This window comes from Magnolia sinica, chromosome 9, assembly GCF_029962835.1.
Source record: "Magnolia sinica isolate HGM2019 chromosome 9, MsV1, whole genome shotgun sequence".
Lineage (NCBI taxonomy): Eukaryota > Viridiplantae > Streptophyta > Magnoliopsida > Magnoliales > Magnoliaceae > Magnolia > Magnolia sinica.
Genome location: NC_080581.1, coordinates 34,594,756 through 34,738,934, shown reverse-complemented (window position 1 = coordinate 34,738,934; position 144,179 = coordinate 34,594,756). Strand labels below are relative to the sequence as shown.

General features: G+C 39.3%; 1 long non-coding RNA gene across 1 annotated transcript; it reads left to right on the top strand.

Moving 5' to 3' along the window:
* The first annotated feature begins 6,490 nt into the window (after window positions 1-6,490).
* Window positions 6,491-7,833, top strand: LOC131254844 (uncharacterized). Its single transcript, XR_009175964.1, has 6 exons — window positions 6,491-6,508; window positions 6,609-6,647; window positions 6,745-6,795; window positions 7,173-7,286; window positions 7,485-7,587; window positions 7,668-7,833. It is a non-coding gene; the product is annotated as an uncharacterized LOC131254844 (long non-coding RNA).
* Window positions 7,834-144,179: the final 136,346 nt, after the last annotated feature.

Below are 144,179 nucleotides of genomic sequence, written 5' to 3'. Positions count from 1 at the left end.
TTAGAGAAGACATCATGTCCCTTGGGCATTCTCCTGATTGTTTTTGAGTCTCGACCTGATGCACTTGTTCAAGTATGAAGATATGACTTGTTTTTAGTAATTGAGCACTATAAGAATCCCACTCTCACCCAAAAATTCTTCCATATGCTCCCAGTTGAGCTTTTCATTATTTGTCTTTCCTGCTAAAAACATTTATTATTTATCTTTCGGCATGCTCTGTGCTTATTATAACTTGTAGGTTGAATAAGTGTTCAGAAAAACTGATGGCCATCAACAGGACAGTCAAGACTGTTAGAGTGTGACTTGGCCTTGCTACATCCATAATGGAGTGTTCATGGAAATCCACACCCTATCAGTCATATGCCTCATCAAGGGTGATTCATATCTGAAAATCACACTAATTAGACAAATGTTAACCGTCTAATTTTGCTCACTCAGTTTGACTTCTATCATATTATCTGATGGCCATCGTAGGATGGTTAGGACTGGTCAAAATGTCATTCACATCAAGGGACTTGGCTCCTGATTGCAATTGTTTTACTCTTAAAGTTGGATTTAGACTTGGAAGAAATGTTTTATTTGAGGCTACTTGCTCGGTATGAGTACTCAGAAACAACAGTAGTTTTTGTCATTTCTTCTGATTAAACTCAATGTTCACAATACAGTTCACATGTGCATCCAAACATGCATGAGTTTAGAACCCAAAGAAATCAGTTTAAAACAGAAAGATGAGTGATCATGTTCTTGCTTGCATGTATCCATATTAGTTGCTCTTAAAATTGAGTTTTGCTGTCATGGAGTCTTCATTGTTGTTATCTACTTTATGTGCCTCATGTCACTTTATGCAACCAATGGTGGTTTCCAATAGTTGAAAGCCTTTATTTAGGGTGCCACTTCTGTTTCAAAATTTCATGTTTTTGAGGAAATTCCAGATGTAAAGTTGCGTATCTCTGTATTTTAGTTATCACTATTAGGCACTGTTGGTAAATAATGGGTTTGCTCACATATGGATTGTAGGGTGGCGCTGAAAGGGAGCAAGGTCTGCTTCAAATACTAACTGAGATGGATGGGTTCAAAGTTTCAACATCATAGGTATGCATTAAGAACTGTCCTTTAAGTTCTAGAGTAAATATAATCTAAATTTTTGTTAAAATGGTCATTTTGACAAGATTATAAGGGTTGGCTTACCGTCCAGGGATGGAAGGTTGGCCATATTACAGGTATCTTGTCCTGGGAGTTGGTAATACAATTCACCATGTCATAGGGATGTAATATGAACAAATAATGACATGCTTTAAGGCATCCATCCCAACATCTTAGTCATAATCAACTCAAAATCAACCTAGTATATAAAAGGAATATAGATACACTAGAAATTCCCCTCAATATCTTTATATGGATGTTTCTTGCTTTACGTACCTTTTATGTTGTTTTTAAATTTATTAGCTCGAAATTGATGGAGCAGACCCGGATGTGCATCGGAGCTATCCAGATGTTGAGCGGAGGTCCCTGGAAGGTGGGAACTGCTGTTATGACCATGATGAAGCTATCTATTTCCTAATGACAACATTAGAGTCGCTTGGCCATTTGGACAGGTCGTGTTTATGTATTTGCTCAAAATTGATGGAGCAGACTCGGATGTGTGTCGGAGCTATCCGGATGTTGAGCGGGGTCCCTGGAAGGTGAGAACCATTGTAACGACCATGATGAAGCTTTTCATTTCCTATGGACCGCATTGGAGTGGCCTGACCATTTGGACAGGCCATGTTTATGTATTTGATCGAAATTGATGGAGCAAACCCAGATGTACGTCGGAGCTATTCGGATGTTAAGCGGGGGTCCCTGGAAGGTGAGAACCGTTGTTATGGCCATAATGAAGCTGTTCATTTCCTATGGACAACATTGGAGTGGTCTGGCCATTGGACAGGTCGTGTTTATATCTGTATTTGCAGGGACCGCACCCTTAACCTCAACCTTAACCTATTCTCAGTTTCCTAAAGCTATAACTTATAACTTAAACCTACACCTTAACCTAAACCTTAACCTAAACTTATAACCTAAACCTAAACCTTAACCTAAACCTAAACCTATAACCTTAACCTAAACCAAAACCTATGACCTAAACCTTAACCTATAACCTATAACTTAAACCAAAACCTAAACCTTAACCTTAACCTATAACCTAAACCATAACATATAACGTATAACCTATAACCTAAACTCAATTCCTTAAACCTTAACCTATAACCTAACCTAAACATAAACTTATAACCTACACTTATAACCTAAACCTAAACCTAAAACCTAAACCTAAAACTAAAACCTAAATGTATTCTCAAATCCCTACACCTAAACCTACACCTAATCCTAATCTCAACTCACTAACCTAAACCTAAACTTAAACTCGAAAACCCAAAACTAAACCTGATCCTGAACCCAAACCCCATTTCCTAAACCTAAACCTTAACCTATTCTCAATTCCCTAAATCTATAACCTATAACCTATAACCTAAACCTAAAACGAAACCTATAACCTAAACCTAAAACCTACACCTTAACCTCAAACCTAAATGTATTCTCAAATCCTTAAACCTAAAGCTACACCTAATCCTAATCTTAACTCCTTAACCTAAACCTAAACTTGAAAATCCAAACCTAAACCCGAACCCAAACCCGATTTCCTAAACTTAAACCTTAACCTATTCTCAATTCCCTAAACCTTAACCTATAACCTAGCCTATAACCTAAACCTAAACCGAACCTAAACCTATAACCTAAACCTACACCTAAAACCTAAACCTAAACCTAAAACCTAAATGTATTCTTAAATCCTTAAACCTAAACCCTACACCTAATCCTAATCTCAACTCCTTAACCTAAACCTAAACCTAAACTTGAAAACCCAAACCTAAACCCGATCCCAAACCCGAACCCGATTTCCTAAACCTAAACCTTAATCTATTCTCAATTCTCTAAAGCTATAACCTATAACCTAAACCTAAACCTATAACCTACACTTATAACCTAAACCTAAACCTCTAACCTTAACCTAAACGTAAAACCTAAACCTAAACCTAAAACATAAATGTATTCTCAAATCCTCAAACCTAAACTTAAACCTAAACCTATAACCTAAAACTATAACCTACAACGTTAACATAAACTTATAACCTAGACTTATAACCTATAACATTAACCTAAACCTATACTTATAACCTAAACCTATTCTCAAATCCCAAAAACTATAACCTAAACCTTAACCTAAACCTAAACCTATAACCTAAACCTAAACCTTAACCTATAACCTAAACCTTAACAAATAACGTAAAACCTATAACCTAAACCTATAACCTATAACCTAAACTCTATTCCCTAAACCTTAACCTATAACCTAACCTAAACCTGAACCTATACCCTACACTTATAACCTAAACCTAAACTGAAAACCTAAACCTAAACCTAAAACCTAAATGTATTCTCAAATCCCTAAACCTAAACCTACACCTAATCCTAATCTCAATTCCCTAACCTAAACTTAAACCTAAACTTGAAAACCCAAACCTAAACCCGATCCCGAACACGAATCCGATTTCCTAAACCTAAACCTTAACCTATTCTCAATTCCCTAAAGCTATAACCTAAAACCTATACCTAAACCTATAACCTAAACCTAAACCTTAACCTAAACCTAAACCTATAACCTTAACCTAAACAAAACCTATAACCTAAACCTAACCTATAACCTATAACTTAAACTTATAACCTATAACCTAACCTTAATCTAAACCTATAACCTAAACCTAAACCTATAACCTAAAACTTGAACCTAAACCTAAAACCTAAATGTATTCTCAAATCCCTAAACCTAAACCTAAACCTAAACCTAAACCTATAACCTACAACATTAACATAAACTTATAACCTACAACATTAACCTAAACCAATACTTATAACCTAAACCTATTCTCAAATCCCAAAACCTATAACCTAAATCTAAACCTAAACCTACACTTATAACCTATATCCTAAACCTATATCCTAAACCTAAACCTAAAACCCAAATGCAAACCGGATCTCGATCGCAAACCCGATTTCCTAAACATAAACCTTAACGTATTCTCAAATCCCTAAACCTAAACCTACACCTAATCCTAATTTCAACTCCCTAACCTAAACCTAAACCTAAACTTGAAAACCCAAACCTAAACCCGATCCTGAACTCGAACTCGATTTCCTAAACCTAAACTTATAACCTTAACCTAAACCTATTCTCAAATCCTAACCTATAACCTTAACCTAAACCTAAACTTAACCTAAACCTAAACCTATACTTATAACCTAAACCTATTCTTATAACCTAAACTTATACATATAACCTAAACCTATTCTCAAATACCAAAACCTATAACCTAAACCTAAACCTTAACCTAAACCTAAACCTATAACCTAAACTTATAACCTATAACCTAAACCTAAACCTAAAACCTAAACCTAAATCTACACTTATAACCTATAATCTAAACCTAAAACCCAAACGTAAACCCGATCTCGAACCCGAACCCGATTTCCTAAACATAAACCATAACGTATTCTCAAATCCCTAAACCTAAATCTACACCTAATCCTAATCTCAACTCCCTAACCTATACCTAAACCTAAACTTAAAAACCCAAACCTAAACCTGATCCCGAACCCGAACTTGATTTCCTAAACCTAAACTTATAACCTTAACTAAACCTATTCTCAAATCCCAAAACCTATCACCTAAACCTAAACCTAAACCTTAACCTAAACCTAAACCTTAACCCATAACCTAAACCTTAACCTATAACCTAAACTCAATTCCCTAAACCTTAACCTATAACCTAAACCTAAACCTATAACCTACACTTATAACCTAAACCTATAACCTTAACCTAAACTTAAGACCTAACATAAACCTTAACCTATAACCTATAACATAAACCTAAACCTCTATAACCTAAACCTAAACCTTAACTTATAACCTTAACCTAAACCTATTCTCAAATCCCAAAACCTATACTTATAACCTAAACCTAAACCTATACTTATAACCTTAACCTAAACTTATAACCTTAACCTAAACCTATTCTTAAATCCCAAAACTTATACTTATAACCTAAACCTAAACCTTAACCTATAACCTAAACCTATACTTATAACCCAAACCTAAACCCGAACCCAAACCCAATTTCCTAAACCTAAACCTACATCTATTCTCAATTCCCTAAACCTTAACCTATAACCTAACCTAAACCTAAAACTAAACCTATAACCTACACTTATAACCTAAACCTGTAACCTATAACCTAAACTTATAACCTAACCTAAAACCTAAACCTAAACCTATAAACTAAAACCTAAACCTAAACCTAAAACCTAATTGTATTCTCAAATCCCTAAACTTAAACTTACACCTAATCCTAATCTCAACTCCCTAACCTAAACCTAAACTTGAAAACCCAAACCTAAACCCGATCCCGAACCCGAATCCGAATTCCTAAACCTAAACCTAAACCTTAACCTATTCTCAATTCCCTAAAGTTATAACTTATAACCTAAACCTAAACCTTAACCTATTCTCAATTCCCTAAAGTTATAACTTATAACCTAAACCTAAACCTTAACCTAGACCTTAACCTAAACCTATAACCTAAACCTAAACCTATAACCTAAACATAAACCTTAACCTATAACCTAAATCTTAACCTATAACGTATAATCTATAACCTAAACCTATAACCTAAACTCAATTCCCTAAACCTTAACTTATAACCTAACCTAATCCTAAACCTATAACCTACACTTATAACCTAAACCTAAACCTATAACCTAAACCTAAAACCTAAACCTAAACCTAAAACCTAAATCTATTCTCAAATCCCTAAACCTAAACCTAAACCTAATTCTAATCTCAGCTCTTAAACTTGAAAATCCAAACCTAAACTTGAAAACCTAAACCTAAACTCGATCCTGAACCCAAACCTGATTTCTTAAACCTAAACCTTAACCTATTCTCAATTCCCTAAAGCTATAACTTATAACCTTAACCTAAACCTTAACCTAAACCTATAACCTAAACCTAAACCTTAACCTAAACCTATAACCTAAACCTAAACCTTAACCTAAACCTAAACCTATAACCTTAACCTAAACCAATACCTATGACCTAAACCTTAACCTATAACCTAAACTTATAATCTATAACCTAACCTTAACCTTAACGTAAACCTTCTAAGCAGGAAAAGAAATTATTCTTGCTACTGCAGGTAAATGGTGAAGCATATGTTAATCTTCATTCTTTCATAGCACCCACTAAGAAAGTTTGTTCAAGTCAATTATGATAAAGTAGAATGGACTATTGCACATGGTTCTTTATTCATTGATAAGCATAAACCTGGATTGATACCTAACTTTCCTATCTCGGCAGAACTGGAGAATCTGGCACCTCCATTATTGGAAGGTTTGGATATATTAATAGTTGTACGTATGTGATTTTATTTATTTTTACTAAGTTTTATGCAATATTCTTTGTAAGTTTTGTATAAATATTCTAACTTGCTTATGGATTGATATTTTCCAAAAAGGTAAGCCTTCACCCAAGAAAAGCGATCCTGATCTAGATGGTAAAGAAATTTCTCTCGTTTTAATGATTACAGAAAGACAGTTGTTGAAATTTGTGGGTTTTATGGTTTTTTAATTAGCTTGTTGGTGATGATGTAGTAACTCAGTACCAATCACCATCTTTCCATCACATCAAAGTCTTCAAAAAAGGTGATCTTTGTGGTTCACCGTTATCCTGTTTGCATATTTTCATTTTGTTAGGAAGGAGTTTTTACATAACCCCAAATGGACTCAGCTCTACATTTTTTGGCCTTTTTTTGTTGGCAGGTTTGTATTGGAGTTATCATATACATACAATTTTGGTGCAATTCTGATATTTGGATATCTAAATGTTTCTATTTTTACTGTAATCTTAATAGTGGAGATGGATTAGTATCATATCTATATTTTTTGGCCACTACCTTAACTCTCTTATTGTTTGATGCATGATATGCAACACCCTTTATTCTGCTATAGTTATTGAGTTTATCATAAAGAGAACCTATTTCAAAGGTAATTTTACTTTTAACATTTATTTACATGTTCAGGTACTCCTTGGCTCTGTCACATCAATAATTGATGGCTTGAAGAAGCTATACATTGAAAAGCTGAAGCCCCTGGAAGTTACCTATCGATTTAATGATTTTGTTTCTCCTTTATTGGTGAGCAATAGCAAACATGTGGACCTTGAATCAATTTGATCAGTTTATGTTTTAATGTAGTTAAATCATCTTCTTTCCCTAGAAACTGCACTCAAGATTGTGTGGGAGAAGTTGCAGATGTTGTTCTTACTAGATAGTACATGCAAAAGTTTCTGTCAACTATAATCAATTGCTTTTGGGGCTAGTTCCTTTTTGTAGACAAGCAGTGATTTCGATGCTAGGCAAATGGCTATGCTCTTGGGCCAGTACTCCACTGGGAAAACAACATTCATTAAACATTTGCTAAACTACAGTTATCTAGGTAGACTAAATTGTTTACTTCCATTTCGTATATATGTGCATTTATATGCATGTGCTTACCATTTCCATTGTTTTAAACAGGAGCGCACATCGGACCAGAACCTACGACTGACAGATTTGTTGTTGTTATGGTATGCACCCAAATCCCAAAGCTAATTATAAATTTTTGAATTGCTTTGGCACCTTTAAAAAAAAGTTTGCTCTCGTGTTAGGCTGATTCGGTGATTCCATTATGGACGTCAGCACATTTTTTGGATTTTTGTGGCACTTGTAGATTTCTTTGACAACAAAGAAAATTGTGTTCAAGAATCTAGTGTAGGTTGCACATATATGCAGTCACGATCACTAGATATACGTTTAGGTTAAGGTTAAGGTTAGGTTATAGGTTTGGATGGATGTAGTTTGTGTTTGGATGAATGTAGTTTATGTTTGGATGGATTTACGTATTTTGGGTTTAGATGGATGTGAATGTGAATATGATGAAATATATTATATAACATGTGTATATCATGATGAAATATATTGTAACAGGTCTATATCAAGAATTGTGTGCTGGAAATTTATGAAAAAAAAAGGAGACTTTTACCTACGAAAATATTCGTAGGTAAAAGTTTTGTAACTATTTTTAGCTACGAAAATGTTTGTAGGTATATGTTTTATAAATATTTTTAGCTACGAAAATATCCGTAGGTAAAGGTTTAGCAAATATTTTTCCTCTGAACATATTCGTAGCTAAGCATTTTGTAAATATTTTTACCTACGAAAAATTTGTAGGTAAAAGTTTTGTAAATATTTTTAGCTACGAAAATATTCGTAGTTTAAAGTTTTGTAATAATTTTACCTACGAAAAATTCATAGGTAAAAGTTTTGTGAATATTTTAGCTACGAAAATATTTGTAGGTATAAGTTTTGTAAATATATTTACCTACAAAAATATTCGTAGGTAAAAGTTTTGTAAATATTTTTACCTACGAAAATATTCGTAGGTAAAAGTTTTGTAATAATTTTTACCTATGAAAAAAATTGTAGGTAAAAGTTTTGTAAATATTTTTAGCTATGAAGATATTCGTAGGCATAAGTGTTTTACCTACGAAAATATTCGTAGGTAAAAAGTTTTGTCAATATTTTTACCTACGAAAAAAAATGTTGGAAAAAGTTTTTACCAACGAAAAAATTCGTCGAAAAAAGTTTTACCTTTGCCGACGAAATTTTTTTTTGTTGGTAAAAGTTTTTCCCCTTGGTCTTTTAGCGATGAATTTACCGACGAAAATTTTTGTTGGTAAAGCTTTTTGCCTATGAAAGAAAGGCTTTTAGTGACGAAAATTTTCATCTGTAAAAGTATCTTTTCTTGTAGTAAGGGTAAAAAACCACGGGTGCAAACTTGTACTATGAAGGAAACAAGATTACAAGCAATATACTAACCTTTTCCCTTGGATGGATAGAGAAAACCCTTTGCCCACTCTTTAGAATAACTCCCATTACCCTAGAAAAGCCTTAGGGACCCCTATTTATAGTTTAGGCAACTTCCCTTTCGCACCTCTGAGAAAACCAACTCAAAAATCCGCAGTCCGTGCAAAATCTGAAAATGAATTTGCATAACCTCGACTGGTCTAGCGGACCCTCGACTGGTTGAGCAGGGGGCTCGATTGGTCGAGCACCTCGGACCCCAAAAACCATAGCTCGCTGGACTTTGAGTCGAGCCAGCCCTCGACTGGTCGAGTAGGGCAGTCGACTGGTAGAGCGGCCCTGTCCAGATGTGGTTCCACATCTCAACAGGTCTCACCCACATTGCTTATTCTAGAGTCGCAGCCAAAGTTCGTCAGGGATGAATCCACTCGACTTGGCTGAGTTGGAGGTGACCCTAGGCATGGAACTGGATCAGTTGAACTGAGCCTCAGTCGACTCGGATGGGTCACATGGTTGAACCATTTGGTCCAACTGAGCAAAAATCCCAACCCGGGCATTTGACTTGGTTAGATAGATGGCCTAAACGGTTTTGGGGTTTATAGCTGTGTTAATTCATTATGCGGCTAGTTGTTTGCAAAACTAGTTCACCTGGCCTGGTGAACCCTAGTCATGTTAGTTGTAGTCTCATGCCTGGGCTAACAAGGTTAGGGTCTTGTTGGGTCTGGGTCCTTTTATGTGAGACCTGACCCGAGTTCGCATGTGTGCATGTGAGTGTGTGAGTATGCATTCTGCCATTTTGGTTCCATGATCTTACCGGTCAAATTCTGGCGACCTGCGACCCTTGGGTAGTGTTTGTGGTCATCCTTAAGTTTAGTCACATAGACCCGACTCGGATTGACCCGAGACCTATGCCATTGCGTCCGCCTCGTCGCCGCGATTCCGACGCCGCGTCCTGTGCATTAATCCGATATGTACATCTAAAGTTATGAGCATTGATCGATATGGGCCATTGATTGCATGATTGGTGGACCCCACCATGGGTTACACATTTTCCCATGCAACCATTTCACCCTAGGCTAAGATTTCTAGAAAGGCTATTACCTTAAGCCTTGATAATATCACCATAGGCCACCATCATTTCCTAGGAGAGAGAGAGCTCATCATTACAAGGCTTAAAAGTCTCTCTCTCTCTCTCTCTCTCTCTCTCTCTCTCTCTCTCTCTCTCTCTCTCTCTTTCCATCTCATTTCTCTCTCTCTTCTCTTCTTCCCTAGCAACTTCCCTCCATTTCTCCAGCCCCTTCTCCCTAAAATACCTCCTCATCTACCCCTTCTCACCTGATCTTAGCCATTGATCCATGTTGCTTGGAGCCTCTAGAAGATAGTGATGTAAGTTTCAAGGTTGATCTAGGTGGGTACTTCCTTATGTGGTAAATCTAATTTCTATAGTGGAGATCTTTTTTTAATTCATGAGGGGAGTGTAGGACCCACCAATTAATGGTGGAGATCCCACACGTCCCCATAGGTGTGGCCAAATGACCCACCTCATGCATGCATGTCCCATGCATGGGGCTTTCCTTTATGGACCCCATCATGGTGGATCCTTGGATTTCTTTACATGATGAGGTCATCTACACCTTAGGATCATGGTGGGAATGGCATCCCCACCATCCATTTTAATTTTTAGTCATGCATGTATGAGATTCATAGTGTAGATGTATATTGGTGTATGATGTGTGGTTAAATTTTCTTAGGAAGGCTCAATAGTGGCGGAGCCCTTCCCTATGGCCGAATTTCCCTTCCTTCTCTTCTTTTCCCTTATTCATATCCCTAATCTTGGTGTGTGGCGCCAACAAAAATCTAGCCACCCAAAAAGGAAAGGACGCCCATGGCATCCCATCCTATGACATGTGTCCTCAAAATCCAACTAATTGGGGCACATGCAAAGGTGTTTTGTATAGTAGGATGATCTGGATATTTGTGAGGCCCACTAAGGTGGTCCATCCTCTAATTTTCTGGGATTAAATCCCATTTTAATTATGGATTAAAATTATTTTATTCCAATTTAATGTTGCTGTCCAGAAACTGTCTGGATAGATTTTTAGGCCACCTTGGGGCCTGATTTCTAGAAATTTTATGAGAAGATTGATACAAATTTATATGTGATTCTTGTAGCTGTATGACCCACATACAACCATACAAAATTTCAGCCCCATTGGACCCCATTTGGGCATCCAAAAGGATGGGCCAAAATAGTGGACTACCAGAAATTTCTGCTGTGCAGTCCAGCAGCATAGTCCCATAAAAATAAAATTTTAAAAATATTTTCTTAGAATTTGGACCATCTTTCTGGATCCCACTTTGTTGTAGTCTTGATGAGGGACCTTGGGTCCAAATTTCAGGAATTTTGGAGTCCCGGAACCCACCCATTTGGATGGCCCAAATTCAGGACAGTTACATTTCCAGCAACATTCCACGCTGGACAGGTTGGAATTCCAAAATTTATTAAAATCTGTTTGGGTGTCTAAAAATTCTAAACATTTACATAGAGGTGAAACACCTATGCTAGGACCTACCTACCAAATTTTGGGGCCAATGAACACCTATACACACCATGGTGATGGCTGGACCGGACCACTATAATGTGGTGTCCAGATCAATCTGATTTTAAGGACAGATTGATTTCTTTAAATAAATTAAATTATTTTTACATGTCCAAAAATTCTGAAATTTTGGAGGGGTATGTTACACCTATGGTAGGATCTACCTAAAAATTTTTGAGGCCAATGGACCCCTGTGCACACCTTGGAAAGGGCCGGACTTGCCCACCACGTTGGGACATCCAGGTCAGTCCGATATTTCTAGATAGACTATATTATTTAAATTAATTAAAATATTTATAGGTATCTAAAAGTCTTGAAATTTTTTAAGGATGTGGCCTACCTATGGATGTATCACTTTAAAAAATTTCAAATCTAACAGACATTTGAACTGACCATGGTACTACCTGTAGTGGCCCACTAGGCAGGGACGCCCAGGCTGGGGCGTCCAGCCTTGGCAGGCCATCTAGCCTACTTTATGGGCCCACCTAGACGTGTTGTATTCACTCCGCTCATCTAGTGGGGCCCACTTTAATATGTGTAGGTTACCATGGGTCAGTAACCCATTTAGATTAAATAAATTTCTAGACTTCAGCAGGCCCAGGAAATAGGTGGGTTGAAATTCCAGCAAGGGGCCCAAATTTTGCTGCATGGTTGACCTTTTTGGAGCTGATGTGGCCCACCAGATTTAAGGGAGTATTGCACACACTCTTACCTTCTTTACTTAGACATTTTTAGGCTTAATAGTGCCCCTTAAGGCCTACCTTTGTGGTGATATTGTAGGTTAGCTTTAACCAGATTTTAAGTAATTTTATAGGCCCAATGGACTGTAAACCTCTTCCTTGAGCCCAACATTGTTCAAGGGCTGACCTTATTGAATTGTGAGCCCAATGGGCCATCTATAACCTGATCATGTGTATTGTGGGCCTTGGTGCCCTCATGAAGTACTTAATTATGGGCTGACTTGCAACGCCCACATTGATGCATGTTGTGGAGGGTCTTGTTAAGCCTTCGGGCTGGTATGGCAAGGCTCACACTATCAGTTTAGGCCCTACCCATGTGTATTCTTAGGTTTATGGGCTACCCTCTAAGTCCACCATAAAGCATGAATTGAATTTCTTTCGGGGTATTTCCTCAAGGCCCATTATGTGATATTATATATATGCATGGCCGTCCTTTTGTGTTGGTAATTAGGCCTTATGGACTATGTCCTTTTGGATAGGCCCATTGATCTTGGGCCTATACTCTCCCATCTATTGTGATGGGCTTAGGGGCAAGAATATACAAGAAGTTGGAACTTTGGCCACCCATTAAAATTGACCCTATACTTGGGCTAAAAAGTGAGACCCAACTCACATGTGTTAAATGTGAGAATTGCCCATGTAAATGAACTACTAGGCTGCCCATGAAGCCCACCACAACATATGAGTTTATGATCCTTATGGTTGGGCCCAAACCTCACTTGAGGGCCCACTACATGGCCTTTAATTTGGGCTTGGGGGATGGCTCACTAGTCCACACACTGCTTAGGCCTTAGATCTTTCATTATATGAGTAGTGGCGGGCTACCTCTTGAAAACCAGTTGAGGTTGGATGTCCTCCTGGGTGATCCTAAGGTAGGCCCATGGGTTTCTCTATGGATGGTTGAAGGCCCACCGTAGACCCTAGGCCATGTGTTTAAGGCTCAATGCGTATGTATGTGGAACCTACCTTAACGCATGTTTGGTCCAGGCCATCCAAGCCTTAGATCGCCCGATTGTGGATGCACTCTCTGCCTTCGGTTGCTGCTGGACTCACAATCTAGTAACAGGCCCACTTGATCTTTTCATAATATATACACACTCTCCATCTAGTGGGGTCCCCTAGTGGATATTGTTGGCCTTCATGAGATTATTTCCACGTAGTTAACTAATTTTTGGACCTTAGCAGGTCCAGGAAATCAAATGGGCCAAAAGTTTATCAAAGGACCTTAAATGAACAATTTTATGGTTAAAACTTTATTTGGCTGTGGGACCCACCATATTGAGAACTTGTGTATGTGTTACATGCTTATGTTTCTTATAATCTTGGGCTTAATTAGTGCATTCTTTTGGGTCACTTTTAGTGATCTTATGAGGACCACATCTTAATATTAGAATTTTGGGACATCCAGTGGGCCAGAGTGGTCAGGGACGTCCCAGCTTGGCCCAGCCATATATTGGGCTAACTTCCATCATTTTGATGGACTTGTGGGCTGAGATAAGGATAGTATTGGGCCCTTGGTTGCCCACTTAAATTGCTAGTTATTGAGCTGATGTAGTGGGGCCCATTTCATCCAAACTTAAACTTATTTAGTCGTATATTGTGTACGCGGGCTGCCCATCAAGTCCAACTCAATGCATGGATTCTATGACCATTGGGAATTGAGCCTTTGGCCTTAATTCCCCTCTTAAGGCCCATGTTTTTTTTAAAAAGTGGTATCATATCTTTTTATGGCTTATTATGAGGAATATATGTATATGGTTACCTTTATTTTTATCTTAAATGTAGGCCTTGGGCCTTCTATCGATATAATTCATGGTTGATATGCCTTTGTAGGGAATGCTGGTTAAATGTCCCCATTATGGACCCCTCTAGGCCTGGTTGTATTTAAAAGTGATTGGATACTCATCTTAGACTTTTGCTAGGCTCATTTCCACATTACTTAGACCCGTAACTTGTATACTTAGTCTCGTGGGCTACCCCAGGTAAATGGGCCCCCATTAGAAGTTGGGTTCCTTAAGGATGTTTTCCAAGTACCTAGTCTTGGTTTCTTCTTGGATAGGAGGAATGTAATATATATTGTATATCACCATATAGTATGATTAAATTCATCCTCATAACCATGTACATCATTGTATGCTTGGTTGACACTGTGTGTGTATGGTCATATCATGTCATTGGGCATTGCATGTTACCTTCTCTGAGGGACGTAGTATTCCCTCTTGAGCACATTGGACACTTGGAATTGATGCATGGTTGATTATGTGATTCATGCATCTGACATTGCATAGTATATGGACAATTATCACCCTTACTTCATCGGGGCTATAGCCTCCATAGTTACATCGTGGTGGCCAGGATTGGACACCGGAAATGTTACTTGAGCATATCGGGTGCATAGAATGCCCATGGATGAAATTTTCAAAACTTTCATGGTACCAAGAATTTGCTCCAACACCATGACCGAGTGGAAACTATAAGTGCACAAGGGCCTTATACCGTTAGGCCGCGACTCCACTGCCGTGTAGTCGGTTGTATAGGGGTGTGGCCTTACTCGCCTGATGTAAGGAGGCATTGCTAGACTAAGTCTGACCAGCTCGTGAATGGGTCCGCTACCTTTCGGCCTTGCTAGTGATTGGCTGTCCGTAGGCAGGGTAGTGAGGTCTCTTATGCTCGTTTAACTATGCGGGGTCTGTAGAGCGGTAGTCATCTAGCAGTGTAATGGATCCGGTGATTTCCTTATGATGGAATGTACTTGATATGTGGATTGGATGTGAGCACTGGCTTTACTTCACATTGCATTGCATTGATTGTATAAGCCTCATATTGTATCGCCTTGGCATGACACCTAGTACCCTTTTCATTACAGTACTCATTGTATCATATAGCCTTGGTATGACTTTTCACATTATTGTACTATCTTGGTGTAGCTTCTTGCGTTCATGACAGCCTTGGTAAGGCTGGTGGTGTTGGCCTTAATCATGTTTCCTTCCTGTATCTCCTATTATTTTTCTGTGCACTATTCTCACACACTTATACCACCCTCTAAGCTTTTATAAGCTTATGCACGATTGATGCGTGCAGGAGATCCTAAGCAGGCGTCATAGCGTCAGAGCTTGGAGTAGAGTTGAGCTTCAGGACTCCAGTGTTGCAGACATTCCTTTCCTTTTTCTATTATCTTATGTATGACCATTTGGACCTTTTGAAAGCTTGTAAAAGTTTAAATTCTTAGTGGATTTTGTGATGTGTGCATTGTTATTCTCAAATATACTTTCTGTGATCTTGGGTATGCTCGTATTGTAAATGATTATATTGTTATGAAAATCCTCCTTGTAGGATCCCAGGATTGGAACCTGCCTCAGGAGCCGAGAATGGGGTACTACGGAGGCTGTTGCGGCCAGAACCGGCCGTCGGGTTCCTTGTGAGTCCGGTTACCGAGTCTAGGGCGTGAAATATTTCTTTCATGTCTCATTCTTGAAAACCCAAATCAGATTCCAATCACATTGGGTAAGTACTGAATCTAATTTATATCTGGGTTTCTAGTTGGTTTGGGTCAAAATAAGAGCATTTGCATGGTCGAGCCCACTTGATGGACGACTTTAGATTACACACAGGTCGTTTTGACACACGCGTGGTGTAAATGTACTCCGTTACATGCCTATGGCTTGGGCATTGCTAAAAATATTGATTTAATTTGCATGGCGAGCCCTAGCCATCGTCAACCCTCTTCATCCCATAGACTTAAAAATTATTTATGGACTATGATTGGAAATATAAGGGAAAGCAAAAAAGTATCTGCACTGGTAAGCAAACCGTCTGTACCTTTTTGTTTTACTTTAAAAAATCCTAAAAAATACTTTTATTTTGCATTGCAACTGTTTAGATTACAATCATACAAAGAAAAACCTTTTATACACTCATATATTGTCATGAGAAACTGTTTTACATTTTAAAAAGAAAAAAAAGGTTATACTATCTTATTAAGGGAAAAGAAAATACAAACACTTTGATGCAGGCATTTGCTTGTCCATGCAAACTGATTGCATTTCCAGTTTGCATTCTATCCAAATGATCATGAAAAGACTGACTAAAGCAATTTCACTAAAATCTAGTTTTGGAACCAATTGAGAGGATCCTCTTCACTCCCAGTGTCTAACCGATAAGATGGCTGCCAACGGTCATGGCCTCTTATCCAATTGTGGATATTTGGGTCCATCTAAATATTTTCTTTCCTTTATTCTCCTTTCTCATATCTTATTTTAACTTGTTGTGAAGGGGGAGCAACTTGGCTGGCTATCTCATGGAACAAGGAATGGTGTATTGCCCATGTTGTTGGGTCCACCAACAGTTAAGTCCTTTAGACCCAATGCCCGTATAAACCAATTTAAGTGCATGTTCTCACTTGTATCACACACATGCAAGTGAGATTGCAAGTTTCATCTTTAAAACTAACATACCTCTCTCAATGCTTAGATTAGTTGGATTTTTGAATATTGAGAGATCCTTTTAGACGGGCTGGAGGCTATGGAGACTAAGACAATGGGTTGCATGCATAACCCGATTAAACTTATTCTGCAATGATCTTGCAAAGGAACGGTCCTGACATAATTAGCACAAGGTTGGTGCAAATATTCCAACCACTGTATGATTAAAATTTTGTGGTAATGGAGTACTATGTAATATCATATATTGTAGAATTGATGGATCATTTATGCATCAATAATGGAGATCTAACACAATAATCTTAAAGGTGTATCTGATTGGGAAGACATTCCCGTTGTTGTGATTTGCCGAGAAGGGATCTTGGTTTTCTACACCTTACACCCTTATGAGAACCTCTTAATGTGACAAGGGTTTTCTCTATTATGTTGGTAAGGGGACTAAGACAAGTATTTATAAGAAAGAGGGCTATAAAAGCTTACCCATCATACTTCTCTCCTCTAAGGTCTCCACACCATAGGTTTCCATATCCAACTTAATAACCGTGTATAGGGAACACGATTCAAGTGTCCCGCCCCAAACCTATTTGCAATGATCACAACTGTAGTAGGGCTCACTGAATGACTCAATCTGAATAATCTAACGATCATATCTAAATCGGTGATCATGTACCTAATGGAGTCTTACATTCTCCCACTTGGGCTTCATTGTTCTCTAAATGAAAAAAAAAACAATTTACTTTATTTGTGAAAACAAGTTTGTGAAACACATTTGCTTTTGAAAGTTCCTAATGGGCGTCCTACTGAGTTTTAAAACAACACCGTTGGATAATTATGAGCAACACTTGTCAGATCTGATCTATCAAGACCATTGATATTGAATCATGGTAGTCAACACATCATTTATATTTTTTTGAAGTGTGACAAATCATGGTCATGAATAACAATAGCATTAAAGATATGGATTGAAGATATATGGTGTGGTATGAAGATTACATGTCTAATGTGATCATACGTGCCTATCTTCAAGTAGTCCTACTGAACGTGTCACCAAGACCCAAACCAAAGTCTTGCTCACTCAAAACTGAATGTACACATTGAAGAAGAAACAAGATATAAACTGAATAATAGAATTATCAATGTATATAAATAGATCTCTAAAATGTCTATAAATAATCGGATAAAAAATAAAAACCTCCACTATTTAAATACATCATTGGGATTTACAACTCTCATAGACGTCACATGCTCCTTAAAGAGCATGATACTAAGGCCTTCAGTGAGAGAATCCACTATCATCTACCTTGCGCTGATGAGTTCTATAGACACTTGACAATTCTAAACTCTCTCATTCGCAACAAGATATTTAATGCCAATATATTTTGACCTTAATGAATGCTTGTTGTTGTTGGAGAATTTAACTGCAATTGAACTATCATAATAGATTCTCAATGGTTTCGAGATCATCTACACAACCTGTAAACTAGATAAAAAACTCTGAAGCTAGATCGCCTGACTTGTGGCTTCATGAAACGACATATACTTTGCTTCCATGGTTGAAGAAGCTATAATCGATTGTTTGATGCTCTTCCATGATACGAATCCTATCATGTCCCAAATCTAGAACCCAGGCCCTACTATTTCCTAAGTCCCGAACTCGGGTCACGACAGCTTCTTTGCCACTCATCGGACTTGGTGAACGGTTAGCAAACTTCCCGAACGCCAAACTCAGCTCATGGTGAGGGAGTTCTATTTTATTTTATTTTTTTGTTCTATGGAATGGTTAATCTGATTAGGTGGTTATACCTTTTATACATGGTATCAATGCATATCCAAGAAACGAACCTGGTCGACATGCCACACATATGATGGTGCATCAACTCAATAATGGGGGAGAAGAGATAACAAATCCCTTATAACTCCTGGTGACACCATGCTACTAAACATGTCCTGCAAAAGTATAAATAATCTGTATGAGCAAACCACAGCTCATGAGTCTATTGCGTTCTAGGAGTAAAACACGGCTTATCATTGCACTCTCGTAAAGACATCCAAAACAACCATAGACATATTATCAACCAAGCATGTTATCATAGGTGAGCATGTTATCAACTAAGCATATTATTAAAGTTTGTCAGGTTATCATAAATCATATGATCAATTTTAGGCATACTATTCAGACGAACAATCATAAATCATGAGAATATTCAATTATCATGTGCAACATAATTAAATTACACATTCCACTATAGAGCATATGATGGAAAATGAATAACAAAGTTGGTGCATGCAGTCGGGATGATAGTACATGGTATCGTAAGCTGTGGGGTTCATCATAAAGGACTTCTATCCAAACCAATCTCTTACCTAATTTGGATAGCTAGACTCAGTGTGGTAAACCCCTAAGTGGATAATGATTTAATTGTGCACCACCAGCCCGAGTGGATAATGGATGAATGAATGTATTGTCAAATGCTGTACATGCAAGTCCTACTCAATAAGTTCACATCTCAGTACAGTTATCATCAATGGAATCATCACCGAGGTCTAGTACACTTTCGACAGTAGTTGCCGCCCATCGTGTGTAAGACCAAGTGAGTGCAAAATACCTCACTATCTGCCTCACCAATGGTACACAAAAACCACGCGGTCCATCGATAGTGAATCCATTTCACGAGCTGGTTAAACTCAACCTAGCATATAACCCTCTGTACCCGCACGGGTAAGGTCAAACCCCCTTTCAACCGACCCCGACATAGTGGGAGATGCGGCCTACCAATATCTAGCCATCGTGTGCTCATGAATCCACTCAGTCTAGACATTGGAGCATCCTACTAGTACCATAAGGTCTAGAGACTTTCACCCAGGGATACCTGTGACGCCCTATAACCTCAGTAATTTTTGGTGTCCATCATCCGCCGGCCACAACAAGGCTACGGGACCACCTCCCTAGTGTCTTTAGGGAGTATATGTACATATCACACATAGTGCAAAATGCATGACTTATACTATCCAAGGCATGAATCATACCTACGCGTATCGCACGAATCATGTGGGACGACCCTGTCTCATATAGAGTCCCCTAATTATCTCAATCGAACGACATATATTATAAACAATCATCATCCACAACAGGCATACAAATGATGTGTATGAGATATGGTAAGGTACAATCATAAGCATTATGCCTGAGTTGTGTAATACCGCATTAAACATAAAGTATGGTTAAATCAATACAAAGAAAGTGCCATGTCAACATAAAGAAAATGGTATTAGCAAACATTCAGTGTGACTCTCACACCAATCACTAATGTAACGCCACAAAATTTATTAGGCGTCATACCAACATTTTACGCCGAATTATCCAAATCATGCAAGCTTGTGCATGAAGTACATAACATACAAAGATTTACATGCATTATCAATATCATGGCCATCATCCAACACTAACATCTTACATGCCCTGGGCATTAGGCTTCTATCATGCATGATGTTATCCTTGCATTTACAAGAATAATTTATTTATTATCATTCAGGCATAAAGTAAAACATAGTTATCTTATGCATGAGATCATCGTGACCATCAACGTGTGTATTATTCTCACTTAGATATCAATATCATCAACAATGTAACCAATGTCAAGCAAAGCATAGTGATTATACACGTATCATCGTCGTGAGCATCAACACGTGCATGATTATCAACTAAACTATCAACATTATCATTCAATGTAACGATCATTAAGTAAAACATGGTGATCAACTAGCATATTAGAAAATGCCGAGCTAAGAGTCCTAGAGGGGGGGGGGGGGTGAATAGGACTATGCCAAATTAAAAATTTAAATGCGGAATAAAAAAGAAATAAACAATGATAACACTTATCAATAAATAGCAGAAATAAATAGCAACCTCAAATGTACAAGTATTGAGAAGTTGATACAGATGTTATTCTAAGGACAACCTTACATTAAAAACCAATGGCTTAGGTAGGACAACATGATTCCTAGAACAGTCTATGTATCAAAATCTTAAACCGATATAGAGGAATAATGAACAAAATAGAAATAAAATTCTACTGCTATTGCAACATTCACCACATGTACTGAAAGTAAATTACAATCATTCACCACAAATGCTGAAAAAATAAATTACAACATTCACACACTTAGCCACATTCAACCATTCACAACTCCAATAATTATAGTGGTTCACTTGTGTGTACACCAACTGTTAAAAAATAGCCACACAACTACTCCACTCCCAATATCCTCACACAGTGGATATTAGCATTCACTATGAAATAGGTTTTTCAAGGTTCACCTAAAACCTTCACGATTGTGTCTTTTAAGTGGGCTCACACAATTTAAATACCCCACATTCTGAGATTTTTTGGATCACCTCAGACAAACCAAAAAGGAAAGAGAGATTTTTCTAGCACAACCTCAAAAACCAAAAAGAGATTTACAAAAATGTAAATATACTTATCTGGATAATCTCCTTTAATAAAGCCCAGTAGAACCAATTCAATGTAGATGTTCAATGTAGATGCTCAATGTCCACACTCACTTATGAAAAGGTTCTAAGTTCTAAATGATTTTTAGATTAAATCACCTTGGGCTAACTTGATTTGATTTTGATCTTAAGAAAGGAGAAAACTTAAATCCCTTCTTCAATTAAGATTGGAATAGAGAATTCAAAATGAAATGCAAAAAGCTAAATTAAAGAGAATATTAAATAACACAATATAGCTTAAGAATATCACAAACTTATCTCTCAGAGTGGTGTCTTGATTTTGCTTGAATGACTTACCAAACTTTGGAATTTGTGCTATATTTATAGGTTAAAAAAACTGTTCACTCGACTGGCTCAGAGGTCAATTTGACTAGTTGAAGAACCAACAAGAATTCAAAATTTTGGGCGTGATAAGATAAGACCATTCCACGACTAGTCAAGTGGCCTGCTTAACTGGTCAAGCCCTGCACTCGACTGGTCGAGTGGGACAAAAAATGGTTACTAGACTTTGAGTTGAGCCTGCTCGACTGGTCGAGCAGTCTCCAGCACTGGTCGATGGTCCAACAAAAAAACTAAAAAATTAGTAACAAACCTTGGACTGGTTGAGGGAATTCTTGGACTGGTCGAGCCAGTACTAGGACTAGTCGAACTGTAATGACCTTGGAAATTTTGTGCTTATCTTTCCTTAAGTAGTTGTTTTTGGGGTAATTAGCGCTATACTCGATTGCTTGTGAAATTCGCACCAATCACTTTAAATTCGATCTGCATGACTTAAAACCTGTAGATTAGTTAGCGCTATGTTACTCTGAAATCTAGGATCTATCGCTAAATCTAGTTGTTTTGGGAAATTTTTGGAAGTTCTGGATCGGACCTGGACCGCGCGTCGAAAGTTTGATTGCGATGATCTTAGGCTATTGCGATCACCATGTTAGGCTTGACCATCACCTTGAAAATCAAGTCCATGTGATGTTCTGGGTCGATTTGATTGAGTTTGGAGTGAAGAGTGTGGGAACGGTTGGAAATTTATTAAGCTTTTATGAAATCTGAGTCGTGTCACTTGCACGATGATTTTAAGCAATCTGACCGTTGGATTCTGACCCAATTTCACCCTCTGATCAGGGAAGGTGGCCCAGACATATCCTTGTGCTTGTGGACCTGATCGAGATTCCGTAACCATTGAATTGAGTGTGGTCCGCCACGGCTGATCGGAAGATCCTATCGGTACGAAAACTCAGCTTGACCTAGATCCATGGTCAGTGAGCTTAAGTCTGACCTTTCATGGTTATAGGCTCACCAGAAGTGCTTCGTTGGATCGCGAGAGTCAGGTTTTGGTTATACCCTAAGTATACCTTAGCCCTGGGGTTATTTTCATCAAAGTTAGGCCTATTTATAGTCCTTAAACCCTAGCTCTCCTTTCCATACGAATTTTCTCTAACCCTAGCTTGGAGAGAGAGTGGAAAAGAGAGAGAAAGTGAGAGAGAAGTTGGTGAATCATCTTGGATTCTTTCCGGTTCTTCTTCATCCTTGAACCTTCACTTTGAATCGTTATTCTGACGATTCTGAGTTCATCTGTGGGTAAGTTAACCTAACCCTAATTGTGTTAGAGCTTAGATTAGTCTTGGTGTTGTTGTATCTCATTTCTATTCTTACTTTAGGGTATTCTATCGCCGTTGACGAAGACAACTCGTCTGAAATCAATTCGGTGTTCATTTCTGGCTTAAGGTGCGGACTTTAAGTGTATAGGTTATGGTTTTCAAGGCTTTCAATGCCAGTTAATGATTTATTCTTGTTATGGATGAGATTTCACATGCCAAATGTTGTGTTTATGTTGCGTTCCTGATATGCATGTATTATATTGAGATTTATGTATTCTATGTGTATGTATAAAGTACCGTATACGTATAAAATATGCACTTATGTTTGCTATGATTATTTGTCATGTATGTATGCTAGATGTATGTGCGACAACTCCTTGGTAAAAGGAATTGTCCAAATACTTGTATTTCAACATATGTCATATATGTTGTTTTGTGTATTCTAAGTGTTTGTAGAAATGCCTGAATGATCTAAGGTGTGATATTTGAACCTAGTTTGGGCATTGGGAAGCGATTTTCAACTCTCCCACTAGTGTGCATGATTTCCTTCTTGCTAGTTACATTCCTTGTTATTTAATTTCAAGCATTACTTATGCTTACATTTATGTTAAGTTGATATTCTTCAAATGCTTGAGTACCACATGATTTGAGTTGTTGCTCCATTACTGTTCTACATTTAATATGATTATCTATTGTAGTGTACTGTGTTTGGGACTATGAATAGTCCAGGAAATCGGTAATTTGCCTTAAGGTTGTGGCTGAGATTACTTTCGCCACAACGGATGTAATTAGACGAACCCGAGCCGTATTAGAGTTGGCGGCAGTGGTTTGGCCACGCGAAGTGTTTGCGCACTCTATGTCGTTCAACCCAACGTGCGCTCGTGCTAGTCGAGTTCGTCAAGTAACCCGATTGTCCGATGTATGTTCACCATGTATGGACGCTACTGCTTGAATCTAGGGTACCGAACTTACTAGTGAAATCCTATTAACCATGGTACCTTGATCCGTTAAGACTCATGAGCTAGACATGGTGGTATGGGACACCGTGGTCGAGCTGTCAGCCTACGCTGGGGTGACGAGCCTCCACGTAGTGACCAGTGAGCAACCAAACTCGTGAGCCAATTATAATGGTATGGGACACTATATTCGTGCTGTCGGCCTACACTGATTGTTGACGAGCCCTTTGTAGTGACCTCGAGCATGCCTGGATACCGCATTGAGGTGACGAGCCTTAGTATAATAACGAAGGTATGAAAGGCATGCATTGATTGGTGACGAGCCCTTTACAACAACCTGAAAACATATGATCGTATGAGATGTCTAGGACTGACGACCCTAGAATGGATCACTATTTGGATGGTGATATGAGGAAGGTATCTTAGCTTCCCAATCCTGTTGTATGAAAAAGGACTAATAACAACTTGGTAAATGTGCTTTGTAGATGTTGCGCACTTGAGGTGGTGTCATGCGTAACGTAAGATGAAGACGTTAAGGGTGTACGCATGAGGGCACGCATCATTCTGCATACATCCTTGCATTAAAAAGAGTACTTAGGATTTATTTAATTGTTCTGCTTTATCATTACTGCTTGATTGAACTGATAACATGTAACCAGTGCCTTATTGTTCCACTGAGTTGATCACTCACTCCCACGTTCTGGGGCGGTGTTAAACACCCACCAGACTCTGTCTTAGGTTCTGATGTTGCAGATGTGGATGCGACTTCTGAGGCAGAGCGGGAGATGGATGATGATGAGGCTGCTTTCTCTTATATGCAGTTTTCAGACAGGTTTTAGCGAGCTTGTTCTGATGCGTGGGCTTCTGGGATTATTTTTGAGATTTAAATGATGTAACTTGATACTTGTAATTTTGTTAAGTAACACTTTCAATACGACCTGGTTGGTGAATGTGCTTCAGGGATTTACACTTGTACACATATATTTTTATAAGTCTTCCGCTTGCTTTCTTCACTTATCCCTAAATTATATCTGTGTCTTGGCTTAATCTATTCCATGTTTTATGCACTAATATAGTCAACATACATCCATCATTAAATATGTTGCATAAGTGATGTTTTGGAACTCGGGAGCTGAGTTATGCTCGACCCCCGAATTTCAGGGCGTTACAAGTTGGTATCAGAGCATGATCTGGATTAAACCGGACCTGGGTTGTGGTCACACACCACACGTTATCGCCACTTTAGTGTATTTGGGTGCGGGTCTATCGTAGATTTTGTGTTTGTGCTCCGTAGCTTCTATCGGCGGAAGTTTCTTGAAAACCTTCGCCGAGATCGAGTCTGTGCTCTCTCCTGATCACACACAGTGACCCGAAAGCTTTTCTAGATCATCTATTAATGAGTTTAGATGGTTTATCATCTTGTTTTAACCCTTAAACCTTCAAGAAATCTTTATTTTAATCAGATTTCTGCCAGAATGGCCCGATAGGCGTCAAATCATGCAATGGGCCGATCGGGGCATTTCCTGTGGGGCTCAGGGGGAGAACCACACATTTCTGACCATGGGGGACTAGGAGGACCTCGCCCAAATGGTGAGGCATTGCCGGTCAGTTCAGAGACCGGTGATGCCATCGCCGGTTCGGTGAGGGCTCACCGATCAGTTGGCCAGGCAGACCGGGTCGGCGCGGGCCGATCCATTTTAGGCCTAAGGTGGCCCACCCCTCCATGGTTTTCTATTTAAAGCCTTCCCTTTACCCTACTTCATAATCTTCCCTCCCAAGCTCTCCTTTTCTTGAAAACCCTCTCCAATCTCTTCCAAATCTCTTCTAAATCTCTTCTAAATCTTCTTCTTCCTTCATTTTCGTGCAAACCCCATCACCCTATTTCAAAGCCCTCACTCCCATTACTGATTTCCCTTTCTTTCCTTCTCATTTGAGCTCTTACATTCCTTTTTGGGCTCTCAAGTGTGTGGAAGCTTCACCATCTTCCTATTTCTCTCTTTCTCTCATTTCTCATGGCCCTCTTTGAGTTCATCATGACCATCTTTTCCATTTCTACTCTTCTTTCTTTGATGGGGAAGAAGAGAGCGCCCGTGGACGAAGCCAGGCCTAGTCGTCCAACCCATGCACGGAGGCCGAGAGGTGCCGCCGCGAGCACGTCCGCCACACGTGAATTCCAGACCAAGCGGGACCTCGATCCTTGAGCTCATATTGGTAGAACCTTATTGGCGGAGTTATCGCATGGAGTCTATGAAGGCCATAGAGTCCTTTTTGAAGCTCATGTTGATCCGTGGCTGTATGGTGAGTTTATTTGTTGGAGCGCCTAGAAGGGGCTAGTTGGTGTCCCTTGTTTGAAGGCGAGTATCGCGCGAATGCTAGTACTGTTCGAGCCTTTTATGCCAATATTCTTGATCCTTCGCTGGAGCCTCTGCAGTTCAAGATTCCTTGTGGTAGCGGTCGAGTGGGTATTGTCAATGTTGCTTTGATATCCCGACTCCTGAATGTGCCACTTAGCGAAGTGCATGCCAGCGAGAAGAATGTGAACAGTGTGCGCGAGAGGGATCGTCGTACCCGATCCTTGTGTGGTCGTCTAGTCGAATGGCAGCCTAATAGGAGTCTTCTGGCTACCTACATGACGGACGACTTTCGTTTGCTTCATCACATGTGTACGTTCAATGTATACCCAAGGTGGAGCAATCGCAGCTAGTGTACACACCTGATGGTGGATTTTTTATATCAGATGGGGCAGGAAGCGAAGTTGTGTGCCGACGTACATCCTGCGCCAGATTATTCTCATCGTTCGTTCGAGTAGGAGGACCGAGTCGCTTCCATTTGGCCACCTCATTTGCAAGCTTACACATGAGTTTGGCTATAGGCTTGGAGCTAAGAAGCCGATTCCTGTTCGTCACATCAATCTAAGGACTCTTAAGCAGATGGAGATCGGTTCTGGTCGACATGCCTCGGAGAGTGAGGCTGAGTCTGAGACCGATGCTGAAGAGAGTTATGCTGAAGGTGGTGCTAAGATTGAGGAAGAAACAGAGCAGGACGAGGAAGAGGATGAGGCACAGGATTTGAGTGATAGCTCTCCTCCTGTGGCACCAGAGTAGAGCGCATAGCAGACTGCCAGAGATGCCCGTCTTACACGGCTTGAAGAAGGGCAGGCTATTTTATGCCAAGATATTGTTGATCTTCAAGGCCTTATTAAACATAAGTTTAAGAAGGTTACTCGAACTCTGAAGTCTATCCTGTGTTGCTTGCAGGATAAGGGTGCCCCGCCTCCATCTCCTGATTTCGATGAGTAGCAGTCGTCGTGGCCGTCTTTTACTTTGTTTGTTGTTTTCTTTCTGTGTGTAGCCGTTGTTGGCTTTGTAGTTGGAGTTGTTGTAGTTGTTTGTGGTTGTTTGTAGTTGTTGTGGTTGTTTGAAGTGTTAGATGTTGTTGTTTACATGCTTTCCTAGTCGTGATTTATGTATTGCTGCACTATTTGTATTGCGACGATTTTATTTAATGGAATGCATGTTGTTTGTCTTTGGAGTTGTGCTGTGTTGGTGTATGGATGGATTATGTGACGTAGAATCTGACAGGTTGCATCCTCTGTTGAATGTAGGGATGCCTCCTAAGGGTTCGAAGTCTTCGGCCCGTCTCTCCTTGATTGAGTTGCTTGCTGGGGTTCCTCCCTTGAGCGATAGCCAGTCAGATCCACAGGCGGGTCCGTCTCATGCCGGTGTTGGGCCGACACCTATGGCTCCTCCAGTCACGCCCTTGGTTCTTGAGCCGAGCCGTGCGCCTTCGTCTGCTCCACCTACTAATAGGTTTGAGCAGATGATGCTGTTGATTCAACAGTAGCAGCACTAGCAGTAGCAGTAGCAGCAACGGCAGGAGTTCCTCTCTTCCATGGCTAGCATCTTTGCTCAGTCAGTGGGGGCGACTCCACCTGTTTCACCTATGCCTCCATCTGGGAGCGCCAGTGCCAGTGGCACTTTCGAGTGATTCCAGCGCTTGCGACCTCATACTTTTGTGGGTTCTCATAGACCCGAGGAGGTCGAGTATTGGATCGAACGCATCTCTAAGATGCTGAGACCGCTGCACTGCTCTGAGGTCGAGCAAGTTGAGCTTGCCTCCTTCATGTTTGAGAAGGAGGCTAGTCTGTGGTGGGACAGTGTTCTTCGCACTGTCGAGGAAGGTTTTGTGTAGTCGTGGCAGGCGTTTGAGGCGCGCTTCCACGAGAAGTATTTTTCGGTTACGTACCGACATGAGAAGGAGAGTGAGTTCCTTCGCCTCCGCCAGGGAGGGTTGTCGGTGACGGAGTATAAGAACCGGTTTGCTGAGCTGGGTCGGTATGTTCCTTTGATCTTAGGTGATCAGCCTATGAGGATGCGGCATTTTTCTAAGGGATTGAGACCTGAGATCCGATCGAAGATTTGCTGCACTAGCATTTCTTCTTATGCGGAGCTGGTGAGCATGTTCTTGCGAGCAGAGCAGGACGGGGATAGGTCGTCCCGCATGCGAGCACCGATGGTTCCTAGGCCGCGACCGGATTTCCAAGGTGCCCCTTTCCTCGGCAAGAGGTGGCGAGCAGATTCTCCTCCGAGGCGTTCAGCGCCGCCCGCTCAGCTGATGAGAGCTGATCTTTGATGTTCATATTGTGGGAAGACAGGGCATTTAGACCGTTTTTGCTTCTCCCATATGCGAGCCAGTGGTTTTACTCCACCGCAGAGGATTAGCCGTCCGATGCCTCAGGTTATTTCTCCTCCACCTCTTCGATCAGCGCCAGCTCATCCATCCTTTAGACTTGCAGTTCCTAGCTTCAGGCCACCTCAGCAGCCCATGGTTCCTCCGCCGAATCGTCAGCAGCAGGCTCGTGTTCATGCACTTTCAGCTGAAGCACCTATGTCTGACTTGGTGTCGAGATCCTTCGAGGTGACAGCGCACATTGAAGGTATTCCCGTTTCTATGTTAGTGGATACAGGGTCCACTACTTCTCTTATATCTTATGCGGCAGTTAGGCGTTTGGGGTTGAGATCTGTTCCTGTGCAAGGAGTGATGCTTACTACCGCTACGGGGATTTCCTCTGCTTTGGGCAAGCGTTGTATGGATTGTTTGGTCGATCTTGGAAGTGGATCGATTCGGGTTGATTTCTTAGTCGCACCGCTTTATCATTACGATGTTATTATGGGTATGGATTGGCTCACGAGGATGCGAGCTGAGATTGATTGTGAAGCTAAATCAGTGACGATCCATGGACCTGAGGGCGAGACTATTACTTTCCCAGTTCAGGTCAGTTACCCTCTTCGTATTGATTATTATTCTCCTCTGTTGGAGAGTATGGCTGAATCGGCGTTAGTTAGTACGCCGGTAGTTTGGGAATTTGAAGATGTGTTTGAGTCGATTCCTGGATTACCTCCTTAGCATGAGATTGATTTTGCTATCGATCTTATGCCTGGTGTGGTGCCCATTTCTTTACCCACCTATCGTATGCCTCCAAGTGAAATGGAGTAGTTGAGGAAGCAGATAGATGGTTTGCTGGATTTGGGTTTTATTCGGCCTAGTGTGTCTCCTTGGGTAGCACCTGTTCTGTTTGTGAAGAAGAAAGATGGTTCCTTGCGATTGTGTATTGATTATCACAGGCTAAATCTTGTAACTGTGAAGAATAAGTACCCTTGCCCAAGATTGATGATCTGTTTGATCAGTTAAAGGGGGTACGGTACTTTTTGAAGGTTGATCTGCAGTCAGGGTATCATCAGTTGTGCGTCAAGGATGGAGACGTGCAGAAGACCGCTTTCAGGACTAGCTTCAGTCATTATGAGTTCCTTGTGATGTCATTCGGTCTTACGAACGCACCGGCCGTGTTCATGGATCTGATGAACAGGGTGTTTCGGCCATTCTTGTTCCGATTCGTCATTGTCTTTATCGATAACATTTTGATTTATTCTGCGAGCCGAGAAGAACACGAGGTGCACTTAAGAGCGGTTTTGGATACTCTGAGGAAGAATCAACTTTTTGCGCAGTTCAAGAAGTGTGATTTCTGGAAAGAGAAAGTCAAGTTCCTGGGACATGTGGTGTCCAAGGAAGGGATAGCCGTCGACCTTGCCAAGGTAGCTGCAGCGCAGGACTGGAAGCAACCTGGTTCAGTTACTGAGGTAAGGAGTTTTCTAGGTCTTGCAGGCTATTATCGACGCTTCATTCAAGACTTCTCGAGGATTGCCAGACCGTTGTCGCAGTTGACACGAAAGGATTTGAAGTTTGCTTGGAATGAGCAGGCGGAGTTAGCTTTTCAGGAGCTGAAGGACAAGTTGACGTCCGCCCCTATGCTAGTATTGTCAGAGCAAGGGGTTAAGTATATTATATATACTGACGCCTCTCGCATTGGTTTGGGTTGTGTCCTTATGCAGAAGGACAGGGTGATTGCTTATGCTTCACGTCAGTTGAGGAAACACGAAGAGAATTACCCTACGCATGACTTAGAGTTAGCAGCTGTCATATTCGCATTAAAGCTTTAGAGACATTACCTCTATGGTGAGGAGTTCGAGCTCTTTTACAACCACAAGAGCTTTAAGTATCTTTTCACGCAGCGTGATTTGAATATGAGGCAGCGCCGATGGATGGAAACATTGAAGGACTTCAAGTTCGATGTTTCTTACCATCCGGACAAGGCGAACCTTGTGGCAGATGCGTTGAGTCGCAAGAAGGCTATTAAGTTTACGGCTCCGCTGATGATAGCAGAGTGGGATATGTTGGAGTTCGTGCGTGATTTTGAGCAGAAGCTTACGGTGGTTGAGCCGTATGAGGTTATCGCACACATTCGTGTACAGCCCCTTATCGATGAGAGGACCGTTGCATCTCAGGCAGATGATGAGCTGTTAGTGAAGATGAGGAAGCAGGTTGGTACAGATGAGAACTCCGATTGGAGTGTTAGTTCTGATGGGGGCCTACGTTTTCGTGGCCGGTTATGTGTTCTTGACATCCCTAACTTGAGACGGGAGGTTTTCGAGTTAGCCCATAGTTCTAAGCTTGCGATGCATCCGGGTAGCACAAAGATGTATCAGGATATGAGGAGATCTTATTGGTGGGACAATATGAAGGTCCAGATTGTTGAATTCGTTTCTCGTTGTCTCACGTGCCAGCAGGTCAAGGCAGAGCATCGCCGACCTCCTGGGTTGTTGCAGCCCATGCTCATAGCTGAATGGAAGTGGGACTTCATCTCTATGGATTTTATTTCTGGGTTGCCGAGAATGAGGAAGGGATATGACTCTATTTGGGTGATCGTCGACCGATTAACGAAGTCGGCGCATTTCTTACCGATCAGAGTCACTAACTCTGCAGATGAGTTGGCTAGGTTGTATATCAAGGAGATAGTGCATCTGCATGGAGTTCCCCTGGAGATTGTGTCTGATAGAGACACGCGTTTTACATCTATCTTCTGGACTTGTATCCAGGAAGCGATGGGTGTGAAACTGAAGTTCAGCACTGCATTTCATCCGCAAACAGATGGGCAGACGGAGCGCGTGAATCAGGTCCTGGAAGATATGTTGCGAGCTTGTGTTTTGGATTTCAAGGACAGTTGGGATGATTGTCTTCAGTATGCAGAGTTTGCGTATAATAACAGTTTCCAGGCGAGTATTGGCATGGCTCCCTATGAGGCGTTGTATGGTCACCCATGCAGAGCACCACACTGTTGGGCAGAAATTGGTGAGCGAAGTTTGCTTGGCCCAGAGTTGGTGCAAGTGACTTCAGAGAAGGTTGACATCATTCGACGTCGACTTCTGACAGCGCAGAGCAGGCAGAAGAGTTATGCTAATACGAGGCGTTGACCGCTTGAGTTTGAGGTTGGAGACCATGTGTTTCTGAAAGTCTCTTCTATGAAGGGAGTTCTGCGGTTCAGTAAGAAGGGAAAGCTGACGCCGAGATTTATTGGTCCATTTCAAGTTCTGGATCGAGTGGGAGCGGTAGCATACCGCTTTGCTTTGCCCACACCTCTTGCGGGCGTGCATAACGTATTTCATGTTTCTATGCTGAAGAAGTACGTTCCTGATCCTTCGCATATTATCAGTTGGGAGCAAGTGCAGTTGAGTGAGGATGCCACTTATGTACTGCAACTGACACGTATTCTCGACAGGAAGGAGCAGGTATTGCGTAACAAGGTTATCCCTCTTGTGAAGGTGCTATGGACGCATCATGGTGTGGAAGAAGCTACTTGGGAATCTGAAGCTGAGGTCATGAAGACCTACCCTCTGATTCTTGAGGAATTTATGAAGGTATGAATTTCGAGGACGAAATTTTCTTTAAGGGGGTAGATTGTAATGACCTTGGAAATTTTGTGCTTATCTTTCCTTAAGTAGTTGTTTTTGGAGTAATTAGCGCTATACTCGATTGTTTGTGAAATTCGCATCAATCACTTTAAATTCGATTTGCATGACTTAAAACTTGTAGATTAGTTAGCGCTATGTTACTCTGAAATCTGGGATCCATCGCTAAATCCAGTTGTTCTGGAGAATTTTTTAAAGTTCTGGATCAGACCTGGACCATGCGTCGAAAGTCCGATTGCGATGATCTTAGGCTGTTGCGGTCACCATGTTGGGCTTGACCATCACCTCAAAAATCAAGTCCATGTGATGTTCTGGGTCGATTTGATTGAGTTTGGAGTGAAGAGTGTGGGAACGGTTGGAAATTTATTAAGCTTTTATGAAATCTGAGTCGTGTCGCTTGCGCGATGATTTTAAGCAATCTGACCGTTGGATTCTGACCCAATTTCACCCTCTGATTAGGGAAGGTGGCCCAGGCATATCCTTGTGCTTGTGGACCTGATCGAGATTATGTGACCGTTGAATTAAGTGTGGTCTGGCACGGCTGATCTGAAGATCCTGTCGGTACGAAAACTCAGCCTAACCTAGATCCATGGTCAGGGAGCTTAAGTCCGACCTTTCGTGGTTATAGGCCCACCAGAAGTGCTTCGTTGGATCGCGAGAGTCAGGTTTTGGTTATACCCTAAGTATACCTTGGCCCTGGGGTTATTTTCATCAAAGTTAGGCCTATTTATAGTCCTTAAACCCTAGCTCTCCTTTCCATACGAATTTTCTCTAACCCTAGCTTAGAGAGAGAGTGGAAAAGAGACAGAAAGTGAGAGAGAAGTTGGTGAATCATCTTGGATTCTTTTCGGTTCTTCTTCATCCTTGAACCTTCACTTTGAATCGTTATTCTGACGATTCTGAGTTCATCTGTGGGTAAGTTAACCTAACCCTAATCTGTGTTAGAGCCTAGATTAGTCTTGGTGTTGTTGTATCTCATTTTTTTCTTGCTTTAGGGTATTCTATCGCCGTTGATGAAGACAACTCATCTGAAATCAATTCAGTGTTCTTTTCTAGCTTAAGGTGCGGACTTTAAGTGTATAGGTTATGGTTTTCAAGGCTTTCAATGCCAGTTAATGATTTATTCCTGTTATGGATGAGATTTCACATGCCAAATGTTGTGTTTATGTTGCGTTCCTGATATGCATGTATTATATTGAGATTTGTGTATTCTATGTGTATGTATAAAGTACCGTATACGTATAAAATATGCACTTATGTTTGCCATGATTATTTGTCATGTATGTATGCTAGATGTATGTGCGATAACTCCTTGGTAAAAGGAATTGTCCAAATACTTGTATTTCAACATATGTCATATATGTTGTTTTGTGTATTCTAAGTGTTTGTAGAAATGCCTGAATGATCTAAGGTGTGATATTTGAACCTAGTTTGGGCGTTGGGAAGCGATTTTCAACTCTCCCACTAGTGTGCATGATTTCCTTCTTGCTAGTTACATTCCTTGTTATTTAATTTCAAGCATTACTTATGCTTACATTTATGTTAAGTTGATATTCTTCAAATGCTTGAGTACCACATGATTTGAGTTGTTGCTCCATTACTGTTCTACATTTAATATGATTATCTGTTGTAGTGTACTGTGTTTGGGACTATGAATAGTCCAGGAAATCGGTAATCTGCCTTAAGGTTGTGGCTGAGATTGCTTTCGCCACAATGGATGTAATTAGACGAACCCAAGCCGTATTAGAGTTGGCAGCAGTAGTTTGGCCACGCGGAGTGTTTGCGCACTCTATATCGTTCAACCCAACGTGCGCTCGTGCTAGTCGAGTTCGTCAAGTAACCCGATTGTCCGATGTATGTTCACCATGTATGGATGCTACTGCTTGAATCTAGGGTACCGAACTTACCAGTGAAATCCTATTAACCATGGTACCTTGATCCACTAAGACTCATGAGCCGGACATGGTGGTATGGGACACCGTGGTCGAGCTGTTGGCCTACGCTGGGGTGACGAGCCTCCCCGTAGTGACCAGTGAGCAACCAAACTCGTGAGCCGATTATGGTGGTATGGGACACTATATTCGTGCTATCGGCCTACATTGATTGGTGACGAGCCCTTTGTAGTAACCTCGAGCATGCCTCCGCATTGAGGTGACGAGCCTTGGTGTAGTAAGGAAGGTATGAAAGGTGTGCATTGATTAGTAACGAGCCCTTTGCAATGACCTGAAAACATATGATCGTATGAGATGTCCCTAGAATGGATTACTGTTTGGATGGTGATATGAGGAAGGTAACTTAGCTTCCCAATCCTACTGTATGAAAAAGGACTAATAACAACTTGGTAATCATATCCATGCACCGCATTTGCATATGCTTTGTAAATGTGGCGCACTTTGAGGTGGTGTCATGCGTAACGTAAGATGAAGACGCTGAGGGTGTACGCGTGAGGGCACGCATCATTCTGCATACATCTTTGCATTAAAAAGAGTACTTAGGATTTATTTAATTGTTCTGCTTTATCATTACTGCTTGATTGAACTGATAACATGTTAACCAGTGCCTTACTGTTCCATTGAGTTGATCACTCACTCCCACATTTTGGGGCGGTGTTAAACACCCACCAAACTCTATCTTAGGTTCTGATGTTGCAGATGTGGATGCGACTTCTGAGGCAGAGCGGGAGATGGATGATGATGAGGCTGCTTTCTCTTATATGCAGTTTTCAGACGGGTTCTAGCGAGCTTGTTCTGATGAGTGGGCTTCTGGGATTATTTTTGGGATTTAAATGATGTAACTTGATACTTGTAATTTTGTTAAGTAACACTTTCAATACGACCTGGTTGGTGAATGTACTTCAGGGATTTACACTTGTACACATATATTTCTATAAGTCTTCCGCTTGCTTTCTTCACTTATCCCTAAATTATATCTGTGTCTTGGCTTAATCTATTCCATGTTTTATGCACTAATACAGTCAACATACATCCATCATTAAATATGTTACATAAGTGATGTTTTGGAACTCGGGAGCTGAGTTATGCTCGACCCCCGAATTTTAGGGCGTTACACGAACATAGGCTAAGACTAGTCGAGAAAAAGCCTAAAAATTAATATAATGACCCAAATTAAGTATGCAATCAATATGACCTAAGCTATGGTCAATCTAAGGTTATTCATACCTTATAAGTGAAATTCAAACATTGAAACATCGTTCTCTTCTGTTGATGAAGTACTTGAAGCATGTCATCTTGAAATACTTTAAAGCTTGTCATCTTGAAATACTTTGAAGCTTGTCATTGAATATTCGAAGATGATCTTGAACTTGAGACTTCGTGACTTGTGCTTCAACTTGAGTATATAAGCTTAAGCTTGAGAAAATTACTTGAGCTTGAATTGTTAAGTAATGCACACTGTCTTGTTGAAGCTTGAAAACTTGATCTAGTACTTGAACTTGTTGTTCATGAACTTCTAGATCTTGTACTTGAGCTGCTTGAACTTGAATTATAACTACTTAAACTTGTACTTGAATGTAAGCAGGGATGATATAAAGTTGAGCTACACAAGATACAGATTCCAAGAGGTTTTGGCACTACAAAATTTGACAAATCTAGGAGCTAGATAAGATAGCATTTACAATATTCTGTCATCATATACATGTACATACTATCATCATCATTAGCATTTACAATACTCTCTCTCTCTCTCTCTCTCTCTCTCTCTCTCTCTCTCTTTGATGTGTGGCCCACCTTGATGAATTGAATAGATCCAAACCATCCATCAGTGGCAGCCACCTTACTGTCAACCTGTTGGACGATTTTGAGCAGCCCAAATGAAGGGAAAACACAAATGTTAGTTTGATCCAAACTAGGTGGGCCACCCACGTGTGAACTCACTGTGTTGTGTGCATTTTATTCACACCGTCCATCACTTTGTCTGTCCAGCAGTTTGCATACCCATCGGATGGGTTATATCTACCATCCAGCAAGGGGACGTGGACCCCACAGGAAGTAGATTGGCTGGAGTACCGTATCCTAGCTATATAGATGATGTATTGACATCATTAGGTGGGCCCTAATCATGATCATGAGGGTTGGGTTATATCCCAACCGTTCATCTTGGGACCCACGAGCAGCAATATAGTTGCTGTAACAAGTGTTTGCAGATCTGTGGGTCCCACAGGATGTAAATGTTGCATCTATACCGTGTCTCACGACATGGACAAATATGAATTTCAGGTAGGACCCACCTTAATGTACATGTTTTATTTGCACACCGTCCATCTGGACGGTGCATGTGTAAAGCGTGGATCCGCACCGCCCATTGCTTGGACGGTGGGCCACTTCAACACATATATTATATCCAACCGTCCATCTATCTAGACGCTAGGCATTTTCAAAATAATAATAATAATAATAATAACAAAATAAACAAAAATTATAATAATATAATATTATATGGATATATATATACCTGGTGGGCCCTACGTGGGACCCACCTCTTTGGAGCTGATTAGTTGACGTCCCTCACAACAGCTATACAGCTGTTGCATTGACGTCCGCATGATCAGTGGGTCTGATCATGTGGTACGTGTTATATCCACACCGTGCAACAGTGGGCCACACCCTGATGTATTTACTTTATATCTACACCGTCCATATGCCAAGACGGTGGGATCCCTGTGATGTATGTGCTTTATTCACGTTGTCCATCCAGGCCGTCCATCTGGACGGTGGCCTGGCCATACACACCTGTTGTATAGTTGCTGCTTGATGTCAGCAGATTTTGTGGACCCCACATGAGGCATGTGTTATATCCAAACCATCCATCCAATCGGCGAGCTCGTCTTAAGGGCTGAGACTAGAAAAACGAAGCAGACCTGATGATCAGGTGGACCACACCGTAAAAAATAGTGTTGAGTGAACGTCCACCATTGAAACCCTTTTTGGGGTCATGGAAGTTTGGATCAATATGAAATTTATTTTTCCTCTTAATCCATGTCTTTGTAACCCTATGATCAGGTTGGAAGGAAAATAAAATGGTGGGCCCTGTGAATTTAAACGGTGAAAATCATTATTTCCACTATTATTTGTGGTATGGTCCAGATAATCCTCCAATGTGATCTATTTCTTTTCAGTTAATGCACTAAAATGATCTTTAAAAATAGAAGAATAGTGTAGATGATGCGGCCTATATAATGTGGCCCATTTGATGTATGTTGGCCCATTGGCGCGACCCATATAATGTAGCCCATTTGATGTATATTGGCCTATTGGTGCGGCCCATATGATGCGGCCGATGTGATCTATATTGGTCAATTGATGCAACCCACTTGATGTAGCCCATTTGATGTTTGTTGGCCCATTGGTGCTACCCACTTGATGCGGCCCATTTGATGTATGTTGGCCCATTGGTGCAGCCCATTTGATGTGGCCCATTTGATGTATGTTGGCCCATTAGTGCAGCCCATTTAATGCGACCCATTTAATGTATGTTGGCCCATTGGTGTGGCCCATATGATGTGGCCCACTTGATGTATATGAGGCCCATTGAGATGTATTTGAGGCCCATGGGTTGAGGTCCAATGTGATGTATATAAGGACCATGAGTGAGGCCCGATGAGACATATGAGAGGCCTTTGTGTGAGGCCAAATGTGTTATATAGGAGGCCCATTGCGATGTGAGATTCCACCATGATGTATGTAATGATGTTTATGGTAGCCATGCCTTGGGAGTAATGATGGTTTGACATCCACATTGTAAGAGCAAGATAGTTAAATGTCCGCATTGTAACTCTCCCTAAGCCCAATCGTTAGGCCCTTGTTGTTGTGCGTAGGCTGTCTAGGCTCATCTTCGTTGTGAAAAGAGTTCGTCACCGTATAACACACTTAATATAGCTCCATGATTCATGCCCATACGCATCATATGTATGCTTGATATGAGGAGTGACTGATCATAGCATACGCCTTCGAGCAAATTGTTTATGGGGCTCCCTGATAGGCGGGGTTGCCCCATATGAGTGCATGGTATGTGCAGTATTGCTGCATGACTGATAGCGTGATTCATGCACCTCGCATTTGTATGATATGATTATTGTACACCCTAGCGACATTAGGGCTGTGGCCTCCACAGGCATATTGTGGATGGAAGGATCGGACATCAAAAATACTCTTATTAGCATCAGAGCACCATAGATGTTCCTGGTTGAAAATCTCTAAACCCGATGGTATTAGAGAATGACTCCAACGTTGATACTGAGTGGATACATGAGCGCATGACGGCCGTGTCTCCCACTGTGTCATGGTCGATTGGAAAGGGGTGTGACCTTACCCGCCTGAGTGAGAGGACAATATCTAGGTTAGTTTGATCAACTTGAGGAATGGGTCCGCTATCGACGAGTTGGGCCCAATATTGGCAGGTGGATAGTGAGTTCTCTTCCACTTACCCAGTTGTGCACTCGGACAGGGGCAGCAAGCTGGCGTAGAGTGAACTAGACCTCAGTGATTGTCCAACGTGAGAACTGTACTAATATTTGATGCTCTAGTGATGAGTTGCATTGATATATAGATTCGAATGAGGACTAATATGCTTGAGTTGCATCTTGCATCGCATGGCCTTGGTATGGCTGACATCATTCACTCCTTGCATTGTATGGCCATGATGTGGCCAATAACATTCATGCCTTGCATCGTATAGCCTTGGTATGACTGATTGCATGGACTCATCAGTATGATTTCATATTACTCTGATATTGTATTCTGAGCACGCTCATATTGCGCACACACTTACACCACCCTCTAAGCTTCCCATAACCTTATGCACGATTGATGCGTGCAAGTGATGTCAGGACGTAGCCGTAGCTTAGTCGCAGCAGGAGCATGCAGTCAAGATTTTGGAGTTTCTGTTATTATTATTATCTTGTATTTCCCTTCATATGCATTGTACCTTAAAGTTTTTTATCATAGTGGATTTTGTGACGGTGTTCTTGTGGTTATTGTTTATGGGTTATGGTTATGATCATTACAAATCAAATTAATGTTGAAAATCCTCATTGTAGGATCCCAGGATCGGAACCTGGTAAATGGGTATCGGGAATCGAGAATGGGATTCTACGGAGGTTGTCGATGCCAGATTCGACGATCGGAAATTTGTGAGCCCGATTTTCGAGTTATGGGTGTGACACCTGGTGCCGATTATTAACACATCCCACGAATGACAATCCCGCCCATAAATCTGGTGAAGAAAGATATAGAAGAGAAAACCTTGATTGATTCCAAATCTACCAATTCAATGCATAGATGGTCTGATACAAACTATTAACTGTATATCGTGAAATTGATAGATCATCAATGCATCAATAATAGAGATTTGACAAAGTAATCTTGCAGTGATTTGCTGAGAAAGGATTTTGGTCTTCTGCACCTTAAACCCTTATGAGAATCTGTCAATGAAACTATGAGATTCTCTCTTGTGTTGGTGAGGGGACTAAGATATGTATTTATAGGAAATAGGGATAAAGAAGCTTACCCATCAGAATTCTCTCCTCTAGGGTCTCCATATCATAGGTTTCCATATCCAGTTTAATAAAAATATATAGGGAACACAGTTCAAGCGTCCCACCCCAAACCTATTTCTAACACTACAAGAAATAGCATTTTTAGCAACGAAATTCTTACTGACGAAATTTTCGTCGGTAAAAGTACCGTTTTACCGATGAAATTTTCTTTCGTCGGTAAAACAAAACTTTTACCGATGAAATTTTCATTGGTAAAAGTAATTTTCCCGCTATTTAGAAAATATTCCCACTAAGAGTTTTACTGACGAATATTTTCATCGGTAAAAAGCAGATAACCACTTTTACCAACGAAACTTTTCGTTGGTAAAAGTGTTGTGTATTTAAGCTAGGAAATTTTTGCCCTGAATTTTATCAATGAACCAAAACCATCGGGAATAATTTTTTTACCGATGAAAATTTTCATCGGTAAAAGTCTTGTCTATTTAAGTTAGGAAATTTTTGCCCCGACTTTTACCGACGAACCAAAACCATCGGTAAATATATTTTTACCGACAAAACTTTTCGTCGGTAAAAGTTTTGTATAAAATTTTCGCACTGACTTTTACCAACGAACTAAAAACAACAGGGAATAATCTTATTATTGATGAAAATTTTCGTTGGCAAAATTGTTATATATTCAAGTTAAAATTTCATCCCGACTTTTACCAACGAACCAAAATCGTCAGGAAAAATATTTTTACCAACGGAAGTTTTCGCAAAACCCTCGGGAATAATATTTTTACCAATGAAAATTTTTGTTGGTATAAGTATTGTCTATTTAAGTAAGAAAAATTTTGCCCTGACTTTTACCGACAAACCAAAATCGTCGATATATATATTTTTACCAACGAAACTTTTCGTCAGTAAAAGTGTTGTATAAAATTTTTGCACTAACTTTTACCGACAAACCATAACCATTGGAAATAATCTTTTTACCGATGAAATTTTTCGTCGATAAAAGTGTTATATATTTCAAGTTAGAAAATTTTCGTCCTGATTTTTACTGATGAACTAAAACTGCCGGGAAAAATATTTTTACCGACAAAACATTTCATCAGTAAAAGGGTTGTATATTTAACTCAGAAAATGTTCGCTCGACTTTTACCGACGAACCCAAACCGTCAGGAATAATATTTTTACTGACGAAAATTTTCATCTGTAAAAGGTGTTTCGAATTTTTGAAAAATAAAAAAATCCACCTTTACCGACTAAAATGTTCGTCAGTAAAGGGTATTTTGAATTTTTGAAAAAACCAAAAAATCAAAAATTTTACTTTTACCGATGAAATTAATTTTGTCAGTAAAGGGTGTTTTGAATTTTTTAAAAACTTTTACCGATGAAAATTTTCATTGGTAAAAAAGTTTTAAGATAGAAATTTCCGCGCTGTGTTGGAAAATTTGGCGGTTAGACCTTTACCGATGAAAATTTTTGTCAGTTAAAAAGTTTTAATTTTTAAGATAGAAAATTTTCACGCTGTTTTGGAAAATTTGGCGATAAGACTTTTACTAACGAAAATCTTCGTCGGTAAAAGTCTTTTTCATATATCTTTTTCCCGACGGCTGGAAACCATCAGTAAAAATGTTTTTACTAACGAAATGGTTTGTCGGTAAAAATGTTTTAATTTTTAACGTCACAAATTTTCGCGCTGTCTTGGAAATGTTCGCGGTAAGACTTTTATCGATGAAAATGTTCATTGATAAGTCTTTTGCCGAAATCTTTTTCCCGACGGCTGAAAACTGTCCCTAATAATGTAAAAATGTTATACGTAATTAAAAATTTTGTCAGTAAAAATGTGTATATATATATATATATATATATAGTTTTTATATCATATGAGTGGAAATTTATATATGTATATATATATATATATATATATATATATATATATATATATATATATATATATATATATATATATAATTAAAGGGTAATATTTAAATGATTTGTAATATCACATGAAAAAGAATATTGAGAAGTTTAGAAATTTTAACATTGTTTTAGAAAAATTTTGAGAAAAAATTAAAATATGAGAAATTTTTTGAGATTTTAAAAATAAAAATTAAGAATTTGTTTTTAAAATTTTTTTTGAAATATTTTATAATAAAAATGATATTTTGTTAAAAGAGTAAAAAAATATACATTTTGAAAAAAAAAATGTTATTTTTAACTAGAAATTGAAATTTATCTGTGAAAAATAAAATTACTAAATTATTAGGCACATCCACTATTGGACCTTTAATTGTTTTTGGACAATCTAATCAGTTCAGATTGGAGAGTAAATAACTTCAGATGTTTAAATCAAATTTCACTGAAATTGTTGATCAATCTTGTATGCCCATTATCTCTCTCATATGTAGCTTGATTGAGGTGAGTAACTAGTTAAATTGAGAGTATTGATCAGTAAAATAGAGCAAATGGACCAGACATGTAAAATGGGCCAAATATTCTGGTCATAATTGTGACCCAACTTACTGACCTCGTGAGAACCTAAGAATTGATGTTAGTAAGTTTTGTGGGGCCCATCATGATGTGTGTCGAACATCAATACCGTGGATTCGATGTGTCCCCTTTAGGTTATGACATATCTAAAAAATCATATGTATTCGAAACTTAAGTGGGCCATACCATCTAAAACTATGTGAAGACATCCTAAAAAATATAAAAGCACTTGGTGGGGCCCACATGAGTTTTGGATGCGGTTGAAACTTGGTCTGACCCCTCATCCAAGTGGGACACACATAATGAGTGGGTTAGATATGTGAATCACATTTAGGCAGGCCCAATATATGATTATGAATGTTTTAAGGAAACCCTTCTCCACTACATTTAAGTGAGTTACCCGTTACCCTTACCAGAGTAAACTCTGTGGGGTCCATTGTTATTTATTTATTTATTTTATCCACTCCATTCATCCATGTTAACAAATAATTTGAGGTCTAAAGAACAAAAAGGAAGCATATCCAAAGCTCAAGTGGACCACATTATAGGAAATAACGTGATTGAACCTCTACCATTTAAAATTTCTTGGAGCCCATAGAAGTTTTGGATCAAGCTGATGTTTGTGTTTTTTATTCATTCATATATTTTTGATATTATGAACAACCTTTAACCATTTTTGGACAATTTGATCAATCCAGATTGAAGAGTAAATAACTTCAGATGTTTAAATCAAAATTCACTCAAATTGTTGATCAATCTTGTTTGCCTAATATCTTTCTCATATGTAGCATAATCAGGGCAAGTAACTAGTTAAATTGAGGGTAATGATCAATAAAATAGAGTGAATGGACCAGACATGTAAAATGGGTCAAATATTCTGGTCAAAATTGTCACCCAACTTATTGACACCCTGAGAACCTAAGAATTAATGTTAGTAAGTTTTGTGGGGCCCATCATGATGTGTGTCAAACATCAACACTGTGCATTTGATGTGTCCCCTTTATCTTATGAGATATCTCAAAAATCATCTGTATACGAAATTCAGGTGGGCCATACCATCTAAAACTATGTGAAGACATTTAAAAAAATATAAAAGTACTTGGTGGGGCCCACATGAGTTTTGAATGCGGCTGAAACTGGGTCTGACCCCTTATCCAAGTGGGACACACATAATGAGTGGGTTAGATATGTGAATCACATCTAGGCAGGCCCAATATATGATTATGAAAGTTTTAAGGAAACCCCTCTCCACTGTATTATGTGGTGTGGCCTACCCAAGTCAGGGATTGACATTCTTCATACCATTCAACGCTTTTCTCAGATCATTTTAAGATATTAACTAAAAAATGGGGCGAGTCCAAGGCTTAAGTGGACTACAAAGTGGGGATTGAACATCCATCATTAAAAATAACATTCACAAAAGTTTTGGATCAAGCTGGTGTTTGTGTTTTCCTAAACCTGGGCATCGGACCGAGTCAGATCGGATTGGGTCCAACTCGACCCAGTCCGAATTCTGCATAGCCCAACCCGAACTTGGACCAATCTGGGACCAAGTCTAGGTCATTTGACTCGGACCAACCCGAACCCCTACTAGCCTGAACTGATCCGAGTCCGACTCGGTCAGGAAAACCGAGTCGAATCGGATTGGGCGAGGTTCGGATCAATTGTTATAAAGAATAAAAAATAAAATTTAAGAAGATTGAAAAGCAGAGCCTTCTCCCAAACAACCAAAAAAATAAAATTTAACAAGCATTATATATGTATATATATTATATTTTAATTTTAAAATATTTTTTTAATCATAAATTTAATACAAAAGTAGAGTCTTCTCCCAAGCCCACATACCTTTTATCTATTATATAAAAGACTATTTTCCTCACGTACCCATTCCTATATAACTTCAAGAAGCTCCATCTCCCCTTCCATAAACACCCTCCTCTCTCTCTTTTTTCTAATGCCATATTAAACATATTTCCCCTCTCAAACACCATTTTCAAGATATTGTCTTTGAAACGCATTTACCAATGGTAAACTCACAGGAAATGGTTAATAATGATTTCCTTAATTACAGCAGCTGTACCAATGCTTGATATGATGATTGTTTGTTTTGGCACTAAAACCGATGAATGTTGTGCAATATATGTGGGGCCCAAGGTGATATGTGTGTCTTAACCACTCAATCCATCCATTATCCCAGTTGAAATTATGGCATCATCTAAAAGGATGAGGAAGATCCAAATCTCAAGTGGGCCACACCACAGGATTTAGGAAATCAAACACTTACCTTTAAAAACCTTTTAGGGCCACTGTTTCCTTTGGTGTGGGTCACTTGAGTGTTAGATCGGCCTCATTTTTTGGCTCATGCCTCAAAATGTTTTGCTAGAATGGATGGACGGCACAGATACATCACATATATCACGGTGGGACCCACAAATTTAAACAGTCCATTTGGACAGGTTTCCAAGCAGAAATACCAAATACATCTGAATTTTCAAACAGGAAACTTAAAACCACTTTTCCAACCAATTGTTTTGTTCAAAACCACTTTTCCAACCCATTATTTTGTTCAAAATCGCTATAAAATGCCCAGCTCTATGTTTTCCCTTCATTCATATCTTTTTGATATTATGAACATGTTGGATGACAAATAAACATTACTGTGGGTCCAACGAAGGTATCAATGGTGGAAATCATTATTCCACACTGTTTTGTGTGGCATGGTCCACTTGAGTTTTGGATTTATCGAAAATTTGGGATCAACCCACACCATTCATCCATTTTTCGAGATCATTTTATAGAATTATCCAAAATGGTGAATTCTTAAGCCAAACTAATTATCAAGTAGGCCATAAAAGTGGATGAAATACATGCCATTAAGTATAAATGGTCCATATATAACAAAATCAGAATTATCATTATTGTCCAATTTTTAGAATCCAAATACATGAAAATAATTAAATAAAAATTAAAAAAATTAATGCATTAAAAGAATCCAAGAGAGCATTTTAGGATAAGATTTGTGCGGCCCACCTTAATATATTAATAAATAAATAAATAAATGCATAAAAAGAATCCATGGATGGATGGGGTGGATCAAAGACATAAATCACATTTCTATGACCCACAGGAGTTTTAGATCATAGTGAAAATTAGTCCCTGGGGGTTTAATGGGATGTTTCATCACATGAACCGTTCGGATTAGAGTCCCATGACACGTGTGGAAAGGATCGCACCTGCGCACGTGCACAGGTGAGCATGCGTACGAGTAACACCTAATCCACTCCCATTTTTAAAGAAGAAAAGGAAACATTACGATCAAACCCTACCATTTTGGGGAGTAGAGAGGGAGGGCGGTCGTTGCAGATATAGAGAGAGATTGCAGAGAGGGAGGGTGGTCATTGCAGATAGAGAGAGAGAGAGAGATTACAGAGAGGGAGGGCGGTCATTGTAGACAAAGAGAGATTGTAGAGACGGAGGGCGGTCGTTGCAGATGGAGAGAGATTGCAGAGAGGGAGAGTGCGTTTCTCCATTTTCCCCTCTTTTTAAATCTTCAGCAACATTGAGGTATTTCTCTCTCTCTCTCTCTATATCTCTCTCAATCTCAATTCCGATTTAGGGTTTTTTAGATTTTAGGGTGGATTCCATCGGAATGTTTATTTGCCATAAAACCTGTTAATATGCTAAGTGCGGCCCACGATGATGTTAGTCGTAATGGGCCGTGTAGCCCACCTTACCCAACAATCCGACCTGGATTTAGGGATTTTGGGGCTTACAGATTTTGGGATTTCAATTGTTTATGTTGTTTGTAACTTTTAAAAATAAATTTATGGCAATGTTGTTTACATGTGGGGTTAATGTTGAAATAGGTTCAATTATTCCAACACATACAGAAATGTAGGAATATAGATCTAATTTTTGCTGTATTCTTTGTATAGCCGAAGCATTACTTGCTTTCAAGAGTGCCGTGGGTAATCCCCAACAGTTAAGTAGTTAGGTTGGGAAATACCCTTTGCAATGAATCACCATTCCCATTTTCTATGAAAGTGATTAATGCTTATCTATTACATTTATTTTTCAGATTGGATTGGCGATGTCTACATTGAGCAACAACTCCTTATTTCTGGAATATAGTGTTGCTGTACAGGTTTTTTTACTAAATTCTTTTATCCCCATTAAAGTTCATGGAGTTGTTGCCTTAAGGGTACAAGCTGTCTTTTAAATTATTATTTTTCCCATTGAATGTTCATGGAGTTTTAGCTTCTAACAAATCAGGCTTTTTTTTCCAATGAAAGTTTGGGTTATTGAGAAGACTAGAAAGATTTACTGGGTATTGGATTCGAATGATTTTGGAAAATTAGTAGGTTCATGGAGTTTTCGTTTCTAAAAGGCCTACCGTTTTGGTTCACATTGCTGAAATTTTCTGTTAAGTTGATATAGCTTTCATTTTTAAAGTACTTCCCTGTGCATGTTTGGTATTTTAAGGAAGCCCAAATCTTATGAGATTTGAGATTCAACTAGTCTAGAATCAGCACCTGAAAGAGTTTCGGTGTTTAAAAGAGCTGGAATTTTTTTTAAAAAGAGTTTTTTAACTCTTTCATTATAAGTTTGGATTTTTAAGAACACTCAAAAACCTTTTGGGATATGAGATTCCATGATGCAAATACCTTCTACTTTGGAGCTTGCATTTAGAACCAGTCAATTGGCTTGTTTTGATTTGTATGCTTTATTCATCTCTCACCGTATAAACTAAATCTTTTATCATTCCCATTCCTCAGTTTCACCAAAAGTATGGATTTTTAAGGAAAACCCACAAATTATTTTGGATTTTGAGACTAAAATCTTGAGGAACTTGCTTATTTGTCATCTTGAAATTGTTTGTGCAGTACATTTGAACATCTAAAGCCAACTTCTCAGTCGTTAATCAAAAACTCGGAATATTTTTATTTTGTTTGCTTCCCCACTTCGTGACTCTGCTTAATTAACTAATATGTTCGGATGAATTTGGGGGTCATGTAGGAGCTAAGAGGATTGTCAACTTGCGGTTTTGATGCATTCGATTTCATGAAGATTAGAGGGAAATTGGGATTTCTCAGTTTGTCTATCTATTGTTAGAGTAATGCTTACCGACAATGTGCTGGCTGTGGTGGCTACGATTGCCACAGATTATTATAACTTTACTTTTGGCACCAAATGCGTTAAGGACGATGTCCTTTAGCAAAAAACAGAGAATTTATAGTATGTTGTTTCTTCTTCCTTCTCTTTTGTACTCTTGTTATTTTCATTTGTCTTCCAAAGTCGATATCTGCAGTTAGGAGTTCTAAGCATTTAACATCAGAAATGGTTACAACCGATGTTCAAAAACTCAAGACTCACCTGAGAAATTGGTTTGCTTGACAAAGTCAATAAAAACCTAACTAATTTTATAGAGCTTGGGCAAGTCGATGAACGAGGCTTCCAACTTATGTTTGGCACATCAGTGATGCGATGTAAAAAATTGCATAGATCATCCCCATAACTGTGTTGGCCTGCCATTTGATGATCCATAACTTGTTTCAATTTTCTTGGATGGATGACGAATGTATTTGCGATTGTAAATAAAAATAAAGAACTTATAATACACACACACACACACATGTTATCAATGGAGGATACCGTGTTTAGGGGGACATGAAATTCTTGTAGTTGGTATGGTGCCCCAATATTGGTTGTATGTTACTAGTATGTAGTAGATAATACTAGGTTCAATAGTAGATAATACTAGATAATACTACACCTAATCGTAATCTTAACTCCCTAACCTAAACCAAAACCTAAACTTGAAAATCCAAACCTAAACCGGATCCCGTACCCGAACCCAATTTCCTAAACCTAAACTTATAACCTTAACCTAAACCTAAAACCTAAACATAAACCTACACTTATAAGCTATAACCTAAACCTATAGCCTAAACCTAAACCTAAAACCCAAACATAAACCCGATCTCGAACCCGAACCCAATTTCCTAAACCTAAACCTTGATGTATTCTCAAATCCTTAAACCTAAACCTACACCTAATCCTAATCTCAACTCCCTAACCTAAACCTAAACCTAAACTTGAAAACCCAAACCTAAACCCAATCCCGAACCCGATTTCCTAAACCTAAACCTATAACCTTAACCTAAACCTATTCTCAAATCCCAAAACCTATAACCTAAACCTAAACCTTATCCTAAACCTAAACCTTAACCTATAACCTAAACCCATAACCTAAACTCCATTCCCTAAACCTTAACCTATAACCTAACCTAAACCTAAACCTATAACCTACACTTATAACCTAAAACTAAACCTATAACCTTAACCTAAACATAAAACCTAAACCTCAACCTATACTTATAACCTAAACCTATTCTCAAATCTCAAAACCTATAACCTAAACCTAAACCTTGACTTAAACCTAAACCTATTGTAAGACCCGTGTCCTAGTCCGTACCGTTCCATTGGTTTCCACAGTCCTTTCGGTCGAATTTTGGCAACCCTCAACCGATATCCGATGTTTGGTCACATTCCTAAACCAGGTCCCACATACCGAGGTCAGTTCGAACAGAAACTTGTACCCTAGCGACCGTGCCGTCGCCGCGGTTCCAACGCCGCGACTCGCGCACCGAACCAATACCCAGGCTAGAAGTTGTGGGTCCACGTTTATTTTGAAGAAACGCCACGCGTTGTGAACTTTGAGGGAATCTCTACGACATGTCATATCAAATCTAGTCAAGTACACCACCCAACAACAAGTACAAGTGGCCTCTCTCTCTTTTCCCACAAGTCAAACCTCTCCCTCCCCTCACCACTCCTCTTTTACAAGTTTTCAAACAAACTCATCCCTCTTTACAAAATTTCAAACTAAACCCATACCTCCCTTACATCATCCTATCCATATCATCCATCCTCTCTCTTTCTCCCTCTCATTTTCTCAAACCTCCCAAGCACCTCACGCCCAAGCCTTTCCAACCATTTTTAAGAGCAACAAGTGTGGCCCACCCTCTCATCTCTTATCCCCACCATCAAAACCCCATCAACCTCCATCAAAAGTGAAGGTAAGGAGCTAAGGAGTCGAAGGGATCAAGGAGAAGGCCTAGAGGTGGGTGATCTACCGTTGTTTTTAATTTTAAGGCCCTACTTGTTGTGGGACCCACTTGATGTATGCATTATATTTGGGAGGGCCCAATAGTGGCGGGGTCCCTCCCCTTCACGTGTATTTCTCTCTCTCTCTCTCTCTCTCTCTCTCTCTCTCTCTCTCTCTCTCTCCTTATATGATGATGATGATGATGAAGGGTGTGTGGCCCATCTAGTGTATGTGTCCCACCATGGACTACATATTTTTAATCCTTTTACTTTCCTATGGGACCCGTCATTTGGATGTGTGGATCTACACCATCCATCCCATTAGTGGGCCCGGATGGAAGGAAAGGCACAAGTATCAGCTTCATCAAAAATCAGGTGGGCCACGTACCTATGGGATCCACCATGATGCTGTGTATATCAATGTCATCTAGCGTCTCTGGACGCTGGACGTGAGCCAGGGGTGGCTAACATGGAGTGTGTGCACTGACATGAGTAAGTACTAACAAGCTAACAAATATATATATATATAATATTATATTGTAAATTTGTGGTGGACTGCTCCTACAGGCCTCACTTTGATGTATGTAGTTGATCCAAGCAGTCCATCCTTTTTCTCAGATCATTTTAGGCGTTGATCTTGTTTCCTGGCGGGCCATAGTATAGAAAACAGTGCTCCTACCATTGAAATACTCCCTGGTGTTTCTGTACATTAAAAATCATTCAATATTGGACTTGTTAGGTTTGTATTGAGCCACAGGGACCAATGGCTAGGTTGGATTTTTCTAATGCGGGCCCCACTTGTGAAAAATCATGAGAAAATAGTTTTTTTTAAATGAAGGAAAGGAAGCAGCTGCTGCTGCTACTGCTGAAGACGTAGCAACGTCCTGCGCTGGCAGGCGGACGGATGGGCTGGACCCACGGTCCAGCCGTGGGCCCCACCATGATGTGTGTTTTGTACATCCACGCCGTCCATTTGTTGGGCCCCCTCCCTGGCTGTGGGCCACCCAAAAATAAGCCATATCCAATGCTCAGGTGGCCCACGACAGAGGAAGCAGTGGGATTGAATGTATACCATTGAAACCCCTTTTTAGGGTCAAAAGTTTTTGATCAAAATGAAATTTGTTTTTCCTCCTCAATTTAGGTCACGTGTGACCCTATTAACAGGTTTGGATGGCAAACAAACATTGCAGTGGGCCCAGGACACGTGTGACCTCATAAACAGGTTGGATGCAAATAAACATTATGGTGAGCCCTTGGTCCGTGTGACCTCTTAAACAGGTTTGGTGTAAATAAACATTTTCATGGGCCCCAGGTCTATATGACCTTATCAACAGGATTGGGTGGAAAATAAACATTGTACTGGGCCCCATGCGGGACCCACTGATGTGTGTGCTCCACACCTTCCATCAGTGTGGTCCCCACCATGAGGTATGTACCACATCTATGCCGTCCATCCTTTCCATCCCTTTGGGATCCACCATGATGCATGTGTTTCATCCAAACCGTCCAATCATTTTGGAAATTATTTTAAGGCCTGTGATGGAATAATATATATATATATATATATATACATATATATATATATATATTAGATAGATCTAGGATCAGGTGGACCATATTATGGAGAACAGAGGGTTTGAACGTCCACCATTAAACCCTTGGGAATTTTAAATGGTGGAAATCCTTATCACCACTTACATTTGGGTGCGGCCCATTTGATATACATGTGGCCTAAGTGATGTGGCCCACTTACCATAGATATGGCCCATTGTTGTGATCCACCTGGATTTGTATAAGGCCCGTTGTTGTGGGCCCACCTTAATAAACATGAGGCCCATTTGATGTATTAGAGGCCCATGGGTTAAGGCCCATGAGATGTACATAAGGCCCATTATAGCGTGATTCCACCATGGTTTATGTGTTGATCTTATAGCGGGCTTTGCCTTGGGAGCAATGATGGTTTGACGTCCACATTGTAAGGACATTGTTGGTTAAATGTCTGCATTGTCACTCTCCCTAGGGCCCATTGATAGGCCCATACTTGTAGCACGTAGGCCGTCTAGGCCCATCTTCATTATGACAGAGCCCATCACCACATAAGTTGTTTAGTATAGATCCATAATTCATGATCATATGCATCATATGTATGCCTGATATGAGGAGTGACTGATTGTAGCATATTCCTCCGGGCAGATTGTTTATGGGCTCCCTGACAGGCAGAGTTGCCCCACATGAGCGCTTAGTATGCGCAGGATTGTTGCATGTCAGATAGTATGACTCATGCACTTACATTTGTGTGATTATTGTATGCCCTAGCGACATCAGGGCTATAGCCTCCACAGACACATCGTGGGTGGCTAGATTGGATACCGCAAATATTGTTACTAAGCATCGGGGCGCCATAAATGTCCCTGGGTGAAAATTCCTAAACTCGATGGTACTAGAGGATGACTCCAACGTCGAGACCGAGTGGATATATGAGCACACGAGGGCCGAATACTAGGAGGTCGCGTCTCCCACTATGTCATGGTCGGTTGAAAAGGGGTGTGGCCTTACTCGTCCGAGAGTAGGGGGCAATACTAGGCTGAGTTTGACCAGCTCGTGAATGGGTCTGCTATCGACGTGCCGGATAGGTATTGGCAGACTATTGGCCAGGTGGATAGTGAGGTTTCTTACTCTCACTTGGACTGTGTGACTAAAAGAGCAGCAGTGCCATTTGGAGTGTACTGAACCCCGGTGAATATTCAGAATGAGAACTGTATTGATATATGATGAGGATTGGCATGCTTGAGTTGCATCTCACATCGCATGGCCGTGTTATGGCCAATAGCATTCATATCCTACACCGCATAGCCTTGGTACGGCTAATTATATTCATGTACTCATCAGCATGATTCCACATTACTCTGACCTTATATTCTGAGCACGCTCATATTGCGCACACACTTACACCGCCCTCTAAGTTTTCTATAAGCTTATGCACGTTTGATGCATTTAGGTGATGCCAGGACGCAGCAGTAGCCTTATCGTAGTTGGAGTGTGCAGCCGAGCTTTTGGAGTTTCTGTTATTATCATTATTTTGTATTTCCCTTCATTCGCACTGCATTCAAAATTTTTGATCATAGTGGATTTTGTGATGGTGTTCTTATAGTTATTGTTCGTGGGTTATGGTTATGCTCATTATGAATCAAATTGATATTAGAAATCCTCCTTGTAGGATCCCAGGATCGGAACCTGGTAAATGGGTGCCGGAAGCTGAGAATGGGGTTCTACGGAGGCTGTCGGCGCTGGATTCGATGATCGAGAATTTTGTGAGCCTGGTTTCTAAGTTTAGGGTGTGATAGAAGTTGGTATCAGAGCATAATTTTGGAATAACTGAGAATAACATCACATGTTTGCTATGAGTTTAGGTTCCGAGTGCATAACCTTCCGATTGAATTCTCTAACGTGCGATTCTCAAGGTTGATCGGTGTCCTTATTCTTCTTATAAGACATACCGCATAGGAGAATGACCCGATCGACTCCCGCTCCACTACCCGATGATCCTGCTTTACCACCTGCGGCTCCCACTCCACCTCAACAGATCCCTGCTCCTCAGCCTGAGGATGTCATTCCTCCACCTGAGACCGTGCCTGTGAGTGCCTCTCAGTTACAACAGATGTTGCAGGCTGTGACGGCTGCTCTTCAGGGATAGGGCAGGCACCCAGTTGTTTCACCAGCCCAAGTAGAGCAGGAGCGTGCGAGCGCCCTTCTTCATGAGTTCCGATAGCTCGATCCTCCACGTTTCTAGGGTGAGCCAGATCCGACAGTAGTTGAGAGAAGGCGCTCCGATGTGGAGAAGATTTTTGATACTATGTCATGTACCACCTAGCAGCAAGTTTGGTTGGCAGTGTTTCTTCTCCAGGGAGAGGCCGAGCATTGGTGGACCTCTATTACCCGTGTTGTAGGACTTGATCATGTCTGGACATGGGAGGATTTCATTAACCGATTTGAGGAGCAGTACTTCCCTGACCACATTCGACGTCAGAAAGCACTGGAGTTCGAGACCTTAGTGCAAGGAGATATGTTAGTAGCACGGTACGCGGCTTGTTTTGTGGGACTATCGAGGTTCGCGCCATATATGGTTGATGATGAGGGGCGGAAGGCCCGCCGTTTCTAGAACGGCTTACGTTACGGTCTTTAAGGCCATGTGATTAGGCATGAACTCTCGACTTTTCAGGCAGTAGTACGGAGGGCCTAGATTTATGAGACCGAGTGGGCCGGCTCACAGAGCGATTGAGATCAGAGGAGGGGTTAGAATTGGAAGAGGCAGGCCCCCTCTAGTAGCTCCCATCAGCATCAACTGCCACAGAGGTACAGGAGCCACCACCTGCTAGGGCACTAATAGTACCAACAGCACCTTCAGCACCACCCCGGCAGTCATTTTCAAGGACTTATTTTAGATGTGGTGGGACATGGCACCGTTTGTCTGAGTGCCCTCGCCCTCATCTATAGCCACCGAGAGCACCTCAGCAGCCTTCACAGCAGCAGCTGAGAGCACCGCAGTAGCCTCCACAGCAGTATTGACCCTATCAGCAGTGACCACGCTACCTTAGCCGCTGAGACCCCAGCAACAACAAAGACAGTAATACAGGCCGCCGCAGAGGCAGTAGCAGCACCAGGGACCTCAGAGGGGACAGACATCTCTCCAGCCAGCTCAGGCTAGATTCTATGCGGCTCAATAGCACTCACAGACTTCCGGAGGAGTCGTTGAGGGTATACTTCCAGTCCTTCATGCATCGTCTGAGTATTATTTGATTTCGGTTCTTCGCACTCATTCATGTCTGAGGATTTTTGCTGATCAACTGGATTACCGACAGAGTCTGGTAGTGAGGGATTGATCGTATCGATGCCCTTAGGGAAGACTACAGTATTAGGGCATTTTCATTCATCTTGCCCTATTCTGGTCAGTGATATCTTTTTGCCCGTTGACTTATTCGTGTTGCCGATGTTAGATTTTGACGTTATCTTGGGCATGGATTGGCTTGCCAAGTACCACGCTATCTTGGAGTGTTCCGCGAGGACAATCATGTTCTGTATACCAGGCTTGCACAGTTTCAGTTTGTCGCCAAGCCTAGAGGAGAGCCGTTGTCATGTTTGATGTCCTACGCAGTCGAGGAGCCCGTTAGCTTGTGTATTGATCAGTTGTTGGTGGTCTGTGACTTCCCCGACATGTTCCAGGAGATTCTGAGATTACCGCCGCACCATCATATTAAGTTCCAGATTGATCTTGTGCCTGGTACAGCGCCTATCTTGAAGGCCCCGTACCGTATGACACCGATGGAGTTGCGTGAGCTGCAGCGACAGTTGGATGAGTTGCATGAGTTGGGATTTATTCATCCAAGCAGTTCACCTTGGGGAGAGCTGGTACTTTTCGTCAAGAAGAAGGATGACTCGTTGAGGCTCTGCGTAGATTACCGCGAGCTCAACCGGGTCACGATTAAGAACAAATACCCACTCCCGAGGATAGACGATTTATTTGATCAGTAGCAGGGTGCACAGTTCTTTTTCAAGATTGACATGCATTCCGGTTATCATCAGATTCGTGTCCGGGAGGAGGACATCCCGAAGACGGCTTTCAGGATGCGTTACGGTCATTTTAAGTTTCAAGTCATGTCCTTTGGACTGACCAATGCACCCGCAGTCTTCATACAGTGATGAATGAGGTCTTCCGTCCATATCTCGATCAGTTTGTTGTGGTCTTCATCGACGGCATTCTGATATATTTGAAGACTCATGAGGACCATATGCAACATCTGAAGATCGCTTTGTAGACCACTGTGCCCACTAGTTGTATGCGAAGCTGGAGAAGTACGAGTTCTGGCAGGAGGAGGTGAGATTCCTCGGTCACGTGGTGACAAGGGAGGGTGTTGCAGTAGACCCCTCGAAGGTTGAGGTAATGCGTCAGTGGGGTTAGCCTATGACTGCGTCTGAGATTCACAGTTTTCTTGGCTTAGCGAGATACTATCGGCGTTTCATTGAGGGCTTCTCCCGTATTGTAACCCCGTTGACCAGGTTAACTCGGAAGGCGTAGATTTTGTTTGGACTGACTCATATGAGCAGGCATTTGTGGAGCTAAAAGACCATCTGACGTCCACTCCTGTCCTCACTCTTCCCTCTGGGAGTGATGAATTTGTTGTATTTACCGATGCCTCGCGTATTGGGTTAGGTGCTGTCTTGATGCAGCACGGCAGGTCTGCAGCCTTCGCATCTCATCAGCTTAAGGTCCATGAGCTGAACTACCCCACGCATGATTTGGAGCTGGAAGCAGTCGTCTTCGCACTGAAGGTGTGGAGACACTATCTTTATGGGGTTAGGTTTGATCTCTTCTCCGACCACAAGAGCTTGAAGTATCTATTTTCTCAGTCTAAGCTAAACATGAGGTAGAGACGCTGGATGGAGCTTCTGAAGGACTATGATTTTAACCTCTAGTACCACACAGACAAGGTGAATGTGGTGGCCGATGTCCTCAGCCGTCAGCCACGAGGCCTAGTGGCACATATAATGATTTAGGAGTGGAGGATGTTTGAGAATATAACAGAGTACGACTTCGATTTTGGTCTGCAGTCTTCTTGTCGCAAGGGTGATCGAGGCTCAGCAGACAGATGAGTCGTTACAGGATTATCGAGCAGAGGCAGCATTTGAGAGTCAGACAGATTGGCAGATTGGTTCTGATGGTTGACTTCGCTTCAGAGGTTGATTGTGTGTCCCGGATATTCTTGCGTTGCGCAGAGATCTTATAATCGAGGCACATCGATCACGATTTTCTATCCACCCTGGCTCAACGAAGATGTATCATGACATGAGGAGACAGTATTTTTGGGTGGAGATGAAGCGCCAGATCGCTAGTTTTGTGGCCGAGTGTGACACATACCGGCGTGTAAAGGCCGATCATCAGAGACCCCCTAGTTTATTGCAGCCGTTGAGCATCCCGATGTGGAAGTGAGAGCACGTATCTACAGATTTCATTATGGATTTGCCAAGGACTCAGTGCGGTCATGACGCCATCTGGGTCATCATTGATTATCTGACGAAGTCAGCACATTTTCTTGCGATTCGTGTGACTTGGCCTTGGGATCGGCTTGCGAGGTTATTCATCGAGGAGATTGTGAGACTGCACGACGTTCCGGTCTTGATCATTTCTAACCGAGACCCGAGGTTCATATATCAGTTTTGGAGGAGCTTTCAGACAGCACTAGGCACTGATTTGTAGCTCAACACCGTGTACCATCTGCAGACCGACGACCAGACTGAGAGGGTTAACCAGATCCTTGAGGATATACTTCGGGCCTGCGTGATTGACTTCGGGGGTAGCTGGCATGAGCGTCTGCGATTGGCTGAGTTCTCATACAACAACAGATATCAGGCAACCATTGGCATGACTCCTTTTGAGGCATTGTATGGCAGACCATGCAGATCTTCGAGTTGTTGGACTGAGGTCGGAGAGCAGCGTCTCCTAGGTCCCGAACTTGTGCAGCAGACGTTAGAGGTTATCGATATCATTAGGCAGAGGATGCGCACAGCTCAGAACCGGTAGAAGAGTTTTGTTGATCGCCGGTATCGTCCTTTAGAGTTTGATGTAAGGGACCACATCTATCTCAAGGTCTCACCCATGAAGGGTGTAGATCGATTTGGAGAGAAGGGCAAGCTTGCCCCGAGATTCATAGGACCTTTTGAGATCACTGAATGCATTGCGTCGTGACCTATTAGCTTACCTTACCCTCTTAGTTGTCTAGTGTCCACAATGTTTTTCACATCTCTATGTTGAGGAAGTGTGGGTCAGACGTAGTTCCTGTTATTGATTGGCAGCCGTTGGAGGTTCGTGACGACCTTCTTACATTGAGCAGCCAGTTCGTATCCTTAATCGAAAGGAGCAGGTCCTCCGGACCAAGGTCATCCCCTTAGTGAAGATTCAGTGGGGTCACCATTATGTTGATGAGGCATCTTGGGAGCGCGAGGCCGAGATTTGAGAGCGTTATCCCCATCTATTTGATGATTAATTATATGTCGTATCTTGTATGCTGTCTTCAATTTTATATGACGATGCCTTGCTTCCTCTTCTATTATGAGTTATATTTTCTTGCAATAATTATGTAACTTTTAAGGATGAAATTTTTATTTGGAGGGAAGAGTTGTAAGACTGATGTCCTAGTCTGTACCATTCCGCTGGCTTCCGCGGTCCTTTCGGTTAAATTCTAGCAACCCTCAACCCGTATCCGATGTTTACGTGCGATCCTAAACTGGGTCCTACATACCAAGGTCAGTTCAAACAGAAACTTATACCCTAGCGACCGCCCCATTACCGCCGTTCCAACGCTGTGACTCGCGCACCGAACCGATACCCAGGCTAGAAGTTGTGGGTCTACGTTTATTCTAAAGAAACGCCGCGCGTTGCAAACTTTGAGGGAATCTCTACGACATGTCATATCAACTCTTGTCAAGTACACCACCTTACCTCCATGCCACCTCACCCAACAACAAGTACAAGTGGCCTCTCTCTCTTTTCCCACAAGTCAAACCTCTCCCTCCCCTCACCACTCCTCTTTTACAAGTTTTCAAACAAACCCATCCTTCTTTACAAAATTTCAAACTAAACCCATACCTCCCTTACATCATCCTATCCATATCATCCCATCCTCTCTCTTTCTCCCTGTCATATTCTCAAACCTCCCAAGCACCTCACGTCCAAGCCTTTCTAAGCATTTTCAAGAGCAACAAGTGTGGCCCACCCTCTCATCTCTCATCCCCACCATCAAAACCCTATCAACCTCCATCAAAAGTGAAGGTAAGGAGCTAAGGAGTCGAAGGTATTAAGGAGAAGGCCTAGAGGTGGGTGATCTACCGTTGTTTTTAATTTTAAGGGCCCACTTGTTGTAGGACCCACTTGATGTATGCATAAGGCCCATTATAACGTGATTCCACCATGGTTTATGTGTTGATCTTATAGCGGGCTTTGCCTGGGAAGCAATGATGGTTTGACGTCCACATTGTAAGGACAATGTTAGTTAAATGTCCACATTGTCACTCTCCCTAGGGCCCATTGATAGGCCTATACTTGTAACACGTAGGCCATCTAGGCCCATCTTCATTATGACAGAGCCCATCACCACATAACTTGTTTAGTATAGATCCATAATTCATGATCGTAAGCATCATATGTATGCCTGATATGAGGAGTGACTGATTATAGCATATGCCTCCAGGCAGATTGTTTATGGGTTCCCTGATAGGCGAAGTTGCCCCACATGAGCGCTTGGTATGTGCAGGATTGTTGCATGTCTGATAGTATGACTCATGCACTTGCATTTGTGTGATTATTGTATGCCCTAGCGACATTAGGGCTATAGCCTCCATAGACACATCGTGGGTGCCTGGATTGGATACTGAAAATATTGTTATTAAGCATCAGGGCGCCATAAATGTCCCTAGGTGAAAATCTCAAAACTCGATGGTACCAGAGGATGACTCCAATGTCTAGACCGAGTGGATATATGAGTGCACGAGGGCCAAATACCAGGAGGTCACATCTCCCACTGTGTCGTGGTCAGTTGGAAAGGGGTGTGGCCTTACTCGCTCAAGAGTAGGGGGCAATACTAGGCTGAGTTTAACCAGCTCGTGAATGGGTCCGCTATCGACGTGCCGGATAGGTATTGACAGACTATTGGCCAGGCGGATAGTGAGGTTTCTTACGCTCACTTGGACTATGCGGCTAGGAGAGCGGCAGTGCCATTTGGAGTGTACTGAACCTCGGTGAATATTCAGAATGAGAATTGTATTGATATATGATGAGGATTGGCATGCTTGAGTTACATCTCACATCGCATGGTCATGTTATGGCCGATAGCATTCATATCCTGCACCGCATAGCCTTGGTACAGCTGATTGCATTCATGTACTCATCAGCATGATTTCGCATTACTCTGACCTTATATTCTGAGCACGCTCATATTACGCACACACTTACATCACCCTCTAAGCTTTCTATAAGCTTATGCATGATTGATGCGTGCAGGTGACGTCAGGATGTAGCAGTAGCCTTGTCGCAGTTGGAGTGTGCAGCCGAGCTTTTGGAGCTTCTGTTATTATAATTATCTTGTATTTTCCTTCATTCGCACTGTATTCAAAGTTTTTTATCATAGTGGATTTTGTGATGGTATTCTTATGGTTATTGTTCGTGGGTTATGCTTATGGTTATGCTCATTATAAATTAAATTGATATTAGAAATCCTCCTTATAGGATCCCAAGATCGGAACCTAGTAAATGGGTGCCGGGAGCCGAGAATGGGGTTCTACAGCGGTTGTCAGCGCCGGATTCAGTAATCGAAAATTTTGTGAGCCCGGTTTCCGAGTTTGGGGTGTGACACCTATAACCTAAAACCTAAACCTATAACCTACACCTATAACCTATAACTAAAACCTAAACCTAAACCTAAAACCTAAACGTAAACCCGATCTCGAACCCGAACCCGATTTTCTAAACCTAAACCTAAACATATTCTCAAATCCCTAAACCTACACCTAATCCTAATCTCAACTCCCTAACCTAAACCTAAACCTAAACTTGAAAACCCAAAACTAAACCCGATCCCGAACCCGATTTCCTAAACCTAAACTTATAACCTTAACCTAAACCTGTTCTCAAATCCCAAAACCAATAACCTAAACCTAAACCTTACCTAAACCTAAACCTTAACCTATAACCTTAACTCAATTCCCTAAACCTTAACCTATAACCTAACCTAAACCTAAACCTATAACCTAAACTTATAACCTAAACCTAAACCTAGAACCTTAACCTAAACATAAAACCTAAAACTAAACCTATACTTATAACCTAAACCTATTCTTATAACCTAAACCTATCCTCAAATCCCAAAACCTATAACCTAAACCTAACCCTTAACCTAAACCTAAACCTATAATCTAAACCTATAACCTATAACCTAAACCTATAATCTAAACCTATAACCCACACTAATAACCTATAACCTAAACCTAAACCTAAAACCCAAACGTAAACCTGATCTTGAACCCAAACCCGATTTCATAAACCTAAACCTTAACGTATTCTCAAATCCCTAAACCTAAACCTACACCAAATCTTAATCTCAACTCCCTAACCTAAACCTAAACCTAAACTTGAAAACCCAAACGTAAACCCGATCCCGAACCCGAACCCGATTTCCTAAACCTAAACTTATAACCTTAACTTAAACCTATTCTCAAATCCCAAAACCCATAACCTAAACCTAAACCTAAACCTTAATATGAACCTAAACCTTAACCTATAACCTAAACCTTAACCTATAACCTCAAATTATAACCTAAACCTATAACTTGAACTCAATTCCCAGAACCTTAACGTATAACCTAATCTGAACCTAAACCTATAACCTACACTTATAACCTAAACCTAAACCTATAACCTACAACAGTAACATAAACTTATAACCTAAACCTATAACCTACACCATTAACCTAAACCTATACTTATAGCCTAAACCTATTCTCAAATCCCAAAACCTATAACCTAAACCTAAACCTTAACCTTAACCTAAACCTTAACCTATAACCTAAACCTTAACCTATAACATATAACCTATAACCTAAACTCAAATCCCTAAACCTATCTCAACTTCCTAACCTAAACCTAAAACCTAAATGTATTCTCAAATCCCTAAACCTAAACCTACACCTATAACCTAATCTCAACTCCCAAACCTAAACCTAAACCTAAACTTGAAAACCCAAACCTAAACCCGAACTCGATTTCTTAAACCTAAACTTACAACCTTAACCTAAACCTATTCTCAAATCCCAAAACCTAAACCTAAACCTTAACCTATAACCTACAACATTAACTTAAACCTTAACCTATAACCTAAACCTTAACCCATAACCTAAACCTACAACCTAAACCTATAACCTACACTTATAACCAAAACCTAAACCTATAACCTTAACCTAAACATAAACCTAAACCCAAGCCTATACTTATAACCTAAACCTATTCTCAAATCCCAAAAACCTATAACCTAAACTTAAACCTTAACCTAAACCTAAACCTATAACCTAAACCTATAACCTATAACCTAAACCTATAACCTACACTTATAACCTATAACCTAAACCTAAACCTAAAACCCAAACATAAACCCGAACCTGATTTCCTAAACCTAAACCTTAACGTATTCTCAAATCCCTAAACCTAAACCTACACCTAATCCTAATCTCAACTCCCTAACAAAAACCTAAACCTAAACTTGAAAACCCAAACCTAAACCCGATCCCGAACCCGAACTCGATTTCCTAAACCTAAACTTATAAGCTTAACCTAAACCTATTCTCAAATCCCAAAACCAATAACCTAAACCTAAACCGAAACCTTAACCTAAACCTAAACCTTAACCTATAACCTTAACTTATAACCTAAACCTATAACCTAAACTCAATTCCCTAAGCCTTAACCTATAACCTAACCTAAACCTAAACCTATAACCTACACTTATAACCTAAACCTAAACCTATAACATATAACATTAACATAAACTTATAACCTAAACCTATAACCTACAACATTAACCTAAACCTATTCTCAAATCCCAAAACCTATAACCTTAACCTAAACCTATACCTTAACCTATAACCTAAACCTTAACCTATAACCTAAGCCTATAACCTATAACCTATAACCTAAACTCAATTCCCTATACCTTAACCTATAACCTAACCTAAACCTAAACCTAAAACTTAAATGTATTCTCAAATCCCTAAACCTAAACCTACACCTAATCGTAATCTCAACTCCCTAACCTAAACCTAAAACCTAAATATATTCTCAAATCCCTAAACCTAAACCTACACCTAATCCTAATCTCAACTTCCTAACCTAAACCTAAACCTAAACCTAAACTTCAAAAACCCAAACCTAAACCCGATCTCGAACCCGAACCCAATTTCTTAAACCTAAACTTCTAACCTTAACCTAAACCTATTCTCAAATCCCAAAACCTAAACCTAAACCTTAACCTATAACCTACAACATTAACATAAACCTTAACCTATAACATTAACCTATAGCCTAAACCTATAACCTAAACTCAATTCCCTAAATCTTAACCTATAACCTAACCTAAACCTAAACCTATAACCTACACTTATAACCTAAACCTAAACCAATAACCTAAATCTATAACCTTAACCTAAACATAAAACCTATACTTTTAACCTAAACCTATTCTTATAACCTAAACCTATTCTCAAATCCGAAAACCTATAACCTAAACCTAAACCTTACCCTAAACCTAAACCTCTAACCTAAACCTATAACCTATAACCTAAACCTAAAACCTAAACCTAAATCTACACTTATAACCTATAACCTAAACCTATAACCTAAACCAAAACCTAAAACCCAAACATAAACCCGAACTCGAACCCAAACTCAATTTCCTAAACCTAAACCTTAACATATTCTCAAATCCCTAAACCTAATCCTAATCTCAACTCTCTAACCTAAACTTAAACCTAAACTTGAAAACCCAAACCTAAACCTGATCCCGAACCCGAACCCGATTTCCTAAACTAAACTTATAACCTTAACCTAAACCTATTCTCAAATCCCAAAACCTATAACCTAAACCTTAACCTATAACCTAAACCTTAACCTATAACCTTAACTTATAACCTAAACTATAACCTAAACCCAATTCCCTAAACCTTAACCTATAACCTAACCTAAACCTAAACCTATAACCTACACTTATAACCTAAACCTATAACCTACAACATTAACCTAAACCTATACTTATAACCTAAACCTATTCTCAAATCCCAAAACCTATAACCTAAACCTAAACCTAAACCTATAACCTATAACCTAGACCTAAAACCTAAAGCTAAACTTACACTTATAACCTATAACCTAAACCTATAACCTAAAACCCAAACGCAAACCCGATCTCGAACCCGAACCCGATTTCTTAAACCTAAACCTTAACATATTCTCAAATCCATAAACCTAAACCTACACCTAATCCTAATCTCAACTCCCTAACCTAAACCTAAACCTAAACTTGAAAACCCAAATGCAAACCCAAACTCCTCATCATTGCTGCACAAGATTCACATGTTCAAGAGAGAACAATTACCCCAATGAGAAGGTGGTGCTACTATTTTCAAGAGAACCAATTGGGGGAAAGTGATTCTCTTTGCATTACCATGTTATAATGCAATTTCAAGGCAACTTTATACTTGAACATAACATCAGGGGAACCAAGAGTTGATTGATGTGGAAGAGGGGAAGCATCAGTTTCAAAATGTTAGCAAGTGTGAATTCCTTGGGAGAGCAAGATCACATGTTCAAACCAGTTGTGAAAGTGGCAACTTTGGTAGAAGGTTCCTGCAACCAAGGTGCACACAATTCTTATGTTAGGGAGCCTTTTTTTTTAGTCATCCATATGATTAGGGGTTCATTCTATCTGACCAAAATATGCAAATAGAAGACCTTTCTATTCCTTTGCTTTCCCTAAGCCTTGACTGCTAGGACTCACAATCCCTTTGTCTTGATTTTTAGGCCTTGCCTTTTCACCTCCGACTTCATTCACTCCAAGGAACTTGCAACTACTTGAATACAACTTCTGATAATGAGTTTTCTACACGATTTTTCTCATAGATATTTTTTACTCCCTTTCTGCTATTGTTTGGAACCATCATAACATATAGGACAAAATAACCATGAACCACATTCATATATTTGCATTCATATAAATTTATATGATTCAATGGTTTAGAAAAGTATATGCAGTGCATATGACTTCTAAGATTTGCATATGACCAATATACCATTTCAACAATGCAAAAGAACTAAACAAAGAAATTTAGTTTGTTCAAAAAATCTTAACAAAGTATGGTTATTGGATTTCAAGCATCAATAACGACATTAGTCTTCCTGAAATAATTTACTGGGATCTTGAGAAACTATGCGATGAATTCTGTAACCTGGCAGTGGCGTTGGATTCACACACTATATATCCTCAATAACAGTAAATTATCACTATATTTCATTTATTTCCCTTCCTCTATAGAAACATGATATGCATGTGGGGTAGAATAAAGATGTTTCTTACTTGTACGAGGCTTCACCCTAGATAAAACAAAATACAAGTCTAAAATGAAAGATTCTCCACTAATCAACTGATCAAGTCAACTTACTCCATAGAATGAAACAGCTTCATCATCTAGGAAGTTATAACCAAACTTCTTAGCTAGGTTGGCAATGTAGACATGAGTGTCTTCCATAGATGTACGGCTCCCAATATCGGACCACTCCGCCGAGTGAATGATAGGAGAAAAGTTTGAAGGCTGGTTTTGCTTGTTGTCCATGACAGCTGTGTTCTCACAAATGCTTTCTAGCTATGAAACACACAAGAAGTAGAGATTAGAATGAGAGATTGGGAATGCTTAAAAAATAAAAAGAAGTAAATAACAAAATTTCCAACTCAAAACAAGAATTAACCGAACTAAAAACCAATTTAAAACCCAACTGCTAACCTATTTGGATGGATTTCCAACCCGATGCCCCACCACCTCCACCTTCATCTTTGTGATTTTTTGTATTTTATTTATGATGTTAAACTTATTTGTATTTATGCGTAAATGAATGTGATGTAGATAAAATTGTTTGTGTTTGGATGAATGTAGTTTATGTTTGGATGGATTTACGTAGTTTGGGTTTAGATGGATGTGAATGTGAATATGATGAAATATATTATATAACATGTGTATATTAGGAAGAATATGATGAAATATATTATAATAGGTGTATATCAGGAAGGATATGATGAAATATATTGTAACAAGTGTATATCAAGAATTTGTGCAGGAATATTGAAAAAAAAAAAAGAAAAAAAGAGACTTTTACCTACAAAATATTTCATAGGTAAAAGTTTCATCCACGTTTTTTACCTACGAAAATTTTCGTAGGTAAAAGTCTCATCAAAGTTTTTACCTACAACGACTTTCGCAGGTAAAAGTTTTGTAAATTTTTTTACCTATGAAAAGTTTCTTAGGTAAAGCTATCATGAATTATTTTTACCTATGAAAAAAATCGTCAGTAAAAGTTTTTTACTTATTTTTTACCGACGAAAAAATTCTTCGGTAAAAGTTTTGTACATATTTTTACCTACGAAAACATTTGTCGGTAAAAGTTTTACACTTATTTTTTACCAACAAAAATATTCATCCGTAAAAGTTTCGTAAATGTTATTACCTACAAAAAAAATCGTCGGTAAAAGTTTTATACTTATTTTTTACCGACGAAAATCTTTGTCGGTAAAAGTTTTGTAAATATTTTTACCTACGAAAAAAATCGTCGGTAAAAGTTTTACACTTATTTTTTACCAACGAAAAAATTCATCGGTAAAAGTTTTCTACATATTTTTACCTACGAAAAAAATCGTCGGTAAAAGTTTTTTACTTATGTTTTACCGATGAAAAATTTCATCGGTAAAACTCTTGCCTTTGCCGACGAATCAAATTTTCATCGGTAAAAACCTTTTGCGTCGGTCTTTTACCGACGAAAATTTTCATCGGTAAAACCTTTTACCTATGAAAATTCGGCTTTTAGCAATGAAAATTTTCGTCAGTAAAAGTGGGATTTCTTGTAGTGTAATGATCACAATTGTAGTGGGGCCTACTGAATCACTCAATCCGAATAATCCAATGGTCAGATCTAAAATGATGATCATGTGTGACCCACCTGATGGAGTTACATATTAATCAACTATCATTAATCATTGTGCACATGGCACACATGTATGGATTCACAATTTCTTCCAATGATGACTCCATTGGAAATGAATTTTCTCATTTTATGTCGACTGTCCGCTAGACTTGTATTTCCTAATTGCTCCCTGCCTTCATGAATGTGGGAAGAAGTTCAAGTCTATTGAGAAAAGCAATGCGCTATCTACTTTGAGCAAGTCTAGGTACAAAAAACGATGTTGGGTATCCTCCATCATCTTGAAAAGTTAGTTCGGGAGAGAGAAGTGATGCCCCATATCCACCTCATTTAATTTGCTAATTCTGAGAATTCAGAGTTGATATAGGGTAACCCATGCAACACTGAGCATGCTAAAGTGTTGTGCGGGATGTCTTCGATTCTGCCAATTTGAAGGTGTGGAGAAGGCCAATGTCGGTTCAACCAGTATTCCATCAGTCCAACTGATTTAGTGGGTGAATCTCAGTTTGCACACTGTGAAGCTTTGTACATTTTTTATTTGACCGATATGTGTGAGTCGGTTTATTTCGGTTCAACTGATGTGTTATGTAGATTAGCACAAATCGGGGTATTTAAGTCCATTTTTATTGGACTTAATGATGAAAGTATGTTCTCTCTAAGGGTAAGAGTTTTGTGATGTGAGAGGATTCTAGACACTTGTAAGGGAATGGACTTTCTCAAGTGGCTAGGGTTTTCCTAGGTGCACTTCGTAAGGGGAGATCGGGTTTCATCTATAATCAAAGAAGGTGAGTGGTGTAAACTATAAGGCTTTTGATTATAATAGATTTCTATCGCTTTATGCCGTGGTTTTTTCCCACAAAGGTTTTCCACATAAAATCAGTGAGTTTTGTATTTGCTTGCTTGTTTATTTTGGTTATTCTAATTATTGTGATTGCTCTATCTTTGTTGAATGTGCTTCTGCAAAGCACATAGATTAACAGTGGTATTAGATCTAAATTTCTAATACAAAATGTTGATCCGAGTTTGTTATGACTTAGGATTATATCATAGTGGTGTGAGATAAGTGTTAGAACTCTAATAATGTGGTATCAGAACGTCATGTTTAAGGATGTTTGGGAATTCTGCGAAGATGTCAGGGTCAAAATTCGATATATAAAAATTAGATAGAAAGAAAATTTTTAGCTTGTGACAGTGAAAGGTTAAGGCTATTCTTTTATCGCAAAGGTTGAGCAAGGCATTTTTGGATACTAAACCAGAGAAGATGGATGATGGCGATTGGAGTGAACTTGAGGAGAAGGCTATGAGCACCATCCATTTGTCTGTCTGATGAAGTCATGTATAATGTTCTGAATGAGGAATCTCTCCTAGAGATACGTAAGAAACTAGAAGATCTATATATGGCGAAATCCCTCAATAATAAGTTATTTATGAAGAAACAACTTTTTGGGCTATGGATAAAGGAAGGATCCAATCTCCTAGAGTACATGAACTCATTTCTAAAGGTTTGTAGCGAGTTATTAAGGCTCAGAGTGATGATCGAGGATGAAGACAACTTATTGTGACTTCTAGTGTCACTCCCCAGACTCGGTAACCGGACTCACAAGGAACCAGATGGCTGGAACAGCATTCGTAATACCCCATTCTTAGCTCCTGAGACAGGTTCCGATCCTGAGATCCTACAAGGAGGATTTTCATAATAGTATAACCATTCCAATACGAGAATACCCAAGCTTATAATAAGTACATATGAGAATAACAAGGGGCACACATCACAAAATCCACTAAGAATTTAAACTTTTACAAGCTTACATTAGGCTCAAAAGGACATACATAAGGTAATAGGAAAAGAGAGAGAAATCAGCAACACTGGAGTCCTCAAGCCCAACTCTACTTCACGCTCTACTGCTACGATGTCTGCCCAGAGTCTCCTGCACGCTTCAATCGTGCATAAGCTTATAAAAGCTTAGAGGGCGGTGTAAGGGTGTGACAATGGTGCATAGAAGAATAGTAGGAGATGCAAGAATGGAAACATGCTTAATGAGAATATCACTAGCCTTACCATATGATGAGTACCGGACGCCATACCAAGGCAATGTGTGAAGGGGCTTACATAGCCAATGCTAATGTGATGCAAGTAATGCTAGTGCTCATATCCAAACCATATATCAAGTACATTTTCAATCATAAGGAAATCACCAGGGTCCATTACACTACTGAATGAGTGCCACTTTACAGACCCCACACAGTCAAACGAGCATAAGAGGCCTCACTACCCTCCCATGGACAGTCAATCACCAACAAGGCCTGACGGTAGCAGACCCATTTACGAGCTGGTCAAACTCAGCCCAGCAATGCCTCCTCACAGCAGGTAGGTAAGGCCATACCCTTATCCAACCGACTACACGACAGTGGGAGTCGTGGCCTAACGGTATAAGGCCCTCGTACGCTCATATATTCCACCCGGTCATGACGTTGGAGCAGATCCTTAGTACCATGGAAGTTTGAGAATTTCACTCATGGGCATCCTATGCACCTGATATATTCAAGTAATATTTTCGGTGTCTACTCATACTGTCATTCACGAATATCCTTGTGGAGGCAAGGCCCTGATGAAGCAAGGGCGGTATCATCATGAAATGCTATGCCAATGCATGAGTCACACAGACAGATCATGCACTAGCTGCAGGCACACAATGTGCATAAGGGGAGAAACTCCATCCCTCAATGACCACCACATAATGCAATCAATTTATATAGATGATACATATGGGTCACAAGAATGTAAGTGTGCTTTCTATGGAATATGGAATCCTCCGTCTTAAGGAGCATCAAGGTCTAAGCACATAGAAAAATCCTCTAGTGGGGGTCCAGTACTTTGGGATGACCCACAAGCTAAGAGAGAGTCATGATCTTAAAAAGGAACAGTCCTAGGTAGGCCCAAGGTGGACCTTCAACCACCTATAAGGGCTTCTATGGGCCTACCTTAGGGCCACCAAGGAGGACATCCAACCTCAACTGGGTCCCAAAAGGTAGCCCGCTACACATATAATATAAGGCCTAAGGCTTAAGTAATGTATGACGGGCCATACTCCAAGCCCAATCTCATAAACCATATAGTGGGCCCTCAAGTGAGGTTTGGGCCCAAACATAAGGGTCATCAACCCATATGTTGTGGTGGGCTTCATGGGCAGCCCGGTAGTTTGTTTACGTGGGCAATTCTCACATTTAACAAAAGTGAGTTGGGCCTCAATTTTTAGCCCAAGTATAGGGTCAATTTTAATGGGCGGCCATGGGCCCAACTTCTTGCATATTCTTACCCCTAAGCCCATCACAATAGATGGGAGAGTATAGGCCCAAGATCAATGGGCCTATCCAAAAGGACTTAGTCCACAAGGCCTAATTACCAACACAAAAGGGTGGCCATGCATATATATAATATCACATAATGGGCCTTGAGGAAATAGCCCAAAAGTCATTCAATTCATGCTTTATGGTGAACTTAGAGGACAACCCATAAACCCAAGAATACACATGGGCAGGGCCTAAATTGATAATGTGGGCCTTGCCATACTAGCCCAAAGGCTTAACAAGACCCTCCACAACATGCATCAATGTGGGCCTTGCAAGTCAGCCCATAATTAAGTACTTCATGAGGGCACCAAGGCCCACGATACACATGATCAGCTTATAGAATGCCCATTGGGCTCACAATTCAATAAGGTCTGCCCTTGAACAATTTTGGGCTCAAGGAAGAGGTTTACAATCCATTGGGCCTATAAAACTACTTAAAATCTGGTTAATGCTAACCTACAATATCACCACAAAGGTGGGCCTCAAGGGGCACTAATTAAGCCCAAAAATTTCTAAGGAAAGGAGGCTAGAGTGTATGCAATACTCCCTTAAATCTGGTGGGCCACATCAGCCCCAAAAAGGTCAACCATGCAGCAAATTTTGGGCCCCTTGCTGGAATTCCAGCCCACCCATTTCCTAAGCCTGATGGAGTCCAGAAATTTATTTAATCTAAATGGGTTACTAACCCATGGTGACTCACACATATTATAGTGGGCCCGACCAGATGAACGGAGTGAATACAACATGTCTAGGTGGGCCCACAAAGCAGGCTGGATGGCCCGCCATGGCTGGATGCCCCAGCCTGGGCGTCCCTGCCTGGTGGTCCACTTCAAGCAACACCACGGTCAGCTTGAATGTCCGTTGGGTCTTAAATTTTTTATGGTGATACTTACATGTGTGGGTCACATCCCCACAAAATTTAATAATTTTTGGATATTTCTAAGTATTTTAATTAATTTAAATAAAAAAGTCTATCTAGAAAATCGGGACGTCCCAACGTGGTGGGCCAGTTCGGCCCTTGCCACGGTGTACATGGGGGTCCATTGGCCTTAAAATTTGGTAGGTGAGTCCTTCCATGGGTATAACACCTCCCTATAAATTTTCATAATTTTTGGATACCCATATGTATTTTAATTAATCTAACGAATATAATCTGTCCAGGACAAAATGTTGCTGGAAATATAACTGTCCCTATGTTTGAGACCACATGGGGTAGGCTTGGACCCAACCAAACCCTTGGAAATTTGGGAAAAAGGTGGCCCTAAATCTGGAAAATAAGTGGGGTCTACTAGGGTGACCCACTTATTCCAGAAACTCAGCTAAAAATGCTCATTTCCAACTTGCAGTGTTGCTGAACTGTCCAGAAATTTCTGGACAGTTAGCCCACTTTGATCATCCCATAGGTCTCAATCATGGGAGAATGGTGTGGACCCCATTCCACGTCAAAGTGGGGTCCATGAACTATAAAATCCATAATGAAATTTGGGAGAAAAGGTCATGCACATAGATTCAAACATTAGCTCAAAAGTCATGCTCCAATTGGGTCTGAAATCTGGACAACAACATATGCTGTCCATATTTCGGCCCGTATAAATAAATCCAAGGGTTTAATGAAAAGGCCTAGCTATGAGTGCTAGAGAGGGGTTGAATAGGACTATGCCAAATTAAAACTTTAACAGCGGAATTTAAATGAATAAAGGAAAGATAGCACTTTAAATAAATCACAATATGAAAATGTAAAGCAACCTCAAATAGAGAGATTGATACCAATGTTGTTCTAAGGACAACCTTACACCATAAAAACCAAGGGTTTATGGCAAGAAAACCTTACCAGAATAATTTGAATATCAAAAACTCAAAATAGAAGGAAATAAAGGAAATAGCAAGAAATAAATTCTAAACTATTACAACATTCCCCACAATGTTTAAAATGTAAATATTACACCATTCACATCCACACATACATCCCACAAATTTGAACGATAAAAGAAATAGAAAAAATAAACAACCATTCAAATCACAAGACACAAAGAATTATAGTGGTTTGCCTGTGTGTACACCAACTATTAAACAACGGCCACATAGATTGCTACTCCACTCCTAATATCCTCACACAGGGGATATCAGCATTCACTATGAAAAATAGGTTTCTCAGGTTTACCTAAAACCTTCACAATTGTGTCTTTCAAATGGGCTTACACAATTCAAAAAACCCCACTCTGAGTTTTCTGGCTCTCCTCAGATAATCAACACAATGAGATTTTTCTGGCTTAATCTCAAAAGAAACCAAAAACATAGAAGATTTACACAAATGTAAAATACCCGGATTTCTCCTTTTGTAGCAGCCCGGAAGAACCAAATCGGAGTAGAATTCGAATATAGAAGTTCAATGTCCAATACTAACTTTAAAATAGTTCTAGGTCTAAGTTGATTTTAGATTAAATCAAATCGGGCTAGCTCTTTTTGATTTTTATTCCAAGAAGTGGAATATCACAATTCCTCTTTCAAATCAGATTGGAATGCAGAAATAAAATCAAATATGAAAAACTACCAAAAAAGAATATTCAATATGCACAATGTAGCTTAAAAAGAACACAAACTTATCTCTGAGAGTGATGCCTTGATTTTTCTTGAATTGGATATGAAACTCTGAAATTCGTACTCTATTTATAATAGCAGAAATCGCATCTATGACTGGTCCTGTGGACACTACGACTGGTCGTAGGACGAACAACATTTTGAAATTTTGAGCCCGATCAGATTAGACCATTCCACGATTGGTTGAAGACTATTCATGATCGATCGAAGGCAGTTCATGACCGGTCGTGACCTTCTCACGACTGGTCGAAGGCTGTCTGATTTAGTCGCTATATTTTGAGTCGTAGATCCTGGACTGGTCGTAGGACGAGTCGTGCACTATTCACATGAATGGTCGAGCAGAGTCCCAGACTGGTCATCGGTAAACAAAAATTCTAAGATACTTGTGCCTATATTTAAATTGCAAATCATGGGCAACATTCATATTCTCTACCTTTTCCTCAAGTGCACAAAGATGTGCATCAAAATCTGATGGATCATAATCAAGATCATTAGTAGAGTTAGATTCAAGTTCATCAAAAATGCCATCCATATTTATATCATCAGGAGGAAGATCATCACCTTCTTTTACATTCCCTGCTTCAGCTCCACCACCATCCACATCTACTTGGCCAGGTGCCAGTTCCAATTTCATCTTATTTATATTAGAATTGTTAAAAATACGATGATGAATAGGAGTCTCTCCAACAGGCATATCAACTAGCATGTGAGTAGCAAACACAGTCATAAGATAGGCAAATGGAATACCACTGTGTCCTGGATGGAGATGAAATTGAATAATTAAATGACATATTAAAGACGGAAGGAAGTGCATTCCCTTTATGAGTCCATTGCACATTCATATTGCATAATGCTCTAGTGAGCATGCGTTTTTCTGATTCTGAGGGTTTCTCAACTAAAGTATGAATAGGAATACCCTCGTCATTAACAGGCATGTCCATTAGGGCTGAAATCAGATGACGGTCAATATCAAATGGACCTTCTCTAATAGCAATTTTAAACGTTAAATTCTCAGACGAAAAATCAGAAATGCATGCAAACATGGATTGAGCAATAGACCGGTATGCCGGCCCACCCGAAAGTAAGATGTTATCCCATCCTACAACTTGAAGAAGAGGAAGGAGACCAAAAGGAGTAATATGTTCAAAACACATAGGTCTCTCAACAATAACATTGCGCAATCGTATATCCAGAACATAAGAGGGATCATCTTCGGGTGATCGAAGATGGTGCCTTGTTAAAGGAGCTGATCTAGATAAGAAAGCACCACAGGAAGTTTTCTTTTTACCTCTAACATCCATTTACAACTAAGAAATGAAGGAATCAAGAGGTTGTAAAAGATGTAGAGTGGGTTTCTTCAAAATTAGATTTTGGAGAAGAAAACCCCAAAAACTTCAAGAAAACTTGAAATCAAGCACTCCAAGATGGAAAAAGAAGAGATTAGATCTTGAATCTATAAGGAAAACTGAAATGATGCACTCACCTTGAAGAATCAAAGAGATGGGTACGACTAGTCGTGCCACAGCCCGTTGGAGAAGAAAGACGGAATGAAGAAGAAGAAGTTTTCCCCAAATTAAAAAGGGTTTAGCACGCTACACGACTGTTCATGGGACGTCCTCGACCAGTCGTGCCACGATTGGTCGTGTACGACCTCGACCGGTTGTGCAAACACAAAAACATGCATTTTCTATATAATTCTAAATTCTAAAATTATAATTTAATAAATATATAAACTATAATATAGAAATGCATGAATAATTAATTTAAATTGCACATACAAAGATCAAGTTTTAATTTATTAAACCTGCTTTTGTTGAGTGGTTTTGTAAAAATGTTAGCAAGTTGAGTCTCGGTAGGAATGTAATCCAAAGAGATTATTTTTTCTTCCACTAATTCATGAATGTAGTGATACCTAATGTCAATGTGCTTGGTACGTGAATGTTGGATTGATTTTTAGATATATTTACCGCATTAGAATTGTCACAATATAAAACCATTGAATTCTGTGCAATTCCGTAATCACTTAACATTCTATTCATCCATATAAGCTGAGTACATGCATTTCCAGCTGCGATGTATTCAGCTTCAGTAGTTAGGAGCGATACGGAACTTTTCTTCTTGCTAAACCAAGAAACTAAACAATTTCACCACTGGTTGATTTCCTATCATCGATATTTCCATCCCAATCAGCATCAGTGTACCCTACCAACTGAACACTAGTATCATATGGATACTAGAGACCCAAATTAGCTGAACTTGCGACATATCGCATAATCTGCTTAACAACAATTAGATGTGACTCTTTAGGGTCAGATTAATATCTAGTGCAAATACCAACACTAAAAGCAATATCAGGTCTACTTGCAGTTAAGTAAAGTAAACTGCCAATCATACTTCGATATAATTTAGGATCCACATTTTACCTGTAGAGTCTTTTGAGAGTCTTAAGGTTGTACTCATAGGAGTATCAAAAATTTTTCCATTCTCAAATCTGAACTTTTTAATCAAGTTCAAAGCATATTTGGTTTGAGAAATAAAAATACCTTCAGGTTGTTGTTTTACTTGCAACCCTAGGAAATAATTCAATTCCCCAACCATGTTCATTTCGAACTTAGATTTCATTAAATCTGCAAACTCAACAGTCATTTTAGTACAGGTAGATCCATAAATAATATAATCAACATAGATCTGCACTAATAAGATATGATCGTTATGTTTCTTAACAAATAAAGTCTTATCAACACTTCCCATTTGAAAATTATGATTTAGTAAAAACTTAGTCAATTTCTCATATCATGCCCTGGGAGCTTGTTTCAAACTATAGAGAGCCTTTTTAAGGCAATAAACATGATCAGTGTTCTTAGGGTCTTCAAAACCCATTGGTTGTTTAACATACACTTTTTCATGTAGATCACCATTTAAGAACGCATTCTTTACATCCATTTGATAAATTTTAAATTTTCTAAAAGAAGCAATGGATATAAATAGTTTAATTGATTCAAGACGAGCTACTGGGGCAAAGGTTTCATCAAAATCAATGCCTTTAATTTGAGTGTACCCTAGTACAACTAGTCTAGCCTTATTTCGAATTATATTACCAAGTTCATCAAACTTATTTTTGAAAATCCACTTAGTTCCGATAATATGTTTATCTTTAGGTCTAGGAACAAGATATGAAACATCTTTTCTCAAAAATTGGTTAAGCTCTTCTTGCATTGCTACTATCCAGTTTTCATCAGTAAGAGCTTCTTTTACGTTAGCTGGTTCTATCTAGGATGTAAAGCACACATAATTACATATGTCTTCTAGTTGTCTATGAGTGCGCACACCAGTGAGAGGGTTTCCAAGAATTTGAGTGGTTGGATGATCTTTGACAGTCCTCAGTTTAGAGTTAACTTGATTGATGAAGTATTCAGTTTGTCAATTAAAAGAACATCATTATCTGAACTTGAGGCAGGTGTATTCAAGTGATCATCAATGACCACATTAATGGACTCTTGAATAACACTAGTTCTCTTATTCAGTACTCGATATGCTCGACTATTTAAAGAATATCCTAAAAAGATACCTTCATCACTTTTAGTGGCAAACTTTCCTAGATTTTCACAGTCATGTAAAATATAGCACTTGCTGCCAACAACTCGAAAGTATTTGACAGTAGGCTTCTTATCGAACCATATTTCACAAGCCATCTTGCAGTTTGATTTTCTCGTATAGACCTGGTTGATTATATACCATGTACTATATTTTTTCTTTCAACAATTCGATTTTGTGGTGGAGTTTTCGGTGCAGAGAATTGATGTGATATTCCCTGATCGCAACAGAATTTCTCAAAACTACTTTTTTGAATTCTGAACCATGATCACTATGGATCTTACTAACTTGAAAAAAATTTCAGTTTGGATCTGTTTGAAAATCCTTTTTACTTCATCAAGGGTTTTTAATTTATCCCTTAAGAAAGCTACCTAAGTGAATCTAGTATAATCATCTACAATTACCAGTATATATTTTTTGCCACCTCGACTTTCCGTCCTGGTTAGTCCTATAAGATCCATATGAAGAAGCTCGAGCGGTTTTGATGTGGCATTGAACTTCACCTTTTTGTGAGTACTCCTAGTTTGCTTGCTAATCCGGCATTCGCCACATATTTTGTCTGCTTTCTGTAATTTAGGTAGACCTCTTATCAGTTCTCTTTTGTTCAATCTATATAGATTGCAGTAATGTACATGTCCAAGATGTTTATGCCATAACTCAGTCTCATCGATATGGACCATGTAACACAATTGACTAGATAAGCTAGAATCACTAACAATATAGCAGTTTTCAGAAGTTCTATCACCAGCTAATATTACTGAACCTTTTTTGTTTAAAACTTCACAACCTTGATTAGTAAATTTTACACTGTGGTTTTTATCACATATTTGAGATATACTTAACAAATTATATTTTAACCCTTCAACATATAACACATTCTCAAATAAGGGAAGGTTAAAGAGTTGAACCGTACCTTGGCCAATAATCCTGCAGTTGCTACCATCACCAAATATGACTGAACCATCAACCATGTCTTTAAGATTGGTAAATAGACCTTTATCACCAGTCATATGCCTTGAGCATCCATTGTATAAGTACCACTTTGAGTGACTTGTAGCTTTGAAAGCCGTGTGAGCAACCAAGCAAGTAACCTTAGGAACCCATTTCATAACTGTTTTGGGTTTAGTAAAATAGTAGGTCTTCTTATGTTTGTAGTTTTTGTAAGAATGACCCACTGAGTTCGTTTTTAAGATATCTTTAAGTAAATCACCTATTTTCTCAGCTAAAGGGTTTTGGTTCTTATTTTTATAGTTGATATAGTTACTTTTCGGTTTAAAAGATTGAAACGTTTTGGTATTTTTTGAAAAATTTTATTTAGAATTTTTCTCTTTTGAGTTTGAGGACTCTCCTTTTACAAACTTAGGAGGAGTATTCTCCTGTTTAGGAGGAATGTTTCTATCATAGCCCAAACCGGATCAGTTGCCACATTTTCTTGACCCAGATAAAAGTTTTTCTAATTTTGGATCACCTTGGGCATACCTCCAGGTATCCTTTAAACTCAAAAGTGAAGAGACTTTAAATTTGAGCTTTTCATTTTCAAATTTAAGATTTTCAATCTGGGAGGTTTTGAATTCTAAATCGCATTTGTATTTTTCAAAATAATCTGAAATATGGGATTTTTCTAAAATAAGAGAATCAAAACTTTCTTTAAGTTTTGAAAACTTTTCTTTTTGAACTTTTAGTTTTACGGCAATTTTACAACTTTCCTTGTATAGGGCATTGTAAGCATCTTGAAGATCTTCTTCATTTTCATGATCACTATTCAAATTTTCTTCACTAGTTGAACCATCATGATTTGAGAAAGTGAACTTGGCTAGAGTTATAAGGGCTTTGACATCATTGCCCGACTCGGTTTCAGAATCTTCTGATTTAGAAGAGGCTTCAGTGCTAGAAGATTCATCCCAAGTAGCCAACATTCCTTTCTTTTTAGGCTTGTCCTTTTTAGGACGCTTGTTTGCTAAATGCCTATATTCTTGGCAGTTGTAACATTGACTATCTTTTAAAGATTTTCAAATTTTAGATTTAGATTTAGATATTTTCTTATCATTTGATTTTTAAAAATCAACCCTCTTTTTACTTTTGAAAATCTTGTAAAACTTTTTCGCTAAAAGAGCCATATCGTCTTCAAAATTTTCTAAAACAGAATTTTCTTGAGAAATACATTTAGAAGATTTAAGGGCAATAGATTTACTTTTAGGAGTTTTAAAATTTAACTTATAGGTTTGTAAAGACCCAAATAGTTCTTCTACCCTCATATTGTCCATATCACGAAGTTCTTGGATCATGGTTACCTTAGAATTGAACCGTTCAGGAAGTGAGCGTAGTATCTTTGCACACACTTTACTTTCTAGGATTTTATCACCAAGACCCCACATAGAGTTCACAATATCATTTAATCTTGTATAAAAGTCCATGAACATTTCATTTTCCTCCATATGTATTTCCTCAAATTTGGTTGTGAGGAGTTGAACTTTAGATTTCTTGACATTAATGTACCCTCGTGTGTCATTTCTAAAATATCCCAAGCTTGCTTTGCAGTATCACAGGATATAATTCTTTTGAATTCATCCGGTGATATTGCACAAGTGATTGCATTTAGTGCTTTCGCATTGGCACTACTCTCATTTTTCTGAAGAGTGGTCCAAGAGAAATAAGGTGTTACTCTCATTGATTTTGAACCATCGATACCAGTTACTTCAGTGGTAGGAGGGGTCCATTCAGTCATTATGACTTCCCACACACTCTCATCCATGGATTTAAGGAAAATCCTCATCCTGGCTTTCCAATAGGCATAGTTGGAGCCGTCAAATGGTGGAGGCCTAGTGACTGAAAGGCTATCAAAATTTGACATCTTATATATAGCTTAGATCGATTTGCTCAGGAAATGAATCCAAATATAAAGAATTAAAAGCAAGCTATTAGGCTCTGATACCACTTGAAAAGGCCTAGCTATGAGTCCTAGAGGGGGGGGGGGGGGGGGGAATAGGACTACGCCAAATTAAAACTTTAATAGCGGAATTTAAATGAATAAAGGAAAGATAGCACTTTAAATAAATCACAATACGGAAATGTAAAGCAACCTCAAATAGAGAGATTGATACCAATGTTGTTCTAAGGACAACCTTGCACCATAAAAACTAAGGGTTTATGGAAGGACAACCTTATGAGAACAATTTGAATATCAAAAACTCAAACTGAAAGGAAATAAAGGAAATAGCAAGAAATAAATTCTAAACTATTACAACATTCCCCACAATGCTTAAAATGTAAATATTACAACATTCACATCCACATAGACATTCTACAAATTTGAATGATAAAAGAAATAGAAAAATAAACAACCATTCAAATCACAAGACACAAAGAATTATAGTGGTTCGCCTATGTATACACCAACTGTTAAACAACAGCCACACAAATTGCTACTCCACTCCTAATATCCTCACACAGGGGATATCAGCATTCACTATGAAAAATAGGTTTCTCAGGTTCACCAAAAACCTTAACAATTGTGTCTTTCAAATGGGCTTACACAATTCAAAAACCCCCACTCTGAGTTTTTTGACTCTCCTCAGATAACCAACACAATGAGATTTTTCAGGCTTAATTTCAAAAGAAACCAAAAACATAGAAGATTTACACAAATGTAAAATATCTGGATTTTTCCTTTTGTAATAGCCCGAAAGAACCAAATCGGAGTAGAAGTTCGAATATAGAAGTTCAATGTCCAATACTCACTTTAAAATGGTTCTAAGTCTAAGTTGGTTTTAGATTAAATCAAGTCAGGTGAGCTCTATTTGATTTTTATTCCAAGAAGTGGAATATCACAATTCCTCTTTCAAATCAGATTGGAATGCAGAAACAAAATCAAATATGAAAAGCTAACAAAAGAGAATATTAAATATGCACAATGTAGCTTAAAAAGAACACAAACTTATCTCTCAGAGTGATGCCTTGATTTTACTTGAATTGGATATGAAACTCTGAAATTCGTCCTCTATTTATAATAGTAGAAATCGCATCTACGACTGGTCCTGTGGACACTACGACTAGTTGTAAGACCAACAACATTTTGAAATTTTGAGCGCGATTGGATCAGACCATTCCATGACTGGTCGAAGACTGTTCACGATCGGTCGAAGGTAATCCACGACCGGTCATGACCTTCTCACGACTGGTCGACGGCTGTCTGATTTAATCGATGTAGTTTAAGTCATAGATCCTGGACTGGTCGTAGGACGAGTCGTGTACTGTTCACATGACTGGTCGAACAGAGTCAAGGACTGGTCGTGGGTGAACAAAAAGTTCCAAAAATTTGTAACAAACTTAGGACTGGTCCTGAAATTTCTTGGACTGGTCGAGCCAGTGCTAGGACTGGTTGAATAGGGTTCAAGACTAGTCTTAGAATAGACCAAACACTTATAAAATAATTTTCTTTGAATTATGTATACAAAATGACCTACCCTAAGGTCAATCTAAGGTCATTCATACCTTGAAAGTGAAGTATGGACATTGAGTCTTCATTTCTTCAGATGATGGTTGTCCTTCGAAGATTATGAAGCTTGAGATCTCGACACATGACATAACTTGAACTTGAGATCTTCTAAAGCTTGGATTTGAGTTATACTTCATCTTGAGTCTTGAACAAGAACTTGTCTTTTGATGTAGGCTTTTAAAAATTCTGAACTTTGAAGCATACAGAAGTGGACAATGTTCTCAACTTTGCATTTCTTGAAGTAGATCTTCATTCTTAACTTAAAGCATTATAATGCAATGCCTCGAGCATATATATATCAACGTGCAACACAAGACATAGATTACGGTTTTGGCACAACAAAATTTGACAACTAAAGGAGCAGAAACTAATCATTGCACTTATATTTAATGCCCTGATCAATCAAGTGGGGTCCACCTTGCATTAGAAAAATTCCAGATCCATTAGTGCATTAAAATCTCCATGAAAAATCAAGTTTGGAGGCCACCCAACCCATGCATGCATGGTGGGCCTGGACGTCCAACATGGTGGGCTTGGACGTCCCATCTCCCTGATGGATCTGAGATGTTGCTAACCTTCTTAGTGGGACACACATCATCAAAAATAAATAGAAGAAAAAGGAGAGAAGGGGAGATAGAAGGAGAAAGATCCGGCCATTGGTGGAAGGTCCCGCCACTAATGGACATTCTACACTACAATCCATGCCATACACATGTACATATGTTACATGCAAGCTATTATTCATCAAGAAAAGTTGCTAGAGGGTGGGGACACCTTTCCCCACTATGCATGCAAAGGCCTAAATGGCCTATGAGATGCTAGAATGAAGAGGAAGTACATCATGGTGGGTCCATAGAGAATGGCCCACCATGGAAGGAATGAGTAAGGTCTAGGTCCATGGCCTCCATCCTAGGAGCCATGTAGGACCTCCACCATGGATTGGTGGGTCCTACATGCTTCCATGCATGTAGAAAAAGGAAAGGGAGAAAGGGAAGAAGAAGAAGAACCCACCTCTTAGAATCCATCCCTCAAACTTCTACACTATGTAGGTCTTGGAGCAAGGGAGAGCTTTTAATGGTCGAGATGTATTTTCAAGGGTTGGATTTGAGGGGTTTTGGGGGCTAGAGAATTTGGGAATTTTTAGAGGAAGGTTGCTAGCTATGGAGGGAAGAAATGAGAGGGAGGGAGGGAGGGAGGGAGAGAGAGAGAGAGAGAGAGAGAGAGAGAGAGAGAGAGAGAGAGAGAGAGACCATGATGGGTTTGTAAGAGAATCCATCATTACCATAGGGAGGAGTTTACAAAGTTGTAAGTTAAACTAGATCTCTTGGTGGTGTTAGCTATGGATCTTTATGTAGTGTGTGGGTAGTGTACCTTGGAACTTGTGCCGAGGGTGGTGGTGGTCCACATGCATTCCACCTAAGTGGGCCACATGATCAATGGTCATATAATGAAATGTATACAACTTTTGATCTACATATCGGATGGACGCACAAGACGCGTCATTGGAACCGCAATGACGATGCGAACAAGATGACATAGGTCTCAGGCCAATCTGAATCGGTTCAGCATGACCAGACTCAAGGATGACTACAAACATTACCCAAAGGTCGCGGGTCACCGGGATTCAACCGGTAAGACCGTGAGACCATGAGAAATGAAATGCATACCTAAACACACATACACATGTAAGAACTCAGGTTGGGTCTTACATCTAGCATCACTTTTCACATCATATGAACATCTCATCACTATTTTGTTGTATAGGAAGAATACAATGAACCTGGAAGAAATCATCATGGCTCTCATTTCTAATGAGATGAGGAAGAAGTTAAGCGATGAAGACTCTCAGGCAGAAGGGTTAATTGTGAAAGGGGGTCAGGGACGTGGTAGATCAGTGAAGCGATCTCAGTTTGACAAGAAAAAAAAGTCTAGATCGAAATCAAATTCTAAGGATGGAAGCTTTTATTGTGGCATAAAGGGGCACTTCAAGAGATATTGTCATAAATGAAAGGATGAGTTAGAAAGCAAGGGTAAAAGGAACACATGTGAATTGGATAGCATAGTGGAAGAGAGCTCAAAAGGAGATCTCCTCTTACTCTTTTCAAATATGAGTCATCTCTCAGATATATGTATATTCGATTCAGGATGTTTGTATCATATGTGCATGGATAGAACTTTGTTCGATTCCTACAGTCCCTTGATGGTGGAAGTGATTTGATGGGGAATGACGCAGCATGCAAGGCCATTGGAATATGGACCATCAATGTAATGATATTTAATGGAGTCATACAAACTCTAGGTGATGTTAGGTATGTCCTAGATTTGAAGAAAATTTTAATATCCTTGGGGGTTTTAAATACAAACAGGTGCACATTAACTGCACCTAGTGGTATAATTAAGGTCATCAAAAGTGCAATGATGTTAATGAATGGACATAAAATGGGAAATCTATACAAGTTAGTTAGGAGCATGGTTATAGGTGAGGCCATTACCACCTCACATATAGAATCCAGCATAAGTGACACTAGTCTGTGACATATGTGGCTAGGGCATATGAGCAAGGGGCATGATGGAATTCCATAATTGGAAGATGTCAAAGGGAGTTAAGGCATGCAAGGTGAATTTCTATAAGCATTGCATCTATGGGAAGCAATGCAGGGTAAGATTCAAGACTTACATATTCTAATATGGGGTACTCAATTATATTCATTCTGATGTATGGAGGCTAATGATAGTACCATTTATGGGAGGAGCATGATACTTCGTAAGATTCATAAATGATTACTCGAAGAAGGTTTAGGTCTATTTCTTAAAGAACAAGTTTGAGGTGTTCGCCAAGTTAAATAAATAGAAGGCGGAAGTAAAGAAGAAAAATAGAAAACATGTTAACTATCTTAGGTTAGATAACGGTATGGAGTACAGATAGGCAGATTTTAAGAAATTCTATAAGGAATATGACATCACAAGGCATTTCTCAACTCTAAAGACCCACAACAGAATAGGGTGGTAGAAAGGATAAATAAAACTCTATTGAAAATGGCGAGAAGTATGTGGTTGCATGTGGGGTTTTCTAAAAGCTTCTAGGCAGAAGAGGTTAACAGGGCATGATATATTGTAAATCAGTCACCATATATAACGCCAGACTCCAAGATTGTAGAGAAAGTCTAGACAGTTAAGGATGTCAATTACTCAATGATGAGGATCTTCGGGTGTCTAACATATGTCAGCGTGCAAAGTGGATAAATGAGAAAGTTTGATCCCAAATTTAGGAAGTTCATCTTTATTGGGTATGAGAAAAGCATTAAGGGCTACAAGCTTTGGAATTTAGTTTCACAGAAGGTGGTCATTAGTGTAGATGTTATCTTTGATGATGTATCAATGTTGAAGGCCAACAAGGATGCTGCAAAGAAGTTAGAAAAACGCAGTGAGTCCGATAAATTATCATTACAAATGGAACCAGTTGAGCCAGTTACTGAAGGTGAAATTTTACAAGACTAAGAAATTGACCAAAATAATTAGCATGATACCTAGGAGAGTTACTTAATAACAGAGAGAAAAGAACTACTAGGGCCTCAATTTGATATGAGTTCGATGATATGGTTTCTTTTACCTTATTCATAAGGAGTAGAGATCCTTCCACCTTTTAAGATGCAAAATCTGGAAAGTATAACGATAAATGGATGTTGGCCATGGAGGAGGAGATATAATCTCTACACATGAATCAGGCATGCGATATGGTCGAACTTTCAAAACTCAGAGGGTTATGAGGTGCAAGTGGGTGTTTAGGAAGAAGGTAGCATTAACGGGAAATAAGGGCAAAAATTTCAAGGAACGACTTGTAGTAAAGGAGTACTTGCAGAGGATATGAGTATATTACAATGAAGTTTTCTCTTCGATCGTGAAACATATTAATAGGGTTTTCCTCCTCAGGTCAAAGGAGATGAGGTGCTATTTGGATGCCACAAACAGTGGAATCACCGTGCTGCTCGACCAATCGAGAGCACTGCTCGACTGGTCGAGTGAACAGTGCTCGACCAGTCGAGGGTCATTCGACTCAAAGTCTAGCGAGCTCAGTGAACAGTGCTCGACCAGTCGAGGGTCACTCAACTCAAAATCCAGCGAGCTCAGTGAACAGTGCTCGACTAGAACAGTGCTTGACCAGTCCTTCAGCCTGCTCAACTAGTCCTGGTTACGCAGTTTTAAGTTTAATTTTGTGCAGGATGTGGAATTTTGATGCGGCTTTCGTAAGGGTGTGAAAGAGAGTTTCCTAAACTATAAATAGGAGATCCCTAGGGTTTTTTATGGTATGCAAGAGGTAAGGCAAGAGGGTTTCCTAAAGCTTTACAAGGGTTTGTTAAAGGGTTTAAGGCTATCAAAGGTGTGAGAGAGAGAGAAAGAGAGAGAGAGGAAGCTTGTGGAAGGGAGGTTATGCTCGTAGAGGTGCTCTGCCATATCTCAGCGCTTCCACGTCCTCGTAATCGATGAGATCTCTCTGTTTTATTTGTTTCTCTTATTGTTTATTTACTCCTATGTGAGTGAAGAAGGTTGTAACGTTATACTTCATAGTGGATTGTTGATCTGGACAAGGTCCCGTGGTTTTTACCTCTTTGAGGGTTTTTCACGCAAAAATCTCTTATGTGGTGTGGTTTATACTTTGATTATTTTTCATTATTTTATTATCCTATAATTCTGGTTTGTTTAGGGAGGCTAGATCCCAAGGTTTTGTGCAAGGCCCCCAATAAAGTGGTATCAGAGCTAAGTTCATTGAACAGGTAGGATTGGTTTTGAATTATGGAAGGTGGCTCATCAAGGATGATCAGCCTCAATGGTTCTAACTGGACCATATGGAAGGCTAAGATAAAGTACTTGCTTTATTATAAGGACTTGTATTCTCCAATTTTAGGCATATCAGCAAAATTCAAGGATATGTCTGATGATGATTGGAAGAAGTTGGACTGAAAGGCGGTGGGGTTTATTAGACAATGGTTGGATGATTCTGTGTTCCACCATGTGTCTATGAAGACCTCAGCCGCTAGCTTATGGCTGAAACTGCAAGGGCTGTATAAGAGGAAAATAGCCAGCAATAAGATTTTCCTGATATGATGACTTGTGAATCTCAAGTTCAAAGATGGTGGTTCTGTGGCTGAGCACATGAATGAGGTCAACAATATAGTGAACCAGCTCTTCGCCATGAAGATGGTCCTGGTTGATGAATTGCAGGCTTTATTATTGCTTAGTTCATTACCTGACAGTTGGGAGACATTGGTGGTGTCTCTAAGTAACTTCGCGTCAGACGAAAAAGTATCCATGGAACAGGTAACTTGTTGTCTCTTTAATGAGGAGACAAGGAGGAAGTCTCTGAGGTCTACTTAGCAAGAGGCCCTTGTGACACAGGAACGGGGGAGAGGAAAAAACAGAAAAGGCAGGAAGGCCTAAGATAAATCAAGAGGCAAGTCGAGTAATAGGAAGGATGTTGAATGCTAGAATTGTGGCAAGAAGGGCCACTATAAGCGTGAATGTCGTAAGAATAAGAACGATAAGAAAGGAAAAGGAAAGGAGAAGGAAGATGAATTAAACTCCACTGCAGTTGCTTCAGATGGTGACATTGTAGTTATCCTTTCAGCAGATCATGATATTTATCTCATGGCTACAAGTCAAGACACTTACTGGGTGATTGACTCAAGAACTTCTTTTCATGCAACTCCACGTAAGGACTTCTTCACAAGTTATAAGTCAGGTGACTATGGGACCGTGAAGATGGAAAATTCTAGTGTGTATCGGAGATCGTAGGGGTCATTGATATTTGTGTGAAGACCGAGGTGGGCTACACATTAGTTCTCAGGGATGTGAGGCATATCCCAGACCTTCGCCTCAACTTGATGTAAACGGGAAGGTTGAATGATGATGGCTATGAAAGTTAGAAGAAATAAGTGTTGCACCCTTTACAAGGCAAGTGTCAGTGTGTGCAAGGGTGGGTTGAATGTAGCGAAAGATTCAGCTATTGACATGTGACACAGGCGTCTGGGACACATGAGTGAAAAAGGGCTTCGGCTACTAGCGAGGAAGCAGTTCCTTCCAGACGTGACAGGTATAACTCTCAAAACCTGTCTTGATTGTTTATTAGCAAAACAACATAGAGTTTCATTTATTAAATCTGCTTCTCATATTAATAAAGTGCATGCATTAGATTTGGTTTATTCTGATGTTTGTGGTCTTATGAGGATAAAAACCTTGCATGGGGCATTATATTTTGTCACTTGTATAGATGATGCATCTAGGAGGGTATGGGTTTATGCTTTGAAATCTAAGGATGAGGTCGTTGGTGTGTTTAAATTGTTTTATGCTATGGTCGAGAGAGAGACAGGTAGATCATTGAAGTGCATCCATACTGACATTGGTGGTGAATACATTGGCAAATTTCTTGAGTATTGTAAGTCCCTAGGTATACGACATGAACAAATAGTTCCCAAGACCCCTCAGCATAATGGTGTGGCTGAGTGAATGAATCACACCATTGTAGAGAGAATCAGATGCATGTTATCCCATGCGAAGTTGCCCAAGATGTTCTGGGGAGAAGCAATGCACACGGTAGTGTATCTGATAAACAGTCTCCATTAGCCTCATTGAATTGAGAAGTACCTGAGAAGGTGTGGACTAGACAGGATCCATCGTATAGTCATCTCAGGGTGTTTGGATGCGGGGCATCCGTTCACGTACCAAAAGACGAGAGGTCCAAGCTCGATATGAAGATCAAACAGTGTGTGTTCTTAGGGTACGGTGATAAAAAGTTCAGTTACAGATTGTGGGATCTGACCGAGAAGAAGCTCGTCAGGAGCAAAGATGTAGTTTTCTTTGAAGATCAGTGTATATAAGACATTGGTAAGCTTGAGAAGAACCAGCCTAGTTTAGGTGACCTAGAAGACATGAATCTGATTATTCCTCCCGTGGTGCCTAATAACGGGGGAGTACAGCAACATGTAGAGGACGAGGGAGTGCCTTCAGAAGATGGACCAAGGGAGCAGCCCCTACTTGATCTACCTGTTGAGCCATAGGTGAGGAGGTCATCTAGGGACAGACAGTCGTCCAAGAGGTACTCACCGCATGAGTACATTATGCTGACTGATGGAGGAAAGTCAGAAGATTATTCTAAGGCCCTAGCCAATGAGCATAAGGGGGTGGTTGAAAGCTATGCAATAGGAGATGGAATCCTTACATAAGAACCACACCTATGATATGGTGAAATTGCCTAAGGGCAAGATAGCAGTGAGTAATAAGTGGGTGTTCGGAAAAAAGGTTGAGTAGAAGAATTCACAGACGAGGTTCAACGCTAGACTTGTGGTGAAAGGGTTTGGTCAGATGAAAGGCATAGACTTCGAGGAGATATACTCACCAGTGGTGAATATGACATCCATACGGGTGTTGCTTGGGTTGGTGGCTAGCATGGATCGGGAGATAGAGCAGTTAGATGTTAAAACTGTCTTTCTCCATGGTGACTTGGAATAAGAGATCTACATACACCAACTAAAGGGGTTCGAAGTCAAGGGCAAAGATCATATAGTGTGTAAGCTGAGGAAGAGCTTGTATGGGCTAAAACAAGCTCCATGACAATGGTATAAGAAGTTTGACTCATTTATGTTGAAGCATGGGTATGACAAAATGGAGTCAGACCACTGTGTGTTCACGCGTAAGTTCTTAGATGGTGATTTCTTAGTTCTACTATTATACATTGATGGCATGCTCATCATGGGAAAAGACATCAAGAAGATCGACAGGCTGAAATAGGAGTTGGGTAAGTTGTTTGCGATGAAAGACTTGGGCTCAGTTAAATAGATCCTAAGAATAGAGATAACTCGTGACAGAAGCAGCATGAAGCTTTGGCTGTCACAAGAGCGGTATATTGAGAAAGTCCTAAAGCAGTTCAATAAGAATACAGCGAAACCGGTTGGTACTCCACTGGATGGTCACTTTAGATTGAGCGACAAGCAGTGTCCCAGGATGAAGGCAGAGGTGGATGAGATGTAGAAGATACCCTACGCGTCAATAGTAGGAAGTTTGATGTATGTTATGGTGTGTACATGCCCAGACATAGCATATGCAATTGGTGTTGTTAGCCGGTATCTTTTCAATCCTGGAAAAGAGCATTGGCCAGTGGTGAAATGGATACTGCGGTATCTAAGAGGCTCATCCAGGTTGAGCCTATGCTATGGTGACAGAAAGCCTATGTTAGAGGGCTACATAGATGCAGATATGGCAAGCGACATAGACTCTAGGAAGTCTACAATGGGGTTCATGTTCATGTTTGCAGGGGGAGCGGTTTCTTGGCAGAGCAAGGTACAGAAGGTCGTAGCATTGTCAACGACAGAGGCTGAGTACATTACAATTACAGAGGCATGTAAAGAGATGCTTCAGATGAAGAGGTTACTACAAGAACTTAGCCTGAAGCAGGAGCAACACGTGGTCTATTGCGATAATTAAAGTGTTATACACTTGAGCAAGAATCCAAGTCAGCACTCCAAGTCGAAGCATATAGAGATTCGGTATCACTAGATCAAGGATACTTTGGAACAGAAGGAGTTACAGCTTGAGAAGGTCCACACGGACGATAATGGGTCAGACATGATGACCAAGGCTTTGCTCAAGGGCAAGTTTGAGGTTTGTAGAAACCTGACTGGCTTGAAGAATGTAAATTCCTCCTAAGTCAGAAAGGGTGAGATTTGATGGGGTTTTCCTCCTCAGTTCAGAGGAGATGAGGTGTGGTTCGGATGTCACAAATAGTGAAATTACCCCGCTCCTCGACTAGTCGAGAGCACTACTCGACCGTTCGAGTGAACAGTGCTCAACGAGTCGAGGGTCACTCGACTCAAAGTCCAGCAAGCCCAGTGAACAATGCTCGACCAGTCGAGTGAACAGTGCTTGATCAGTCCTACAACCCGATCGACCAGTCCTGGTTACGCAGTTTTAAGTCCAATTTTGTGCAAGATGCAGAATTTTGAAGCAGCTTTCACAAGGGTGCAAAAGAGAGTTTCCTAAACTATAAATAGGAGGTCCCTAGGGTTTTCTAAGGTATGCAAGAGGTAAGGTAAGAGGGTTTCCTAAAGCTTTGCAAGGGTTTGCTAAAAGGTTAAGGGCTATCAAAGGTGTGAGAGAGAGAGAGAGAAAGAGAGAGAGGAAGCTTGTGGAAGCGAGGCTATGCTCATAGAGGTGATCTACCATATCTCAGCGCTTCCACGTCCACGTAATCGGTGAGATCTCTCCATTTTCTTTATTTCTCTTATTATTTATCCACTCCTACGTGAGTGAAGAAGGTTGTATTGTTCTACTTCATAGTAGATTGTTGATCTGGACGAGGTCCCATGGTTTTTACCTCTTTGAGGGTTTTCCACGTAAAAATCTCTTGTGTGGTGTGGTTTATGCTTTGATTATTTTTCATTACTTTATTATCCCATAATTCTGGTTTGTTTAGGAAGGCTAAATCATAAGGTTTTGTGCAAGGCCCCCAACACATATGTCAATCAGGGTGTTACTGGCAATGGTAGCGAATTTGGAATTGGATTAGCTCGATGTGAAGAAGACATTCCTTCATGGGAAGTGAAACCTAAAGGATTCGAGGAGCTTACTAAGGAAGGTCACGTGTATAGGCAGAAGTAGCCTTTGCGATAGTACTATAAGTGGATCAATTCCTACATGGTGGAGATTGGGTATATCAGATGTGAGTATAATTGCTAAGTATATTACATGGTGCTTAAGGATGGGTCCTACGTTCTGCTAATACAGTACATTGATCGTATGATGATTGTTGTGAATGACAAGAAGGAGATACTCTTTCTTAAGTATCTTTTAAGTAAGGAGTTTGGTACGAATGATTTAAGCACTGTAAAGAGAATCCCAAGCATGAAGATTAATAGAGATAGAGTCTGGGAAGTTGTGGTTGTCTCAAAGGGAATATGTGCAAAATGTGTTAGAGAGGTTACACATGGAAGGTGTTAAGCCAGTTAGCATACCTCTAGTAGGTCACTTTAAGTTATTAGCTAGGTCCTGTTCAAGTAAAGGAGGTTTGAGATATGTCATGGATGTTGTATGCGAGTGCAGTGGGGAGTCTCATGTATGCAATGGTTTGCTCGAGGCTGAATATCTCACAGGTAGTTAGTGTGTTTAATAGATATATGATGAATCCAGGAAAAGAGCATTGTAATACCATTAAATGGATTCGAAGGTATCTCAGGTGCACAATCGGTACTGTGATCATGTCCGGGGGACATGGAGCTTCAAGTGGAGTTGTATGTTACATAGATTTGGATTATGCAGGTGATTTAGACAATAGGAGGTTCACTACATGATATGTTTTCATGTTAGCGGGATAAATAATATATTGGAGATCTATGCTACAATCTACGACAACGTTGTCTACAAGCAATGCAAAATATATGGCTATGATAGAGGTGTCAAAGGAGGCATTTTGCTTCAAAAGTCTAATAGGAGAACTAGGGTTGAAGTATGAGACAATTCAGTTGTATTGAGATAGTAAGAGTGATATCCATCTAGTGATGAATTAGATGTATCACATAAGAACCACGCACATTAACATGATGTTCCACAAGATATAGTAACTCATTACTTTAGGAGAGATTCTATTTTATAAGATTCACATGGATGAGAATACTGAAATATGTTGACGAAGCCGGTGACCATAGAAAATTTCAAGCATTTCTTAGGTTTGATCAATCTCTCCATCCATTAATGAGATCGGGCACCCTTATACAGGGGTGCAGATGGAGTTGCATTCTAGGTGGAGAATGTAGGGAATGGTTTATGCTCAAGGTAGAGATTTCACGGGAGATCTTCGAGGTGACTTGGTAAAATGTAAGTCAAGGTGGAGATTTTTATGTGGGATGCCTTGCATTTTGCCAATCTGAAAGTGTAGAGAAGGTCACTGTAGGTTCAACCGGAATCCCATCGATCCAACTAAATTAATGGGTGAATATTAGTTTGCACTCTATAAAGATTTACATATTTTTTGTTCGATTGATATGTGTGAGTCAATTTGTTTCGGTCCAACCAAAGGTCCCATTAAGTCTAATCGACGGGTTACACAGATTAACGCAAATCGGGGTATTTAAGTCCGTCTTAGATTAGGGCTTGATGGACACATGTTTTCTCTCTAAGTGAAAGTGTTTTGCGAGGTGAGAGGGTTATAGACACTTGTAAGGGATTGAGAAATGATTTTCTCAAGAGGTTAGGATTTTCTTAAGTGTGTATCACAAGGGGAGATCATGTTTCTTCTATAATCGAAGAAGGTGAGTGGTATAAACTCTAAGAGTTTTGATTATTGTGGATTTCCATCGCTTTGTATCATGATTTGTTCCTGTAAGGGTTTTCCACATAAAATAGGTGTGTTATGTGTTTTCTTGCTTGATTGTTTTGGTTATTCTATTTATTGTAATTATTCTAACTTCATTGAATGTGCTTGCATAAAGCGTGATTAACGGTCGCATTAGATCCGAATTTCGAATACTTAGGGTTGATTGGGTTTTGTTGTGGCTTGGGATTGCATCATATTGGTGTGAGATAAGAGCTGAAACTCTAACATAAAGCAATATCTTCACATAACATGTGTAATGAAGATATATCAATTGATTACCATCTAAATAGTTTCCCCTACTTTGGACAGTATGATAGTCGAAATCAAACTTAATCGATTACCATCTAAATAGTTTTCCCTACTTTGGACAGTCACAACCATTTTGATTAGTGTGGGAAACTAAAAATTTTGATGGATGGGACCATCTAATGTCCATGATTTTGATTGTTAAAATTTTTTAAAGCAAATATCTACACCATCTATAGAAAACAGTGTGAGTTGGCTTCAAGCAACCCAGCTTCTAGAATTTTGGCGATGAGGCTACATTTTTGTCCAACATGAGTGGGCCACACTGATTGGAGTAAATCTCAGTCATGGTTTTGTATATCTATTGATTCGATAGATTTTCTAATGTATTAGATCGATATACAACATTAATATTGATTCCTGGTTATATTTGGGATGTTACTCAAAATTTTAGATCGATCTAATCATTGGATTATCCACAGGGATCAACGGATAACAATAATGATATATATATATATATATAATCGATCAAAATATGTCAAAATGTGTCTAGAAACTTAAACTATAAAATTTTGATGTTTTCTTTTTGATCAATTTATGTTTGATTTAAATCAATGGAGCATCAATCAGAATTGATCGATCGAAAATGTTGAAAATGGTCCAATGACCAAACTATTTTAATCTTGATTTTATCAATTCGATTGATTGGAGATTGATTCGATCGAGGGACTTTGATCAATTGATAGGTTCGATCAAAAGATTCCTGGATTGATATGTTAGATATTAGAATGTGATAATTGGATTATTAAGTTATAATATACATATATAACCCTGGATTAATTACCAAATTATGAATGATAGAGGGTCACTTTGATTTGATCAAAAGTGGGCCCCATTGAATGGAACGATTAGATCAAATTCACGATTGGTTTAAATTATGTATTAGGAATCTTGAATTTAAAGATGTACGATGATTCGAGGAATTTATTTATACCAAATATAGGTCAGTGAATCCCAACATGCCACATCTCTGTTTCGATTAAGATGGATTTGTTATGATCGCCATATTTGTTGTAATGTCTTGCTAAGGTTGATTTATTGAAGTATGAAATATTGCAATGAACGACTATTATTATGAATTGAATATATGAAGATGTCTATCATTACATTCTTGAACTTAGAGTTTCCACTTATATAGAGAGATGTATATGACAATTTGGATATAGAGATGCATTGAGCATTGAGAATGCATCACATGCATTGTATATGCTCCCGTGCTGATTCTCAGAGGCCCGCTCTAGATGAATTGCATGCACACCTCATGCCTCGATTCCTGGGGGATCTCCTTGAATGGTTTCCTGGTAGAATTGTTACTGGATGCCCACCATTCCTAGAGAAGCTTGTCAAGTGCAATGCTAGTTGACGGATATCTAACCCAAGTAAGTGTATGATTATCTCACTTGATGCATGCATCTCATGCAATTTTGCATCCATGCCCATTTCTACATTTCTTTAATTTAATTGTTGTTATGTGCTATCTTAATTGTGTCGTGCATGAACCATGATGGGTTCACTCACTAAGCTTGGCTAGTTGATGTTTGTTGAATCATATAGAGGTGATCGAGATTGGAAATATAAATCAAGTATCAGAGAATGAGGCCCAAATGGCGGATGACCCACAAGATCAACGGCCATACTTATCTGAAGATGAAATTACTGCGATAAGATGATTAAATGGATTGTTTAACAAGAACTAATATGATCATAAACTTTAAGATCTCTTTATATTACTCATTTATGATTATAAATTGTTAGGGTATTTGTTAATAGACATTTACTCGAGATGGTTGTTGATATTATGATTGAATAAAGTCCCAAATGGATGGACTTAGTTGAGTTATCAGTTAGTTGATGTGGTTTGAGAATGAGATGGTAATGATTAATGAAAATGTGTGAAACTGTATGATATGTATGGATGTGTGAATGTTAGAATTATGGATGAACTTAGAATGCATTAAGCTACGCCTCCAAGCAACTATAGGAATTATCAATTTAAGTACACTTGGAGTACGAGTCATAGGCCGTAACTCAAGTATGAGAGTGCACACTCTGTATCTAAATTGCTGGCGCAGCATATCCTTTTGCCAACCCTAATCATTGTACAAATTCAACACCAATGTCTACATCTTTCTAACAAAAATATTGAAATATTTTGTTTCATTATTTTTTTTCCGACATACTATTAGGCCATAAATTATACAATTTGATGGCCACATCAATATATTTACAGTGAGACTGATGCAATCACATACTAGACTGAATCAAAAAGTTAAACAAGAAAACCGATGGTCTGTTGAAATCAACCACATGTTCTAGGCGAATGACTCTTCTCCATCCTAGATCTAAGGGCAAAGATGGTGGTCGAGAATCATGACCTGAATCCAATTCTGCATTGCAGGTCCCACCCCAATTAGTTGCCTCATCTTCATCCTATATGGAAAGAAGTCTGAAGTCTATGGAGAAAAAAACAATGCCCTTTCTCCTCTTGACGCATTGAAAAATTAATTCTAAGGACAAAAGCAATGCCCTGTCTCCATCTCTTTGAAAAGTATGCACCTTCTCCACCTTAGTAGGTTTAATCTTTTGGGAATAGTCCGCTTAACTCTAAGAATCTTAAGACAATATGTTATATCCCCTACAACAATTGATGCCATCCAAATGTTTTCCCTGCTTTGGATGACAAGTGGTTCAAATCAAACTTTGATGGGGCCGTTTGATTAGTGTTGGAAATTAAAGTTTGATGGTTATAATTGTCTAATAGATATTACCATTAAAATATGTTGGATCAAATTTTGCACTGTCATATCTACCCCAAAAATCTTAAAATACCCTCCCCATGGTAGGGAAGTTAAGAAGATTTTCCTAATCACCACCAACTGTTATGGGATCTACACCTCTCAAAAGGTCAACTAGAAATTTCAATATTACATCAACGATCACACCAATATAGAGCATGAGCCATGAATGAGCTCAAAACATCCCAAGCATTTCAAGCCATGCAACAAAGCAGGGGTCTAGTTCCATGGCCCAATGGTAGACATGCCTCTATTTCAACAATGAGAGACCAGGGATCGAGTGCACATGTGGTGTGAGTGGGTGCGTGAGTGTGTGGGTGGCCAGGTCTCATCATTCCATGGATTTAACATTAGTTTCAAGATCTTGACAAGAAAAACATTTAACAAATTCATTTCATTAAAAAATTTCAATTTAATTGATAAGCCTTGGATTGTACAATTAGATAGCCTCATTAATATCTTAGGGGCCTGTAAGGACAGAAGGTGAACTAGGGAAATATATATATATATATATATATATATATATATATATATATATATATATATATATAAGCATAAAAGGCATGACATAAGTGGGAGGTAGACACTCATTAGTACTAGGGGATGAAAACTGTTTGCACCTTTGTGTCTAAATAAAAGTCTTTGGAAATACCTTTTCTTCACATTTACAACCGTTTCTATTATAATCTCACGAAGGGAAATTTTTTTCACTTTTTCACTCCATTATTATTTGACACCTTATGTCATAGGCAAACTATTTTCCCTCCATTTAACTTTTTGGGAAAAAAAATCTCTTATTGTCACAAAAGCAAATGCAAAGATGTTTCGTTGAACATCTTAGGACCTTTGGAGTCTTTCTACACATAATCGTAAAGAATCGAGAGTTGTTGAGATTTTATTGATTCTAACAACACTTCAATCATGTGATTTTTGTCAAAGTTTCTATTTTGTATCTACATTGTTATGGTGTGATAAGGAGCCGGTTTACTCCAACAGGAAGTAGCAGATGTTGCGACAAAGTATTTGTATCTAAACTATGATGCAATTCATATAAAAGTTGTTTTTCAACAAGCATTTTCTAATTTTTACTCTATTGTTAAAGTTCTACGAATATCCTAAAAAATTTTACAAGCTATTATAAGGTTATATTTGTGACCCATGACAAATTACAAGGTGTCTAAACTTGCAATTTCTTGAATCTAATCAGAATTTTCCAACCTAATGCCGATATTCTAATAGAAGTATTGTCACTCCCCAAACTCAGAAACCGAGTTTACAAAATTTTTGATCACCGAATCCGGCACCGACAACGTCCGTAGTACCCCATTCTCAGCTCCCAGCACACATATGCCAGATTTCAATCCTAGGATCCTACAAGGAGGATTTTCCAATGTACATTTATCTCATAAGAAGCATATCCACAAGTTTACCCAAATCACAAAGGCAACAACATCATCACATATCCACTAATAAACAGTTGAATATAGTGCTGAAAGGGAAATACATATATCAATAATCAAAGCTCCAGAAGATAGTTGCATGCTCCAAGCTCAACGCTGCTGCGACCTAACGCCACCTGCACGTATCTATCGTGCATAAGCTTATAGAATACTTAGAGGGTGGTGTAAGTGTGTGCACAAGGTAAGTGTCAAGTATACAATGCATGTCCATAAATCATACAATGTCAAAATACTAGCAAGTCTATAAATGTAACACCTCGGTTCCCAGAACCCGAGTACACTGCTCGTTTTCCAAAAACCCGAGTGTTGACCTTTAAAATATCCCAAATTCCATGAACATTTTTTTTCTTTTTATTAGAGTTAATAAACTAGCAGAATATGAGCAATTTAAATATAAGAGTGAGTCCAAATATACAAAATCAAATATTGGAGTGGTTACCCGTAAACTTATACAAATCAATGTCTTAACTTATACAAACATGACAATACAAATTAAATACAAATGAAATTAGGAATAAGGAGTCGTAAGATAATCTGGATCCTCCCATTCCATATGAACGCCATTATGTGCGTCATCTGCATTTCCTGCACACTGAGTATGGTTTGATAGCGTCAATGGCTATCCAGTGAGGTATAACTCCCAAGATTTATCGCAACATCAAGATAATTAAGCATAGTTATCAGAGACAGTATATAACAAATATTACACAATGATTATCAGGGGAATCAGATAAGGTTCATCAGATACACATTCATTAAATAGATCACACAAGATAATCTTGTTTAAATGCATGAATGTATGCACATGCTCACAGACCTAGGGAGGCACATCCAGCTGGTAAAATGTCACCCAAGGAGAACTAGCCACCCGGAAAATACCAAAGATATATAGATCACCTAAGGAGAATTAGTCACCTGAAAAAGTACACATGTGCGCCCAAGGAGAACTAACCACCTGGAAAAGATCATAATAATATATTGATCGCCCAAGGAGAGTTAGTCACCCAGAAAAGTACACAAAGGTACGCCCAAGGAGAACTAACCACTCGAAAAAGACTAGAATAATATATAAATCACCCAAGGAGATTTAGTCACCTGGAAAATTACACAAAGATACGCCCAAGGAGAACTAATCACCCAAAAAAGACCATAATAATATATAGATCGCCCAAGGAGAGTTAGTCACTTGAAAAAGTACACCAAGGTACACCCAAGGAGAACTAACCACCCGAAAAAGATCAAATAATATAGATCACCCAAGGAGAAATAGTCACCTGGAAAAGTATACAAGGTACACCCAAGGAGAACTAACCACCCAGAAAAGACTGTAATATATGCCATGAAAATGCATGATTAGCCCAACCATTATTATTCCAAATTCAAACAATCAATTTAGAAAAGCTCAAAGGTCACTATGGGGGGTTTGTCACCCAACATAGGCTGACAGCTAAGGGATAGTATCCCATTCCACCATCCCTGGCTCATGAGCCTAGCAAATAGGGTGTTTAAAGGTAACCTAAGCAACTAGTGGCCAATTCTAATTCTACAAGTGGAACTTACCATCGCAAGGTTATATGAAGGTGGTTCATTAAAGCCACATTGGATAAATATTATGTCAAGCCACAAAGGGCGAACATACAATTTAAGCTACATAGGGCACTTAGCTAAACGAAGTCACATATGGCAAATGGTCCATTCATTGATGCGATAGAAAAAGGATTGTCCCCAAATGCCACATAGGCACAATTGGTCCATAATATGGTAGGTCCACAACAAAGAAATTTTATTTAATATATTAGTCAAAATGGCCACTAGTTTGACGACCTCCAAGCAATCCATCAAGTAATTCACATATGACAATTTAAATTACGTGTAACATCAATATCGCACATGCAATCTAAAGCATTCATTTTAAATCAGATTAGAGGTATTTAAATTCCATCGCATGTTCAAATAATTGAATTTAAATCCAATCCATCAATCATCTATAAAGGATCAAGATAAGTAAGAGCAATTCGCTATATTAAGTAATCAATCAGATAAATGAACAAAGATGGATAAACAAAGCTAACTATCAAGATGGAGAAAGGCTTTTAGGGTGATCCTCACCTTTAAATTAGATGATCGTAATATGAACGCTCCAATGCACAAATCTGACTCGGATGGGTCATATCTAAGTCCCACACACACTAGTTACCATTAAGATCTTAACCTCCGGCTTTTTGATCTCCAACCTAAGTTTATTTTTAATCAACTTCGCACCAATAGATTTGTACGTAGAAGATTTAGATTCTATAATTTATGAATTTAAGTATTAACCAGCTGAATTTAAAATTTTGTAGTGAAACTGAGTCAAACTTACCTAGCCCAATTGAGCTAACTCAACTAGAACGACGTGCTTCGATTCAATTCCCAAATGGTTCCATCATAGAGGGAGATTGAAGGGCATACACTAAATGTTGGACTAAAATAACCGACCATTAGCTTTCTAAAATTCAATAGATCACATGAAGACTCACCGAGTCGACTCAGTATTAAACAATTGGAAATTTGTTTTAACATACCTCAACCTTGCGCAATACGACTTGAATCCAGTCATAAACCCGAGCTTTTCAATCATCAGTTGGTGAATCGTAGTGGTTTTGCTGCACCCATGTTAGCCCCAGCCCCAGACTCGGCTAATTCAACCGAGTCAACTCGGTAAGGACCGAAGAAGGTCACCATTTTCTTCTTCTTCTTCTTCCTCTCTCCTTCTATCTCCTCTTCCTTCTTCCCTAATTTTCCCTTCATTATTCCTCTCAATCATACATGTCTAGAGGTGGACGTTTGGGCTAAGGGGTCCGCCTGAGTCAGCCTAACTCGGTTGAGTCGACCTGGAATGCATTGCCCAACTTCACTCTCTTTTTATTCCTCTTCCTTCTTTTTAGTTTCTTCCTCCTTTTCTTTCTTTTACCTCTCAACTAGCCATGTCCAAGGATGGACATTGGACCCATCGACTCAACCCGCGCCAGTCCGACTCAGTTGAGTCGACTTGAACTCAGCAGCACCCTACGCTCGCCCTCCCCTCTCTTCTCTCTTCTGCTTTCGATCTTTCTTTCTCTCTTTTTTTCTTCTTTTCCTTCCTTCTCCTTCACTTTCTTCTTCTTCCCTAATTTTCTCCTCTTCCTCTTCTACTTCCAGCAATCACTGGACCCGACACTCACCTCGAGTCAAGCTGGTGCGGCAGCAGGTTTGCAGCAGTAGCTACCCGTTTTCTCTCCAGCATTCTCTCTCTTCTTCCTTCTTAAAGATTCTTCTCAGCCTTCCTTCTTTCTTCTTACTCAATTAGGACGATCGGAACCAACGCTGGACTCGGCCCAAATTTAACAGACTCAGATCGAGTCACAGTACGGCACAACTGCAGCGGGCCGCAGCTCATCCTCGACGTCTCTATCCCGTTCTCTCCTTCTTTTCTTCTTCTCTTACTTCTTCCTTTTCTGTTCTACTTCTCTGTTGTTTTAGAGACCTGACAGAGCCCATGGCTCAACCTGATTTCGCCCCGACTCGAGACAACTCGGTGCAGCTTCATTAAGGAAGATGGGCTATTGCTAACGGCCGATGGACATCGGGTGGGTTTTCTTCAAAACGGAGGCTCTACGTGGTGTGGACAAGTCTCTGGAAGCTTGGAGGACAAAAGAGTGGAGCTTCATTGCTGGTTTCATGGTTGGTTTGAGGGTGGAGGCTTGTATCTGGGTTTTCTTCCGCAGTTGCAAAAATAACAAGGGGGGGCGTTGTTGTCTGATTTATTCCCTCTTGCCCTAACAGATCTTAAGCCGTTGGTTGAAAAGGATGCATGGTCTAGATTTAACCTAGGGTTTCCTACTTGCACGTTCTCTCTCCTCAAATGGATTCGTTTGTTCGGTCGTACAGCTGGCAATCCGCTCTTTTGAAATGGAGGGTTGAGATCTCCCTTACCAACGACTGAGATGAGACAAAACTCTTTCACTCAGATTGCCAACGTGGAACTGAAAGGGATTTCCATTTTTAGAAATAACCGTATACACACCTTGTTCACATCGAGAATCATGTGTATAAACACACGTTTCAGCGCAATAGAACGAGTTAGGTTTTGTACAGAGTCGACCGCTCTACAAGATAAATGGTTCAGATCATTGATTTGATCACAGATGGTGGGCCTGATTTTGAATTCTCCGTTAGGGGGAAAACAGAGGAGAGAAATTCTCCTTTTCTCATTTTTATCGGGTCAACACAGTTTGACCGTGTTGACAGCTTTGGTGCATCGCATGCGCATGTGCACCTTGTGCACACGCACTTACAGTGGGACCCACCTTGATGTTTATGAATGAGATCCAGACCATTGATTAGTTTTGTCCGATCTACTAGGGTACCGGATGAAGTGTGTGAAATAGCCTAGCTATACGTCCTAGAGGGGGGGGGGTGAATAGGACAATGCCAAAATAAAACTATAACAGTTGAATAAAAGAATATGATAGCCAAATAAAATAAATCAATTCACAATGATAAAATAAAAGCAACCTCAATAAATAAGAATTGGGAGGTTGATACAAATTTAGTTCTAAGGACAACCTTACACCATAAAAACCAAAGGTTTATGGCAGGACAACCTTATTTCTAGAACGTCCTTTGTATTAAAAACTCAAACCGGAGAGGTAAAAATAAATAGCAAGGAATTCAAATAAATTGCAGGAATTTAAATCTAAATTATTACAACATTCCCACTACACTTGAAATATAAATTTTACAACATTCACATCCACACATACATTCCACAAATCTGAATGATAAAAGATATAAAACTTAAGCAAGCATTCAAACCACAAGACAAAGAATTATAGTGGTTCGCCTGTGTGTACACCAACTGTTCAACAACAACCACACAAAATGCTACTCCACTCCTAATATCCTCACACAGGGGATATTTACTTTCACTAACAAAATAGGTTTCACAGGTTCACCTAAAACCTTCACAATTGTGTCTTTTTAACTTGGGCTTACACAATCCAAAAACCCACACTATCAGAGTTTTCTGGCTCTCCTCAAATAACCACACAATGAGATTTTTCTGGCGAATCTCAAACAAAAACCAAAAGAATAGAAATTTTACATAAACGTAAAATACCTGGATTTCTCCTTTCGTAGCAACCTGAAAGAACCAATCGGAGTAGAAGTTCGAATCAACGTTCAATGTCTAATACTCACTTAAAATGGTTTTAAGTTCTAATTGATTTTAAATTAAATCAAATGGGCGTAGCTATATTTGATTTTGATTCTATGAAGAAGGAATACAACAATTCCTCTTTTCAAATAGGATTAGAATATAAGAATAAAATCAAATAAACAAGCTAACAAAAAGAGAATATTAATTATGCACAACGTAGCTTAAAATGAACACTAACTTATCTTCAACAACTTAGGACTGGACGTGGAATTTCTTTGACTGGTTGACCAGTTCTCAGGACTAGTCGAAGCTTAACCAAAAGATTCTGAAAATCTTCAACAACTTAGGACTGGACGTGGAATTTCTTAGACTGGTTGAACCAGTGCTAGGACTAGTCGAACAAGGTCTAGGACTAGTCATAGAACAGACCAAAATCATCTATAAAGATTCATCTTGAATTATGTAATCAAAATGACCTACCCTAAGGTTAATCTAAGGTCTATCATTCCTGGATCATTAAGTATGAACATTGAACTTCATTCTTTTCAGATAATGGTTGACCTTTGAACCTTATGAAGCTTGAGATCTCTACTTGATGTAGCTTGATCTTGAGATCTTCTAAAGCTTGAAATTAAACTTCATCTTGAGTTGCACTTGAGTCTTGAAAAGTACTTGAGTCTTGAAGTGTTTATCGATGTAGCTCTGAACATTGATGTTTACAGAAGTTGACAAAGTACATGACTTGGCTTGGCTTGAAGTAGGTCATCGTTATTGATAGAAGCAATGTCTTTATAGAGTCGATGTGATGGCTTGAACAATGTCTTGAACATATGTATATCATTATACAAACACAAGACACAGATAGAGTTTTGGCACAACAAAATTTGACAACCAAAGGAGCATGAGACCATAGCACTTACAATCTCCCCCTTTATCAAATTTGTGACAAAATACACTCCAAAAAAAATAAGATAAGTACAACATGATCAACAAAGAATTATGCACCAGTTTTAACAGACAAACTAGCACACACATACATCTATACTTACTCCCCCTGAGTAGCAGCACTCACAGATATCACAAAGAAAACGCTACTCAAAAGGCTACTCATAGCAATAGCAATCCATTAACAATCCATAAGCAACAGCACAAGCCTTCTCCTCCTTTTTGTCACAAAATGAGAAAGGAAGAACAAATGAATAAGAATAATAAATAAGAGAGTAAAGTATCCAAGATATAAAATAAGGTGCATAAATCCATAGATCATGGCCTAGTCAAGTCCAAAGACAAATAAAAATAATCTTACAAACTTAGCAAGTGCAGAATAGTATTAAAGTTATTACAGACCAGTAGTTAGAAACTTTTAGTCAGATCCAGAAGATGGAGCAGGATTAGATGGATCTATTTTGTATAAACCCTTAGCAAGGCGCCGCATATACTTACGCATATAAGCAAATTGAGTTGCTTGGGTTACACGAATTTGAGCCACCTCTTCCTGTAGAGAACGCAACCTCTCATCAAAGTCAGAAGGCTAATAATCTGGATCATTACCAGAGTCAGATTCTAGTTCATCAAAAATATCATTCATATCAACATCATCAGGAAGATTTCCAACATCTGTTTTTCTGATTCAGAGGATTTTTCATATAATGTATGCATGGGAATACCCTCATCATTAATAGGGATTTCCATGAGACCAGTTATTAAATATCGATCTACTTCAAATAGACATTCTCTAGTATCAATTTTAAACATTAAATTCTCATATGAAAAATTAGAGATGCATGCTAACATGGATTGAGCAATAGACTGGTATGCAGGCCCACCCCAATGTAAGATGTTATCCCAACTTACAGATTGGAGTAGAGGTAGGATACCAAATTGAGCAATGTGGTTAAGATCAACTAGACGTTCAACGATTACATTGCACATATGCAAATCCCGTACATCGGATGGATCATTTTCAGGAGACTGAAGATGGCGTTGAGTGATAAGAGTTGATCTAGAAGAAGGTGGACCATGGGAAGATTTCTTTTTCCCTTTGGGATCCATTTGTAATACCATATATAAGAAAACAACTAGATTCAAAAAATATGGAATGGGTTTTGATAGATCAGATTTTTGAAAAGAAGAACCCCAATCTTGCACTGAAAGACCAAATAAAGTGTACAAGAGTGAAAAATGAGATACAATAAGTAAGATTCTACAAGAAAAATGCAAAAGAACCACTAACCTTGAAGGAAAATGATGGTGGGTTCGACCGGTCAGGCTTAGGCTTGTTGGAGAGTGAAATGGAAATGAAGAAGAAGAAGCTTTTCCCCAATTTAAAGTGATTTCATGAGTTCCACGACTGGTCGTACCAAGACTAGTCGTGTATACTCACGACTGGTCGAGTACCTGCCAAAAAATGGATTTTACAACTAATTTTAAAATCCAACCAAAAAGATAAATAAACATATATATAATATGGTACAATAATGCAAGAATATTCAATTTAAATTGCACATACCAAGGTCAAACTTTAATTTATTAAACCTACTTTTGTCAAGTGGTTTAGTGAAAATATCCACAAGTTGAGTCTCGGTAGGAATATATTCCAAAGATATTATTTTTTCTTCCACTAATTCACGAATGTAATGATACCTAATGTCAATGTGCTTGGTACGTGAATGTTGGATTGGGTTTTTAGAAATATTTATTGCACTGGAATTATCACAATATAAAACCATTGAATCCTGTATAATTCCATAATCGCTTAACATACGTTTCATCCAAACAAGCTGAGTACATGCATTTCCAGCTGCAATGTATTCAGCCTCAGCAGTTGAGAGCGATATAGAACTTTGCTTTTTACTAAACCAAGAAACCAAGAAATTTCCAATATAAAAACAACCACCACTAGTTGATTTTCTATCATCAATATTACCAGCCCAATCAACATCTGAATACCCAGCCAACAGGACACTAGTATCATATGGATACCAAAGACTCAAATGCCCAGAACTTGCAACATATCTAATAATCCTCTTAACAGCAGTTAAATGAGATTCTTTAGGATTAGACTGATATCTAGCACAAATACCAACACTAAAAGCTATATCAGGTCTACTACAGTTAAATAAAGCAAACTGCCAATCATGTTACGATACAATTTAGGATCTACATCTTTACCTGTAGAGTCTTTTGAGAGTCTTAAAGATGTACTCATGGGAGTATCAAAATTCTTACCATTCTCAAATCCGAACCTTTTAATCAAGTTCAAAGCATATTTTGTTTGAGAAATAAAAATTCCATTAGGTTGTTGTTTTACTTGCAACCCTAGAAAATAATGTAATTCCCCAAGCATGCTCATCTCAAACTTAGATTTCATTAAATCTATAAACTCAATAGTCATGTTAGTACAAGTTGATCCATAAATAATATCATCAACATAGATCTGAACCATTAAAACATCATTATTATTTTTCTTAATAAAAAACGTCTTATCGACACTACCCATTTGAAAATTATGACTTAGTAAAAACTTAGTCAATTTTTCGTACCATGTTCTAGGAGCTTGTTTTAAACCATAGAGAGCTTTTGTAAGATGGTATACATGATTAGTAAACTTAGGGTCTTCAAACCCTATAGGTTGTTCAACATATACTTCTTCATGTAAATCGCCATTCAAAAAAGTACTCTTTACATCCATTTGATAAATTTTTAACTTTCTAAAGCATGCAATGGATATAAAAAGTCTAATTGATTCAAGGTGAGCAACTGAGGCAAAGGTTTTATCGTATTCGATGCCTTCAATTTGAGTGCACCCTTGTACAACCAGTCTTGCCTTGTTTCGAATAATGTTACCAAGTTCATCAGACTTATTTTTGAAAATTCATTTTGTTCCGATAATATGTTTATCTTTAGGTCTAGGAACAAGATACTAGACATCATTTCAAACAAATTGATTAAGTTCTTCCTGCATAGCTACTATCCAATTTTCGTCAGAAAGTGCTTCTTTTACATTCACCGGTTCTATCTAGGAAATAACGCACACGTAATTACATATGTCTTCTAATTGTCTACGAGTGCGCACACCAGTGAGAGGGTTTCCAAGAATTTGAGTGGTTGGATGATCTTTGACAGTCCTCAGTTCAGAGTTTTCTTTATTTGATGAGGTATCTGGTTTGTCAATTAAAAGAACTTCATCATTATCTGAACTTGGGGCAGGTGTATTCAAGTGATCATCAATGACCACATTAATGGACTTTTGAATCACACCAGTCCTGTTGTTCAGTACACGAAATGCACGACTATTTAAAGAGTATCCTAAAAAGATCTCTTCATCATTCTTAGTGTCAAACTTTCTCAGATTTTCATGGTCATGCAAAATATAGCACTTGCTACCAAAAACTCGAAAGTATTTGACAGTAGGCTTCTTATCAAACCAAAGTTCATAAAATGTTTTATTATTAGATTTACATGTATAAACCCGGTTAATAATATAGCAGGCAGTATTCACTACTTCAGCCCAAAGATTTCTAGGGAGCTTCAACTATTCAACATTACGTTTCCCATTTCTTAAAGCAATCTATTTTTCCTTTCCACAATTTTATTTTATTGTGGCGTTTTGGGTGTAGAGAATTCAGATCCATGATCACTACGGATCTTACAAACTTGAGAACTTTTTTTCAATCTGGATCCGTTTGATAATCCTTTTCACTTCATCAAGGGTTTCTATTTATCTCTTAAGAAAGCTACCCAAGTGAATCTGGTAAAATAATCTACAATTACCAGGATGTAGTTTTTGACACCTCGACTCTCCGTCCTTGTAGGTCCTATAAGATCCATGTGGAGTAGCTTAAGTGGTCTTAATGTGGCATTGGAGTTCACCTTTTTGTGAGAGCTCCTTGTTTACTTGCCATACTAGCATTCACCACATATTTTGTCTACTTTTGCAATTTAGGTAGACCTCTTATTAGTTCTCCTTTGCTCAATCTGTATAAATTACGGTAGTGTACATGTCCAAGGCGTTTATGCCATAATTCTGTCTCATCGGTATGGACTATGTAGCATGATTGATTAGATGAGCTGCCATCGCATACAATGTAGTGGTTTTTGAAAGTTCTGCGACCAGTTAATATTACAGAACCCTTATTGTTTATGATTTCACAACCTTGATTTGAAAATTTCACACTATGATTGTTATCGCATATTTGAGATATGCTTAACAGGTTGTATTTTAGTCCCTCAACATATAAAACGTTCTTAAATCAGGGGAGGTTATAGAGTTGAACTATACCTTGGTCAATTATCTTACAATTGCTTCCATCACCAAAAGTAACTGACCCATAGTCATATCTTTAAGATCGGTGAATAAAGCCTTGTCGCCTATCATATGCCTGGAGCATCCACTATTTAGGTACTACTTTGAATGACTTGTAACTTTAAAAGCGGTGTGGGCAACCAAGCAAGCAACCTTAGGAACCCATTTCAGAATTGTTTTGGGTTTGGGAATATAGTTGGTCTTCTTCTTTCTGTTGTTATAAGAATGACCTACTGAGTTAGATTTTAAGAGCTCTTAGAGTAAATCAACTATCTTTTCAGCTAGTGGGCTTCTATTTTAATTTTTGAAGTTGACATAGCTGCTTTTAGGTTTTTGAAAAGCTTTTGTATTTTTAGAAAAACCTTGACTAGTATTTTTCCCTTTTGAGTTAGAGGACTCTCCTTTCACAAACTTAAGAGGAGTATACTTTTGTTTAGGAGGAACATTTTTATCGTAGCCCAACCCGGATTTGTCGCCACATTTTCTAGATCCGGATAAAAGTTTTTCTAACTTTGGATCTCCTTGGGCATACCTCCATGTATCCTTTAAACTCATAAGAAAAGATACTTCATTTTTAAGTTTCTCATTTTCAGATTTCAGATTTTCAATCAGGGAGGTTTTGAATTCTAAATCGCATTTTGATTTTTCAAACTAATCTGAAATTTAGGATTTTTCTAAAATAAGAGATTTAAAACATTCTTTAAGTTTAATTTTTTTTTTCTTTTCTAAGTTTAAGTTTGACAACAATTTTAAACTTTCCTTGTATAAGGCATTGTAAGCGTCTTGGAGATCATCTTCATTTTGATAATCACTATTCAGATTTTCTTCGCTGGTTGAATCATCATGATCTGAAAAAGTGAATTTGGCTAGAGTCATAAGAACTTTAACTTCACTGCCTGACTTGGTTTCAGAATCTTCTGATTCAGAAGAAGCTTCAGAATCAGACGATTCATCCCAAGTAGCTAACATGCCCTTCTTTTTGGGTTTGTCTTTTTTAGGACATTTGTTTGCTAAATGCCCATATTCTTGGCAGTTGTAATATTGACTATCTTTCAAAGATTTTTAAGTTTTAGTTTTAGATTTAGATCTTCTCTTATCATTTGATTTTTGAAAGTCCATCCTTTTCTTACTTTTGAAAATCTTGTAAAACTTTTTCGCTAAAAGAGCCATATCATCTTCAGAATTTTCTAAATCAGAGTTTTCCCAAGAAATACATTTAGAAGATTTTAGAACGATAGATTTACCTTTAGGAGCTTTAAAGTTTAACACATAGGTTTGTAAAGAACCAACTAGTTCTTTTACCCTTATATTGTCTGTATCACGAAGTTCCTGGATCGCAGTTACCTTAGAGTTGAACCATTCAGGAAGTGAGCGTAGTATCTTTGCACATATTTTACTTTCTGGGATTTTGTCGCCAAGACCCCACATAGAGTTTACAATGTCATTTAATCTTATATAAAAGTCCATAAACATTTTATTTTCCTCCATATGAATTTCTTCAAATTTGGTTGTGAGGAGTTGGACTTTAGATTTTTTACAATTGATGTACCCTCGTGTGTCATTTCTAATATATCCCAAGCTTGCTTTACAGTCGCAGATATAATTCTTTTGAATTCATCCAGTGATAATGTGCAAGTGATTGCGTTTAGTGCTTTTGCATTGACACTACTCTCACTTTTCTGAACTGTGGTCCAAGAGAAATAAGGTGAAATTTTTATTGATTTTGAACCATCGACACCAGTTACTTCCACGGTAGGAAGGGTCCATTCAGTCACTATGGCTTGCCACACACTCTCATCCATTGATTTGAGGAAAATCCTCATCCTGGCTTTCCAATAAGCATAGTTGGAGTCATCAAATGGTGAAGGCCTAGTGACTGAAAGGCTATCAAAATTTGACATCTTAAATATAGCTTAGATCGTTAGCTCGAGAAATGAATCCAAAAATAAATAATATAAAAAACGAGATATTAGGCTCTGATACCACTTGAAATGGCCTAGCTATACGTCCTATAGGGGGGGGGTGAATAGGACGATGCTAAAATAAAACTATAATAGCGGAATAAAAGAATATGATAGCCAAATAAAATAAATCAATTCACAATGCTGAAATAAAAGCAACCTCAATAAACAAGAATTGAGAGGTTGATACGAATTCAGTTCTAAGGATAACCTTACACCATAAAAACCAAGGGTTTATAGCAGGATAACCTTATTTCTAGAACGTCCTTTGTATAAAAAACTCAAACCGGAGAGGTAAAAATAAATAACAAGGAATTGAAATAAATTGCAGGAATTTAAATCTAAATTATTACAACATTCCCACTATGCTTGAAATGTCAATTTTACAACATTCACATCCACACATACATTCCACAAATCTGAATGATAAAAGATATAAAACTTAAGCAAGCATTCAAACCACAAGACAAAGAATTATAGTGGTTCGCATGTGTGTACACCAACTATTCAACAACAGCCACATAGAATGCTAATCCACTCCTAATATCCTCACACAGGGGATATTAGCTTTCACTAACAAAATAGGTTTCACAGGTTCACCTAAAACCTTCACAATTATGTCTTTTTAACTTAGCCTTACACAATCCAAAAACCCACACTATCTGAGTTTTCTGGCTCTCCTCAGATAACCAGACAATGAGATTTTTTTGGCGAATCTCAAACAAAAACCAAAAGAATAGAAATTTTACATAGACGTAAAATATTTAGATTTCTTCTTTCATAGCAACCCGGAAGAACCAATCGGAGTAGAAGTTCGAATCAACGTTCAATGTCTAATACTCACTTAAAATGGTTCTAAGTTCTAATTGATTTTAAATTAAATCAAATGGGCGTAGCTATATTTGATTTTGATTCCAAGAAGAAGGAATACAGCAATTCTTCTTTTCAAATAGGATTAAAATATAGGAATAAAATCAAATAAACAAGCTAACAAAAAGAGAATATTAATTATGCACAACGTAGCTTAAAATGAACACTAACTTATCTTAGAATGGAGCTTTGATTTTCTTGAAGTGAGTTGTAAAACTCTGAGATTCATGTTCAATTTATAGTTGCAGAAATAACGTCTACGACTAGTCTTGAAAAAGCTTCGATTGGTCGTAGCAACAACGGCATTTTAAAATTTTAAGCGCGATCTTAAAAAACCATTCTATGATTAGTCGTAGGGATTCTACGACTGGTCGTGGACCACCTACGACTGGTCGTAACTGACCCAGGATTGGTCGTAGGAAACATGATTTGCATGCTGTAGTTCGAGTTGTAGATACACGACTGGTCGAAGGTCGAGTCGTGACCCTCTTACGACCGGTCGACCAGTTCTCAGGACTGGTCGAAGCTTAACCAAAAAATTCTGAAAATCTTCAACAACTTAGGACTGGATGTGGAATTTCTTGGACTGGTCAAACCAGTGCTAGGACTAGTCGAACAAGGTCCAGGACTAGTCTTAGAACAGACCAAAATCATCTATAAAGATTCATCTTGAATTATATAACCAAAATGACCTACCCAAAGGTCAATCTAAGGTCTATCATACCTGGATCATTAAGTATGAACATTAAACTTCATTCTTTTGAGATAATGGTTGACCTTTGAACCTTATGAACCTTGAGATCTCTACTTGATGTTGAAAAGGCCAAGCTATATGTCCTAGAGGGGGGGTGAATAGGACAATGCCAAATAAAACTTATAACAGCGGAATTAAAAAGAATATGATAGCCAAAGTAAATCACAATGCAGGAAAGTAAAACAGCCTCAAAATTCAGATCTTGAGAGGTTGATACAAATGTTGTTCTAAGGACAACCTTACACCAAAAACCAGAGTTTATGGTAGGACAACCTTATTTCTAGAAAGATCTTTGTATCAAATCTCAAACCGAAGAGGAAAACAGAAATAAATACAAACTGAATTGAAATAAATTGTAATCACAAATGTATTGTTCTAGGGACAACTATACACCATAAAAATGGCAGGGCAACCTTACTGGAACAACTTTCAAAGGAAATTGAATATCAAGCTGATAAAGGAATAGCAGAAAATAAATTCTAAACTATTAAAAAATTCTCACAATGCTTGAATTAAATGATTACAACATTCACCACCATACATACATCCCACAAAAGAATAATTAAAGATCAGAAGTATAAATCATTCAACCACAACACAAGGGATTATAGTGGTTCGCCTGTGTGTTCACCAACTATTAAACAACAGCCACACAAAATGCTACTCCACTCCTAATATCCTCACACAGGGGATATTAGCGTTCACTAACAAAATAGGTTTTCCCAGGTTCACCCAAAACCTTTACAATTGTGTCTTTGTCTGTGGGCTTACACAATTAAAAAACCCCACTTCTGAGTTTTCCTGGCTTTCCTCAGATAACCAATACAACAAGATTTTTCTGGCAAATCTTGAAAGAAACCAAAACAGAAAGGAATTTATAATTAAATGTAAAATACCTGATTATCTCCTTCGTTGTAGCAGCCCGGTAGAACCAAATCAAAGTAGATGACTGAATGTCCAAGTTCAATGTCCAGTACTCGATTACAATGGTTCTAATTCTAATAGATTTTAAATTAAACCAAATAGGGCTTGCCTTAATTAATTTTGATTCCAAAGAAAGAGAATAACAATTCCTCTTATCAAATTAGATTGGAATAGCAGAAACAAAATCAATTAAATAAAGCTAAGGAAAGAGAATATTGAATAAGCACACTTAGCTTAGATGGAGCACAGAATTATCTCTCAGAAGTTCGACGAAGATTGGCTTGAATGGATTAATTAATTCGATGATTTCTTCTGAGATTTGTGCACTATTTATAGGTGAGCAGATCGCGTCTTCGACTGGTCTAGGGAGCTCTTCGACTAGTCGAAGCAATAACAGATATTTGAAAAATCAGGCGCGATAAGCTTTGACCGTTCTACGACTGGTCAAAGGTCTCCTTCAACTGGTCGTAGGTCACCTACGACTGGTCGAAGAACCTGAAACACATCGCTGGATTTTGAGTCGAAGTTTTCGACTGGTCGAAGATGCAGTCGACACTGTTCCTTCGACCGGTCGAACAGATTCCTGGACTAGTCGAAGCCTAACAGATTTTATCCAAAAATTGTAACAAACTCACGACTGATCGAGGAATTTCTTAAACTGGTCGAAGCAACTCTAGGACTAGTCGAAGAAGGCCTAGGACTAGTCAAAGAGCAGACTAAACTCATGTAAAATAAACATTTGATTTATGTATCCGAAATGACCTACTTCTAAGGTCAACCTATCGTCAGTCAAACCTCAACGATGAAGTAAGGACATTGAAACATTAGGAACTAGTGACCTTGAAGTATGAGCCTTGAAGTCTTGATGTAGTTGAAATCTTGATGTAGCTCAATCTTAAAAGTGTCTTGAGTTCTTTACAAACTGCCTTGTACTCTTCATGAAGTCTTGCAGCTTGAGTCTTATCTTGTGAGCTTTGCTTGTTTATGAATGTTGATCCTTGAGAGAGCTTCACTTATGCAAGTTATATATAACAGTGATTTTGGCACCACAAATTTGACAAGAGACAGGGATATAAACTATAGCACTTACAATCTCCCCCTTTGTCAAATTAGTGACAAAACACATAACCAAGATAAACAAAAAGTAAAATAACTGGTTAATACCTGCAAATCAATATTCAATATTCAACATTCAACCAGTTTCATTCAACAAGCTCAAACATACTTCAACAAGCTCAAACATACTCCCCCACTCCCCCTGAGTAACATAATCAATGCTACTCCTCTCACAATCACATCGTTAAGAATAAACCATTCTCCCCCTTTTTGTCACAATATGACAAAGGAGAACTAAATAAAGGAGTATATGAGAGTAAACATGACGAGGTAAGAGAGTATAACAAAACAGTGATAGAGATACTCAGCATAGCTTCACATAGAATAAATATCCAGCATAAAACATAGATAGTATCCAACTCAAAATCAGTCAACCAAGTGCTAAGTTATAAAGTTATTACAGACCAGAAGTCTCATATAAACTACTCAGAACCTAAACCAGATAACGGAGCAGGGATAGAGGGATCAAGTTGGTGCATGCCTTTGTTTAATCGCCTAAGATATTTGTGCATGTACTTGAATTGTAAATCATGAGCAACAGATATGTTTTCCATCTTAACATTTATATTCTCAACTTTCTCCTCTAATGCACTCAGACGAGCATCAACATCAGATGGTACAAAATCTGGATCATTTGTTGAGTCAAAATCCAGTTCCTCAAAAATGTCATCCATATTAATGTCAACACCAGCTTCTTCATGACCACCATCACCACCACCACCTTGTTCAGGAAGCAGATCCAACTTCATCTTATTGATATTAGTATTGTTGAAGATCAGATGATGGATAGGTGCCTCATCAACCGGCATATCGACTAACATATGTGTAGCCAATATAGTCATTAAATAGGCAAAAGGAATGTCACTATGACCAGGATGGAGTCTAAACTGAAGAATGAAATGACAGATTAAGGATGGTAAACAAATCTGAGTACCATTGGAAATAGCATGGATAACACGAACCATAAACAAAGTCAAGTCAGATTGATTATCCGAACGAGGATATAGATTAGACACAAAGATTTTGTGGAGAATTCTGTATTTGGGTAACAAATACCATGCAGGAAGCACATTTCCTTTTTGAGTCCATTGAACATCCATGTTGCACAAGTCTCTAGTGAGCATGCGTTTTTCAGACATTGAGGGTTTATCAGTTAAGTTATGGATAGGAATACCCTCATCATTCACAGGAATGTCCATAAGGGCTGAAATTAAATGACGATCAACGTCAAAAGGCCCTTCTCTAGTAGATATTTTAAAAGTTAAATTATCCTGTGAAAAAGCACTAATACATGTAAGCATGGATTGGGCAATGGACCGGTATGCAGGCCCACCATAATGTAATAAGTTAACCCAACCTACAGCTTCAAGCATAGGAAGGATGTCAAAAGGTGCAATATGATTAACATTAACAGGATGTTCAACAATAACATTACGTAATCTAATGTCCCTAACATAAGATGGATCATCATTGGGAACAAGAAGATGACGTTTAGAGATAGCGGTCGATCTGGAGGAAGAAGAAGGACCACGGGAAGTAGTTTTTCTACTTCTAGAAGCCATTTGCAACAAGGATTTCAAGGAATTAAGAAGTTGCAAAGGATTGAGAAGTGGGTTTACTCAAAACAGATTTTTTAAAATCCAAACCCTAAATCTTAATGAAATCCAAAATAGAAAGCTTCAAGTTAGAAAAGGAAACAATCTAGACACAAATCTACAAGAAAAACGGGATTTGGAACACTAACCTTGAAGAACATGAAAGATGGGTTCGACAAGTCGAAGCTCGGCTCTGTAAGTGCTATAGTTTATATCCCTGTTTGTTGTCAAATTTGTGGTGCCAAAATCACTGTTATGTTATATATAACCTGCTTAAGTGAAGCTCTCTCAAGGATCAACATTTGAAGCTCTCTCAAGGATCAACATTCATGACTTCATGAACAAACTAAGCTCACATCAAGCAAAGCTCTCAAGTACAAGACAAGACTCTTGAATGCAAGAACTGCTCACAAGACTCAAGCTGAAAAGAAAAAGAAAGTACAAGGCAAGACTCAAGCTGAACTCAAGACTCAAGTTGAAAGTCAAGCTGAACTCAAGACTCAAGCTGAAACTCAAGCCACTTTCATGATTGAGCTACTTCAAGGTTTAGTCTACATCAAGACTTCAAGGCTCATTCTTCATGGTCTCTTGTTTCAATGTCCATACTTCATGATTGAGGTTTGTTTGACCATAGGATGACCTTAGAAGTAGGTCATTTCGGATACATAAGTCGAATGTTATTTTACATGTGATTGGTCTGTTCTTTGACCAGTCTTAGGTCTGCTTCGACTAGTCCTAGACTTGCTTCGACCAGTCTAAGAAAATCCTCGACCAGTCATAAGTTTGTTACATATTCCCGATAAAATCTGTTAGCCTTCGACTAGTCCAGGAATCTGTTCGACCAGTCGTAGGAACAGTGTTTCTGCATCTTCGACCAGTCGTAGAATCTACGACTTGAAGTCCAGCGAACTTTTACAGGATCTACGACCAGTCGAAGGAAACCTACGACCAGTCGTAGGTGACCTACGACCAGTCGGACACTACGACCGATCGTAGAACGAACCTGCGCTTATCCCGCCTAATCTTTCAAATATCTGTTATGGCTTCGACTAGTCGAAGAGCACTCTAGACCAGTCGAAGACCTGATCTTCTCACCTATAAATAGAGCACGAATCTCAGAAGAAATCATCGATTTAAATATAGTATTCAAGCCAATCTTCGTCGAACTTCTGAGAGATAATTTTGTGCTCCATCTAAGCTAAGTGTGCTTATTTAATATCTTCTTTCCTTAGCTTTATTTTAATTGATTTTGTTTCTGTTATTCCAATCTGATTTGAAAAGAGGAATTGTTATTCCTTTTCTTTGGAATCAAAATCAATTAAGGCAAGCCCTGTTTGGTTTAATTTAAAATCTATTAGAACTAGAACCATTGTAATCGAGTACTGGACATTGAACTTGGACATTCAATCATCTACTTTGATTTGGTTCTACCGGGCTGCTACAACGAAGAAGATATTCAGGTATTTTACATATTGTAAATTCCTTTCTATTATTTTGGTTTCTTTCAAGATTTGCCAGAAAAATCTTGTTATTTTGGTTATCTGAGGAAAGCCAGGAAAACTCAGAAGTGGGGGTTTTTTTAATTGTGTAAGCCCACATACAAAGACACAATTGTAAGGGTTTTGGGTGAACCTGGGAAAACCTATTTTTAGTGAACGCTAATATCCCCTATGTGAGGATATTAGGAGTGGAGTAGCTTTTTGTGTGGCTGTTGGATAACAGTTGGTGAACACACAGGCGAACCACTATAAATCCTTTGAGTTGTGGTTGATTGATTTATTTTTTTAATTGTTTTTATTCTTTTTGTGGGATGTATGTATGGTGGTGAATGTTGTAATTATTTCAAGCTTTGTGAGAATGTTGTAATAGCTTAGAATTTACTTTCTGCTATTCCTTTATAAGCGTGATTTTCAATTTCATTTTGAAAGTTGTTCCAGCAAGGTTGCCCTGCCATTTTTATGGTGTATGGCTGTCCCTAGAACAATACATCTTTAATTACAAGTTATTTCAATTCAGTTCATATTTGTTTTTGTATTCCTCTTCGATTTGAGACTTGATACAAAGACCTTTCTAGAAATACGGTTGTCCTACCATAAACTCTGTTTTTGGTGTAAGGTTATCCTTAGAATAACGTTTGTATCAACCTCTCAAGATCTGAATTTTGAGGTTGTTTTACTTTCCTGCACTGTTATTTAATTTCGCTATTATTTTCTTTATTATTCCGCTGTTATAAGTTTTTATTTGGCATTGTCCTATTCACCCCCCCTCTAGGACATATAGCTTGGCCTTTTCAGGCTCCAAGGAGAAGAAAGATGAAATGAGGAAGAAAGTAAAAATCCCCAATTATAAGTGAAACTCGAGTTCTACGACTGGTCGTGGGTATCTACGACCCGTCGTAGGTCGACAAGTCAAGTACACTCACGACAGGTCGAAGAATGACCAAAGAATTCATATTTCTTGTAAATTATATAAAAATTGGAATTCAATTTAGCAAATATATATACTATAATACAAGAAGGCATAAATTATCATTTTAAAATGCACATGCCAAGATCAAATTTTATCTTTTTGAACCTGCTTTTATCGAGAGGTTTTGTGAAAATGTCAGCTCGTTGATCTTCAGTAGGAATATATTCTAGAGATATAACTTTTTCTTCTACTAATTCCCTTATATAATGAAATCTAATGTCAATGTGCTTAGTACGAGAATGTTGAATAGGATTTTTTGAAATATTTATCGCACTGGAATTATCACAATGTAATAACATAGAATCCTGTTTAATTCCATAGTCACTTAGCATTCGTTGCATCCAAACAAGCTGTGTACATCCATTACCAGCTGCGATATACTCAGCTTCAGCTGTTGAAAGTGATATAGAATTTTGTTTCTTACTAAACTAGGAAACTAGACAATTTCCAATGTAATAACAACCACCACTGGTTGATTTTCTATCATCTAGATTACCAGCCCAGTCAGCATCCGAGTACCCAGCTAATTGAACATTGGTTCCATGAGGATACCAGAGACTGAGATTTACAGTACTTGCAACATATCTAATAATTTGCTTGACAGCAATCAAGTGAGATTCTTTTGGATCAGATTGATATCTTGCGCAAATACCAACACTTAGAGAAATATCAGGTCTACTAGCAGTTATATAACAAACTACCAATCATACTTCGATAAAGTTTTGAGTCAACATTTTTACCATTAGAGTCTTTTGAGAGTTTCAGGGTAGTACTCATAGGAGTATCGAAATTCTTGCCATTCTCAAATCTAAATCTCTTGATTAGATTCAAAGCATACTTAGATTGAGAAATGAATATTCCTTCGGGTTGTTGCTTTACTTGCAATCCAAGGAAATAAGTCAATTCCCCAACCATGCTCATTTCGAACTGTGATTTTATCAAATCTGCAAACTCAGTAGTCAAGTCAGTACAAGTTGATCCATAAATGATATCATCAACATAAATCTGTACCATTAAGATATGATCATTATGTTTTTTAACAAACAGAGTTTTATCAACAGATCCCATTTGAAAATTATAACTTAAAAGAAATTTCGTTAGTTTCTCGTACCATGCCCTAGGTGCTTGTTTTAAAATTGCCTTTTTAAGCCGATATACATAATCAATATTTTTGGAATCTTCAAAACCCATTGGCTGTTCAATATAGACTTTTTCATGTAAATCGCCATTTAGAAAAGCACTTTTCACATCCATCTGATAGATCTTTATCTTTCTAAAACATGCAATGGATATAAATACTCTGATAGATTCAAGACGTGCTACTGGTGCAAAAGTTTCATCGAAATCAATCCCTTCAATTTGAGTATAACCTTGTACCACTAGTCTAGCCTTGTTTCTAATTATATTTCCACACTCGTCAGACTTATTTTTGAAAATCCATTTTGTTCCAATGATGTGTTTATCTTTAGGTCTTAGTAAGAGATACCAAACATCATTTCTTATGAATTGGTTGAGTTCTTCTTACATCGCAACAATCCAGTTCTCATCAGTAAGAGCTTCTTTTACGTTAGATGGTTCTATTTGGGATGTAAAACATACATAATTACATATATCCTCAAGTTGTCTATGGGTGCGAACACCGGTGAGAGGGTTTCCAAGAATTTGTTTGGTTGGATGATCTTTAACAGTCCTCAACTCAGAATCAGTATGATTCGATGAAGTATCGGGTTTATCAATGATTAGTACTTCATCATTATCTGAATTAGAAATTGGCGTGTTTAAGTGATCATCAATGACAACATTAATGGATTCTTGAATCACACCAGTCCTTTTGTTCAGAACTCTATAAGCTCGACTGTTTAAAGAATATCCTAGAAAAATACCTTCATCACTCTTCGTATCAAATTTTTCCAAATTATCACGATCACGTAAAATATAACACTTGCTGCCAAAAACTCGAAAGTATTTAACAGTAGGCTTTTTATTGAACCACAATTCGTAAGCCGTTTTATTATTATCTTTGCTAGTGTAGACTCGGTTAATAATATAGCAAGTTGTGTTGACTGCTTCAGCCCAAAGATTTTTAGAGAGCTTCATGCTATTCAACATGACATTAGCCATTCTTGAAGCACCCTATTCTTTCTTTCTACAATTCCATTTTTTGTGGAGTTTTGGGAGCAGAGAATTCATGTAATATTCCTTGGTCGGTATAGAACTTCTCAAAATTGCTATTCTCAAATTCAGATCCATGATCACTACGAATTTTACTGATTTGAGAAGATTTTTCAGTTTGAATCCTTTTGAAAACTTTTCTTACTTCTTCAAGGGTTTCAGATTTATCCCTTAAGAAGACTACCCAAGTGAATCTGGTAAAGTCATCAACTATTACCAAGATATACTTTTTTCCACCACGACTTTATGTTCTGGTAGGTCCTATCAGATCCATGTGGAGAAGTTTGAGTGGTCTTGATGTGGTATTTGAATTCACCTTTTTGTGTAAGTTCCTTGTTTGTTTGCCTATCTGACACTCACCACATATTTTATCTAATTTCTGAAGTTTGGGTAAACCTCTTACAAGTTCTCGTTTGCTCAATCTATATAAATTTTGATAATGTACATGTCCAAGACGTTTGTGCCATAAATCAGTCTCGTATGTATGGACCATGTAACATGTTTGATTAGATGAGCTGGATTCGCTAATAATATAGCAATTTTCAGACGTTCTACGTCCAGTTAATATTACAGAACCCTTATTGTTTAGTATCTCACAGCTTTGATTAGAAAAATGAACATTATGGTTATTATCACATATTTGAGATATACTAAGCAAGTTATGTTTTAAGCCTTCAACATATAAAACATTTTTAAACACAAGAAGATTAAAAAGTTGAACCATACCTTGGCCTATAATCTTGTAGTTGCTACCATCACCAAATGTGACTGAACCATCAGTCATATCTTTCAGATCAGTGAATAAAGCTTTGTCACCTATCATATGCCCGGAGCATCCACTGTCTAGGTACCACTTTGAATGACTTGTTGCTTTAAAAGCAGTGTGAGCAACCAAGCAGGTAACTTTAGGAACCCATTTCATAACTGTTTTGGGTTTAGGAACATAGTTGGTCTTCTTTTGTGTATATTTGTAGGAATGACCTATAGAGTTAGATTTTAAGAGCTCTTTGAGTAAATCAACTATCTTTTCAGCTAGTGGATTTCGTTTCTGATTAAAGTTGACATGGCTGCTTCTATGTTTTTGAAAAGTTTTTGAATTTCTAGAAAAATCTTGATAAGTACTTTTCCCTTTTGAGTTTGAGGACTCTCCTTTAACAAACATAGGAGGAGTATACTTTTGTTTAGGAGGTAAATTTTTATCATAGCCCAACCCGGATCGATCGCCACATTTTCTTGATCCGGATAAAAGTTTCTCTAACTTTGGATCACCTTGGGCATATTTCCATGTGTCCTTTAGACTCAGAAGAGAAGATACTTCAGTTTTAAGTTTCTCAATTTCAGATTTTAAATCAATAATTAGGGAGTTTTTGAATTCCAAATCGCATTTAGATTTTTCAAAACAATCTGAAATTTGTGATTTTTCTAAGACAAGTGATTCAAAACAATTTTTGAGTTTAGAAAACTTTTCTTTTTGAAGTTTAAGTTTGACAGCAATTTTACAACTTTCCTTATATAGGGCATTGTAAGCGTCTTGAAGATCATCTTCATTTTCACATTCACTATTCAGATTTTCTTCACTTGTTGAGTCATTATCTGAAAATGTGAATTTGGCTAGAGTCATAAGAGCTTTAACCTCATTGCCCGACTCAGTTTCAGAATCTTCTGATTCAGAAGAACCTTCAGAATCAGATGATTCATCTCATGTAGCCAACATACCCTTCTTCTTGGGTTTGTCCCTTTTAGGACATCTATTTGCTAAGTGCCCATATTCTTGACAGTTGTAACATTGACTATCTTTCAAAGATTTTCGAGATTTGGGTCTAAATTTCTTTTTATCATTTGATTTTTGAAAATCAACCCTTTTCTTGCTTTTGAAAATCTTGTAAAATTTCTTAGCTAAAAGAGCCATATCATCTTCTGAATCAGAATTTTCTTCTGAATTACATTTAGAAGATTTTAGTGCGATAGATTTACCTTTAAGAGCTTTAAAGTTTAACTCGTAGGTTTGTAGAGAACCAACTAGTTCTTCTACCCTCATATTATCCATATCACGAAGTTCCTGGATCGCGGTTACTTTAGAATTGAACCGTTCAGGAAGTGAGCGTAACATTTTTGCACACACTTTACTTTTTGGGATTTTATCGCCAAGACCCCACATTGAGTTTACAATGTCATTCAATCTAGTGTAAAAGTCCATAAACATTTCATTTTCCTCCATATGAATTTCTTCAAATCTGGTTGTGAGGAGTTGGACTTTAGATTTTTTAACAATTGTAGTACCCTCGTGTGTCATTTCTAATATATCCCAAGCTTGCTTTGCAGTATCACAGGAAATGATTCTTTTGAACTCATCCGGTGATAGTGCACAAGTAATTGCATTTAGTGCTTTAGCATTTGCACTACTCTCACTTTTCTGAAGAGTGGTCCATTGGTAATATGGTGTGTCTTTCATAGATTTTGAACCATCAACCCCAGTAACTTCCATGATAGGAGGTTTCCATTCAGTCATTGTGGCTTGCCACACATTTTCATCCATTGATTTGAGGAAGATCCTCATTCTGGCTTTCCAATAGGCATAGTTGGAGCCATCAAAGGGTGGAGGCCTTGTGACTGAAAGGCTATCAAAATTTGACATCTTAAATAGCTTAAATCGTTAGCTCAAGAATTAAATCCAAGAATTAAAAAAGAGCTATTAGGCTCTAATACCACTTGAAAAGGCCAAGCTATATGTCTTAGAGTGGGGGTGAATAGGACAATGCCAAATAAAACTTATAACAGCGGAATTAAAAAGAATATGATAGCCAAAGTAAATCACAATGCAGGAAAGTAAAACAGCCTCAAAATTCAGATCTTGAGAGGTTGATACAAATGTTGTTCTAAGGACAACCTTACACCAAAAACCAGAGTTTTTGGTATGACAACCTTATTTCTAGAAAGATCTTTGTATCAAATCTCAAACCGAAGAGGAAAACAGAAACAAATACAAACTGAATTGAAATAAATTGTAATCACAAATGTATTGTTCCAGGGACAGCCATACACCATAAAAATGGCAGGGCAACCTTGCTGGAACAACTTTCAAAGGAAATTGAATATCAAGCTGATAAAGGAATAGCAGAAAATAAATTCTAAACTATTAAAAAATTCTCACAATGCTTGAATTAAATGATTACAACATTCACCACCATACATACATCCCACAAAAGAATAATTAAAGATCAGAAGTATAAATCATTCAACCACAACACAAGGGATTATAGTGGTTCGCCTGTGTGTTCACCAACTATTAAACAACAGCCACACAAAATGCTACTCCACTCCTAATATCCTCACACAGGGGATATTAGCGTTCACTAATAAAATAGGTTTTCCCAGGTTCACCCAAAACCTTTACAATTGTGTCTTTGTCTGTGGGCTTACACAATTAAAAAACCCCACTTCTGAGTTTTCCTGGCTCTCCTCAGATAACCAATACAACAAGATTTTTCTGGCAAATCTTGAAAGAAACCAAAACAGAAAGGAATTTACAATTAAATGTAAAATACCTGATTATCTCCTTCGTTGTAGCAGCCCGGTAGAACCAAATCAAAGTAGATGACTGAATGTCCAAGTTCAATGTCCAGTACTTGATTACAATGGTTCTAATTCTAAAAGATTTTAAATTAAACCAAATAGGGCTTGCCATAATTAATTTTGATTCCAAAGAAAGGGAATAACAATTCCTCTTATCAAATTAGATTGGAATAGCAGAAACAAAATCAATTAAATAAAGCTAAGGAAAGAGAATATTGAATAAGCACACTTAGCTTAGATGGAGCACAGAATTATCTCTCAGAAGTTCGACGAAGATTGGCTTGAATGGATTAATTAATTCGATGATTTCTTCTGAGATTTGTGCACTATTTATAGGTGAGCAGATCGCGTCTTCGACTGGTCTAGGGAGCTCTTCGACTAGTCGAAGCAATAACAGATATTTGAAAAATCAGGCGCGATAAGCTTTGACCGTTCTACGACTGGTCGAAGGTCTCCTTCGACTGGTCGTAGGTCACCTACGACTGGTCGAAGGTTTCCTTCAACTGGTCGAAGAACCTGAAACATATCGCTGGATTTTGAGTCGAAGTTTTCGACTGGTCGAAGATGCAGTCGACACTGTTCCTTCGACCGGTCGAACAGATTCCTGGACTAGTCGAAGCCTAACAGATTTTATCCGAAAATTGTAACAAACTCACGACTGATCGAGGAATTTCTTAGACTGGTCGAAGCAACTCTAGGACTAGTCGAAGAAGGCCTAGGACTAGTCGAAGAACAGACCAAACTCATGTAAAATAAACATTCGATTTATGTATCCGAAATGACCTACTTCTAAGGTCAACCTATGGTCAGTCAAACCTCAACTATGAAGTAAGGACATTGAAACATTAGGAACTAGTGACCTTGAAGTATGAGCCTTAAAGTCTTGATGTAGTTGAAATCTTGATGTAGCTCAATCTTGAAAGTGTCTTGAGTTCTTTACAAACTGCCTTGTACTCTTCTTGAAGTCTTGCAGCTTGAGTCTTGTCTTATGAGCTTTGCTTGTTTATGAATGTTGATCCTTGAGAGAGCTTCACTTATGCAAGTTATATATAACAGTGATTTTGGCACCACAAATTTGACAAGAGACAGGGATATAAACTATAGCACTTATAGATGTTGCTTGATCTTAAGATCTTCTAAAGCTTGAAATTAAACTTCATCTTAAGTTGCACTTGAGTCTTGAAAAGTACTTGAGTCTTGAAGTATTTATCGATGTAGCTTTGAACGTTGATGTTTATAGAAGTTGACAAAGTACATAGCTTGACTTGGCTTGAAGTAGCTCCTCGTTCTTGATAGAAGCAATGCCTTTATAGAGTCGATGCGATGTCTTGAACAATGTCTTGAACATATGTATATCATCATACAAACACAAGACACAGATAGAGTTTTGGCACAACAAAATTTGACAACCAAAGGAGCATGAGACCATAGCACTTACAGTGTGGGGTAAATCAGGTGATTAGGTGGGCCACAATAGTGAATTTTGGGTTTTATTTGTTTTTGAACATTTCAACGGTCCAATTGGTTTGTAGTCATTCCATAGTGATGTTATGTTTTCCAATAATTGATTAAGGTATTTTCATATTATTACTTTACATCCAACTGATCCGAATTTAGCTAACATTGTGTTGGATCCTGTAAACGTATGTTGTGACCTGTTGAATGGTGGATCTGATGATCTGATTCCCGACTCGAAAGATGAACAGTTTGATTTTCTTTATTTAGGATGATCCATGGTGTTTGTTGTCGATTTTAGGTGATCTTCCGGTTAGATCAATCCATATTTGACTCATATGGGTTCTTAGGTCTCTAAGAATTGCTAAACTTATAGTTTAACTATTGATTTAAGGATTCAATGATGGATTGGAAAATCAGTCATTATGGACTTGATTTAAAATGTAGACTAATCTTAAAGGCTAAATTCAGGCTAAAATGTGGGTTTCGTGATGGTGTGATGGTTTGTCTTTAAAATCAATGGTTAGATAACTCGAGCTATGTATGAAGATCATTCCTATGGTTTGCTTTTGACTAGAGTGTATGTGGATGGTATAATAAATTAGGATTTCAGGGTAACATCCAAGTACTAAGAGTACGGGTTGTTACAATAAATCATACAATATCAGAGTATGCAATGAAGATCGATTATGTAATGTGGAGACATAAAGAGTCAAATATCAGATGCCGAGGATGCAATGTAATATGCTGGGCGAATGAAATGATCATATAGGAGTGTGAGGTCGGGATGATGGTACGTAGTATTGCAGGCTATGGGGTCCATCACAAGGGACTTCTATCTAAACCAGTCTCATACCTAATTTAGATAGTCAGACTAAATGTGGTAAACTCTAGATCTCAGGTTGGTCATGCGCTCCAATTGAAATCCTAGTCATTGAGAAGGTACACATATCAATTAGTTGTGCACCACCAACCCGAGTGGATAGTGAATGAATGAATGAATGAGTAAAATGCTGAGTATGCAACCTCTACTCAATAAGTCCACATATCAGTATTATACATATCTGGGATCATCACCGGGGTCTAGTACACTCTACATGTAATCGCCGCCCACTGGACGCATAACCATGCAAGTGAAAGAGACCACACTATCCACCTAACTAATAGTCAGCCAATATCTACCCTGCACGTCGATAGTGGACCCAATTACGAGCTAGTCAAACTCAGCCTAGCAATCCCACTACCCTCAGGTGGGTAAGGCCACAACCCCTTCCCAACCAACCACGACATAGTGGGAGACGCGACATATTGGTATTCGGCACTCGGGCGCTCATGTATCCACTTGGTCTAAATGTTGGGGCGTTTCCTGGCAGAGGAGGTTTAGGGATTTTCACCCAGGGACATCTATGGTACCCCTATGCTAGTAACAAATTCTGGTGTCCCATCTGGCCATCCATAACATGCCTGTGGAGGCTACGGCCCTGACGTCGTTAGGGCGTACAGTAATCACAATACACAATGCAAGATGCATGAGTCATACAATCCAGTCATGCATCAATCCTGCGCATACCGTGCACTCATGTGAGACAATCTCCGCTTATCAGGGAGTCTCAAAACAACCTGTCTAATGACATATGCAATGAACAACCACATCTCATAACAAACATGTAGATGATGCGTATGGGCATGTATCATGATGCTATGTTGTCACATACTCATAATCGGTATCAACAACCGGCATCGATAATCGGCCTATACAATTGGCCTCAACAATCGGAATCGACCTCTATAATCAGCCTCGACAATCAGAATCGGCCTCGATAATCATCCTCGATAATTGAAATTGGTAGTTGGCCTAACAAAGGGCATAAGGGAAGGTCACAATGTGGACATTTAACCATCACTGTCCTTCAATGTGGACATTTAACCAACATCGCTTCTAAGCAGTGGCCCACATAAACATCATTACATACATTATAGTGAAATCACACATTACATCAGTTCGCACATTCATCGCATTGGGCCTCACTCAAAGGCCACACATACACCACATCGGGCCTCACTATATGGGCCACAAATACATCACAATGGGCCTAATTAAATGGGCCACAAATACATCACAACGGGCCACATACCTGGGCCTCAAATACATCACAATGAGCCACATACCTAGGTCTAATACACATCACAAATGGGCCACATGACATGGGCCTAATACACATCACGATGGGCCGCATGACATGGGCCTAATACACATCACAATGGGCCACACCAATAAGCCTCATATACATGAAGTGGGCCACACCAATGAGCCTCATATATATTAAGTGGGCTGCATCAATGGGCCGCACCACTAGGCCTCATATACATCAAGTGGGCTGCATCAATGGGCCGCACCAATGGGGCTCATATACATCAAGTGGGCCGCACCAATGGGCCTCATATACAACAAGTGGGTAGCATTAATGGGTCGTGCCAATGGGCCTCATATACAACGAGTGGGCTGCAATAATAGATCGCACCAATGGGCCTCATATACAACAAGTGGGCCACACCAATGGGCCGCACTAATGGACCTCAAATACAACAAGTGGGCCACATCAATGAGTCGCACCAATGGGCCTCATATACAACAAGTGGGCCGCATTAATGGGTCACACCAATGGGCCTCATATACGTCAAGTGGGCCGCACCAATGGGCCTAGAAAAGTGGATGAACCGTGTGCATGCAACACACATCATGGTAGGCTGCACAAATGAATGACATAGATATACAAAACATGCATCAATGGTAGGCCCCATGTGGCATCGTCTAAAGGTGGGCGATGTGAATATAGAATATGTACACTAAGGTGGGCCCCATCGCATGGGCCTAATATACATAACAAGTGGGCCCGCATACACAGCAAAGGGACCCCATTAGATAGGCATTGTGGGTACAACATACATCGCGGTGGAGCCCACGACACCATCCAAACATTGTCTATGTAAATCAGCACTGTCCAAACATTGTCTATGTAAATCAGCACTGTCCAAACATTGCACAGCACCGTCCAACACAATCTAGATGGTGTGGATGAAATAAATACATCATGGTGGGGTTCACACCTAACTGGTCTGAACGGCATGGATAACAGCACATACATCATCGTGGGGGTCCACGCCCCATGTGGACTGTATGGATCACATACATCATGGTGGACCCCACTCAAATAGCAGGTGGGTCCCACCATCCCTACGTGGACGCTGGATGAAACACGTACATCAGGGTAGGTCCCACAGCCACGGCATGGACATAAGACACATACATCACGGTGGATCCCACCATCCTTGCTGGATGCTGAGGATGCCACAGGTACAGGGCCCATGGGACGGTGGATGGCATGGGTGAAACATATACATGAGGTGGGGCCACACCAGCCAATCTGCTTCATGACTAAGGCGGGTCCCACATGGGGCCCACACGTACAGATATATATATATATATAATATCATATTATAATATAATATATACATACCATATATATGTATATACATCCCACATGAGCCAGCGTCCAGATCCTCTGGACTTTCTGGACGAATGGTGTGGATACATTCGTCCATGTGGGTCCCACATCCAGTCCGACTGGACGGTATGGATAAAATACATTCATGGTGGGCCACACACTCACACACACCAGGTGGGCCACACACCTCATCATAAAAATGAAAGAAAGAGAGAGAAGGAGAGAGGAAGAAATGTGTGAAGGGGAGGGACCCCCCCACTATGGGCCCTCCCTATACTATGCATACATCAAGATGGGTCCCACCATATGTGGGTCCTCAAATCATCAAAATCAAGATGATAAACACCCACTGTTGGATCTCCTCTTCCTTCTTCCACCAATGCATGCTAGAGCTCCAATGGAACATGATTCAATGGTTGAGATTGACCATGGAGGGTGGGATTGTGTGGTAGGAAGGTGGGCCACACACAAAGCTCTCTCTCATGGAAACTCCCTTGCTAGGACGATTGCTTGGGAGAATGGATTGAGAAATGAGAGAGAGGGTTGTAAGAGATGAGTGTGATGGATAAGGGATAGGTGAAAGGTGATCAATGTACTTGACATGTAAGGGATGTGTAAGAGGGAGAGTTGACTTAGGGGATGGGTATTGTACTTGGGGATGGGTGTGATGGGATGGGTACTTGACATTTGATGTGATGGATTCTCTTGGGATTACAAAGACCGGTGTTTTCCTCAAACTGAACACGGACCCACATCTCCTGGCCTGGGTATTACCTTAGCGTGCGAGACGCGGCGTTAGAACCACGGCAACAACGCGGTCACAAGGGTACAAGTATTGGGTCGAGCCGACTTGAAATACAGGATACGACTCATGGTCGTGCGCAACTGCTATCTACGCGTCGCGGGTCACAGGAATTCGACTGGGAGGACCACGGAAGCATATGGAATGGTACGGTCTAAGATACGGGCCTCACAAGTATATTATTTCTAATAAAAAGGATGTTTGAAATGTTCATATGTCAGATTTAAGAGAACATTATTCAAATATCTAGTTGGAAGGTGTTCTCATCCTATATACATTATGGTAGCCATTTGTTTTCCCCTAACACCTAAATTCTATTTTTAAGTTCCATGATTATTCTAATAATTTTCAAGGGAGCTTAAAATTTAGATTTCTAGATTGATAAAACCATATTGCTAATAGGAACTAAACTTAGTTTAAGTCTCTAATTTCATCACTGTAACTTTGGGGTATTTGAATTTTTATAAGTTCCATTTACCCTAAGGCCAGATTTATCTAAACTCCGATCTAATACCATCTTGTAACACCCCAGTTTTCATAACCTGAGTATAATACTTGTTTTCCAAAAATTTGAGTGTTAACCTTAAAATTTAAAGTCTAAATTTAAACAATCTTCTCGATATTCATTGTTAGCAACCATCACTAGCGGAGTAAACTGTGCATTGAGTAAAAGTTTTCCATTCATAACAAAAATTTAAATGTAGTGCCCATACAAAACTTATACAACCCAAATACCAAAAGTACCCTAATCTGAAATAGAAATTTATCAACTAATGATGAAGCTCAATATGCACCAATGGGATCTCATTTTGCTCCTCAACTACTTGATCCCTTTTAGCAACTAGGTGAACATCGTCGGCTCTCTCTAACCTGCATCAACTGATATATTTTGATAACATAAATGACTATTGCAGTGAGGAATACCCTCTAATATTACACATCTAACGTTCATAATTCAGAATAGTTCGTCAGACATAAAAAAGATATATTAAACAATGAAATTCTAACTCATGATCATATACACGAAGAATATAGTCAACCAACATAATTACTTTATTAAGAAAATGTAAAAGGAACCACAATATGAATGAACATATCAAAATAATCAAATAATCAATATATGACCTTCTGCTTCACCCAGAAATCACATTGTATGTGAACTCCACAAGATGACTAGAAAATCGACAAGTGAACTTCCACTTCACTCGAAAATCATATAAAACTCTGCAAGGTGACTAGAAAATCAACCAGTGAACTTTAACTTCACTTAAAAATAACAGTAAAAGTAAATTCTGCAAGGTAAATAGAAAATCAACACATGAACTTCGACGTCACTCATAAATTATAACGTACTCCGCATAAAATAAACAATTAAGCCATAAAATGAAAAATATTCCATCAAAACCACATAAGGTAAATAGTCTATCCAAGGATGTAATAAAATTGGATTATCCGCAAAAGCCACATAGGCCCAAATGATCCCTAAGATGGTAAGGCCACAACAATTTTCATTTATTCCATTAGAAAAAAATGTCCACTAGTTCAAGGACCTCCGAAATATCATCAAGTAATCAAAAGTAGCAAACATATAATTAATTAACCTATTTTTAACTTGAGATAACATGTGACAATCAAATCACTTATTCTTAATAGAATTAAAGAGGCATGTCAATTATTCAATTCAAGAGTCAATTACATAAAAGATTAACATATTAATGTACTGAGACAAATAGATTAACCAAGTAACTCAATAAGTTCTAAATATAAGTAATTAAAACATCATCTATAATAAGATTAACAAACTTAAGTGATAAGATTAAAGGGGGAAACCTCACTTTGGGATGTAGATACACTCGCTTGGCTTATGAAGCACAAAAGATATGCTCCACTAGGAGTCCAAATATCTACACATGAGTCGACATAAACGAACTCAGCTTCACTAAATTCGGCTACATCACAAACTAAAATGGCCCAACCTGGTTTCGAACGAACTCCATCTGAATAGTGAAATCCGGCACACTCTAGAAGAGAGTGCGTTAGCCAGGAGTAGACACGTAGCCAAACCACTTTACAATTTATGCAATGGATTGAATGATTTAAATTCTATCTGTTATGTTTTGTTGAATAATATACTTGATTTATTTACCGCAGCAAACATGTTTGACGGAATGCCTAAATGATGCTTTCACTAAGTAGACTTTATTTTTGCACTTCTTCTTATTTGTATTCCTTTACATAAGTATTTAGAAGTAAGTGCATGTTGATTATTTAGTTAAATTTTAAAAAGTCCTATTCACCCCCTCTAAGAGATTAACCAGATCTTAAAGCTTCGCTTGTAGTGGTAAAACTGCAATTTCAATTTGAGTCTCATTGTTACGCCTTCTTAGGATGCTTCTCTAATGCTCTCTTATTCTTAAATTAACTTCTCATTTGCTCCCACGATCGTTGATGTAAATGCTTTAGCTCCTACAATCAATCACCCTATATTTGATGCTTTAATGAGATGACTAAGGTAATGGGAGAAAGTGGAATCTCCTACAACTAAATAGATAGTTGTTATCCAATGTAGATTCACCTAGATGGGTGTTCTAAAGGTTAATAGACTAAGGTTTTTCCTATAAAATTGTGTCTATTCACTAGAAAATGGTGGAGATCAAGTGCATCCTCATAATGGATGTTGGAATCCTCATTAGAGTGGTAAATCTCAAGTAACATGACTTGAATCTCTTAGGTTTAGAGGCTTAAAAGTAGATTTAAGAACGGGGAATCACCTAAGCTCTAATGGCATAAAAAATCATCAAAAATCCTAAGGTCAAAATGCCCTTTATAAAGAAGTTGAGTTCTAATGACTACAAATAAGCATAAATTGACACCTTCGATTGATAGATCAATCGATGTGTCGATTGGTCAAACGTAGTTTCACTTTGACTAGAAATGTTGCTGGATTAATTGTTTTGTCCATTCTCGATCAATGGTTTAAGCATTCGCTCGATCGATCGATCGATTGAGGATTCACTCGATTGATCGAGGATCAATCGAAATCACCTAGAGTTCTGTTGTCTTTAAGATATACAATTTACAACAGCTTTGAATCTTTGTAGCCTATCTAAGCATGTCTAAATAAGGATCCTAAGGCCAAGGTATGATCAAATAAAGATTACCTGTTAAGGAATAGATCATCTAAAGCTTAAGGTTATTTTGAGTCTATTTAAGTCTAAGGTTAGGATCACCAAGGCACCTCATGATTTACCTATTCTTCATTCCTTGATATTTCATGTCTCTTGTGTCTTCAATCTTTAGTTTCCAAGGGCTTAACCAACTTACAGACACACGAACACACATGATTGACTAACAAGTGCACCAATAGGAAGGTGCTAAGACAGTTAGCATGCCTCTAGCATGCCACTTTGAGTTATCAACAAGGTTATGTCCAAGTATAGAAAATAAGATTTAAGATATGTTACGGGTATCATATGTAAGTATAGTAGGGAGTCTCATATATGTAATGGTTTGTACGAGGCCAAATATCTGACGAACAGTTAGTGCGGTCAATAGATATATGGCGAATGTAGGAAATGAGCATTAGAATGTTGTTAAGTATATTCTAAGGTATCTCAAGTGCACAATCGATACTAGAATCATGTTCAGAAAGCATGAAACTTCAGGCGGAGTTGTAGACTATGTGGATTCAGATTATACAAGTGATCTAGACAACAAGAGGTCCACTATGGGATATATTTTCACATTAGCAAGCTGACCGATATATTGGAGACCTACGTTATAGTCTATAATAGAGTTCTCTACAACCGATGCATAATATATATGTAATACCCTGGTTTCCAAAACCCAAGTATGAGACTCGCTTCAGAAACCCGGGAGTTCATAAGTCAAAGAACTAGTGAAAGTATAAATTCAGAGTGCGATAGCAAAATGAAGTGCAGATAATCATTTAAACCCAAGTATTTGACCCACCCAGCTGGGGTTCTTAGTTACAAAATTTCATAAGTTTCAAAATATTAAACCACTGAAATTCAAATACTGATCTACTGATTTAGCCCGAAATAAGTCACTGCTTCCTGCTGTGGCTCATCATCATAGTATCCTTCCTCGGGCTCCGCGATCGCGCCATCAAGGCCAGTGCTATCATTCTTTATGTCCGTCCCTGCATACTCTGTACGGTTGGATAGTGGATGAATGAGTGGCCAACTCAGTGTGAATTCCCCTCAAGATTTCATATGCCACCTTAGCAAACATAGTTTAAAGAAAAATAAGACAATAATTCAAAACGGATAAGATGCAGTCTTATTAGATGCATGGATGTATGAATGCACATTGACCTAGGGATGCTCATCCAGTTAGACTTGGGCTTATCACCCATGCAATCATCGACATGGGAATGATCGTCCAGTTGGAACAATAGGTCGATAATTGATGGTCTGGTAGCTAGCGAAATGATACCCCGATGATCCTGAGGGTACGTGCTACAGCATCCAGAATTAGCCACTCGTCATCGCCAATATGTTATGGATGCATGATTAACCAGCCCATTATTATTCCAGTTACAATAAGCTAGTTTGGGTAACTCAACAGTCACTACGGGGGGCTCGTCACCCAACGTAGGCCGACAGCTCGAGCATAGTATTCCATGACTACCATCCTCACTCATGAGGTTTTCCACCTTAGGATGTTTCAATAAAATTCCTTGATCAAAAGAAGTGACGTTAGTTCAAGGGTCCTATTCTTCCACAGTTCTGTCTAATTACATCCCAAGTGTGGCTTACGTACAATAATGGAATCCTCCACGTGTAACGCTATGAGTTATATGGAAAGGTAATCATATTAACATGTGACAACATATGATTCTAAATAGTGATAATGCAACATGCTAAGAGACATCATGAAATTTACATAATAACTATCGACGATGTATTTATCAAGGCATGTGGATGATAGTCATTTTCCACAGGTTAGCTAGCATGTGAGCCTATCATATAGTGTGAACATGGTATTACAAATTCGATATTCGCAATGGATACAACGACTTTAAATTTATGGTAGCAGTCTGGTGCAACTATATTTAGCTAACTTAGAAATGGAAAGCTCAAGGGGAAGTTCATCACTTGTAGGGTCGTATTTGCGAACTCGGTCTAAGTCTTCTTATGGCCCAAGGTCACTCAAGGAATCTCCTAAAATCATAGTTTATATTTGTCAGGTATTCCTACAATTTTTTCCAACTAACATGAAGGTTCAAAGGGATGCAACAACAAGGCCTTTTAGGCTTGTGTTAGGCCCACCATGTACTTATTCAAGAAAGGTGGCCCTACTAGGCTCAAGCTCAACCTTACTAGGGGTTGAACTAGGCCTCACACATGGACCTCATATGTATCAGGTGGGCCCCATGGATGGGCCCCAATGAGAGTTTGGGTTACACATAAAAGAAATTACTTCAATAGTTGCAAGTGTAAAGCGTGTGTCACGGTACATTATCATCTTTTGAGGCACATGGCTTACTAATGCTAATTAGCATTATCCAACACAGCCCATGTAAATCAGCGTTGTCCACATATAGTTCATGTAAATCGGCATCATCCAAATGTAGTTCATGTAATTCAGTGCTATCCAAGTACAGTTCAGCACCGTCCAGCACAATCTGGACGGTGTGGATGAAATAAATACATCATGGTGGTGTCCATGCTGGCAACACAAGTGGACAACTTGGTTAAAACACATGTCAGGGTGAGCCCCACCCCCTGGATGATGTGGATATAATAAATACATCTAGGTGTGGTCCACCGTCCAGATTTGCTGGACAGTGTGGATGTACAAATATACATCATGCTAGGTCCACATGTACGTGGACTGGACGGTATGGATATAATAAATACATCAGGGTGGTGCCACGTGGTGGGCCACCCCTCCAAAATACAAGTCCCACCGTCCCATGCTGCTGGATGGTGTGGCAAAACACATCAAGGCCCACCGTCCCATACACATGGACGGTGTGGATCTAACATATAACTCATAGGTGGGTCCCACAGAACTTGGTGGCGTCACTACAAGTGTGTGGTAGACCAGCCCATCAATCTGCTATCTCATCAGGTGGGTCCCACGTGGGGCCCACCAGAATATAATAATATTATATATTTACTATTATTTTATTATTATTTTAAAAAAATAAAAATAAACACATACATTTAGTGGATGTCCAGCGTCCAGATGGTTGGACGCCTGTCTAACGGACGGACTGGATTCACATGCATCAAGGTGGGATCCCACGGAGCTGCTGGACGAACGGCATTGATAATACATACGTCAAGGGGCCCCACGTCCAGATAGACAGCAATGATAAAACACATTTATCATGGCGGGTTCCCACCGTCCAGATGGAGGGTGAGGATAGAACACATCATCAAGGTGGTCCCGTACAGGGTGATTTCCACCGTCCAGAATGCTAGATGGTGCAAGTGGATCCCATGCATCAAGGTGGGTCACGCGTGTGGCCCACCAGTTGTGTATTTACATATGTATATATATGATAAAATATTATTTTCTTTATCTTAGCAAGCACATCTAGAGCCCACTGCTACTTGCAGCCCACCTGGTGTTTGGTGAGGCCCACCTGCAATGGCGTTGGGTCCATGTTGGCATGGTGCGGCCCACCGTGATTTATATGGTGTGGCCCACCTAGTCTGAAAGGAAAACCCAGGTATAGCCCACTAGCTGTTGTAGGGTGTGGCCCACCTGCAGGCCCAATACTGCCATGAAACAGGGCCTGTACACGTCCCTCTGTTTAGCTTGTTTAAGGCTATTTTTCTCAGCCACTTCTCAGGCCAGGGATAGCCCTTTGCATGGCCTACTGGTGAGGCTGATTTCATCCTCAAATCAAAGCTCGACAGGGACATTTCCTGTCCCACTTTCAGCCCCAGAAACGGCCAGGATTTTGGCTGTTTTCTAGCCCATTTTTTAGGCTGATTCCAGGCTCATTTTCAGCAGTTGGCTGAGGTTATTTACAAGCTCGTTTGGCCTCAAAACGAGGCACGTCCATAGGCCATGTTCGGCCCTGTTTTAGAGCCACGACAGGGCCTGTTTTTTACTCTTTGCATGGTCCCATTGGTGGGTGTTTTTAGCCACGAACATGGACCTATTTAGCGGGTCGTTTGGGGTGTTGGTGAGGTGTGATGGAGCTTCAGTTTTGAGTTTATTTTAGAGTTTAAAAAGGGTGGAGGGAGAGGTTTCACCTTCCACGGTCGGGTCCGACCCGAGCTTGGGCTGCATGCACGCACCCGCCGACCTTTCACTCTCTTTCTTCTCCTCCCTTATCTTTCTCTCATGCAGGTGGTGCAACTATAGTCCCACACTGACTCAACTCGGTCCGGTTCTTACGGACTAAGTTAGGGCAGTGTGCACCGAGCTCACCAAAACGCTCTCTATTTCACTCCTCTCTGTTTTCTCTCTTTTCTTTTCCTCTGTTTCCCTCCTCTCTTCCTTTCCTTCTTTTCTTTTTGTTTGTGTAAGAGTTGAAGGGCAGCAGTACCCATTTATAGGCAAGGAAGGGGAAAGACTCCGACGGCGTTGCCATCCCTTCACGAACAAAAACGAAAACCTCCTTTTTCCCTCATTAAGCCCTTTCCAGCCATTTTTGGCCATGAGGGGACTCTCCCTAGCTGGCTTGATTGAGGCTTCATTCCTATGGACAAAGAGGGTGGTGGCTTGCATCTTAAGCCACCGGATGGTCCTTCCCTTTGGATCCTAGACGTTTGTGAAAGGGATGGACGGTTGGGACCCAAATCCCAAGTCCCTATACGTGGGGCCAAATCCTTATACGGTTTTGTTGGGGTGGACCACACCAAAAAAATGGACGACTCGAATTACCCAGAAAGTGGTCGGGGTGGCTCACTTAGGGGTTTGAAACCCACCAGTTTCAAATATTAGAAGTGGCGGGAGAGAGTTTTCTCTCATTTTGCAAATGGTTGGTCAACAGTCATTTGACCGCTCCTTAGTTCAATGCTCATCGTGCACCATAGCCCAAGGTGCACACGCAACTTGTGTAGGGTATGATGTGATTTTGTGATAGATCTACACTGACCATTTGTTTAGGGGTCCCAGTGTAGGGGGCCCAGCCCAGTTTAGGGCATATGTGAGGCCCAGGTGGGCCGTATCATGCATTTCGAGGCGCTATTTGGCCTATTCATCGTGAACCAATGGTCGGATTGGTCTAGTGGGTGGATTCAACGGTGGAACATGGTTCTAGGGTACACCAATTGTCCGGTTGGCCATAAATAAGTCCTTAAGAGTTGCTAGTGGGTGTGTTGATGTGACTTAGTTAACTTGTTTGTAAACTATTTTAATCTAAGGGTTTGTTGATTTTTACCTTCTAGTTGGGCGTTAGGTTTGACTTGGCTCCTCTAGTTCTTGGTGGTCACACTACCAAAAAATCGAGCAAAGGCTATGGAAGTTGAAAACATTTAGCTACAGATTAAATCCGTAGTAAATTTAGCTACGGATTTAATCCGTAGCTAAATCCTAGCTGATCTGTAGCTAATGTGTAACTCCTCTCCTAAACGGTATTAAACATAGATGGTGCTTATGGGGCTCCATGGGGTCATCTAAGCCGCCCATTAATTCTGATATATAATTTTAGTAAGTGAGCTCAAAAATTATATAAATTAAATGTCTAAGTGGACCACACCATAAGAAATAATAAAAATTAAATATCTACTGTTAATATGTTGTGTGGTTTCCTTATAGATTCAATCTGACTGATGTTTTATATCAACATTTGGATATATAAAATACATATCCAGTGGCCCTCACGGTCCTAAAACTCAAGTCCAAAGGGGCCATCCGTCATGCGCCTCTTCAGAAACGGCTAAATGGCATTGCGTACTGAGTAGTACGCTCTTATCGTACTGAGTAATCTCAATTGGGCCCACCGTGAATGCAATTGTCTTATCCACTTTGTCCATCCGTTTTTTCAGATCATTTTAGTGGTTAATACGAAAATTGAGGTATATCTAAAACTCAAGTGGATACATACCATAGGAAACCATGGGAATAATGATTTCCACCATTGAAACATTTCTATAGGCCGCAGTGATGTTCATTTGTCATCCAACCTGTTCATAATATCATAAAGACATGGAAGAAGTGAAAGCACAAATATCATATTGATCTAAAATTTTTATGGCCCCCATGAAATTTTTAATGGTAGATGTTGAATTCACACTGTTTCCGGTGGTGTGGTCCATTTGAGCTTTGGATATGCTTCATTTTTAAGCTAAACACCTAAAATTATCTTCTAAGATGTATGGATGGAGTGGATAAAATTCATGAATGACTGTGGGACCCATAGAGTTTAGTCAGTACGCTAAGCGTATTGAGTTACTCGGTACACAATCCGCTTTTAAAACGCCCTCCCCAAACCTTCCTTTCGCCATATTCTCCCACATGCTGGCAGACGAAAACCCATCTCTCCATCTCTATCTCGCACTCAGCCTCTCTCTTTCCCTTGCCCTCTCTTGATCTCCCTCTCTCCCTCACCCTCTCTCCTTGTCTATTGGCCGCATTCCCCTATCTCTATTATCAAAACCCCCTCTCTCTCTCTCTGTTTCTGAAATCTGTGGTGATTTTTTTTTTTTACACACCCCCACACACTCACGCCACACGCACACACACCCTACACACGCACGCCATGGGATTTCACCACCGTGGTGATTGAATGCCCACCCTTAAAGCTGAATACAGACCACTGCTGCAATGGGAGGGCTTGTATTGAGGGAATTTTTGGGTATGGCCCGTCTGATGGGTTGATGGTTACTACTGAGGGCCAATGCGAACCATATTGGCCTGTCTAGTATGGTTCATATTGGCAAATCCGAAACCGTATAAACCTAATACAATGCCAGAAATGCATTGCAAATAGGACGCCTTGATAACTGATTTTTAAACACTGGTGTAAATCTCAAGTGACCCATATGACATGAAATAATGTTAATTGAATGGCCACCATTATAATTAAACTTGGCTGCCTTGAAAGTTTTAGATCAAATTGATATTTGTTTTTTCCCTTCATCAAGTCCTTATGACCTAATCAACAAGTCGGATGTCAACCAAACATTACAGTGGGCTGGAGGTTTTTAATAGTGGACATTCAATTACTACTGTTTCCCTATGGTGTGGTCCAAAACACTTACAAGATGGTCTGCCTCTCAGGGCACTAACCAGTAGTCGCCACGTGGCTATACCAGTGTCATCTAAAGCCTTGCCGGATATAAAATACATTATAAAAAATAAAAATAAATAAAGAAAAAAAATGATGAAGAGAGGGTTCTAGGACATCCCTTAGTGTCGCTGGAGAACTTATTGGCTGCTGCATCATCTTAACTCACTTTCTTGTAACTAGGGCTGAAAGTCCTGACATTAGGTTGGGCTCGGGCAAGATGTATTGGGTTTGGTCTCAAGCTTGGGTATATAAACACAACCTGATAAAACTTGGGTCTAGCTCAGGTTGAGGTATCAGGTTGCCTGAACCCGATCGATATATAAATTATAATTGAGTGCGAATTGTCTTTTTTGAAGGCACATGAAATTCTTATGTCTCAATATTGATATTCTTAATAGGAAAAATTTTTATTTTTATTTTTTTGATAATTCTCCACTCTAAATATTTTCTATCCATATTTCTTCCTTGTATCCCCAGCTATATAAAATGATCTGGCTTCAGGTGTGCTGTAATTATATTGAATCTCTTCATCTCCCAATTACTTGTAATGGCGATCTATAAATATATGAGCCCTTCCTGACCTCATAGGGTCTCATTGGTCCATGCCATTTCAGATGACTTGATCTAACAAAGTATGTTAGATTTCTCTCTCTCAAATAAATTGCATGCTACACAACATAACTTCTAAAGGAGTAGTTGTCCTATATTTTACCTTGTTTGTTTAGAAAAAATGAAGCTTTTTTTACTGTAAATAAATCAATATATAATTAATAAAATCATAAGTATAAAAAATAAGACGGGTATTGAAATATAACGGATTAATTTAATAACAAAAATATTAGCATGTATCCACCTGACCAATCTGACTCGACTTTCAACCCTACTTTGACTTTTTTACATTTTACAGAAGTAAAATGCATCCAAATGGCCCCTACAGAGTTATAAACCTTTTAAATGAAAATCCTCAAAAGAAATCTCTCTCAGTGTCTATAACTGCGGATGATTTATTTTTTGTTCGCGCTGGATGGTAAGACTATTGGCCTATTACAATGAGTCTTGAGAGAAAAAAGAAAAAGAAAAGAAGGGTGTTGTAAGACACGTATCCTAGTTCGTACCATTCTGTTAGCTTCTGTGTCCTTCCGGTCAAATTTCGGCAACATTCGCACCATATCTGACGTTTGCGCGCGATCCTAAGTCAGGTCCCGCATACCGAAGTCAGCTCGAACCAAAACTTATATCATAGCGACCACGCCGTTGCCGTGGTTCCAATGGCGCGACTTGCACACCAAACCGATACCCAGGCCAGGAGATGTGGGCCTGCATTCATTTCGAAGAAACGCTGCATGTTGCGATTATCGAGGGAATCTCTACGATATGTCCTATCAATTAATGTCAAGTACAATCCTTACCCCAATACAACAACCCATCCCTACTTTCTTTTCAAAAGTCCACTCTCTCCACCTCACTATTCCTCTTTTTCCAAATTTCAACCACAACCATACATCTTTTACAAAATTTTCAACCCAACCCATCACCCATCACACCTCACCCATCCATATCACTCCCATCATCTCACTCTCTCTCTCTCATTTCTAAAATCTCCCAAGCAACTCAAAGCCTCACATGTCCAAGCCTCTCCAACTCCTCTCAAAAGCCAAGTGTGACCCACTTTCCCTACCCTCTCATCTCCCATCTCAACCATTCATCTTTCATCAACCTCCATTAAAAGTGAAGGTAAGGAGCTAAGGAGTCCAAGGGAGCAAGGAGAAGGTCGATAGATGGGTGATTTACTGTTATTTTCAATTTTAGGGCCCACTTGTTAGTGGGACCCATTTTGATTTATGTGATTTAATCAAGAGGGGCCCACAGTGGCGGGGTCCCTCCATCTCACCGTATATTTCTCTCTCTCTCTTTCTTTGTGATGGTGTGGATCCCACCAATATGTGTTATATTTACCCCGTCCATATACATCAAACGGTGTGGCCCACCCTATTACAGATGATAATCCACACCATCCACTGTTTGGATGGACCCAATACATCCTTCTTTCTATATGTTATATTTTATATAACATATATATAATATATAATATAATATGTATTGTATATATATAATATAAGATATATATTATATGTATATATGTTGGTTGGCCACCTCCATGTGGGACCCACCACAATGATGTGTTTATGTATGTCGTCAGCGTCCCGGGACACTGGACGTGCTGTTGGCGAATAGTGAAGTGTAAACTGACATGGGAGTGTACTAACGAGCTAGCCAAAAGAGAAGGGAGTGGTGGGCCACTCATGCAGGCCCCACCTTGATGTTTTTATATAATCCAAGCCGACCATCCTATTTCCTAGATCATTTTAGGCGTTGAGCCGAAAAATGATCTCAATCCGAATTTATAGTGGGCCTTATCATAGCAAACAAGTTTCCTACCATTGAAATACACCCTGATGTTCCTGTACATCAAAAAACCATTCAATATTGGCCTTGATAGGTTTGTATCGAGCCACAGGGACCATGGATGGTGTGGATCTTGCTGATGCGGGCCCCGCCTGTGAAAAACCAAAGGAAAACAAAATTTTCAAAAAAAATAATTTAAGCAGGCGGCGCTGACGCTGCTGCAACTACAGATGCAGGCACCGCCTACGCCTGATGGACGAGCGGCCTGACAGGCCCTCACGGCCCCAGTTGTGGGCCGCATTGTGATGCGTTTCGAACATCCACACCATGAATTTGATGGGTCCCCATAGACCAGGTGTCCACCCCAAAAAATTAGCCTTATACGGAACTCAGGTGGGCCACACCATCTAAAATCATGTGAAGACATGCCTAAACATATGAAAATACTTGGTGGGACCTACCTAAAATTTGGATGCAGCTGAAACTTGGTCTGAACCCTCAGCCAAGTGGGAAGCACCCAATGAGTGGGCTGGATTTGTGAACCACATCATGGTGGGCTCCCTATCCACGTGATAAAATTAAAATAAAATAAAATAAAATTATCATGGTGGGCTCCCTGACCTGACCATGTGACCCTGTCAACGGGTTGCATGGCAAATAAATGTTACGGTGGGCCCCAATTTCCCTGGTCCATATAAACTTATGAATGGTTTGGATGGCAATAAACATCACCGTGGGCCCCTGGTCCACGTGACCTCATCAACAGTTTGGATGTCATATAAACACCACTGTGGGCCCCTAGTCAGTTTGGATGCAAATAAATATTATGGTGGGCCCCTGGTCCACGTGACCCTTTGAACAGGTTGTGTGGCAAATAAACATTACTGTGGATCTAGGTCGCATGTGACCTTATCAAAGGGTTGGGTGGAAAATAAATATTAACGTGGACCTAGGTTGTTTGGCAAATGAACATTACTGTGGGCCCCCGGTCTGAGTGACCTTATCAATGGGTTGGATCGAAAATAAACATTATGGTAGGCCCCACATGGGATCCACTTATGTATGTATTGTAATCCACATTCTCCATTAGTGAGGGCTCCATCATGATGCTTGTGTTTCATCCAAACCGTCCAACCATTTTGGAGATAATTTAAGGCCCATATTATGAGGTCCATTGTGATGTATGCAAGGCCCATGTGACTAGGCCCATCTTGATACATTTGTGGCCCATCGTTGAGGCCCACCTTGATATGTATATACGAGACCCATGTATGAGGCCCATTTGATGTACTGGAGGCCCATGGGTCAAGGCCCTATAGGACGTACATAAGGCCTATTGCAGTATGATTCCACCATGGTATGTGTGTTGATTTTATAGCGGGTTACACCTTGGGAGCAATGATGGTTTGATGTCCACATTATAAGGATGATGTTGGTTAAATATTCGCATTGTCACTCTCTCCCTAGGGCCCATTAATAGGTCCATACCTGTAAGGTGTAGGCCATCTAGGCCCATATTCGTTTTAATTAGAACCCATCACCACATAACATGCTTAGTATAGATTCATGATTCATGATCATACGCATCATATGTATGCCTGATGTGAGGATTGACTGATCACTGCATATGCCTTCGGGTAGATGGTTTATAGACTCCCTTATAGGCGGAGTTGCCCTACATGAACGCACGGTACATGCAGGATTGTTGCATGTCTGATGGTATGATTCATGCACTTGCATTCGTGTGATTGTGCTCATTGTATGCCCTAGTGACATCAGGGTCATAGCCTCCACAGACACATCGTGGGTGGCTGGATTGGATACCGAAAATGTTTGGTTCTAGCATATGGGCGCCATAGATGTCCCTGGGTGAAAATCCCTAAACCCAATGGTACTAGAGGATGACTCTAACGTCGAGACCGAGTGGATATATGAGCGCACGAGGGCCGAATACCAGGAGGCCGCGTCTCCCACTGTGTCATGGTCGGTTGGAAAGGGGTGTGGCCTTACTCACCTGAGGGTAGGGGGCAATACTAGGCTAAGTTTGACCAGCTCATGAATGGGTCCCCTATCGACGTGTCGGATAGGTATTGGCAGACTATTGGCCAAGCGGATAGTGAGGTTTTCTTACGCTCACTTGGACTATGCGGCTAAGAGAGCGACAGTGTCATTTGGAGTGTATTGAACCCCGATGATTATCCAGAATGAGAACTGTACTAATACATGTTGAGGATTGGCATGCTTGAGTTGTATCTCGCATCGCATGGTCGTGTTATAGCCGATAGCATTCATATCTTGCACCGCATAGCCTTGGTATGGCTGATTGCATTCATGTACTCATTGCCATGATTCCGCATTACTCTGACCTTGCATTCTGAGCACGCTTATATTGCGAACATACTTACACCACCCTCTAAGCTTTCTATAAGCTTATGCATGATTGATGTGTGCCGGTGACACCATGACGCAGCCGTAGCATAGTAGCAACAGATGCGTGCAAACAAGATTTTGGAGTTTCTATCATCATCATTATCTTGTATTTTCTTTCAGACGTATTGTATTTAAAAGTTTTTTTATCATAGTGAATTTTGTGATGGTGTTCTTGTGGTTATTGTTCGTGGGTTATGCTTTTAGTTATGCTCATTATGAATCAGACTGATGATTATAAATCCTCCTTATAGTATCCCAGGATCAGAACCTGGTAAATGGGTGCCGGGAGCCGAGAATGGGGTTCTACTGAGGCAGTCGGCGCCGGATTCGGCGATCGAAAATTTTGTGAGTTCGGGGCGTGACAGAAGTTGGTATCAGAGCATAACTTGGGAATAACCGAGAACAACATCGCATGTTTGCTATGAGTTTTGGACGATTAAGTTCTGAGTGCGTAACCTTCCGGTTAAATTTCTTAACGTGCGATTCTCAAGGTTGATCGGCGTCCTTATTCTTCTTATAGGACATGCCGCGTAGGTGAGTGACCCGATTGACTCCCGCTCCATCATCTGAGGCTCCAGCTTTACCACCTGCGCCTCTTATTCCACCGCCAGAGATCCCTGCTCCCCTGCCTGAGGATGTCGCTCCTCCACCCGAGGCCAGTGCGGACCCGACCGTGCCTGTGAGTGCCTTGCAGCTACAGCAGTTGTTGCAGGTTGTGACTGCTGCGCTTCAGGGGCAGGGCAGGCGCCCAGTTGTTTCTCCAGCCCAGGCCGAGCAGGAGCGCCCGAGTGCCCTTCTTCAAGAGTTCAGACAGCTTGATCCTCCGCGTTTCCAGGACAAGCCAGATCCAACTGTAGCTGAGGGGTGGCACTCCGATGTGGAGAAGATCTTCGATACCATGTCCTGTACGATTGAGCAGCGAGTCCGGTTGGCTGTGTTTCCTTTCCATGTTAAGGCCAAGCACTGGTGGACTTCCGTTATCCGCGTCGCAGGACCTGACTATATCTGGACATGGGAGGACTTTATCGATCGATTCGAGGAGCAGTATTTCCCTGACCACATACGACGTCAGAGAGCACTAGAGTTCAAGACTCTAGTGCAGGGAGACATGACTGTGGTGCAGTACATGGCCCGTTTTGTGGCGCTATCGAGGTTCGCGTCATATATGGTTGATGATGAGGGGTGAAAGGCCCACCGTTTCGAGAACGGCTTGCGTTATAGTCTTCGAGGCTGTGTGATTGGGCATGAGCTTTCGATTTTTCAGGCAGTAGTACAGAGGGCTCAGATCTACGAGACTGAGTGGGCCGGCTCACAGAGCGACCGAGATCAGAGGAGGGGTCAGAATCAGAAGAGGCAGGCCCCCTCTAGTAGCTCCCAGCAACATCAATGGCCACAGAGGTACAGGAGCCACCCACCTGCTAGAGCACTAGCAGTGCCTCCAGCGCCACCCCAGCAGCCGTTTACAGGG